Source organism: Anomaloglossus baeobatrachus, chromosome 1 (genome assembly GCF_048569485.1).
Source record: "Anomaloglossus baeobatrachus isolate aAnoBae1 chromosome 1, aAnoBae1.hap1, whole genome shotgun sequence".
Lineage (NCBI taxonomy): Eukaryota > Metazoa > Chordata > Amphibia > Anura > Aromobatidae > Anomaloglossus > Anomaloglossus baeobatrachus.
The window spans coordinates 882,421,748-882,565,926 of NC_134353.1; the positions used below are offsets into that span (position 1 = coordinate 882,421,748).

The 144,179-nt window shown below is 46.4% G+C and overlaps 2 protein-coding genes across 2 annotated transcripts; both read left to right on the forward strand.

The window, feature by feature from the left end:
- Nucleotides 1-30,480: 30,480 nt before the first annotated feature.
- LOC142301788 (granzyme A-like) lies at nucleotides 30,481-53,360 on the forward strand. The gene is made up of 5 exons (XM_075342809.1): nucleotides 30,481-30,532; nucleotides 38,775-38,913; nucleotides 44,308-44,446; nucleotides 47,501-47,776; nucleotides 53,256-53,360. Exons 1-5 carry the CDS (start codon nucleotides 30,481-30,483, stop codon nucleotides 53,358-53,360), a joined length of 711 nt encoding a protein of 236 aa, XP_075198924.1.
- A 6,636-nt stretch (nucleotides 53,361-59,996) lies between these two features.
- Nucleotides 59,997-90,082, forward strand: ESM1 (endothelial cell specific molecule 1). The gene is made up of 3 exons (XM_075342818.1): nucleotides 59,997-60,479; nucleotides 82,170-82,325; nucleotides 89,689-90,082. Exons 1-3 carry the CDS (start codon nucleotides 60,179-60,181, stop codon nucleotides 89,775-89,777), a joined length of 546 nt encoding a protein of 181 aa, XP_075198933.1. The 5' UTR covers nucleotides 59,997-60,178; the 3' UTR covers nucleotides 89,778-90,082.
- Nucleotides 90,083-144,179: the final 54,097 nt, after the last annotated feature.

Here is a 144,179-nt window from a genome sequence, read left to right on the forward strand (position 1 = left end):
GAACAGCAGAACAGGGACAGAATTGGCAGGCAAAGGCGTAAACAGAAAACGTAGCAGTGGTCAAATCCGGAGCGAGCAGCGAGGTACAAAACAGCAGGCAGAAGGATAGTCAACAACAAGCAAGTCAGCGCACAGGAATCACAAAACAAACAGCACATGAGCCAGAATCAGAACTATCTCTGGCAGAGGCCAGCAGACAGGAGGGGGAATAAGAATGGTGTGGTGACTTCCCATTAGCTGTAGCTGAATGATGGTACTTCAGCTGGGAGACACCTGCCACCTACAGTCAGCCAGCGGTACTGCAGATCCCAAGATAACCCAGCCCAGTGGATGATCGGAGCCTGCGCCCACCGGTGCTGCTGGCATCGACTCTTCTCCTATCACCAGCACCATCCACAGCAGGAACACTGCGTCGCCTGGCGATCGGAGCAGAAGTCGCTGGAGCAGACTCCGGCGGTGACGTAACAGTACCCCCCCTCCACGAGGGGCCTCCGGACCCTCAAAACCTGGCTTCCCAGGAAATTGGAGGTGAAACCGCCGGACCAGACCCTTAGCATGAATATCGCTTGCAGGGATCCATCAGGGCCGTAACCCTTCCAGTGCACCAAATACTGTACCGCCCCTCTGACAATACGGGAATCAAGTATTCTCTGTACCTCATACTCCAAGTTACCTTCAACCAAAACAGGAGGAGAGGGGTCACTGACTGGGTGAATGGGGACATGATATAACTTGAGGAGGGACTTATGGAACACATTCGATATCTTAAAGGACGGGGGGAGTTGCAGACGGAAAGCTGTGGGATTAATGACCTCGATTATCTTGTAAGGTCCAATAAATCTCGGACCTAGCTTAGCAGAAGGGACTTTGAGTTTAATATTCTGTGTGGATAAACATACCTTGTCCCCAACTCCAAGGCTAGGGCCCTTGGAACGTCTCTTATTAGCAGAGGTCTTATTAGCAGAGGAGGCTTGACCAACCTTTGCCTTCTTCAGGTTCTCTTTCACCTCAGACCAGATAGCTTTCAATTTGTCCACAGTTGATTCAGCCTCAGGAGTATCCACCACAGTGGAAGAAAAAGAACCAAAACGGGAATGCAACCCTAAATTGCAGAAAAAGGGGGTAGTCTTGATGGATTCCTGATACTGATTATTGATTGCAAACTCAGCTAGCGGCATATATTCCACCCAGTCAGACTGACGGTCAGGCACATAACACCGGAGATATTGTTCAAGGGTTTGATTGGAACGTTTGGTCTGACCATTGGTCTCTGGGTGGTAGGCATAAGAAAAAGATAACTCTATATTGATCTTCTTACAAAATGCCCTCCAGAATTTCGAGACGAACTGTGTTCCTCGGTCAGAAACAATATTTTCCGGAACCCCGTGTAACCGCACAATATGCCTAATAAACAACTTGCTAAGAGTTTCAGAATTGGGTAATCCGGACAGAGGAACAAAATGACACTGTTTGCTGAATCTATCCACTACTACCCAGATACAGGTCTTCCCTTCTGAGGGTGGAAGGTCAGTGATGAAGTCCATGGAGAGATGATGTCCAAGGGCTTACTGGGGTAGGTAGGAACTGGAGAAATACGGCAGGGCGGGTACGAGGTGCCTTGGCTCGAGCACAAGTTTCACAAGCCAGTACATATTCCTTACAATCTTTCGCTACGGTTGGCCATCAAAAATGCCTGGTTACTAATCGGAGAGTATTGCCGATACCAGGGTGACCTGCCAGCACAGACTTGTGGTATTCCTGAAGTACCCGTAGGCGAAGTGAGGGGGCGACAAACAGTTTATTGACAGGAGTGGTTTCAGGAGCTTGGTCTTGGGTATTATGGACCTTTTCTATCAAATCTAAGGAAACAGATGACATAATAATGCCTTTAGCTAAAATATGCTCTGGTTCAGAGTTTTCAGACTGAGAGGGACAGAAGCTATGGGAAAGTGCATCAGCTTTGGTGTTCCTGGTACCGGGCCGTAATGTTACTACAAAATCAAATCTGGAGAAGAACAATGCCCACCTAGCTTGCCTAGGATTGAGTCTCTTAGCAGATTCCAGATAAAAAAACCACAAAAAACTACATCAAAAAAACACCAAAAAGGAGCCAAGACAAATGATATGTGCACACACAGAATGTGGTGAGCCTTCCTCATAAAGATGGCTGCAGCCGAGGTGCAAGATGCTGATGTCACAGCCACTCAACCTCCACATTAGGGGGGAGGGGCGGCTGCTTAGCATAAGACATGCACACTAATAAGGCTTGCACTGGGAGCCCATCATATAATGAGTGAAATGCACAGTGTCTGAACTGTGACCTATAAATGACGCCAGAAACCCAGGTCAGGCGGGCAAAAAAGCACTATATAAGTGCATCTCGCACGGATACACGAGACGCACAGTGTCTGAATAATGGCCTATAAATGACGCACAACACCAGGTCCAGGCGGGTCAGTTAGCACTATGAGTACATAACACATGACAGGCTCACCATTTAACCACCTGAATTCAAAAGGTCCACACACATCCTGCAAAAAATGGATAAAATGTGCCATACCTCAAATAGTGAGATATTAGTTTATATTTTGGCCCAAAATATGTAAGCTCGCAATCCGTTCGTCAAGGATTCTCACACTTGCGAGTCCCTACACTGAATTAGTTAGAAAAACCACAAAAAACTACATCAAAAAAACACCAAAAAGGAGCCAAGACAAATGATATGTGCACACACAGAATGTGGTGAGCCTTCCTCATAAAGATGGCTGCAGCCGAGGTGCAAGATGCTGATGTCACAGCCACTCAACCTCCACATTAGGGGGGAGGGGCGGCTGCTTAGCATAAGACATGCACACTAATAAGGCTTGCACTGGGAGCCCATCATATAATGAGTGAAATGCACAGTGTCTGAACTGTGACCTATAAATGACGCCAGAAACCCAGGTCAGGCGGGCAAAAACAATAAACTAAATATCTCACTATTTGAGGTATGGCACATTTTATCCATTTTTTGCAGGATGTGTGTGGACCTTTTGAATTCAGGTGGTTAAATGGTGAGCCTGTCATGTGTTATGTACTCATAGTGCTAACTGACCCGCCTGGACCTGGTGTTGTGCGTCATTTATAGGCCATTATTCAGACACTGTGCGTCTCGTGTATCCGTGCGAGATGCACTTATATAGTGCTGTTTTGCCCGCCTGACCTGGGTTTCTGGCGTCATTTATAGGTCACAGTTCAGACACTGTGCATTTCACTCATTATATGATGGGCTCCCAGTGCAAGCCTTATTAGTGTGCATGTCTTATGCTAAGCAGCCGCCCCTCCCCCCTAATGTGGAGGTTGAGTGGCTGTGACATCAGCATCTTGCACCTCGGCTGCAGCCATCTTTATGAGGAAGGCTCACCACATTCTGTGTGTGCACATATCATTTGTCTTGGCTCCTTTTTGGCAGATTCCAGATAAGTGAGGTTCTTATGGTCTGTGATGACTGTGATCTTATGTTTGGCGCCTTCGAGGAAGTGGCGCCATTCCTCGAAGGCCCATTTAATTGCCAACAGCTCACGATTATCATAATTCATAATTTGTCATAATTTCTCTCTGTGGGAGAAAACTTGCGGGAAAAGAAGGCACAAGGACGAAGCTGAGTGAGAGACGGAGTACCTTGTGATAGCACCGCTCCCACTCCAACCTCGGATGCATCGACTTCCACAATAAACGGACGCATAAGGTCAGGCTGAACCAGAATCGGGTCTGAGGAGAAACATTCTTTTAATTTTCAGAAGGCATGGATCGCCTCTGGCTTCCAGTTAACCACATCAGCCCCCTTTTTAGTCAAATCAGTGAGGGGTTTGGCAATTTTGGAAAAATCTCTAATAAATTTGCGGTAATAATTAGCAAACCCAAGGAAATGCTGCAAGGCTTTCAGAGACTTGGGTTGTACCCACTCCTTAATTGGTTGAAGCTTAGAGGGATCCATGCGGAAGCCTTCTGCAGACAATATATAACCCAGGAAATTAACCTCTGCCTCAAAAAAAACACATTTCTCATATTTAGCAAATAGGGAGTTCTCTCTGAGTCTCTGGAGTACAGTGCGGACATGTTGGACATGTGACGTAGCATCAGGAGAATAAATCAGGATGTCATCCAGATAGACCACCACATATTGACCACAAATATCTCTGAAAATGTCATTAACAAAGTTCTGGAACACCGCCGGCGCATTACTTAATCCAAAAGGCATTACCAGGTACTCATAGTGTCCCTCTGGAGTATTAAATGCTGTTTTCCACTCATCTCCTTCTCTGATGCGGATTAGGTTATATGCTGCCCTGAGATCCAGCTTGGTGAACCACTGGGCTCCTATAAGCTGGTTAAACAGATCGGGGATGAGTGGCAGAGGGTACTGATTCTATACAGTAATAGCATTCAGTTCACGGTAGTCAATACAAGGTCTGAGGCCACCATCTTTCTTATCAACGAAAAAGAATCCAGCGCCGACTGGTGACCTGGATGGTCTGATGAACCCTCTCTGCAGACTGTCTGCTATATAATCTTTCATGGCCTGACGCTCCGGACCAGAAAGATTATACATTTTACCCTTGGGGAGTCGGGAATTGGGGACCAAATCTATGGGACAGTCATAATCTCTGTGCGGAAGTAATTTTTCAGACTCAGATACAGAAAACACGTCAGCAAAATCCCTGAATGCATAAGGTATGAAGATAGGTTCAGCTCTAGTCAGGTTCACAGATAACGACATACACGTCTCCTGACACTTAGGGCTCCATCGCACAATCTCACCCTGATGCCAGTCTATGATGGGGTTATGCTTACGTAGCCATGGCATGCCCAAAACCACCGCTGACATCAGATTCTCAAGAACAAAAAATGACACGGATTCTACATGCAGAGCCCCAACAAGCATGGAGATCTCTGGAGTTACAAAAGTAACCACACCCTGCGTGAGAGGTGTACTATCGATAGCAGATATTCTAATAGGTGCATTTAACCTGAGCAAAGTCAAACCCAGCTCTTTTGCTACAATAGTGTCTATAAAATTAGCAGCAGAGCCACAATCAACAAAGGCCTGCAGCCGCACAGATTTACCCTGGTGAAACAATGAGACAGGTATCATTAACCTCATAGGGTCTGCAGGAAGTGCCTAGGCACCTGAGCGGGTATCCTGGGGCCCGCTCAGGTGCGGTTACTGCCTTGGAAACGATTGCCTCAGAGATCCAGGCCCTCCACGATCGGCTCCACAACGTGATCTGTTCCCTTGCAGTCGATGGGACTCTGGACATGCGGAGGTCGGTGCTCTAAGGGCTTGAACCTGAGCAGACCTGAGATCCTGCACTTGCTGTGTAAGTCCATGTACCAGGCCAGAAAGGGTGTGCACCTGATTCAGCACAGCATGGAGAGAATCCATTTTTTTTTTTTGTTTTGTTTAGTGGGCCAGAGATAATGTAACACCTGCCTGGATAAACAGACTCAGGCCTAAAACACACTTCCGCAAAAAAAACGTCCGTGTGACACGGTCCGTTTTTCGGGTCCGTGTTCTGTTTTTTTGGGGTGTTTCTCCGGTACGTATGCGAGCCGTGTGTACGTGTAAAATGTCCGTGTATGTGTACGTGGAATGTCCGTGTAGAATGTCCGTTTGTGTGTTGCACAATGTCGTTGATACATGTCGGCTGACAGCAGACAGAGTTGCGCGATGAGAATGAACTCGGATGAACTTCACCCGACTTTATTGTCATGCCGCGGCTCTGTCTATGTGCCGCGTACTGATTAGCGGTCACCTGTGAAGGATTCACCAGTGACCGCTAATCCCCCGAGTGACTGAAGTGAGCAGCCCTCTCTCATACCCACCGCTCCCTGATCACCAGCGCTGCGAGGAACAGCTGTGCAGAGAACACGCGGCAACAATTACTTTGAATATGCCGGCCGCTCATTAATCAATCTCGTATTCCCTGCTTTCCCCACCCACAGATGCCTGTGATTGGTTGCAGTCAGACACGCCCCCCACGCTGAGTGACAGCTGTCTCACTGCACCCAATCACAGCAGCCAGTGGGCGTGTCTATACTGTCCAGTAAAATAAATAAATAAATAATTAAAAAAAATGGTGTGCGGTCCCCCCCAATTTTAATACCAGCCAGATAAAGCCATACGGCTGAAGGCTGGTATTCTCAGGATGGGGAGCCCCACGTTATGGGGAGCCCCCCAGCCTAACAATATCAGTCAGCAGCCGCCCAGAATTGCCGCATACATTATATGCGACAGTTCTGGGACTGTACCCGGCTCTTCCCAATTTGCCCTGGTGCGTTGGCAAATCGGGGTAATAAGGAGTTATTGGCAGCCCATAGCTGCCAATAAGTCCTAGATTAATCATGTCAGGCGTCTCCCCGAGATACCTTCCATGATTAATCTGTAAATTACAGTAAATAAGCACACACACCTGAACAATCCTTTATTAGAAAAAAACACTAACAAATTGCCTTGTTCACCAATTTAATAAGCCCGAAAAAGCCCTCCATGTCCGGCGTACTCCAGGATGGTCCAGCGTCGCTTCCAGCTCTGCTGCATGGAGGTGACCGGAGCTGCAGAAGACACCGCGCTCCTGTCAGCTCCACGCAGCTAATGAAGGGAATAGCGCGATCAGCTGAGCTGTCACTGAGGTTACCCGCTGTCACTGGATACAGCGGTGGCCGTGGGTAACCTCAGTGACAGCTCAGCTGATCGCGCGGCTGTCTTCAGTTGCTGCATGGAGGTGACAGGAGCGGTGGTGTCTTCTGCAGCTCCGGTCACCTTCATGCAGCAGAGCTGGATGCGACGCTGGACCAGCCTGGATAACGCCGGACATGGAGGGCTTTTTCAGGCTTATTAAATTGGTGAACAAGGCAATTTGTTAGTGTTTTTTTTTCTAATAAAGGATTGTTCGGGTGTGTGTGTTTATTTACTGTAATTTACAGATTAATCATGGAAGGTATCTCGGGGAGACGCCTGACATGATTAATCTAGGACTTATTGGCAGCTATGGGCTTCCAATAACTCCTTATTACCCCGATTTGCTAACGCACCAGGGCAAATCGGGAAGAGCCGGGTACAGTCCCAGAACTGTCGCATATAATGTATGCGGCAATTCTGGGGGGCTGCTGACTGATATTGTTAGGCTGGGGGGCTCCCCATAACGTGGGGCTCCCCATCCTGAGAATACCAGCTTTCAGCCGTATGGCTTTATCTGGCTGGTATTAAAATTGGGGGGGGACCGCACGCCGTTTTTTTTTTAATTATTTATTTATTTATTTTACTGCACAGTATAGACACACCCACCGGCTGCTGTGATTGGGTGCAGTGAGACAGCTGTCACTCAGCGTGGGGGGCGTGTCTGACTGCAACCAATCACAGGTGTCTGTGGGTGGGGAAAGCAGGGAATACGAGATTGATTAATGAGCGGCCGGCATATTCAAACTAATTGTTGCCGCGTATTCTCTGCACAACTGTTCCTCGCATCGCTGGTGATCGGGGAGCGGTATGAGCCGGGGGAAGAAAAAAACCGAGCACCAATGTAAGTATGACTGAGAACAGCAGAAAAAAGGTAAGTATACTGAATTTAATTTAAAAAAAACAAAAAATAAGATCGCTAGTGTAAAAACGCACATGCACGAAACGTGCTGAACACGGACATACTCCGTGTGCGGTACGTGTTGGCACGGACCCATAGACTAAAGCGGGTCCGTGCCTGCATGCTGCCGGCCAAAAACGGACATGTCGTCCGTGTAGAAAAGCGCACACACGTACTTACCACACGGTCACACGTTCCGTGTGATTTTACGTGTGTGTGCCATGTACCATTGAATAACATGGGTCTCCGTGTGTACGTGTCTCCGGTACGTGCAAATACGTACCGCACACGTACAAATTAAACGGATGTGTGTTGCGGGTCTCAGGTAGGATTTAATGGACAGACTAGAGGGAAGCCACTCACCAAGCAGGACCCCAGAACCCTGAAACCCTTTAACCCCTATACAGGGATTTGGAATTACACAGGGAACTGGAGATCTTTACCCGTGGAAGGCTGCAGTCCGATGAGAGTAGTCGTCAGGCAGGGTCAAACCAGGAACAGCAGAACAGGGACAGAATCGGCAGGCAAAGGCGTAAACAGAAAACGTAGCAGTGGTCAGATCCGGAGCGGGCAGCGAGGTACAAAACAGCAGGCAGAAGGGTAGTCAACAACAAGCAAGTCAGCGCACAGGAATCACAAAACAAACAGCACATGAGCCAGAATCAGAACTATCTCTGGCAGGGGCCAGCAGACAGGAGGGGGAATAAGAAGGGTGTGGTGTCTTCCCATTAGCTGTAGCTGAATTATGGTACTTCAGCTGGGAGACACCCGCCACCTACAGTCAGCCAGCGGTACTGCAGATCCCAAGATAACCCAGCCCAGTGGATGATCGGAGCCTGCGCCCACCGATGCTGCTGGCATCGACTCCTCTCCTATCACGAGCACCATCCACGGCAGGAACACTGCGTCGCCTGGCGATCGGAGCAGAAGTCGCTGGAGCAGACTCCAGCGGTGACGTAACAGTGTGTATTGACTCCGATGGTTGCCCAACGGTAGTCCGCTCCCCGGCGTGTATGTACCGAAGGAGCCCGTTTTGCCCGCAGGCGCTGGCCCATGGATCTCTTGCCTATGGCGGTGACTTTTTATTCTCACTGAGTGGACTGTTGCCTTCTGTCGGGTTTTGGGTGTTAGGAAACCCCTGGGGTTGCGGTCACTATTGGATTTGACTGTTTTCGGCGGCTCCTAGCCTGGTCGGGGTCTGATGGCCCTGCCTTTGTGCTTGGTACAAATCTGCTCCCCGACTCGGTACCGACGGGCAACCACCCGTCCCCGGTCCTACGGTTCCGCTGACTTGCACCACCTCCTGCAGATGGCCACCACCTTCTGCCGACCTTGCTGACAGTGCCTGGGCTCCTACCCAGACACTAGCAGTTTCTCCACTCCAGACTCAACTCTTCACTCCACTTCCACTGAACTCCAAACTAAAACTAACTGCTTTTCCCGCCTCCAGGCCTGTGAACTCCTTTGTGGGTGGGGCCAACCGTCTGGCTCCGCCCCACCTGGTGTGGACATCAGACCCTGGAGGGAGGCAACAAGGATTTTGTTTGACTGGTGTTGACTATCCAGGGGAGGGGGTGTGTGTGATGTTATGTCTGTGACTACCTGGCTAGTCCAGGGCTTCACACTTCCAGCTGAAGGTATCAACTCCCACTCCAGCTAATTGGAAGGCACCACAGCCTTTTAATATCTTCAGTGATCTGCTGTTCTTTGCTTGATATAGCCTTGTGTTTCACTAGAGCTACACCCTTTACAGGTACTGTGCACAACTTGCTGTTTTTTCCCCTGTTTGACCTTGGCCTGTTTTCCTGATGTTCCTCCTGCTTACTGATTCTGTACCTCGCCTGACATCTTGGTTTTTACCTTGATCTGTTTGCCTGGCATTCCTCCTACCTACCGATTCTGTACCTCACCTGACATCTTGGTTTTGACCTTGGTTTATTTTCTGGATGTTCCTCCTGCCTTCAGATTTTGTACCTTGCTGACTTCCTGCATTTGACGCTGCCTGGCGACTATCCCCGTCTCTGGACTGCATCCTTTACATAGGTAGCGATTTCCTGCACCTTGCAGAAAATCCTGATCCCTGTATAGAGGTTAAAGGGTTTCAGGGTACCTCAGGATCCTGCTTAGTGTGTGGCTTGCCCTAGTCAGTTCAGGTTAACTATTTTGTGTCTGTGGTCCTGGACTGCTGTAACAGGGGCCGGTTTTTCTTTCTCTACACATACATACCAGGCTCACCAACTAGACTTTATTTTTTCTGAAAAGCTTAACAAAAAAATCTTGGGTAGACAATATTTTTTACGGGCACATTGGAAATCCATATGAAATCATTATGATTATCAGTAATACATGTCTGCAGCCAATAATTCTATATGAAAATGTGACGCCCTGGGCAAGCCAGGGGTCACAGGTCACAACATCACATGCACCCCATATTCCCGGCAGGTACATCTAGGCTAACCTAAAATCCTTGTTGCCTTCCTCCAGGGGCTGATGTCCACACCAGGGCGTGGGCCAGGCGGTTGGCTCCGCCCACCGAGGAGTTCACAGCCCTGGAGGCGGGAAAACCAGGCAGTTAAGCTAGGGAAGTGAAAGTGAGAGGAGCAAAAGAGAGAAGCTGAAGTGACAGAAAAGTGAGAGTAGTAAAGCCTGAAGCTGGTCCGGGTGTGTGCCCCGGACTGAGACAGCAAGGTCAGCAGACGGCGGTGATAGTCTGCAGGGGGACTGCTTGGAGGTTGCTGTAAGGACCGCGGACGGGTGGTGACCCGGCGGTACCGGAGCAGTATACGAAGAACAGTCAGCACCAGGGCAGGGGCCTCTCGGATCCCGGCAAGGCTAGGAGTCGCCATAATTTGCCAAATCCGTCAGTGAAGGGGACCTCTGTCTCCTAACAACCAAGTCCTGATTGAAGGCAACAGTCCGACCGTTAAGGGGAGACACCGCCACCGCCAAGGCACCAGTTTCCCAGGGCCAGCGCCTGCGGGCAAGAGAGGGGCTCCTCCGGCCCATATCCAAGCCGGGGAGTGGGTAACCGGTGGGAACCCATCGCTACCAAGAGACTTTACATAGGTGCAGGGAAGAGACCGTCACCGCTAACTGCAGGGAACAGCAGCACCGTAACTGTCCGAGGGCCTCGTCCAACCAGCCGTTTGTTTACCGAGAACTGTGTCGTGTTTACTGGCTGAGTGAGTACCTCCGTGCCGTGCGGCACAGCGCTGCCCCTGCGCCCCTGCACCTCCACAGGCCCCATACCCGCCTGTCCACCATACCAACCCCATCACTGGGCCCTGGGACCACCAAAACCCCCTACCCACGGAGGGGCAAATCAACAACTGGCTGCTCCATACCATCACTCCCGGGCTCCCCAGACAGAGCAGCGGTGGTGTCCACTTAATCACCACAACCGTGGGTGGCGTCACGGACAATAAACTATCCCAAAACCCAATCCCCTTTCACTCACGGGCGAGGAGCGCCGCTCGAGTCCCCGGGATCCGGCCCATCGCTCGAGCCACCGAGCAGCAGCAGCAGGCTGCAGCAGCCGCAGCGGCAGCCGGACCCGAGCAGTGGAAGAGCGCGGCGTCCCCTCCTCCGCCTGCGACAAAAACATCAGCTGCATTCACTGTTAACTGAAAAATGATGATAATTATAGTAAAAAATAATCTGTATAAGTGTGTTCAGTTTAAAAAAAATCATGGACTCCTAAAATGCTTTTAACGGACCTGTAAAAAAACCCAACATAAAACAAGTGTCCCAATTTTATCGACTGTCCTGGAATTTCTGGACTGGTGGCAACCCTAACCTTTATATAATTCTTCCAACACCTAACCTGTGTCATTGAAGGCAGCAGCAAAGGCTATGAGCCACAGTCTGCACTCATATTTATGGAAGAATGTTTACTCTACCTGAATATGAATTTTCTTGTCCTAAATAAAGAGTTACCTCTCTACATACCAGTACATTTCTGTATATCTGTATTCTTCGGGTAGAATAAAAGTCAGATTTTTTTTTATTCCTATAAAATTACTAAAATTAGATAAATAACTAAAACAGTGACATTATTGATTCACTCTTTTAAAAAAAACTAAACATCAAAAATTAACAAACATATTTGGTGTCCTTGTAATCCCAACAACCCGTACAATACAATAGATTTTTACGATGATGTGGGGGACTGGTGTAAAAAAATGGCAAGACTGATTTTTTTCAGTATTAAAACCATAAAAAATGTAATAAAAATATAACACAGAGGCCGTGATCAAATTTAGAAGCTAAAGGCATAGTCAAAATTGTCATGGCATGTGTAGTTTAACTCTTTCTATACTGTAAAAGTTGGGAGGTATGAAATAGTGTACCGACCCAATGGTGATTTGTCTAAATAAAATCCAGTAACAAAACCTCTCAGAATTGTAACTACGGTAGTATCCCTCAAAAGGTTTCGACTTTATGAAATGTCATGTCAAAACATCCCGGTGTAATAGGCCAGACTATGCCCACAGTCCAGACTATACCTGGGATTAAAGTGGCCTAGGCTAAATTATACTCTGGATCAGGGCCCAGCTCCATAGGTTACTGCCGGTCAGCGTCAGGCACGGAAGTTCTCACAAGTGGTGACGTCACTGCTTGTGAGAAATTCTGGGCTTACGCTAATCGGCAGTCACCTATGTAGCTGTGTTCTGAGAGAGAAGAAAATTCCATGGGAATCAATGGATGTCGTGGGACATTAATCTTTGGAATACAGTGGAACCTCAGTTAACGAGTAACCCAGTTAGCGAGTATTTCGCTTAACGAGCAAAGCTTGCTGTAAATTTGTAACTCAGTTTACGTGCAAGCTTTGCCGTACGAGCAAAATTCTCACCACACACACTTCCGGTTCCGTACATCCACCGCGCTCTAACCCGCTCTTGCAGTCCACACAAACACGCGCACACACATATATTATGCTCACCTTACCTTCCGTTCCATCGACGGCCTCCCGATTCTTGGAGTTCGCCGCTACAGGATGTGTATCGGTAAACATCGTGATGAGGGAGGAACTTCCGCTGTCAGCCGTTACTCAAAGGCAGCGCGCTGACCAATCAGAGGCAAGCGGCTCCTGCCTTTGACATCAGCGCTCTGGCAACAGAAGTTTGATGGTTACCCGATACACATCCTGTACCGGCGAACTGCAAGAACCAGGAGGCCGGCGATGGAACGGAAAGTAAGGTGAGCATAATATGTGTGTGTGCGTGTTTGTGTGTGTGTGTTTGTGCGTGTTTGTACGTGTGTGGAATGGCACAATAGGGGACCAGAATGGGACATTTAACAAGTTGTGGAACAAATTGTCTGCATTGCAATGATTTCCTATGGGAAATCTTGCTTTGCTAGACGAGTAACTTGGTTAACAAGCACACTCCCAGAACGGATTGTTCTCATTAACCAAGGTTCCACTGTATGTCGGGACTTCCAGGATTTATTTTTAATTAATAAATTGGTGAACGAGGGAGTGTGGGGGAGTCATTATTCCTCCACAGGATTATTTCGGAATGTCATGGGTTTTTTGGGGTTTTGTTTTTTTTTAATAAATAGGTGAAAAAGGGCATGTGGGGGAGTGTTTATTCAATTATTATTTTTTTCTGTGTGTGTGTGTGTGTGTGTGCATGTGTGTTCTTTTTAACTTTATACTTGCTGGATAAGTAATGAGGGTGTAAAACAGATGCCTAGCCATTAGTAACCCCTGGGCTTCATGCCATATGTCAATTCACAGCTGACATCATCTTGACATGCATTACCTTGATTGCCACCCCACCAAGGCAAGCAGAAAAAGCCGATTAAAGTGCCAGAATTGGTGCATCTAATGGATGCGCTACTTTTGAGGTAGCTGCAGGCTGCTATTTTTAGGCTGGGAAGGGACAAATAACCAGGAGCCTTTCCACTTTGATAATATCAGCCCCCATCAGTCTGCTTTACTTTGGCTGGTTATCAAAAACTGGGGAGACCCCACAATGTTTTTTTAAATTATGTTTTTAAATAATAATAAAAAAAACATTGTGGGACCCCCTCTATTTTTGATAACCAGCCAAGGTAAAGCTAACAGCTGAGGGCTGCAGCCCGCAGTTGTCTGTTTTATATGAATCGGTTATGAAAAATAAGTGAGAGCCCAAGTCATTTTTTTTTTTTTTTTAAATCTTTAATGTTTATAGCAGCAAACAGGCAACTTCCACATGCAATAAAGCTTGATTGGCTACACTGCAGACTTTCAACAAATTTTATTAACATATGAACATTTAAAAGTCCATGTTCAGTTCCGAGCCTCAGACAACAAGGGAACAAAAACCAATCTCTAACATTTGGGTTTGCTCATCATTACATGTGAGCACAGCAACTCAGTCTGCGGATCCTAATGAGCCGCTTCACTCTCATTTCTTTTGTAAGGCCCCCTTCACATGTCAGTGATTCTGGTATGTATGTTACTATTTTTATACGTACCAGAATCACAAACATACGCAGACCCATTAAAATCGATTTTTCACTGACTGTTTCTGTGTGGCGTACACGCGTGTTCGTGTGTTCCACACGGAGACAAGTTTGTTTTTCTCCAATATCACTGATGTCACACAGACTACACAGTGGTGTGAGCCGTGTAACACGTACCAGAATAAACATGTACATTTAAAATAAAAAGCTTTTTAAACTCACCCGTCTCCTTCCAGGCTGGCTAATTATGCTCATGAATAGTTGACACGCCCGCACAGGGGCCGTGGGGCCCTCGTTACCAGGCTGTGGTTTTCTGCAATGTGATGATGTCGCGGCAGCAAGGCCCGATTTCGTGACCCCAGCGATGTCGTTATTAGTGATGAGCGAGTACTAAAAAGCTCGGGTGCTCGAGGCTCGGGCCGAGCATCCCAAGATACTCGTGTACTCGGCCCGAGCACCGAGCCCAATGTTATCCTATGGGAGACCCGAGTATTTTTATGAAATGACCCCCGGCAGCATGGAGAAACCCTAAAAATGTCACAAAAGTCTCAGAAGAGTGCTCAAATGACATGGCAACAGCATGGGGAAGACCCCTTGAAGCATTTAACACTCAAAAGTCACAGCTGTGAACAATTTTGTCTGCGTTTTACGCCATTTTTACGGACTCACCAGAAAACTTTCAAAAATGACACCAAAATGAATTTTCATGGCGGAAATGTTAAGGGCACATACCCAATAGTGAGATAGAGCTGGTGTATGTTACTTTTGGAGATTACATGAAAGATTTTACGTGAAAACATTGTGTGGCACTCCGATGTCCCTGAGAAGAGACGTACATGAAGGCCTCTTGAGTCTAATGTGCTCATTTTGAGGAAGTGAGTCTTTGTAGTATTTTCCTTTGCCAGGGCAGTCCAAAATTGTGAGGTTCACCAATGCCCCTGCATACAGACGTGCATGAGGGCCTGTAAACCTGAAGTGCCCATTGTAAGGAAGTGGGTCTATTGTAGTATAGCCCTTTGGCAGGACAGCCAAAAATTGGGAGGCTCCACATTGTCCCTGGATAGAGACGTGCATGAGGGCCTGTAAACCAGAAGTGCCCACTGTAAGGAAGTGGGTCTATTGTAGTATAGCCCTTAGGCAGGGCAGCCAAAAATTGGGAGGCTCCACATTGTCCCTGGATAGAGACGTGCATGAGGGCCTGTAAACCTGAAGTGCCCATTGTAAGGAAGTGGGTCTATTGTAGTATAGCCCTTTGGCAGGACAGCCAAAAATTGGGAGGCTCCACATTGTCCCTGGATAGAGACCTGTTAGGTTCTTAGTGCGTCCGTGCTTGCATTTAAAAACCGCACGTGTGTGCCTGTTGGTGGCAGCGTTCAGGTGCACTTGTGTGCGTTTTGCACATTTGGATATAACGCACAAGTCTAGTGAATACACATCAGCACAGCATTGCAAAATGCGCAAGGGCGTTGGCAACGAACAAGGAAGTGGACGTGATGGTGGTGCAGGCAGAGACCGAGGTCGTGTGCAAGCTCTAATTTCGCCACAACAAAGGGCCACATCTACTCGCTCGCACGTCCTATCCCAAATTCTTGGGGACCGCAGCAGTACACCACTCTTGAACCAAGACCAGTGTTAACAGGTTGTTAGTTGGATAGCAGATAATGCTTCCAGTCAGATTGGCACCACCACAAACACTCTGTCTTCCACACGGTCAAGTGTCAGTAGCCGTGATACTGCACCGCACATTTCAGAACCTGATCCTCCTTCCTACCACCAGGCCGAGTACACGTCCACGGACATTACTGATCCCACACTTGGACACTCGGAAGAGCTGTTCACGTTTCCATTCACACATTCTGGCCTCTCGCCAGCTCCTGTTGAAGTGGGCCATGACGAGATTGTATGTACAGATGCCCAAATATTTGAGCAGCCACGTTCTCACGAAGTTGGCAACGTGTCTCAACAAGGGGTGGACGATGATGAGACACAATTGTCAGGAAGTCAGGAGGAGGAGGAGGAGCAGGGTGCGGAAGAGGAAGACGACATGGTGGATGATCCAGTAACTGACCCAACCTGGCAGGAGGATATGCAGAGCGAGGACAGCAGTGCACAGGGGGAGGGAGGCGTAGCATCCCAACAGGCAGTAAGAAGCAGGGTGGTGGCCCCAGGCAGACGTCAGGCAACCGTTCCCCGGAACAACAACACGACACAAGGTGCCTGTACAAATGTTAGGTCTTCCCGAGTCTGGCAGTTTTTTAAGTTGGCTCCAGATGATTCTAAAAAGGCCATTTGCAACACCTGCCATGCCAGCATCAGCAGGGGTACCAAAACTAGCAGCCTGACCACCACCAGCATGATCAGGCACATGACAGCCAAGCACCCGACTTTGTGGGATGTACAACAGAGTCGAAGAGCAGTGCTTGCTGATGTCACTGCTACGTCTTCGCTTGTTGTGCATGCGAGCCAATCCCCTGTCCATGCTGCCCGAAAACAAGCCTCCTCCGGCCCTGCACCTGCAGTTGCCCACGCAGAAATAACACCATCATCAAGCACGTCCTTGTCTCAGCGCAGCGTTCAGTTATCCATTCAGCAAACCTTTGAACGCAGGCGCAAATACACTGCCAACGCCCCACATGCCACACTTCTAAATGCTAACATTTCGCGACTGCTTGCGCTGGAAATGTTGCCTTTTAGGCTGGTGGAGACAGAAGCATTCCGCGACCTGATGGCGGCAGCTGTCCCACGTTACTCGGTCCCTAGCCGCCACTATTTCTCCTGGTGTGCCGTCCCCGCATTGCATAACCACGTGTCACAAAACATCACACGTGCCCTGAACAACGCTGTTTCAGCCAAAGTCCACCTAACCACAGATACGTGGACAAGTGCTTGTGGGCAAGGCCGCTACATCTCGTTGACGGCACACTGGGTTAATATTGTGGAAGCTGGGACCCAGTCTGAGTGAGGGACGGAACATGTCCTTCCCACACCAAGTTTTGCAGGCCCTACCTCATTCAGGGTTTCACCCACACTCTACAGCTCCGGAATGTCATGCTCCTCAGCCTCCTCCTCCTCCTGCGCATCCTCATCCACTTTACCCTCCACACCAGTCCCAAGCTGGAAGTGTCGCGGGCGGAGGAGGGGACGCTGCGCTCTCCCACTGCTCGGGTCCGGCTGCCGCTGCTCTACGGCTGCTGCTGCTCGGTGGCTCGAGCGATGGCTGGATCCCAGGGACTCGAGCGGCGCTCCTCGCCCGTGAGTGAAAAGGGGTGGTTTGGGTTTTGAGGATATTGTCCGTGACGCCACCCACGGTTGTGGTGATTGTGTGGACACCACCGCTGCTCTGGATGGGGATCCCGGGAGTGGTGACAGGGAGCAGCTTTGTTGTTATTTTTCCCCTCCGTGGGTAGGGGGGTTGGTTGTCCCGGGGCCCGGTGATGGGGTAGAGATGGATGACAGGCGGGTTGCGGGGCCTGATGAGGTGCAGGGTCGCAGGGGCAGCGCTGTGCCGCACGGCATGGAGGTACTCACTTAGCCCAATGATGATGACACAGTTCACGGTAAAACAAGCGGCTGGATGGACGGGTCCCTCAGACGGCTGCGGTTGTTCCTCCCTGCAGGTTAGTGATGACTGTCTCTCCCTGCACCTAAGTTCAGTGTTGGTAGCGATGGGTTCCCACCGGTAACCCGCTCCCCGACCTGGATATGGGCCGGAGGAGCCCCTTTTGCCCGCAGGCGCTGGCCCTGGGAGACGGTTGTCCTTGGCGGTGGCGGTGTCTCCCCTTCACGGTTGGACGGTTGCCTTCTATCGGGACTTGGCTGTTTGGAAACCCGGAGGTCCCCTTCACTAACGGATTTGGCAAATTTACGGTGACTCCAAGCCTTGCCGGGATCCGAAAGGCCCCTGCCAATGGTGCTGGCTTCTCTTTGTATACCGGTCCGATACCGCCGGGTCACCACCCGTCCACGGTCCTTACGGCAGACTCCAATCGGCCTCCACTGCAGACGGTCACCACCGCCTGCCAACCTTGCTGTCCTGTCCGGGCCACACACCCGGACCAACTTCAGGCTCTTTGCTGTCACTTTTCTCCTCTCTACTACTTTCTTCCTTCCACTTCCTTAGCTTAACTCTCACTGCCTGTGTTTTCCCTCCTCCAGGACTGTGAACTCCTTGGTGAGTGGAGACCAACCGCCTGGCTCCACCCCCTGGTGTGGACAACAGCCCCTGGGGAAGGCAACAAGGATTTTGTGTTTTGACTATGATGTGCCTGCAGGGAGTGTGGGGTGTGTAAGTGCTGTGCTCTGTGGCCCCTGGCTTGTCCAGGGCAACACAGAAGCACTGCAGCACTGCCTCGGCGAAGCGGCAACAGGCTGTGCTGAAGCTAATCTGCATAGGTGACAAACCCCACAATGCAGAAGAGGTGTGGACAGTTCTGAAACAGCAGGCAGATCACTGGCTCACACCTCTGAACCTAAAGCCAGGAAAGGTCGTGTGTGACAATGGCCGGAACCTGGTGGCGGCTTTGAGGCGAGGCCTGCTGACACATGTTCCATGCGTGGCCCATGTGCTCAACCTCGTGGTTCAGCGGTTTCTAAAGTCATACCCAGAGCTGTCTAATCTGCTGGTAAAAGTTCGCAACCTGTCTGCACATTTTCGAAAGTCACCTACTGCTTCAGCCGGCCTTGCCGGCTTTCAGCGCCGTTTGCATCCTCCGGCTCACAGACTGGTGTGTGTGATGTCCCCACGCGTTGGAATTCAACTCTGTACATGTTGGTCAGGATATGTGAGCAGAAGAGGGCAGTTGTTGAGTACCTGCATCACGTAAGCTGTCGGGAAATGGGTCAAACTCCACACATAACACCTGAGGAGTGGAGATGGGTGTCCGACCTATGTACCATCCTCCAAAACTTTGAGGACTCCACCAAGATGGTGAGCGGCGATGACGACATTATTAGCGTCACCATACCGCTTCTCTGCCTTTTAAAATGGTCTCTGCTCAAAAACAAACATGATGCATTGCAGGCAGAGCGTGATGAGTTGGAGCAAGGAACAGTAATGGGTGTGGGTGATAACACACAGCCCAGCCTCGTCTCATCACAACATGCAGTGGAGGACTATGACGAGGAGGAGGATGAAGACATGGAGCAACTCTCTGGCCAAATTGAGGATATGACATGCACACCAGTCATATCCTCGGTTCTGCGTGGCTGGCCGGAGGACAGGGTAGATGATGATGAGGAGGAGGAGGACAGCATGTTCAGTCATCGTGTTGGTCAGGATACTGAAGTGATGGCTGTTAAGAGTCTGGCGCACATGGCTGACTTTATGGTAAGCTGCCTGTCTCGTGACCCTCGTGTTAAGAACATCTTGGCCGACAATCATTACTGGTTGGTAACACTTAATTTATTTACCATATGCCCATATAAATTATATTTCCCCACAAAGTGGTCCAGCTTCAAACATTAATGCAAAACACTGTGGTTTGGTTAAAACCAATTCCCAAACCAAAAGAAGCTATAGAAATCAATAAATCATTAAAATAATTTTTATTTCAAATATCAAAAAATATTAATACATACAATAATAACATTTCCAAAGGAGTTCCACTTTAATACAACAAGGGACACGAGGGGTTAATAAGAAATATATATTAATTACAAATATAAATAGATTTTAATAAATTATTTAATAATATATATATCCTTGTCAGTGATCGATCTGTTCTGTGATAAATAATTTAGTATGCACACAGTTAATATATATATATATAAACACGAATATTTCTGGTTAGACTCAATTTAATTGTATGAACTAATTAGTTTAAATAAATAAATAGATAGAAAAATATTAAAGGTGTTTATAAATAAATAAATATACAGCACTACTTGTAGAGTGCTTAGTTTTAATACATATATTCACCAAGTTTATAAAGCAAGTGCAAACTAATTTTTTTTAATATGGTTCATATCATTAAGGAATTCCCAGAAATATTCATGCTCAATAGTTCTATATGGTCACTATACATATATTCTAGCAGAACAGCAACTGCGGTATCTAGATCACCCAGAGTTATAAGCTTATTGCTGATTAAGTGCGATGTGCGAGGTATATGCTACTCCCTGTTACAAGTGACGGACCCAGCCGTAATCACCATACAAATATAGAAGGCATAAAGACCCGCACAGTACTCACTTCAACTCCCTCCACGTCCCGTCACCATATTTGTATGGTGATTACGGCTGGGTCCGTCACTTGTAACAGGGAGTAGCATATACCTCGCACATCGCACTTAATCAGCAATAAGCTTATAACTCTGGGTGATCTAGATACCGCAGCTGCTGTTCTGCTAGAATATATGTATAGTGACCATATAGAACTATTGAGCATGAATATTTCTGGGAATTCCTTAATGATATGAACCATATTAAAAAAATTTTTTTTGCACTTGCTTTATAAACTTGGTGAATATATGTATTAAAACTAAGCACTCTACAAGTAGTGCTGTATATTTATTTATTTATAAACACCTTTAATATTTTTCTATCTATTTATTTATTTAAACTAATTAGTTCATACAATTAAATTGAGTCTAACCAGAAATATTTGTGTTTTTATATATATATATATATATATATATATATATATATATATATATATATATATATTAACTGTGTGCATACTAAATTATTTATCACAGAACAGATCGATCACTGACAAGGATATATATATTATTAAATAATTTATTAAAATCTATTTATATTTGTAATTAATATATATTTCTTATTAACCCCTCGTGTCCCTTGTTGTATTAAAGTGGAACTCCTTTGGAAATTTTATTATTGTATGTATTAATATTTTTTGATATTTGAAATAAAAATTATTTTAATGATTTATTGATTTCTATAGCTTCTTTTGGTTTGGGAATTGGTTTTAACCAAACCACAGTGTTTTGGTTGGTAACACTGTTAGACCCACGCTAAAAGGAGAACTTTATGTCTCTTATTCCCGAGGCGGAGAGGTCAGGCAAAATGCAGCAGTTCCGGAAGGCCATAGTCACGGAAGTAAGCAAAGCATTCCCCTCACAAAACGCTAGCGGCATAGGTCAGGAATCAGTGGACAACCAAGGCGTACAGCCGAGAGGGGCACAAGTCCAATCCGCCAGAGGTAGGGGAACAGTCTTTAAGATGTGGGACAGTTTTCTCAGCCCCTCACGTACCACAGCCCCTGAGGTGCGGGGTAGTGCCACAAGAAATCCTAAGTCTGCCCAGATGCTCAAGGAGTACCTTGGAGATCGAACAACTGTACTCCGACATTCCTCTGTACCTTACAATTATTGGGTATCCAAGCTGGACACGTGGCATGAATTGGCTCTCTACGCCTTGGAAGTCCTGACCTGCCCTGCCGCTAGCGTTTTGTCAGAGCATGTTTTTAGTGCCGCAGGTGTCATCATTACAGATAAACGCACCAGCCTGTCAACTGAAAATGCTGACAGGCTGACTCTGATCAAGATGAACAAGGGTTGGATTGGGCCAGACTTCACCACACCACCAGCAAATGACAGCGGAATTTAAAGTTTGTAACGGGAATTTGCCATGTACCTCCACTCACCCATGGATACACACTTCTGGACTTTGGATAATCGCTGGACTGCTCCTCCTTCTCCTCATGCGCCACCATGATGACCGTTACAATAGTTAGGCCGTTGTTTCAGGTATACCCCCAGTGGTAAATTTTTTCGCCCATTCTTTCAGAATGGGCATTACAACGACAGGAGACCCGCTCCTTTGCAATGGGAACAATGTTTTGAGGCCCTCATGCACATCTCTATCCAGGGACAATGTGGAGCCTCCAAATTTTTGGCTGCCCTGTCAAAGGGCTATACTACAATAGACCCACTTCCTTACAATGGGCACTTCAGGTTTACAGGCCATCATGCACGTGTCTATCCAGGGACAATGTGGAGCCTGACGCTGCCACCGACAGCCACACACGTGCGGTTTTTAAATGCAAGCACGGACGCAATAAGAACCTAACAGGTTTTTAGGAGCAACAATTACTGAGAAGTTTGACACTATCAGACACTGCTGACTGACGTGTATTATTCACTAGACTTGTGCGTTATATACTAGTTTGTGCAAAACGCACACAAGTGCACCTGTACGCTGCCACCGACAGGCACACACGTGCGGTTTTTAAATGCAAGCACGGACGCACTAAGAACCTAACAGGTTTTTAGGAGCGACAATTAATGAGAAGTCTGACACTATCAGGACTGTTTTAGACTGTGTACACCAGCCCCAGATATGATGAAGGCTGGTATATGGTCACCACTAGGAATGGCTATATACCCTGCCTGCCTGCCTGTATACAGCTACAATAGTCCTGAGAAGGACTCTTCTGGTCACTAGCCTGTATTCTGACCTGGCTATACCCTGCCTGCCCTGCCTGTATACAGCAACAATAGTCCTGAGAAGGACTCTGCTCCTGTACTCCGACCTGGCTATACCCTGCCTGCCTGTATACAACTACAATAGTCCTGAGAAGGACTTCTGGTCACACTGTTTGCAGCCCTGCTACGGAAATAACTATAAAGGGCCGCAAACCTTTCCCTGAAGCAGCAACATTCTCCCTGCACTGACTGTCTGGATGGCTGTGTGCAGAGCACAGCACGCCCGCCGGTATAAAGGCTCGGTCACGCTGTGCAGGCCGGCCAATCACTGCAATTCCACAACTAACAGGGCTGTGGCATTGCAGTGGTCTGCCAGCCAATCCCTGCATGAGGGCTGGCTCTCAAAAGAGCGCCAACATGCAGGGATGAAGACCACGAGTACAGCACGAGTATCGCGAGATTACTCGGTCCCCGCCGAGTAGCCCGAGTACAGTGATACTCGTGCGAGTACCGAGTAGTGACAAGCATACTCGCTCAACACTAGTCGTTATAAAAAGGGGAAATATGATAGTTATTTGTGCCGCCACCTGTGGTACTCGGCCAGAGATAGCCGACGCTGCGGGGTTGGGACCACTGGAGCAGATGGTAGCACAGCTTGGATGGTGAAGCTCACCACAGGTAGAACTGGGCCTCAGAACTGTTGGGAGTAGTAGTCTATGATTGCGGGGGATGCAGGGCTGGAGGTGCAGGCGAATAACGGAGCGACATAGAGATGCAGTCTCAAAGGTTTTTACTCACTGTAGAAGGTTCCAAGGTAACACAACTAGTCAGTGACCGCCTTTGGAGTGCTGGGTTTCACAGTGATGGGCTCCAGCCATTCCCGGGTAGTTCGTAGGTCAAGATTGGTGCACCTGTGACGCCCCTGGACTAGTCAGGGCGTCACAGGGGACTGCACGCTCTTTATTCTTAGTGCAGGGCTCAACCCCTCTTGGTTCTGGGTTCCCAACTTGCAGCACTGCCTCCATCAGCATCCAAAAATTCCAATCACACCTCACACCACACCCATGTCAGGCACACCAGTGGGCTGCTAAGCTGGAATAGGGCCGCCCACCTAGGGGTCAGGCAGGGAGGTGGGAGGTGAGAAGTCAGTTCAGTGGTAGCCATTGAGCAATGAGCGCAACGATGGGGATAGGGCTTTCCAACCAAAACAGGCCACTGAAATCCTAAGCGTGAGCTCCTGAGAGCACAGCTCTTACACTCAAAAAGTGGGGAACGGGGCCCGGACAGCTTCAAGCTTACGGGCCACTTGGACCCTACTAAAATTTGTGCACGGAGGCAGGCTCCAGACCATCAGGCAGTAATGCAGGGGACGGATACCCGGACGAGCTCCCCCAAGAGGGCAGCGGCACCCAGAGACTTGAATTACCATGTTGTCAAAGTCTGCTTTCCTTCTGAGTGAGTACTTGATCACCCCCTGCTTCCAGTGTGTCTGCGCTCCCCTGCAACCTCTTCCATCCAGAGTGCCGGGGCCTTCCTTACCCGTGGAGGGTAACGTCATGTGGCTGCCCTATTCCATCACCCCGGGTACTCCCATCGGCAGCGGTGGTTCTCCCCGTTACCGCACACCACGGGTGGCGTTACGAACTATATCTCCCCTGTAAATAATTCCCCCTTGTTTTTCATTTGAGTGTGGCCCCTATCCCCCGTGTCCGGAGACCCTCGAGCCACGAGTAATCACCCCCGGATCCGAGCGGTTCGACCGCTGCAGGGGCGGCAGACCTTAAATTTTCTGGCGTCACAAACAGGATTCGGACAGGACCCACTAACCTGGGTGACGTGCGCCTTGAAAATCTAAGCTGCTGTGTCAAAATCCCATTTCCGCCATTTTCCACCATCTTTGGCGCCAAAATGCCATCTTCCAGACCAAAAGCGCGCCAAGCTGGAGCCCTGCCCTTCTTCCTGAGAGTGTGTCCGGAACCGGAAGTTCACAGGGTTCCCCAGCGCGAGAGTGAGTGGCTGGCGAAAACCAAGGGGGCATGACGGGATGTAGCAGCTGAAGTGGAGCAGGGACGCCATAAAGTTCCTGGACACTGCAGAGGCAAGATGGCGGCAGCACAAGACTGGTCACCAGAGCGCGCTGCTCCTAGGACCGCGGCCTGGATAGAACAAGAAACAGAGCAATTCTGCAGGAGGATGCGGACGCAGTTCCTCTGTATCCTGGACCATTGGAGGGAAGAGATGAGGAGCCTGGCAGTGGCGGTGCAAGCCTGTGAGATAGAAGTTCCATGCGAGGAGCGGGTAAGCAGTTACCCAGTTCCGGTTGACCCGGCCTACCTGGCAGCGGGATCCGGTCTGCCTCCGCCCATTGCAAGCATCCAGCCACTGTCACCCTCAGCGGAAGCCGAGCCGCTGCCCCCAACACCGGTAATGGAACCTCCAGTCGCCGTCTACGAGGAGCAGGCTGCAGAGCCCCTGACCTTGCCACCTGACCAGGTCACGACAGCGCTTGTCCCGGCACCGGCCCGACCAGACCCAGCTGCATCACCGGGCCCGTACCCCGATACGGAGCTCCCGGACTCTGCATCCCCGGCTGCAGAACAGACAGTTTTTCTACCCACCATAGTGGAGGCGGAGCCTGTGGAGATGCCAGCTCCACCTCCGCGCGGCATCCCGGCAGCTGGTGGGGCCGCAGGAGTCCATTTACAACCAATGCCAGTGAGGCAGGTGAGGCCGGACTCCGACACCCCTTACTGGGAAAGACAACAACAAAAGCTACACTTGGAAATCACTACAAGGGAACAACTACGGGAGATTGCTGGTGCATCAAACAAGAAAAGGAGCACTTGAGGAATGCTACCTTCAGGGTCAGAGGGCCGCGGTACCGTCTAGTGGAGCGATTTGACCCCGACAAGGGATGGGGGTTCATTATGGAAGCGGGCCTCACGGCTGGGGTATTCGCTTCTCGGAGAGATGTGGAAGGGCACCTTCCGAGGGGGCATCCGAGCCATAACCTGGAGCCGGGGGAGGTGGTTTCCTACACCCGGCATTGTGGAGAGCGGGGCTGGTATGCCCTAGATATAAAGAGGCTTGTCGTCCTGGATGGAAAAGCTATGCCGGCCTCTGCCGTGAATTGCGGGCTGTAATGGTAGGGGGACCTGGCTATCTAGTTCAAATGTTGTGTTTTCTTTTGTTATTTTTCTAAGTTTGTTATTTTTCTGGAAAAATGATAAGTAAAATTTGAAAAATGCTAAAAATGCTGATTATCCGGGGAAGTCACCTGATTTTCTGCTAATTATTTAAGAGTTAAAGATGGACCATAGCTGCGGGTCTGGCAGCAGCCAGCACAAACTTGTGCTTTTGTATATAGTTGCAACCAGTGCGCCCACCAGAGTCGTCTTTTGAAACTCCAGGACTTCAACCCTGTCACGTAATCAAGTAGGAAGCAGCGGGCTTCAGGTTGTTTGGGTGGCGGGTTGAAGTGAGAGGGACATGGACTGTTGCAGCAAGGGGCTGCTGTGGAGTAGGCTGAGCCACCGACTACCCGTACAACCGGTAGCGTTCCCATGGTTCTTTTAATAAAAATGAACTCTGCGAGTTTACAATGTAACATTTAAGTAATGTGCCTCTCCTATGAGGGAAGTTAAATTGTCAATTAAACTTGTTATTTTTCTCTTTTCCTGTTTACAAAGTAAACCTCTGGTTGTCCTGTAGCTTGGGGACGAGCTACGTTTAACCAAGGGGGAATGTGAAGCCCCTAGACTAGTCAGGGCATCACAGGGGACTGCATGGTCTTTATTCGTAGTGCAGGACTCAACCCCTCTTGGTTCTGGGTTCCCAACTTGCAGCACTGCCTCTATCAGCATCCAGAAATCCCAATCACACCTAACACCACACCCTGTCAGGCACACCAGTGGGCTGCTAAGCTGGAATAGGGCTGCCCAGCTAGGGGTCAGGCAGGGAGGTGGGAGCTAACAAGTCAGTTCAGTGGTAGCCCTCGAGCAGTGAGGAGCTAGGAGAGAGTGTGTGCCTCCCGGGGAGGAGAAGATTGGGTTGCAGACGGTGGTCTGGACCCGGAGGAGTCGGAGACCCAGTCACGGGATATTGGGACTGGGTGCCTGACTTAGTCTTGGAGGACGGTCAGCAGCAAGTACAATAGCCGGTCTGGGACCGAAGGCACGGCGGGGTACTGGACCCTACGTCTGGGAGAAGCTTCAAGCAACCCGGCAATTAACCTGTCGAGGATAGGGTCTTTATGGACTGTCCCCATGAAGCTCAGAGATCGGGGCACTAGCGCAATGAGGGGGCTAGAGCTTTCCAACCAAAGCCTCCCACTGTAATCCGAAGCGTGAGCTCCTGAGAGCACAGCTCTTTCACTCAAAAAGTGGGGAGCGGGGCCCAGACAGCTTCAAGCTTACGGGCCACTTGGACACTACTAAAATTTGTGCACGGAGGCAGGCTCCGGACCATCAGGCAGTACTGCAGGGGACGGATACCCAGATGAGCTCCCCCAAGAGGGCAGCAGCACCCAGAGACTTAGTTTACCACGTTGTCACCCCCTGCTTCCAGCGTGTCTGCGCTCCCCGTCAACCCCCCCTCCATCCAGAGTCCCGGGGCCTTCCCTACCCATGGAGGGTAATGTCATCTGGCTGCCCTATTCCATCACGCCGGGTACTCCCACCGTCAGCATCGGTACTCCCTGTTACCGCACACCACGGGTGGCGTCACAAACTATATCTCCACTGTAAATAATTCCCCCTTCTTCACATTTGAGAGTGGCCCCTAGCCCCCGGGTCCGGAGTCCCTCGAGCCACGAGTAATCACCCCCGGATCCGAGCGGTTCGGCCGCTGCAGGGGTGGCACACAACCTTCTTATGTTCCTTCCCTGGTCGTCTTCGTGCGCTGACTTCTCTCCCGCCTGTCTCGCGCCTACGCACACAGTGCCCTGAGCCAGTGTACGTGGACCCTGTTGGGGTGTCTTGAAGCTCTATCTCTTGGCCCTCTATGGTCACCTTCCAGCGGATTCGTGTGCAGATGTGGCCTCGGTGCTTGCAGTCACCTCGGCATCTGGTGTTACTAGATGAGCACCAAGGTTCTTCTCCTCTAGTCTAGGGACTGGGTCCCCGTTCGGCGGTCAAATCCCTCCACTCAAATATGCTGTATGTGTAACGAGACCACGGGATTTTGGCGCACTTCCCGTGGGCTCTAGGATCCTTTCTATCTATGCCTAGGTCGAGCTGCACCAGCTCCAGACCACAGGTCTTCACTCCTCCACTGCTCCTTCTTGACTCCTCACTTAGTACAGTCTGCTCCCACTAACTAGACTCCACCCCCAGGCTCGGTCAGATTAGGGGGGGGTTGATGCCACCTCAATTGATGGCTATACATAGCATTAGTGACACCAAGCCCCTAACCCTGAACCAGTGGGGAGCTGCTAAATGCGAGTGTTGTTTGTGCACCGGTGGATGACCTCTTCCTTACCCAGGGATGGGATACCACACCTCTGGCTGAGGTGCAGTACCTTGGTGGCGACTGAAGCCTAAGGGGTGCCACATATTCATTGCACAGTCGATTGGGATATAGCAGCAGTGGATGAGACAGCAGCGACTGGACACAGTATCGCGGGAGACTTCAGCACCACGGACAGCAGTGGCGTGGACAGGGGAGCATAGAAGTCCCTGAACTCCATGTACCATCACGAATAGCAAAGGAGAACAGACTTCTGCCAAAATCACAGCACACGGAGGGACATATCCACCTTTAACCCATCAGTGAAAAATGTAAGTGTTTTTCACTGACGTATGAAGGGGGCCTAAGAAAGTGAAAATGAAACTGGTTGGCTGAAGAGCTCATATGGCCTAACAGACATCATGTGAGCCTTGGCTCCGATGTCACTGTAGCAATACTGACACTGGCGGGTATTATAAACTATTTTGATTTTTATTGGGGAATATAGAGAAGGGGCTGTCTTTAATTGAGGTTTGTAATTCTTCATCATAAAATTACCAACATCTGTCCAATCTACTAGTGACTTCTTGATAGTGTAAGTTCACATAGTACTTTCTAATATACAAGTGCATCTCAATAAAATAGAATATTATCAAAAAGTTAATTTATTTCAGTAATTCAATACAAAAGGGGAATACTCAATAGAGGCTGCAGTCTGTATACACAATACAATTGGGGGGGGCATTGCTCTAGAATCAATGCGTTGAGAAACACGTGATGGTGTCTCCGCAGTGGTGGATGTTGATCTCCCTAAGGTCAACCATCCTTGCTCACATAGTCTTTTACTAGGCAATGCTCCCACTAGCCAGATTCCTACTCCACACTGATGAGGGGCAAATACCCCGAAACGGCTGTCTGTGGATGGATACCATGTTTGGCATAGGTGGTCTCCTTGACTGGAGACTGCCCTTCCCGTGGTTTTTCCTTCCCGGTGAAAGACCTGGCTAGTTTCCTGCCAGCGTTGAGAAACATGTGATGGTGTCTCCGCAGGCCTTCTTGCTTTGTATACACAATAGAGGCTGCGGGTTGTATATAGTGTATACACAGCGCTATGCCTCACTATACACACATAGTACATACAGACATACTGTGATACAGGATATAGTGTGGACTTATATATACAGTATGGTGCTCTGTATGAGCCAGGAACAGGAAGATAGGCACAGATCATACAAAAAAAAAACCAAAGTCCTCAGCACCTATAGTCAACAGCTGCTTATGTCTAACAACATAGTCTAGCTGTCCAGGGATGCACCTCTAATCTCAAGGGACCACTTGATGTAAACATACCATAGTTAAAAAGGATGACACCGTCCCAATGGGTGAAAAAAATCAGATTTTTTTTTCACCCACTGGGACGCTGTCATTCTTTTGAACTAAAGCACAGATCATAATCACCATGGATGCTAAAGACAGAGGATTCAGATGCAGTCCTGGTGTGCTCAGGTGTGATTGCAGGATCCTCTTCTTCTTGCAGTAGCTTCCCTCTTCTTCTGGTGAGTGCCTGTTAGTACTGCGCATGGCAGCCTATTTAGCGCATGAGCAGTACCAAGCTCACGAGGAACAGAGGGCAGAAAGGCAGCATCTGACGTCAATGAAGATGTCATACTCCACCGACCCACCTGCTTCAGCGGTTGCGGCGATGACTGACTGGGGTGGGGCCCAGGAGGCGGAAAAGGGCGGAGTGGGGCCCAGTGAAGAAGTGGGGGCGAGGCTCAGTGTTTAATTGAGTATAAAGTAATCACTTCATGCCCAGTCCCCTCTCATCAAAGGCCCTATACAGCAGTAAGAGTTTTAATGCCCTGACCCAGATCTGGTTTTGATCCCCTTGCCCTCACCCCCGGTCAGCTGGACTTTACTGTGCTCCACAGGTTTAACAGTTGGCCTGACATGCATCCATGTGATCGTCTGTCTCGGCCTATATAAGGCTTACCAAGACACACACCTGAGTCTTGATATTAAAACTTTAGTGTTCCTGAGTCATGAATGCCTGCGACTTCTAATACCTCTGCTACCTGTTCCAAGCCTCCACAAAGGTTCAATGGAATTGAAACTGCACAAGGATACTTAGTTACCCCATCTAAACACAGTACTAGGATTAAGCACTGTGCATAAATACAGTTTCATAAGAAACCTCATTAAATAAATTCAGAACTAAGTACAGTGAATAAAACCAGTACCTGATCAAAGATTATTACATGAAGTGCCAGAAGAAAGTTGCATAAAGAAAATATCAGAACAGAAGCTCCATTACAACCTGATAACCCCAATCATGGTATAAGTCTCTAAAAGCCATCAGGGGAAACTTCTCCTATTATGCTAAATACAGAAAACAAAACTTAATCCCGAGATATCAGACTGCATTACGTCAAGCTTTATTTTCCTTGAAGCAGCAACTCTAATTTTGACTCACAAACCACAATATATAGATATTTCTCAGAAATCAAACCACATGACATACATGTAGTATACATATATGCCTGCATGCCCAGTGTAAACTACTGAAGATATCACTGAGAATGGAACACCTTCTAACACTGCTCGTGTTCTCCTTGCTTCACATCAATGGACGTAAGTAAATGTAATATCTGTAGATTATGGGGATTGTTTTATGTTCTATATACCACTAAACAACAATAGTACATAATACTATATGACAGAATATATGCTAAAACCCACAGGCTGCAATATATCGCTCAGGTTAAAAAGAAATTCATGTAAAGATATTTTTTTATTAAAATTTGAATACCTTATTGATTTTGTTAAAACAATGAAAAAAAAACAAAACAGGGAAAAAGAACTCATAGGAGGGAATATATAAATATCCTGCATAAACCAGAAGGTTAAAAAGGAGTATCACATATAGATGTTAAGGTGGCATATAGCCCAAAATAGCCAACTACACCCCAATAACAGTAAATTCACATGTACATCATAGACTATTGTAAAGAAAGTGCATATATGCATGGATACAGATCCTAAAGTGGATAAGTGTATCAATAAGAATATGTTAATAAATTATAACTAAATACAGAGAAAATATAGCTTAAAGTGCAAATATCCATAACCTATGCCAAATATATAGTTTGCCAAATGTTGGACATATATTAGGAAAAGCAGATGTAGAAATGAGGCTAGTATGGCTGATGCCTAGAAAGGCACAATGCAAGTGTGCTAAGGACTACTAGATATCAACACTTCAGGAAGAATTAAAACCTTCTCTAGGTCTTAAATACACGCTTCATGCTAAGATACATGTGTGAATACGTGTCGCCCAGGGTTATGGGGTACTCGGTCCTGGACGGTGTATAACTGGGGAATGTCACTTTGGTGGCCGTTGCCCGGTCCCGTGCCCTGGGTGCTTTTTGAGAAGGGGAATATTTACAGGGTATTTGAATAATGTTCAAACGTGATGCCACTTGCGGTTTTGCGGCTATGTAGATGGAGCCGCCACTGCACAGTTCTTGCTACTGGGGCTGGTGTTAATGGCAGCCTGGATGCGCAAGCAAGCAGGGCCAGGCCACAGAGGATAGGTGATGTAGATGGGTATTGGAAGAAGGGAGACCACACACGGGGTTGCAGTATAACTGGTTCTATTACTCACTTTCTGGTGGTAACTGGTCACCCAAGGACGGCTGGTCTCAACCACAGGTCCCCTTAGTCCTAGTGCCGGTTTAGTGACCTGGTGGCTTCTGTCCCCTGCACCAATCTTTGGTTGGTGGGTCCCCGGGGTCCCCTCCTTGTTGTCTTTTACAGCAGTGCGTATGACGGTAGTGTGAACCCTGTAGGGTTGGAGTCTCTGGTCCTGTCCCCGGTTCTCCCATTGCTACTGAGTCCTGAACTTCAAGGTCAGTGAGGTCCTTGATGGTCCCTTCACTGTGCAGATTTTATCAGGTCTGCCTGGAGCTTTTGCCTGACCTAGGATTCTGTACCCCGTTGGTGCGTAGTTCCGGGGATACTCCATCGTACTCCACCGGCAACTAACAGACTGGGCCCTCAGGTCACTGTCACACTCCTGTCAGTGCTTCCACACTCCATCACTGTCACTGCTAGACTGACTGTCCACTGTCTGCCCCTCCAACCTGTTCGTCTAGTGGACTGCATCGGCTCCACCTCTGAGTGGCTAGCCATAGGTCCATCCCTAGCCTGGTACCAGTCTATGGGGAATTTGGGGAAAAACAGGGATTAACTGAAATGTTTGGTTGTTACCGGCACTGGTCTTCTGAGTACCCTGGGGGTAGGCCCTGTATCCTGGTGGGGATGCAGTACCTTGTAGCTCCCTGATGGCTTCAGGGGTGCTACAAATATGATTAAATACCTTGTAAATGGAGCACTCTATGAGGTGTCCCAGACAGAGTGTCCCTCCACCCCTGTGTGCTGTGTGTCTCTGATGTGTTTGTGTGTGTGTGTGTGTGTGTGTGTGTGTGTGTTTGTGTGTGTGTGTATTACAAGTGTCTGATATGTGAGCAGTGTGTGTTGTGTGTCTGATACAAGTGCATCTCAAATTAGAATATCATCAAAAAGTTAATTTATTTCAGTAATTTAATACAAAAAGGGAAACACATATTATATAGTCATTACACACAGAGTGATCTATTTCAAGTGTTTATTTCTGTTAATGTTGATGATTAAGACTTACAGACAATGAAAACCCAAAATTCATTTCATAAAATTACAATAATTACCACAAAATAGCTGAAAAGGCTTCCTAAGCATTTAAAATGGTCCCTTAGTCTGGTTCAGTAGGCACACAATTATGGGGAAGACTGCTGACTTGACAATGTCCAGAAGGCAGTCACTGACAAACTCCACAAGGAGAGTAAGCCACAAAAGGTCATTGCTAAAGAAGCTGGCTGTTCACAAAGTTCTGTATCCAAGCATATTAATGGAAAGTTGAGTGGAAGGAAAAAGTGTGGTAGAAAAAGGGGCACAAGCAACTAAGATAACCACAGCCTTGATAGGATTGTTAAGAAAAGCCATTCAAAAATTTGGGGGAGAGTCACAAGGAGTGGACTGCTGCTGGAGTCAGTGCTCCAAGAGCCACCACACACAGACGTATCCAAGACATGGGCTACAACTGTCACATTCCTTGTGTCAAGCCACTCATGACCAATAGACAGCACCAGAAGCATCTTACCTGGGCCAAGGAGAAAAAGAACTGGACTGTTGCTCAGTGGTCCAAGGTGTTGTTTTCAGATGAAAGTAAATTTTGCATTTCATTTGGAAGTCAAGGTCCCAGAGTCTGGAGGAAGAGTGAAGAGGCCACAATCCAAGCTGCTGAGGTCTAGTGTGAAGTTTCCACAATCAGTGATGGTTTGGGAGCCATGTCATCTGCTGGTGTAGGTCCACTGTGTTTTATCAAGACCAAAATCTACCAGGAAATTTTAGAGCACTTCATGCTTCCCTCTGCTGACAAGCTTTTTGGAGATGGAAATTTCATTTTCCAGCAGGACCTGGCACCTGTCCACACTGCTAAAAGTACCAATACCTGGTTTACTAACTGCAGTATCACTGTGCTTGATTGGCCAGCAAACTCGCCTGACCTAAACCCCATAAATAATCTATGAGAGACACCAGAGCCAACAATGCAGACAAGCTGAAGGCTGCTATCAAAGCAACCTGGGCTTCCATAACACCTCAGCTGTGCCACAGGCAGATCATCTCCATGCCATGCTGCATTGATGCTGTAAGGCTGCTTTCACACATCAGTTTTTTGGCATCAGGCGCAATCCAGCAAAAAATGGATAAAACGGATACGGCACCAGATCCATTTTTTTCCTCATTGAATTGCATTAGCGCCAGTTTGTGCCTGAAACCCTTGCGTTGCAATCCGTCGTGCGAAATTTATGTATCCAGCTGCCGGAAAGGACGCAGCATGCAACATTTTTTGGCAGCGGCAAAAAAACGGACCACGCCGATGTCATAGTCAATTAAAGCCTTTGGGCTCCAGATCCGTCGTAATGCGGCATACAACGAATTACAGTGACTGATTCCATTTTTTTCTACTGAGCATGCTCAGTAGCACAACGGATCCATCCATCCATCCACAACTGAAGGAACTGATGGAAAAAACTGATGCAACTGATCAGTTTTTTTGCTTGATCCGTTGCATCAGATTTTACACCGGATTGTGCCTGATGCCAAAAAACTGATGTGTGAAAGCAGCCTAATTCATGCAAAAGGACCGCGACCAAGTATTGAGGTATTTACTGTACAGACTTTTCAGTAGGCGCCAACATTTCTGAGTTTAAAATAATTTTTTCAGTTCGTCTTATATAATATTCTAATTTTCTGAGATAATGACTTTTGGGTTGTGACGCCCTGGCGCCTCCAGGTGGTCACAGAAAGACAATTCCCCCGACATAACACCATCCCACACTAGGTACCATCTGCCACAAAATCCTAGCCACCCCCCCCAGGGTAGGAAGGACACACCAGTGGCAGGACCAGCCGGATTGGGAGCGCCCACCTAGGGGTCTTGAGGATCCCGGGGCGGGAACAAGTTAGTCGAAGTCTAAGTTTGGAGTTGAAGGTGGAGGTCAAGTGGAGAGGAGTCTGTGACAGTGACAGACTGTGGAGGTCAAGGCTGAGCCTAGTGGAGGGTAGCCAGGATAGTGGCCCTGGTCTACTGGCTAGGTGGCAAGCAGTGGACTGTGTCCAAAGGCAACGGGAGTCCGGTTGCGGGATATCCAAAGTGGATCGGGACAAGGTTGGAGCCTGCTGGTACCAACAGCGGAGATCCGGTCCGGAAACCGTGCAAAGGCGGGGTACCTGGGCTCTAGTTAGAAGACGGTTGCAAGCCCCTTCTCTAATTCACCAGGCCGGGAGAAAAGTTCCAGACATTGTTCCAAAGTGTTAGCCCAGATAGAGCAAAACGGCAGCCCACCGCGGGGGATAGGGTAACCGCAAACACCCACTGAGATCCCAAGGGTCAGTTTTCGCGGGCACATCTCCCAACCAGAACATACCGGGATCGGACTTCCCCGTTCCATACGGAGTTGTCCAGAAGTGAGGGAAATTACAGAGTACCGGAGGAAGGGACATCGGTACACCAGCCGGGTGTGGGACCCGAGTACACCCGGAAGCGGCAGCCGGCCACTGACACCCTGGTTTACCAAAACACTCGTGTGCAATCATTCAACAGTGAGTACACCAACATTCCCCGGTCCAGCCCGACGCGCCATCTCCAGCCTACATCACTCCCTCTGTCCTGGACATTGAGCCCTGGGGTATCCACCCCTACCCACAGAGGGGTTAAACAACCTGCTGCCACTCCATCGCCTCTGGGTGCTTCCCAAAAGCAGAGGTGGTACACCATATTACCACACATCGTGGGTGGCGTCACGAAGTATCCCCTTTTATTTGAGTGTCCGCGTGACCCCCGGGTCCGGAAAACCCTTGAGCCACTGCGGATCTGGATCCGAGCAGCCCGTCTGCTGCTGACGTGGGGGCGGCACAGGGTTTTCATTGGCTGTAACCAATAATCATTGGGAGCCCTCACATTGTGCTTAATTTACAAGGTATTTAACCATATTCATTCATGTTATTGTGGCGCACTGGACAAGCCAGGGGCCACAGGTAACAACACACACACACACCCACCCCCAGCAGTTCACAGCAGACATCCCCAGTGAGACCTGATTTCTTCCTCGGGTTCAGACAGACACACCAGGTGGGCGGAGTCAGGCAGATGGGCACGCCCACCGAGGAGTTTAGCTGGCCTGAGGCAGGAAACAAGTTCAGACAAGTCCAGGCAGAGGAAGAGAAAGGAGGTCTGCAGAGAGGCAGACGCAGACTGGGGCCTAGGTTGGAGCCTAGGTCCCTCGTGTAGCCAGTGAGGCAGATGGTAGTGGCCGTCTGCGGGAGCTGGGAAGACAGTCTTGGTGGAACCGTAGGTAGCCGGGGCTGGGCGGTGGCCCACCGGTACTGAATCGGGGAGCCAGCTGGAAACCGGAGCGCAGGAGGAGCGTACACGGAGGTGAAGGAAAGGACTTACACTACCAACCTGGGTCAGGGGAAAAACACCGCAGCCGCCTGTGGGACCCGTCCATCCAGCCGTTTGTTTGACCAGAGACTCTGTGTAAATTATTGCCGTGCGGCACAGCGCTGCCCCCGCGACCCTGCACCTCACCAGGCCCCGTAACCCGCCTGCCATCCCTAACTTTCACCGGGCCCCGGGACAACCAACCCCCTACCCCCGGATGGGAGAACCAACATCCAAGCTGCTCCCAGTCATCGCTCCCGGGATCCCCGTCCAGAGCAGCGGTGGTGTCACAACCTCACCACAACCGTGGGTGGCGTCACGGACAATATAAATCCCCAAAACCAATTCCCCTTTTCACTCACGGGCGAGGAACGCCGCTCGAGGCCCCGGGATCCGGCCCACCGCTGGAGCCACCACCGAGTAGCAGCAGCCGGACCCGAGCAGAAGGGGTGAGCGCGGTGTGCTGACACCCTCCTCCCCGCCCGCGACGAACAGGATCTTACCGCTCTGCCGTTTGGTAGAGGTGCGCCTTGTGACCGCTGGAGGTGTCCGGCCGAAAATTTTGAGAAGCCGCCATTTTGGGCGCAAAAAATTCCCGCTTGAGCGTCTTCCAGCGCAGTGGAGGCGCGAAAGCCGAAACTCCACCCCTATAGAGGGGGGAGCCGGAAAAAGACTAAGGGGGACGGATGGCGTCTAGCCGCATGTGAACCGCGGCTGTGGAAGCAGGGACGCCAGGACTCTGCAAGTATTTGGTTCCTGGAGCACCGCTGCACGAGATGTCCCGTCCGTTCGGCACCGCTGAAACCTCAGTTCTCGTGCCCGCGGCCAACGCCCCAACCGACCCGTTACCCCTGTCACCGGTAGCAGAGCTCGCAGCATCTGTGAGGGAGGGCCCAGACCTGGGGTCCCCAGGCCTTACCTTCGTCACCATCCTGCCACCGGTCCCGGCTTCCATCCCGGCCGCACCGCTGATGACGACGGCTCCGGCAGTCCGCCCGGCCGCAACGGCAGCGAAGCACCCATCCGGTTAACGAATCTGGGACCGTTCTTGGACTGGGGTCAAGGGGTGCTGCCCACTTCCTAGGGGCAGCATCAGGGCCAGGTTGTTTGGGTGGGTGACTGAAGGACCCGAAAAAAGTGCATGTGTGAAAATGTTTAACAAAAAAAAATGTTTTATTCTTTTTCAGTTTGTGAAAATAAAACCGGTGATGGACGGGCAGCCCGCGGATGGTCTGCATTTTACTAAGGGGGAATGTGGCGCCCTGGACAAGCCAGGAGCGACAGGTAACAACACACACACACCCCCACCCCCAGCAGTTCACAACAGACATCCCCAGTGAGACCTGATTTCTTCCTCGGGTTCAGACAGACACACCAGGTGGGCGGAGTCAGGCAGATGGGCACGCCCACTGAGGAGTTTAGCTGGCCTGAGGCAGGAAACAAGTTCACACAAGTCCAGGCAGAGGAAGAGAGAGGAGGTCTGCAGAGAGGCAGACGCAGACTGGGGCCTAGGTTGGAGCCTAGGTCCCTCGTGTAGCCAGTGAGGCCGTCTACGGGAGCCGGGAAGACAGTCTTGGTGGAACCGTAGGTAGCCGGGGCTGGGCGGTACTGAATCGGGGAGCCAGCTGGAAACCGGAGTGCAGGAGGAGCATACACAAAGGTGAAGGAAAGGACTTACACTACCAACCTGGGTCAGGGGAAAAACACCGCAGCCGCCTGTGGGACCTGTCCATCCAGCCGTTTGTTTGACCAGAGACTCTGTGTAAATTATTGGCTGAGTGAGTACCACCGTGCCGTGCGGCACAGCGCTGCCCCCGCGACCCTGCACCTCACCAGGCCCCGTAACCCGCCTGCCATCCATCATCCCTGCCACCTCCCAGCCCCGGCTACCTCCGGTTCCACCAGCTGTCTTCCCGGCTCTCTGCAGACGGCCACTACCGTCTGCCTCTCTGCTGCACGAGGGCCCTAGGCTCCAACCTAGGCCCCAGTCTGCGTCTGCCTCTCTGCAGACCTCCTCTCTCTTCCTCTCCTAGACTTGTCTGGGCTTGTTTCCTGCCTCAGGCCAGCTAAACTCCTGGGTGGGCGTCTCCATCTCCTGATTCCGCCCACCTGGTGTGTCTGTCTGAGCCCGAGGAAGGAATCAGGTCACACTGGGGATGTCTGCTGTGAAACTGCTGGGGGTGGGGGTGTGTGTGTGTTGTTACCTCTGGCCCCTGGCTTGTCCAGGGCGCCACAGTAGCAGCAGCAGCCGGACCCGAGCAGTGGGTGAGCGCAGCGCTGCGCCCTCCCCGCCCGCGACATTATCTTAGTACTGAGGGTGTATTTAATGAAAGTCAAAGGCCCTGTGAATATTTCTGTCTGAATTTCGATTTCCAGGGATTTAGCTGGAAGCCCTGATGGATCAACTGATGTGTATTTAAAATGTGATGTAAACCCGGTCTAAAGCTGTCAGTCATCATTATCTAAGGAGCATCTATACTTTCTATTTATTTCACAAGGGTGCATCCATTTAATGCGCACAAATCAACACTGACGGAGATCCTAAATGTTTTGAAGATTAAGATTAGGGTTCGCTGCAGATTGGCTGGAGCCAGTGTCTTGTAGCTTGTGGCCCTCAAGCAACATGGACCTTTAATTGTATTGATGTTCTCACTTTTGCCACAGGAACCTTTTGGACTCCAAGCCTCCAGGCCCGGGTGCAAATACAATCCATGCACCCACTGGAGTTACACCCCTGTATGGAGTTTTCTGCATTACAACCTATTAGACATCAAATATATTTATTAAGTCAGTCGATAATAATTTATAATATTCATCTTAAATCCACAGATGTCTGTATGGATATTATTGGAGGAAATGAGGCCGTTCCACACTCCAGACCATACATGGCTCTTCTGATATCAAAGGGTGAATGTGGTGGAGCATTAATCAAACCAAACTGGATTTTAACTGCCGCTCATTGTAATGTGTAAGTATGTTTACCCTGTCTTGAAAAATATTGATAGTCGCACCAATAGACAAAGAACTCACACATTCTGTAATGTTATTTTTCTCAGGTTTATTCCAATCACTCAGTAATCCTGGGGAACACTACAATAAGATGCCCCATTGGGGCAATATGAGGAGATTGATGAGTTCATTTCTGGGACCCCCTTCTATAACCAAACATAGGTCTTTCGCAAAGTCATAGCTTTTGATATCAGTGGCACAACTCCTGGAGAATTAACATATGTGACCATGTAAATGGTCTATAATAATCATAAAATTAATCATCATTTCTAGTTGATGCCATAATGTTGAAATTAAAGGGGTCTCATAACAGCAACCTCTATCTAAAATGAAGCTAGTCTTGCGATCAACTAAAGCTTTATGTCAGGCTTCTAAAACCCACCAGTGATCCACTGTGATCGATGGTGGATGTTAATGTCATCTCAGGAGAACTATAGTATTGTGCGTTAGCCAATCAAATAGTTGGTCACCTATGTAATATACAGATGAGCTAGGTCAACTATCGAGGCTCTCCACTCACCTAAGACTCATAGAAGGGGATAGAGAGTATTAGGTACTAGGACATATTAGACCTAGGGCAATGCTGGGAAAAGTGTGGCCCGTGGGCCACATCCGGCCCTCTGGCTGTTCTAGTTTGGCCCGCGGACCGAGACAGCTGTAGGGCTTAAATCAGTGGCCCGTGGTTTACTCTATGCTTTCCCCAGCCACCCATCTGCTGTTGCCGCTGTCCTATGTCACCACTATCTGCATCGTCTCGATGTAGACAGCGTTGAACACATTGGTGGAGGAGGAGCCGCTGGCTCCATCTTTCAGCAATCACAATGACATCACATCATCGTGTGTGCTGTGCAGAGTGTCAGTGTACCGGAGGCTGGAGCAGAGCAGAAGGGGAACATGGGTGAGGAAAGTAAGTAGTGGGGTTTTTTTCATGAGCATGGGATGTTTGCATGTATGTGGCTATGTGGGGAATAATATATATAGGAGGCTATATGGGATTATACTATATATATATATATATTTATATATATATATATACATATATATATATATATACAGTATGTATATATATATATATATATATATATATGGCTAAGTTGGGCTTAAAATGTATGTAGGAGGCTATGTGGGCTCATAATGTATGTAGGAGGCTATGTGGGCTCATAATGTATGCGGGGGCTTATACTGTATACAGGAGGCTAAATGAGGCTCATACTGTATATAGGAGGCTAAATGGGGTTCATACTGTATATATGAGGCTAACTGGGGCATGTAAAGTATAAAAGACGCTATGTGGGGTTCATGCTGAAATTAGGAGGCTTTGTGGGGCTCATAATGTATATAAGAGGCAATATGGGGCTCACAATGTATATAGGAGGCCAAATGGTGCTCATAATGCATAAAGAGGGCTATTTAAGGCTTCATAATATATATAGAAGGCTATGTGGTCTCATACTGTATTTAGGCGACTGCGTGGGGTCAACTGTATATAGGAGGCAATGTGTGGACTCACATTATACATAGAAGGGTTATGTGGGGGCTCACAGTGATTATAGAGGGTCTACAGTGGGGAAAAAAGTATGTAGTCAGCCACCAATTGTGCAAGTTCTCCCATTTAAAAAGATGAGGTCGGCCTGTAATTGACATCAAAGGTAGACCACAACTATGAGAGATAAAATCCAGAACACAATGAGAACACAAATCCAGAAAATCACCTTGTCTGATTTGGCAAGATTTTTTTTTTTTTGCAAATTATGGTGGAAAATAAATATTTAATCAATAACAAACGTTTTCTGTAAGTCTTCACAAGGTTGGCACATGCTGTTGGTGCCTATTTCTCCATGCAGATCTCCTCTAGAGCAGTGATGTTTTTGGCCTGTCACTGGGCACACTTTCATATCCCTCCAAAGGTTTTCTATGGGGTTGAGATCTGGAGACTGGATAGGCCACTCCAGGACCTTCATATGCTTCTCATGAAGCCACTCCTTCCTTGCCCTGGCAGTGTGCTTGGGATCATTGCAAATAGCCATATGAAAAATGGAAAAACATTTTTTTGGTGATATTGCATAACTGTTGAGGATTATTTTGAAAAAAAAGAGATATTTAGCTAATGTATTGATCAATTCATTACTGCCCCATAACCACTTCACGGTAATCTCTAATTTATGGGGTCCCTAACAAAATGTTACCTCTATATGCGGTTAAAACCTGCTTGTGTGCATGGGTACCTAACCAAATGTTACCTCTATGTGCAGCTGAAACCTGCTGTGTATGGGAAGCAAGGGACCTGGCTATATAGGAAGTTGAATAATCATGGCTAAAGAGCGGGACTGGGTTCTCAGACAGGAAAAAACTGCATAACAATCAAAAAGACTGCTGGAACACCATTGTAAATGTGAACAGGGTGCTAGCCAAAAAATACACAATCTATATGAAGGGAAAGCTGCACACCAAATTCAGAGTAATATGAACAAGCATAACTGCTTGATGATACATAAAGAATGAAAAATACAACTAGCCATATGAAAAATGGAAAAAAAAATTGTGGTGGTATTGCATAACTGCTGAGGATTATTTTGAAAAAATATTTATGTTTCATTCTTTATGTATCATCAAGCAGTTATGCTTGTTCATATTACTCTGAATTTGGTGTGCAGCTTTCACTTCATATAGATTATGTATTTTTTGGCTAGCACCCTGTTCATACTTACAATGGTGTTCCAGCAGTCATTTTGATTGTTATGCAGTTTTTTTTCTGTCTGAGAACCCAGTCCTGCCCTTTAGCCATGATTATTCAACTTCCTATATAGCCAGGTCCCTTGCTTCCCATACACAGCAGGTTTCAGCCGCACATAGAGGTAACATTTGGTTAGGTACCCATGCACACAAGCAGGTTTTAACCGCATATAGAGGTAACATTTTGTTAGGGACCCCATAAATAAGAAATTACCGTGAAGTGGTTATGGGGCAGTAATGAATTGATCAATACATTAGCTAAATATCCTCAGCAGTTATGCAATATCACCAAAAAATTTTTTTTCCATTTTTCATATGGCTAGTTGTATTTTTCATTCTTTATGTATCATCAAGCAGTTATGCTTGTTCATATTACTCTGAATTTGGTGTGCAGCTTTCACTTCATATAGATTATGTATTTTTTGGCTAGCACCCTGTTCACATTTACAATGGTGTTCCAGCAGTCATTTTGATTGTTATGCTTGGGATCATTATCATGCTGAAAGACCCAGCCACATTTTCATCTTCAATGCCCTGGCTGATGGAAGGAGGTTTATACTCAAAATCTCACAATACATGGCCCCATTCATTCTTTCATGTACACGGATCAGTCATCCTGGTCCCTTGCAGAGAAACAGCCCCAAAGCATGAAGTTGCCACCCCCATGCTTTACAATAGGTATGGTGTTCTTTTGATGCAACTCAGCATTCTGTCTCCTCCAAACATGACAAGTTGTGTTTCTACCAAACAGTTCTACTTTGGTTTTATCAGTCCATATGACATTCTTCCAATACTATTCTGGATAATCAAAATGCTCTCTAGCAAACTTCAGTCGGACCCGGACATGTACTGGCTTAAGCAGGGGAATACGTCTGGCACTACAGAATCTGAGTCCCTGGCGGCATAGTGTGTTACTGATGGTAGCCTTTGTTAGGTTGGTCCCAGCTCTATGCAGGTCATTCACTAGGTCCCCCCCCATGTGGTTGTGGGATTTTTGCTCACCATTCTTGTGATCATTTTTACCCCATGGGATGAGATCTTGCGTGGAGCCTCAGATTGAGGGAGATTATCAGTGGTCTTGTATGTCTTCCATTTTCTTATTATTGCTTCCACAGTTGATTTCATCACACCAAGCTGCTTGCCTATTGCAGATTCAGTCTTCCCAGCCTGGTGCAGGGCTACAATTTTGTTTCTGGAGTCTTTCAACTGATTTTGGTCTTCACCGTAGTGGAACTTGGAGTGTGACTGTTTGAGGTTGTGGACAGGTGTCTTTTATACTGATAACAAGTTCAAATAGGTGCCATTACTACAGGTAATGAGTGGAGGACAGAGGAGCCTCCTAAAGAAGAAGTTACAGGTCTGTGAGAGCCAGAAATCTTCCATGTTTTTAGGTGCCTAAATACTTATTTTCCATCATAATTTGTAAAAAAAATCTTGCCAAATCAGACAAGGGGATTTTCTGGATTTTGTTTCTCATTTTGTCTCTCATAGTTGTTGTCTACCTATGCTGTTAATTACAAACCTCTCTAATCTTTTTTTAAGTGGGAGAACTTGCACAATTGGTGGCTGACTAAATACTTTTTTCTCTACTGTATGCGGGGCTCACAATGTATATAGAGAGGCTATACTGGGGTTCACACTATATAGAAGGGCTATGTGGGTGCTCACAGTGAACATAGACAGGCTTTGTGGGGGCTCATACTGTATATGAGGGCTATGTGAGGGCTCATACTGAATATTCGGGGCTATGTGGAGGCTTATCCTGTATGTAGGGAGATATGTGGGGCTCATGCTGTGTATAGGCGGTCCGTATGTGGTCTCATACTGCATATAGAAGGTTATGTGGAGCCTCAGACTGTATGGAAGGAGCTGTGTGTGGGCTCATATTATATATAGGGTGATTTTAGCATACTTAATTCTGCTCAATATTGAGTGATACAATTACTATTAATATAAAATAATAATTATAATCAATATGTTAATATTATGTGAATCATTTTGCTCAACAGCTATGGAATTAATAGCGCTATATAAATGAATAAAATTATTATTATTATTATTATTATTATTAACTCTACTTCTCAACAGTCATCTCATTATTATAACAATCAGGATCAGTATAAAAGGGTAATATCCATAAATTACAGAGAATTAACCATTTAGGTGGTGCAAGGTTGGTAATCACAGCTCACCTCCTCCCCATCACTGCACAATGACCTCTGCACAGATTACAGAGCATGCCCACACCACTCTCATACAGAAGTTTATGATTAATAATCTACAGCTTTAAATTCCTATAATAAATGTAACCGTAATTGTTCCCACCTACACCCCACCTACTGTCTCCTCCCCATAATCCTATAGAATGTAAGCCCGCAAGGGCAGGGCCCTCTTCCCTCTGTACTAGTCTGTCTACTGTAACTTGTACATGTATTTTGTATGTAACCCCCTTCTCATGTACAGCACCATGGAATCAATGGTGCTCTATAAATAAATAATAATAATAATAATTGTAAAAACATTGTGGCTCCATTCCATTTCAAAATGTGATATTGATCGACAGTCTTTATTCTTCTACAAAATTGTTCTCAACGAGGTGAATTTTTAATTTTATTTTCAGTGAAAATACATCATATGCCATACTGGGCGCACACAGGCAGAGAGATACTCAAGAGCAGCAGAAGTTGAGAATTAAACGAGGCATTAAGCACCCCTGTTATGAGAAGGATCTCAGGATAAATGATCTTCAGCTTTTAGAGGTAAGAATATAAACAATGTAGAGATGTAATGGAGGATGTAAATCAAGGCTGAAACCAGAAAACCAGAACTGTAGAGTGAGGTTAAACTCATGGGCCAACGTACAGTATAGACCAAAAGTTTGGACACACCTTCTCATCTCTAGAACAACTATTAAGAGGAGACTTTGTGCAGCAGGCCTTCATGGTAAAATAGCTGCTAGGAAACCACTGCTAAGGACAAGCAACAAGCAGAAGAGACTTGTTTGGGCTAAAGAACACAAGGAATGGACATTAGACCAGTGGAAATCTGTGCTTTGGTCTGATGAGTCCAAATTTGAGATCTTTGGATCCAACCACCGTGTCTGTGTAGAAAAGGTGAACAGATGGACTCTACTTGCCTGGTTCCCACCGTGAAGCAAGGAGGAGGACGTGTGATGGTGTGGGGGTGCTTTGCTGGTAACACTGTTGGGGATTTATTCAAAATTGAAGGCATACAGAATCAGCATGGCTACCACAGCATCTTGCAGCGGTGTGCTATTCCATCCGGTTTGCGTTTAGTTGGACCATCATTTATTTTTCAACAGGACAATGACCCCAAACACACCTCCAGGCTGTGTAAGGGCTATTTGACTAAGAAGAAGAGTGATGGGGTGCTACGCCAGATGACCTGGTCTCCACAGTCACAAGACCTGAACCCAATCGAGATGCTTTGGGGTGAGCTGGACCGCAGAGTGAAGGCAAAAGGGCCAACAAGTGCTAAGAATCTCTGGGAACTCCTTCAAGACTGTTGGAAAACCATTTCCGGTGACTACCTCTTGAAGCTCATCAGGAGAATGCCAAGAGTGTGCAAAGCAGTAATCAAAGCAAAAGGTGGCTACTTTGAAGAACCTAGAATATAAGACATATTTTTAGTTTTTTTCTCACTTTTTTAAGTATTTCATTCCACATGTTTTCATTCATAGTTTTGATGTCTTCAATGTGAATCTACAATTGAATGAGAAGGTGTGTCCAAACTTTTGGTCTGTACTGTATATGACGCCAAGGTTTGTCATGAGTGAACCAAATAAATGTCAATATACTTTCCACCATCTTGAAAGTCACCACATTTAATAGCAATGGATACTTTTTAGTCTCAGCCCTTTTCTTCGTCAGTATTAACTATAACTTGCATGATGCCATGTACTTTATAGATAACATACTGTATATAGACTGGAGATCAAAAGTAGAGAACAATGTATGATCACTTGCTTTTTTCAGAAATAATGTAATCTACATCGATGAACATTTGAAGGGTTTTTGTAAGGGGTGCACCATGCTGCTAGAACAGGGTTTTACATAAGGTCCAAAGTTTATCAACATAAAATCTTTATTTTGCCTAAACCACGATAATCATAATTAGAGAACAGCAATGACTGTAGCACAGAGAAAGATCATAAGTACATTTTCTGAAGGTAACAACAGTCACCAATCAGTAGGACGTGTACAGGCCTTTGCTTTGAATAACTTCATCACATCTGCAGCTACAGGACATCCCTAGTCTCTCACACTGCTCTGGTGTGATTTTAGCCCACTCTTCTTCCAGTCTCTTCCACAGTTCTTTGACTGTTGTGGGTTGGCCATAACTTTGTCACCAAGGATTTTCCAGAGGTTTTCTATTGGGTTTAGATCAGGACTCTGAGCTGACTATTTCATTGTTTCAATGTTTTCTGTTTCAAAGAACTGCTTTACCCATTTTACTGTGTGACAGGGAGCATTGTCCTGCATGAAAATTGCTGGCTGCTTGAGTGATAAACGCAAGTAAGGAACCATATGTTGTTGAAGAAGGTTCTGGTACATACTTGCATTCACTCTGCCATGTAGATGTATGAGAGGTAAAACTCCTGCTGCAGAAAACATTACCCAAACCATGACACTTCCTCTACCACCTTTCACTGACTTCTTAACACACTTTGGGTTCAGTATTTCCTCAGTTTGTCGACGAGCATAATGTTTCCCATCAGACCCAAATAAATTAATCTTGTTTTCATCACTAAAATGAACCATGGACACTTCTCTTCTGTCCACACAACATGCTCCTCACCAAAGGTGAGTCTAGCCTTTTGATTCTTTCTGGTAATGAGAGGTTTGGTCACTGCTGAGTGGGCTTTCAGTCCAAATGCACTTAAAGTCGTGACACTGTATGATGACACAGATATTTACCCTGTTCAGTGCTGAACTGGCGAGCAGTTCCAGCTGCAGTGTTGAAACGATTACCCACGAAGAGTCTCCCCATTATCCTGTCCTCTCTTGCATTTGCCTTTCGAGGGTGACCAGCCTTCTTGGGGGAATTGAAAGAGTTTGTGCTGTTGTAAAGATGCAATATTCTTGAAATCACAGACTTGGAATGACCAACTTCTCTTGCTATGGCTGATAGGGTCACCCCTTTGGCCTTCATCTGGACAACCTGCTGCTGGAGGGTTTCAGTCACTTTGGAATGGCACACCATTTCTGCAAAGTCAGTGCAAACTGAAAAGTTAAGGCTGCCAGTTACAAAGGGTTTGTCAGATAATTAAGGAAATTAGCACCAGGTGTCAGATTAACACCAATAACTTGCAGGTATCTGGAAGTGTTCTCTAATTTTCATCAGTGTTTTTTTACATTTATTTCATTTACATTTTTATGTGCTTTTGAAAAAAATTAATTTATGAAATAAGCTTAAAATCCTGCGTGTTTCCTCATGTTAGGATATAATCACATAGGACGACACAATGACCTTAATATTTAGGAAATTGTATGTTGTTCTCAAATGTTCATCTCCAGTGGAGACATACATAGAGCGCAGGAGAATTAAAAAAGGTATTTGTTTAGTGTACAGGGGCAGTCAGGGCATAACGTGCACCTTTATTGAATGCAGCACAGATGCTGCTTAAGGTGCTATTTTGGTTTATACCTCAAAAATCCGGTGAGAGCTTCCCTTTCAATAGACCTTTTAGTATTTATGATCTGTACCCTCATCTGCAAAGCCAAGCACTGAGACCCCTTAACAGCCATATTTTTTATAGTTTGTCTTCATACAGTAAATTTTTTATATTACAGCTGGAAAAACCTGCAAAGCTGAACAAGATTGTTGCTCTTCTTCAATTACCAAAAAGAGAAGAAAACATAACAGCCGGGAAGATATGCAGCGCGGCCGGGTGGGGACAAACTAGTTTAAAGAGAAGAACCCTATCAGACGTTCTTCAAGAAGTTAATCTGGCAATTGTTGACAATAAGGTCTGTAAAAAAGTATACAGCAAAGTGAATCAACCCATAATCAACAGCATGATGTGTGCCGGAGCCCCGAATAAGAAGCAAAAAGCTGACACATGTGCGGTAAGTAACGCCGTGTGCGCGTCTATATTGTTTTATGTAATTACTATGAAGTGTGAATTTAGGGAACTGAATCAACACTTAATTATAATACACATGAAAAAATATAATTATCAACACCCTTAATAATCATGTGAAATAATAATCGCCCTTTTAAATGTAATCACTGTTCATTAGGGATGATCGAATACCTCAAATATTCGGCTTCGCGAATATTTTCCGAATACCTCGCCACTATTCGACGCACAATGTAAGTCTATGGGAAGCCCGAATAGTACCGAATAATTGTTATTCGGGTTTCCCATAGACTTACATTGCGCATCGAATATTCTCGAATAGCGGCGAGGTATTCGGAAAATATTCGCGAAGCCGAATAATCAAAGTATTCGATCATCCCTATTAACCATCATTGGAGCCAAACAATTGTGATTGTTTTATGTATTTCACAGGCCTGACAAATCCATGCCTCACTGTGCACCAATCATGAAAAATGAAATGAAAACCACTGAGAGGTTAAAGGCCTGTTCCGGTGCCTAAAGTGTCCTTCCTAAATATCTCTCCTTCCACCCTAATCACTCTTGTAATTTGCTTTATTATAAAGTGCTCTGCATGTCTCCATATCTAGCTAATCACAACATCTGTTTTTATTACTTCACTTCTAGTGAGTTTTCATTTGAGAGGAGTCTCAAATGTGACATTACAGAAGGCTGGGGCTGCACTCACTCCTCGCAGCGTCCTAGAACAGGACATCATTGGGGGCCATTTGACACTTACTTCCTATTGGGTTACTGAGTGTTCAGCCACGGCACGGAGAACTTTCCACATTGTGCTGTATGGGAACCCCAATCACATGGAAACACTGCGTGCACTGCTGTTCCTGGCAGGGTTGTTCATGCCCTGTTCCACAACCACAGAGGCAACGTCCTCCACAACTTCTCTGCTTACCGGTTGTCGCCCGCGTCCTGGCTGAACGCTCAGTAACCCTGTTGCCTCAAAATGTGTCATCATCTGTCTTAGCGAAGTTTTGGTCTAAAAAAAATTTTAAGATGCCTTCCATTTCCCTATCCGTTGAATAGCATATATACCAATTTTCAGCCAATTCTGTCCACTGGGTCAGTCTGCACATGACTGCAAACACCTTAGGTTATTTTATGGCTACCTTGTATTTAAAGTCTTAATTCACAAAAACTACATATTAACAGACATAAATTTATACACAGTCATGTACACTGATATACATAGATACACATCATACATACAGACACAGACATATTAAAGATATTATTTATATCTTGAAGCCAGCAGCAGCCTAACTCACCTCCCCGCTTGTCTTCTGTCCAGCTCCCCCTTGGCATGTGGCCGTCGCTAACAGGCATGTCCGCGCACACTAACACTGCTGTATATGTGGCGCCCTGGACAAGCCAGGTCTTCACAGGTACTGCAACAACACACCCCACACCCCGAGATAGGCACACCAGTCACACACAAATCCTTGTTGCCTCCCTCCAGGGGCTGATGTCCACACCAGGTGGGGTGGAGCCAGGCAGTTGGCCCCACCCACTGAGGAGTTCACAGTCCTGGAGGCGGGAAAGGAAGTCAGAGCAGTTAGGGAGAGTGAAGGAGCAGGAGTGAAGTGGCAAGTGAGGAGCAAACTGACCGTGTCCGGGTACGTGGCCCGGGCACTGAGAGCAAGGTTGGCAGACGGTGGTGGCCATCTGCAGGAGAGGCCGATCGACGCGGAACCGTAGGACCGGGGACGGGCGGTGGCCCGCCGGTACCGAACCGGGGAGCGAAGAGAAGCCAGCACAAAACCGGCAGGGCCTACGGACCCCGACCAGGCTTGGAGTCACCGTTAAACTGGTCAAATCCAACTACCACCACAGTTAGAATTCCCAGGGCCAGAGCCTGCGGACAAAAGGGGCTCCTCCAGCCCATATTCAAGCTGGGGAGCGGGTTACCGGTGGGAAGCGATCGGGTCCGAAGATATACAACAGGTGCAGGGAAAGGCAGCCACCACCAACCTACCGGGAGTAACCACAGCAGCCGGCTGTGGGACCCGTCCATCCAGTCATTTATTTTACCGGAGACTCTGTATTCATCATTGGCTGAGTGAGTACCACCGTGCCGTCTGGCACCACGCTGCCCCCGCGACCCTGCACCTCACCAACCCTGCCTCCCCCATCACCTCACCGGGCCCCGGGACCACCAAATCCCCCTACCCAAGGAGGGGAAAGAAACATCTCGGCTGCTCCCTGTCATCGCTCCAAGGATCCCCATTCAGAGCAGCGGTGGTGCCCCAACCTCACCACAAACCGTGGGTGGCGTCACAAACCAACTCCTCAAACCTAAACCACCCCTTTTCACTCACGGGCGAGGAGCGCCGCTTGAGTCCCCGGATCCGGCCCACCGCTTGAGCCACCGAGCAGCAGCAGCGCCGGACCCGAGCGTTAGTGAGAGCGCAGCGGCGGTGGCCTCCTCCCCGCCCGCGACATATATACATCACAAGAGAGGCTGAGGGCTACAGTATATAAATCACAGACGGGGCTGGGAGCATACACATTACTGGGGGGCATACACATTACTGAGGGGCATACACATTATTGGGGGGCATACATGTTACTGAGGCGCATACATATTACTGGGGGCATAGATGATACTGGGGTAGCATAAACCTCTGGAGTGGGGGGTGGAACATAACACTCAGATGGAGGGGGGACCCCATACAAATCGGGGGGGGTGGAACATACAACTCAAGTGGAGGGGACCCCTTACAGATTGGGGGGTGGAACATACAGCTCAGGAGGGGGGTCCTATACAAATCGAGGGGGGTGGAATATACAGCTCAGGTGGAGGGAGGGGCCATGCAGTGTAGGAGGACTTACACTGTGCACAGTGTTGGAGGACACTGGCTGGAGCTGCTCTGCGGCTCCTCTTCATCTGTGGGACTGGAGCACATGGCACGGTAGCTCCGCCCACAGATGAACTTCAATGCAGATGGAGCACGGCGCATTCAGCAGTGTGAATGCTGTGTGGATTAAAGGGCTGGCAACCAAACTATCCAGGATCCAAGATAGTGTGGCTGCCAGCCCAAGCACTGCAGTTGTAAGACCTGTTAACATTTATATGTATATATATACATATAGGTTAAAAGACTGTTTGGTGGACTTCCTTGTGTTATGCTGCCACCTGCTGCTCAAGTGACTAGATTGAGTCTGGAACAGGAGGAGGAGGAGTCGACATGTGGCTGTGTTTTGGCAGAGAGGAGTGTGCTGGAGTGGGCTGTAAGATAGAAGGCCTGAGTCTGCCCTGTTTTTCCGAGGTCCAAGTACCTCAGAGTGTTGCGTGGTGTCCCCCCCAAGACACAGATCCAAAAGAGGCTGGATGTGGAGCGAGGAGCCAGGCAGCACGTGCAAATTACAAAATTACAGATCCAAAGAGGCTGGATGTGGAGCGAGGAGCCATGCAGCACGTGCAAATTACAAAATTACAGATCCAAAGAGGCTGGATGTGGAGCGAGGAGCCAGGCAGCACGTGCAAGTTACAGACCCGGGACAAAGACTGAGCTTTAGAGGTGTCTGCCAGCGGAATACGGGCCCCAACGGTGACGAGGTACCCCACGCTGAAACCTGCAGTTAAGTGTGCACACTACTTTTAGTTAGGGACAGATAGGAAAAGACTCTGCACTGTGTTATACGAGTAAGGTAACAAGGACTCTGCGGTTTTTTGTTTAATAAGGATTTCTGTGTTTTGCTTTTGGGAGTACAATCTGAGGCTTCCTATCCTTGACAAGTTATTCAAAGTGGTTGTATGTATATTGCATTATATCTACTGCTGTGCACATTCCCGCTTTTCTCCCCTTCCCACACTTTTCCTCTACCTGTGTTGTGCAATACATTATTAAATTTGCATTGATTAACCCCCGTGGTTCCGTGCAGTCCTTGCGTATCCCGTTATCTGCAGGTTATTACACAGTCCTCAGAGCTCAGCCTGGGGCCCGCAGGAATAAAGAAAGCGAGTGAGCCCTCCCAGCTGTCCAGGGCCCCAGCATTTGCCCTTGTGCTGACGCCAGCCCTGAATATAGTTGTACAGGTCAGTCAGTGTGCACTGGATGACTGATTTCAGGAGTAGTAGGACTGTAGGAGACTTTCCTGTTCTCTGGCAGACAGTGGCACTTCTATTAAGCTGCGCAGTGGTGTTACATAGGACTGCAGATGACGTCTACTATATTATCTCTACACTTTTTGGTGAAAGGAGGAGAGTGGTTATTTGTTGGGGTTCGGACCCCTGATCTTTTCTGACCCTCGCAACTCCCCTGATTATTGGGAATAATAACATTTACTAAAACAGACAGACTTCACTTTTGGCAAATTGAAAGAATCTATCTACCCATTGTATTCTATGGACTGGAAAATTAATGAGTTCTTCCAAATTCTATCACTCATCTCTAGTCTTTAAAGGGGTCTTCATACAGCTTTACGTACAGTTGTGTAAGACAGAAGTCATCTTTTTCACTTGTGAATGGATCATTATCATTAAAATATTCATTTTAAAAGGTCAATAAAATTTCAGAAAATTATCTCAGCTAAATATTAGATTTTATTAGTGGAGTCAAAAACTCCACAGAATATTTTTACTTTTCCTATTTTTACATCCTTTCTAAAAAGTGGATCTCCAAAACTGCAAAGAACTTCTGTCCCAGAAATCTTATTTGACTGCAAAGAGCCCATATACTATTCTTGCCCAGGGTCTGTCTTCTGTCTGTGTTCATCCTTGCATATTCAAGACTGGAAATGGAAGTCTTGATTAATCGGGGTCTTTGTCTTTTTTCAGCTCTCAGCTTACATACCGATACCTTTGCTGCTCCCAATAGAGGTGGATAAAGCCAATTAGATTAAGTGGCACAGGATTCCTCTAAATTGGGAAAACTCTAAACTGGGCCTTTAAGGCCCAGTCACACACAACGACTTACCAGCGATCCCGAAAACCTGATAGGGATCGCAGGTAAGTCGCTGGGAGGTCGCAGGTGAGATGTCACACAGTCAGATCTTACCAGCGATCCTGTATAACGATCTCAGCAGTCACTGGGACCCTGTCACACAGTGTCAAACACAGCTATGTGTCCTGCCCAGCAGGACATCGCCTTTGAAGAAAATGGTCTGGACCATTCTGCAACGACTAGAGATCTCACAGCAGGGGCCTGATCGCTGGTAGATGTCACACATAACAAGATCGCTAACGGGATCGCTACTGCGTCACGGAAACCGTTACTCAGCTGCGATCTCGCTAGCGATCTCGTTATGTGTGACGGTGCCTTAAGAGATTTTGCCCCTTTGTCCCAATAATCAGTGTAAATTTCATAAATTACAGAGAAATAAAAGAGTTAGGAAACCTGTGTGCGTATAATAGAAAATTAAAATTTTCAAGCATGTTAAGCATTTACAATCATTGTGAAATTAATATGTCCTCCTATGATCTGTTCTAGGGTGACTCCGGCGGTCCTTTGATCTGTGATGGAAAATATGCTGGCCTTGTCTCATTTGGACCTATTGATTGTGGTAATCCAAATTTTCCAGGAGTCTACACATGACTTACGGACAATTATCTCAAGTGGATTCGAAATATAATCGGTGGGGATTATTCTGAGAAATACACACTATAAATACTTTCTCCAGAAAGTAATACGCTGTCAACATGTCCATGAATTATAATGGACCTGATATATGCCAAAAGACTCCAGAGCTATACATCTAAAACGCACAAGCAGTATGTGTGCCATCAAATGTTTTTTACTGTATTATTACGAATGTACGTCCTTCATGAGCACTAATTCTCTAAATCTAGTGCTAATCACAGGTTGAATAACATGTCTGATATATGCTTTTTTTAGTTTATGTTCAAGCTATTGACCTGAACATCGAGAAGAATAAAATCATGACTACCACCAACGCTGGAGTCCATAAAGTTTACTGAAGAGATAGAAGTGGTCAATAGCTTCATTGTTCTTGGGTCTCTCATTAATCATATTGTACAACTGAAGAGATCAATCATCAAAAAGTACCTTGGGGAGCATGGATGGAATATGGAAGTGCAAGGATGTCTCAGACACCATCAAAGACTGATCACTGCCATCATATTCTCTACTGCGCCAATTGAAAGTGAGACACTAATGAAAGCTGACAGAAGAAAAATTAATGTCTTGAGATGTGGTGACGGAGAAGGCTTCTTCTAACCCCATGGACAGCTAGGATCAACCAACAAAGATGTTCTTGATCATAGAAACCCAAGGATAATCCTGGAAGGCAAGCTCACCAGACAGAAATGGACCTATTTTGATGATGTGATGGGGACAAATTCTCTAGTAAGGGAGATCCTACTTGAAATGGTCAGTGGTAAAAGGAAACTCCCATTGGATGGACACTATCAAAAATGAAGAGTTGGAATGGATAGAATCAGAATAAGGCAATTTAAAATGTGATACGTATTTTTCAAACGTCCTGGATTCAGCAGGACTGTCCCGATTTGAGGGCTCTCTCCCGTAGTCCCACTGTTTACAACTCTTGTCCCGGCTCCTCCTCTCAGTTCCGTGCATAAATTAAATTTTCAGCTGCTCTAGTTTCCCAGGACAGGACAGGACTAGAACTTATAAACTCATAGCCCATATGCAGCAGATATATCATTGAGCCACTGACTTTACTGAAGTGTATTGGAAGATTTGGTAATCTTGACCTGTATTGCAGTCTGAGAAGTCAGAAACAGATTATTCAGTTACATGGAGATATAGATAGATATATACTGTACCTCTATGTAGCTGGAGCAAAAAGTCAGATTCCTTTGCTCCCATAAAACTACTATAACAACTGATGAAAAAAATACAAATATATATATATATATATATATATATATATATATATATATATATATATATATAAAGTCTTTATCTTCACCCACCCTTGGAATCGAACCAAACTATGAAACATGTGTCCAGCAGCCCTAGCTGTTGAGCCACAAGAACTGTTGATGTCAGGAGGAGAATTATCCTGTGTATATATATGACATATATATTAGCTTTACTACCCAGCTTCGCCCGGTTTAATAACTGCTGTTAACAAAATAGAATGTATTAACAAAAATGTATTCTGCGCACAAAAAACACAAAACAAATAGATATAAATGTAATTATTAAAAGGCAAAAACTAAGCTAATAGAAGCATTTCACAACATATATTTCAACACCACAGATATTCCACACAGATTTAACTAAATTGGCCAAGTAATGTGCTCCGTCTGTCCCTTTCCAGATCTGTCTCTTTCCCCGTCTGTCTTTGTCTGTCTCTTTCCAGGTCTGTCTCTTTACAGGTCTGCCTCTTTCCTCGTCTGTCTGTCTCTGTCTCTTTCTTTGTCTGTCTCTATCTCTCTGTTTCTTTCCCCATCTGTCTCTTCCCAGGTCTGTCTCTTTCCCCGTCTGTCTCCCCGTCTCTTTGTCTGTGTCTTTTCCTGTCTGTCTCTTTCCCTGTCTGCCTGTCTTTGTCTGTCTCTATTTCTCTGTCTCTTTCCCTGTCTGTCTCTATTAAGGTCTCTGTCTTTCCCCATTTATCTTTGTCTGTCTCTCTAGCTGTCTCCTCCTTCCCTGTCTGCCTGTCTCTGTCCCTGTCTGCATGTCTGTCTGTCTCTTTCCCCATCTGTCTCTTTCTGGGTCTGTTTCTTTCCAGGTCTGTCTGTCTCTTTCCCCGTATTTCTCTGTCTGTCTTTTTCACCTTCTGTCTCTGTCTCTGTCTGTCTCTCTGTCTGTCTCTCTCTGTCTCTCTATCCGTCTCCCCACCGACATCTTATTACCTCACATATAAGCTTCTTATACTACGAATTTCTTTTGTTCCTATAGCAACCACTCACAGCTCCTACTAATAACCTGTAGTTCCAGGCTCCATTTACTTTAATGAAGGCATGTTTTTTGGAGAGTAACTGTAAAGCGCGGGGTTAAATTCTCCTGTCAAAACATAGTCTACGACGTTCCCTGGGTCACATGAGGTGTCTGTGCAAAATTTTGTGATTGTAAATGCAATGGTGCGGATACTCTTTTCGTTTCACTTTTTCCCCATTATGTAGATAGGGGCAAAATTGATTGGTAAATTGTAACGTGCGGGGTTAAAATTTCGCCTCACAACATAGCCTATGACGCTCTTGGGGTCTAGACATGTGAGTATGCAAAATTTTGTGGCTGTAGCTGCGACGGTGCAGATGCCAATCCCGGACATACACACACACACACACACGCACACACACACGCACACACACACACACACACGCACACACACACGCACACACACTCGCACACACACACACGCACACGCACACACACACACGCACACGCGCACACACACACACGCACACGCACACGCACACACGCACACACACACGCACACATTCAGCTTTATATATTAGATTGTCTGAGGAGTGTTCTGGAGAAGGAGTGCGGCGTTCAGTGAGAAGAGGACTGGCCCATATGATCTTTCTAAAGACAGCTAGGCCATTGAACGAGATACCCCCTGACTCTTCTGTCTCTATTCACTAAAGTGATTTTCTTGCCCCCCCGCCCTCCTATTAACATCTTCTAGAAACATGTTCAAGTTTCTGATTGACTTTGTTATACTCAGTACTCGAGTCAAGCCTGTCCATGCGTCTGACCTGCTCGATTTGATTAGCGAGCACTTGACCATTTTAGTGCTCGATAATTACTAGTTCTGAGTTCAAGTACACGCTCCATGGGTTCAACTACCATAGTACTACCAAAGCAAGCAGCTTCAGGGTCACAAAATACTGGTGAAGGGTTAGGCAATATCTAGCAGAAAACCAACCCAGAGGCTTAGCTATTGGTGGTAGGCAGGTGGGGCCTATTAAAAATGTAACATTGCTTTGTGACCCATGAGCTTTAAGCTATGCAGATATTTAAAGCAGCTATAGGCAAAAAGCAAAAGACCAAGTGGACAGAGTTAAACCATGTTTGCTTATTACATCCAGCTAATAAACATTGCATAATTTGCTAATGTGATCACATTTAATTAAATGTTTTTAATTAATTAGACAATCCCTTTAAAGATTTTGCCACACGGTCCAATGGTTAGTTGTGACTGCTACCCTCTATAGCAGACTTTCCCAACAAAGTGGATTCGTTAGGGATCCATTATGAAACTACCTACCTTCCATATTAACCAGAGATTACGTTTTGACTAAAAATGTTATTGAGTTTGTAGGTGGCCCAAGTATGTACCCTACTTGGTCATTAGTCCACAAAATTTGGTAGACATGTAAAAGACTGTTAGGAATGACAGACTGCTCAAAGTACACACCTATCTGGAATAACTCTAATCTGAAGGAGTTGCAGAGAGTGGGAGAATCGGGGATTGAAATATGTGCATCAGTTATCATCAGATAATTATTGTAAGTCATTCGAACAACTAAAACTGGAGTATAATATGTGTAAATCTGAATTCTTTAAATACTTGCAACAAAGATGCACAATACGGGCTCAGGAAGCCATCACTGTCTATTTCTATAATGGGCTGTTAAGGCTGCTTTACACCAGACAATCTATCGTGCGATAGATCGTCGGGGTCACGGTTTTTGTGACGCACATCCGGCATCGCTGGCGATGCCGGCCTGTGTGACACCTCCTGGCGACGCAGTATCTTTCACAAATCGTGAGTCGTGTACTGCTCGCTAGGTTCCATAATATCGCTTAATTTAGTTGTTCATCGTTTCCGGGGTAGCACACGCTGCTCAGTGTGACACCCCGGGAACGATGAACAGCAGCTTACCTGTGTCACGCGGCCGCCGCCGGCTATGTGAAGGAAGGAGGTGGGCGGGATGTTTACATCCCGCTCATCTCCGCCCCTCCGCTTCCATTGGCTGGCGGCCGTGTGACGTCGCTGTGACACCGAACTTCCCTCCCACTCCAGGAAGTGGACGTTCGCCGCCCACAGCGTGGTCGCACGAGAGGTAAGTACGTGTGACCGGGGTTACCGACTTTGTGCGCCACGGGCAGCGATTTGCCCGTGACGTAAAAAGGACGGGGGCGGGTACGATCGATTATGAAATTGCACAATCGGTCGTACCGTGTAAAGCAGCCTTTAGATTTAATAGTACAGGCAAAATCAATTAAGGGAATCTCTCCGGTATTCAATTAATTGTTGTTAAAGCTTTTGGGTGATCCAATAAGTCAGGTTTCGAATAAGTAGGAGGAGGATCTTGGTAGTATTTCTGCAGAGAAATGGGAAGTGGTGCTGGAGTCTCTGAGGTTGCTTTCAATAAACACGACACAAAGAAGGTCTCTTTTTAGTTCATAGAGTCTATAGGACCCCAAAGGTATTGTGTAGACTGGTCCTTGGGACCCATGACCATTGTCCGCGTTGTGGGGAAGAAAAAGCGGACTTGATGTACATGTTCTGGACTTGCCCAAGACTTGTGTTGCTTTGGGGGGGTGGGTTGGTAAATTAATAAGAGATGTGTTAAAGATTCAAACCTGTGTAGAGGGATGGCCAGCAGGCCTACTCTTTACTTTACTAAACTGACCTTGTGTTTGTGTTCTGCCCCAGCTGGGGGGTGCTATACTTGCTTGGGTCTTCAGGGGTGCGTCCACCACCCTGCAGCCGGTCGTCGTCGTAGAAGTAGCAAGGCAACACATTATACAAAGAGATTCATTACAACGCAATAACAACTGTTTTATTAGCTCTGCATTGTCTTGCATGAAAATTGCTGGCTGATTGAGTGATGAACGCAAGTAAGGAACCACAGTTTGCTGAAGAAGGTTTTGATACACACTTGCATTCACTGACATGTAGCTGTATGAGAGGTCCAACTCCTGCTGCAGAAAACATTTCCCAAACCATGACACTTCCTCCACCACCTCTCACTGACTTCTTAAAACACTTTGGGTTCAATCTTTCCGCAGTTCGACGAACATAATGTTTCCCATCAGACACAAATAAATTTAACTTGCTATCATCACTAAAATGAACTGTGGACTACTTTTCCTCTGTCCACACAATATGCTCCTTACGAAAGATTAGTCTAGCCTTTTGATTCTTTCTGCTAATGAGCAGTTTGGTTGCTGCAGAGTGGGCTTTCAGTCCAAATGCTTTTAAACATCATGACATGGTATGACAAGACAGATCCTTACCCTGTTCAGTGCTGAATGCCGAGCAATTCCAGCTGCAGTGTGGAAATAATTACCCATGGAGATTCTCCCCACTATCCTGTCCTCTCTTGCATTTGTTTTTTTGAGGGCGACCAGTCTTCTTGGGGAACTTGAAAGAGTTTGTGATGTTGTAAAGATGCAATATTCTTGAAATCATAGACTTGGAATGAACAATTTTTCTTTCTCTGGCTCATAGGGTCACCCTTTTGGCCTTCATCTGGACAACCTGCTGCTGGAGAGTTATAGTCACTTTGGAACGGCACACCATTTTTGTAAAATCAGTGCAAACTGGAAAGTTAAGGCTGCCAGTTCCATGGGGTTTGTCAGATAATTAAGGAAATTAGCACCAGGTGCCAGATTAACACCAATAACTTGCAGGTATTTGAAAGTGTTCTCTAATTTTGATCCGTGTTCTTTTTTCATTTATCTCATTACATTTTTATTATGTGCTTTACAATAAATAAAATTTAATAATAATAATAATAATAATAATAATTAATAATAAATAAATAAATAATAAAATTTATGAAATAAGCTTACAATACGGCTAGGTTACTCATGTTAGGATATAATCACATAGGGCGACACAACGACTGCAACATTTAGGAAATTGTGTGTTGTTCTGTAATTTTGCTCTCCAGTGTACTTTGGTTATTTCAATGACATTGAATGAACAATTTGTTTGTATAGGTATTATTCATGTACATGTATTGTGGGATGATAAGTAAAATTATTTTTCAGGTGTAATCAATGCTTTTTTTTGGTGTTCAATAAAAGTTTATCGATTCAGAAAAAAAATGTTACTGGGAAAGGAAAGAAGCTATTATTTTCGGATCCTCTCATCTTTCTCTCTTCGTCGTTGATATGTCGGGACTTTGATGAAGGTTTACAAAAAGGAAAAAAAAGAAAGAAAACAATAAACAAAAAATCACCATCTATCTAAGGAAAACAAATGACATCAACTCAGGCTTTTCAATTCCTGGATGGCAGCAGCAGCTTGTGTTAACCCAGCCTCCATCCTGGATCTCATGAAGTTAAACAAGGGAGGCTGGCAGTAGGATAGCACTGCCGGATTGAGGAAGCTGACGACTGACAAGCCTGTGGGAAGACAATGTATAAAGCTGCTAAATTTGTAGGTTGATGCTCAGCTACTAGTTTGGATTCGTTCCTGTCCTCAGCTGAAGCTCGGTCCCCAGTCCACCCTGTCTGCAGATATGAAGGGATGCATCTTCGTTGCCTCTCTCTTGATTAACGTGCACCTTGGCACAGCCTGGACTGCCCAGTATGCCGTGGACTGCCCAGAACGCTGCGACAGCAATGAGTGCAAAAGCACCATAAGGTGCAAGAGGACAGTGCTGGACGACTGCGGCTGCTGCAGGGTCTGTGCGGCCGCTGCCGGGGAAACTTGTTACCGGACTGTGTCTGGCATGGATGGTGTTAAATGTGGGCCCGGACTGAAATGCCAATTTTTTACAGAAGAGGATGATTTTGGAGATGAATTTGGAATATGCAGAGGTAATGATCACATTCCATCAAATTTCTGATTAACCAACTCTGGCATTATTTCCCATTTTAACACTATGTGGAATCACTATTTTTTTTATCCAGTTACTTCACACTCATGTAATATTTTTCTGCCCCAGTGACATTCACATCATCACACATCTACAGCCGAATGTACTATATACTGTCTCATCTGTGTGTCTGTCCTGCTAGGTTTCATCTATAACTCTTGATTGTAAATCTGTCTCTTTCGTGTCTACCTGCATTTTTATCTAATATCATCTATCTATCTATATCTATCCCTCGATCTATCCCTCTATCTATCTATCTCTCTATATCTATCACTCTATCTATCTATATCTATCTATCTATAACTATCCCTCCTATCTATTTATCTATCTATATTTATCCCTCTATCCTTCTACCTATCTATCATCTATCTATCCCTCTCTCTATTCATCTGCCCATCCCTATCTATCCCTCTATCTAGCTATCCCTACCTCTATCTATCTATCCATCCATATCTATCGCTCTATCTATTTATCCTTCTACTTATCTGTCTATTATTATCTATCTATCTATCTATCTGTCGATCATCTATCTATCTATCAATCAAAGCTTATTGCCTCCACACTCTGCAATAAATAAATATATGAATTCCAATATTATTATACATGTTAAAAATATAAGGTACTTAGTTAATATATTTGGATCAAAAAGCAAAAAAAGACATCCAAGTAAGTCAAGGTGGACCTGCTATATGAATGGTGCCTGTCTATCTATCTATCTATCTATCTATCTATCTATCTATCTATCTATCTATCTATCTATCTGTCTCTATCTATCTATCTATCTATCTATCTATATCTATCATGTTTCCCTGAAAATAAGACAGGGTCTTATATTATTTTAGCACATCCCAAAATCATACTTTGATCTAATGCCGCCAGGCAAAAATTAAATACCTGAACATGAGGTTCTTAGTTTAACATTCTGATCAGACTGTATGAGGCCACTGCCACATCACGGCGAACCTCTGAGTGGGTCCTTAGCTTTAGATCAAAGTATGATATTGGGATATGCGATTCATGACTATCTCTCTAGGTGTGCTATCTTATATTATTTTTTGCTCTGAAAGATGCCCTAGAGTTTATTTTCTTGTAATGTCTTATATTTTCCCATGAACAACAATCCACATTTATTCTTGAACAAAAAAAATTAACATTTATTCAAATCTAATCAGTCATCACATTTTGGAACATCCACATTTTGTGTTAATCCTATTACTGGTTCAGATGCACATTTTCTTATCTGATCTGCTATACTCATGGTGCAGAACCCGTCCAATAGTGGTGGGTACATACCGTGCTTACAAAGGTTTAAATCACCTGCTTAAATGTATTATTCTCTATGTATTGCTAAGTTTACCCCCAAAAGAAAGCAGACACCCCCCTAAGCGAATCACAGTTACCAGACATCAAATAATTAAAGTTGGCAACTGAATGAGCTCTTACATACAAATCTGCGTCACTGTTAGGTCCCCTTGCATGCTACAGCGGATGGCTGCCCTTGGTGACTGGAAGCATACTGGTACCCGACCATCATACTGGTACCCGATCTGCTTGTGAGAGCTGCAGTGCAATGCAGCTGGAACAGCAAGAAAGCGGACTGCAATGTAGATCTCTGTGTGAGAGCCCATCCACCATTGCCACTTGCCAACTATAATTGTTTGGGGTCTGGTGAATGCAAATTTATGGTGGATTTTCATCTTTGATGAAGAGTCCTGCTGTATTCTTTAACTTTTTTAATTTCTTGGGCACTTCCTTAAGGACCTCCAACTAGGGCTTATTTTTGGAGTAAGGCTTATATTTTAAGCATACTCAAAAAAAATCCTAATTGGGCTTATTTTTGGGATAAGTCTTGTTTTCTGGTGAACAGAGTTTTTATCTATTAATCATCTATCAATCTATTATCTATCTATCCCTCTATCTATCTATCCCTCTATTTATCTATTAATCATCTATCAATCTATTATCTATCTATCCCTCTATCTATCTAATCTATCTAATCTATCATATATCTATCAATTTCTCTCTTTATTTATCTATCTATATATTGATCCCTCTATTTATCTATATCTATCAATCTATCTATCCATCTATCTATCTATCTATCTATCTATCTATCTATCTATCTATCTATCCCTCTATCTATCTATCTATCTATCTATCTATCTATCTATCCCTCTATCTATCTATCCCTCTATCTATCTATCTATCCTTCTATCTATCTATATATCCCTCTATCTATCTATCTATCCCTATATCTATCTATCTATCTATCTATCCATCTATCTATCTATCTATCTATCTATCCCTCTATCTATCTATCTATGTATCTATCTATCTATCCCTCTATCTATCTATCTATCCCTCTATCTATCCCTCTATATATCTATCTATCTATCTATCCCTCTATCTATCTATCTATCTATCATCTATCTAAGTGAATTTATTTAATAATTTCTATTTACATAATACAGCTATCATTTTAAATGTAAGATTATAATGATTTATCTGCGGTCCTACAGAAAATACAAAAGATTGTGATAAATATTAACTATGATGAATGACAAACTTACTTGCGCTCACTGGTTTTACAAAGTCCAGTACCTTAGAAAGTGATGTAAGTAGTCACAAAAGTAGGTAAAAAGTATACATAGATAGGATTACATAATAATTTGTAGATCATTGCTATGTGGCTTACAGCGATCTGCTATAACAATAAAACCAGTGGCAGGTGAAGTGAATAACACTGAGTGATCATCATGACCCTGGCGGGATGTGGCAGCAAGTGAACGGGCAGTGGCAGCAAACATTGAAAAGTGTAAGAATTGGAGCGACAAGGAACATATTGTGAAGGGTCGGTGACTGGGGAAGAGTATTGTAGGTTTTCCCAGTATATAATAGATTAGTGACTACCAAATGAGATAGGCAGTCAATGGGTGAACCAGCAGCAGCAGCAGCAAGTGTCACTGATGCACCTGGAGCTGCAAAGGCAGACAGAAATAATATTGTAATATTGTAAATGGTCTCCAAACATAGGGAGCATCACAGCTACTGAGCATGAGGCAGCACAATCACAGTGTATATTAGATTAGATAGATAAGAGATAGATAGATAGATATGGATAGATAGATATAGATAGATAGAGATAGATAGATAGATAGAGGGATAGATAGATAGATAGATAGATAGAGGGATAGATAGATAGATGGATAGATAGATAGATAGATGGATAGATAGATAGAGGGATAGATAGATAGATAGATAGATAGATAGATAGATAGATAGATAGATAGATAGATAGATAGATAGATAGATAGATAGAGGGATAGATAGAGGGATAGATAGAGGGATAGATAGATAGATAGATAGATAGATAGAGGGATAGATAGATAGATGGATAGATAGATAGATAGATAGATAGATAGATAGATAGAGGGATAGATAGATAGATGGATAGATAGATAGATAGATAGATGGATAGATAGATAGAGGGATAGATAGATAGATAGATAGATAGATAGATAGAGGGATAGATAGAGGGATAGATAGAGGGATAGATAGATAGATAGATAGATAGAGGAATAGATAGATAGATGGATAGATAGATAGATAGATAGATAGAGGGATAGATAGATAGATAGATGGATAGATAGATAGATAGATGGATAGATAGATAGAGGGATAGATAGATAGATAGAGGGATAGATAGATAGATAGATAGATGGATAGATAGATAGATAGATAGAGGGATAGATAGATAGATGGATAGATAGATAGAGGGATAGATAGATAGAGGGATAGATAGATAGATGGATAGATAGATAGAGGGATAGATAGATAGAGGGATAGATAGATAGATAGATAGATAGATAGATAGATGGATAGATAGATAGAGGGATAGATAGATAGATAGATAGAGGGATAGATAGATAGATGGATAGATAGATAGATAGATAGATAGATAGAGGGATAGATAGATAGATAGATAGATAAGAGATAGATAGATAGATAGAGGGATAGATAGATAGATGACAGATAGATACAAAGAGACAGAAAAGACTGACAGCACTCCATGTGAACAGGTGCGTATCTTATCATGGTATATAATAACAAGAAAAGGGGAACAGCTGCACACTGAAATGCCCAACTACGAAAAAAGATCTAATAAAAATTTGAGATATAAATTTTGCATATAAAAATGGCCATTTTCATACCTGCCCAGTAGCCACGTCAAGGCACTCTCATTATACTATGTCCTACTCTATCCTACTGTCCCTCTCTGGATTTTTAAAAAAAATGGCCATTTTGATATGCAAAACATCTCAAATTTATATTACATCTTTTTTAGTACAGTAGTTGGGCATTTCAGTGTGCAGCTGTTCCCCTTTTCTTGTTATTAGATAGATAGATAGATAATAGATGGATAGATAGATGATCGATAGATAGAAGATAATAGATATATGATAGATAGATAGATAGATAGATAGATAGATAGATAGATAGATGGATGGATAGATAGATAGATAGATGATCGATAGAAGATAATAGATAGATGATAGATAGATAGATGGATGGATGTATAGATATAGATAGATAATAGATAGACGATAATAATAGATAATAGATAGATAGATAATAGATAGATAATAAATAGATAGATTATAGATAATAGATAGATGGATAGACATGAGAAAGCCGTATTTTTTTCTGGAGCTGAAATATCTCATTTGAGGACTCCATTTTCGTACACTTTTTTGGAGAGCCGCCTGTCTTCTTTATACTGTATATAGTCGGCCTTCTGTCAGTTTCCGGAGTCTTGCACCCAATATTACATGGTGCGGCAGTTTCTATTTTTTCTAAGTAGATAGATAAGAAAAACCTACTTGTGCTTTCCAGTTACAGGAACCACTAGAATCATATCAAACAATACTAATTCATGTCATGTAAAACCAAATCACCACAACAAATGAACTGAGACCACAGAGATCGTGTATCAGGAAGTAATGACTGTATACAGGTGCAGAATACAGGAATATATAGCCCAAATTCATTAAGGCCTCTTTCACACATCAATTTTTTTAAATCAGTCAGAATCCATTTTGTGACTAATGCGACGGATCCTGTAAAAAAACAGATCCGTCGTACCAATTTTTTTCTGACCAGAAATAAATTTACACCTCATCTGAGCATGCTCAGTTGAAAAAAACGGATCTGTTACCAGAATCCATCATTTGACGGATTGCGATGGATCCTGCGCCCATAGGCATCCATTATGAGAAACGACACGCCGACGGATCCGTCGCTGTCCATTTTTTTGACACAGACAAAAAACTTTCATGTGGACATCGGCTCCGTCGGCAGGACACACATTTTTCGATGGATGTGTTGCACAACGTATGTAACGTGAGTCCATCCATCGCAATCCGTCGCTAATACAAGGCAATGAGAAAAAAACAGTTCCAGCACTGATGACAAATGGATTTTAACAGCACTGATGGCAAACAACTGATGTGTGAAAGAGGCCTAAGATTGGCGTTTTGTAGGACAGTTTCAAAGAGAATCTGTCAGCAGGTTTTTGCTATGTAATCTGAAAACAGCATGCTGTAAGGGTTAACACAGAGATTTCAGAGATGTCTCTCTTATCAAGGTCCATGGTGTTATTCACTTACAGTGATTGTTTTAGCGCTAGGACCTTATTACTGCTGGACTAGATTGCCCTCTGTTGTAAGTAGCATCTCACTGTCAATGTACAATGTATACAGACAACCTGATGTGGGCGGGGTTAGCTCTCTCAGCTCTGTTTCATTGCTAAATCTAAAACTCTGAATGTGTCGGAATGGCTGAACCCAGTAAACTAAGTGATACATCGCTTGATTCAGTGTCTTTTTGCCGACATCATGCCACTTTTAGATGAGGTAGCCAAAATGTGTTGACAGATTCCTTTTAATGAGGGCTGTGCAGAATTAAAATGTGCATGCCACTTATTGAATCCAGAACATCTTATCAGTGGGGTGCACCCCAGTGTGAAATGGCAAAAAATGTTACTGACTGGAGTAACATTTTTGCCTTATGGAATGCTGCCACTTCAAGATGAATTTGCCCAGCTGGCATTGCTACGAGTCGCCCTGCCCCGACTCCAACCTCAGCTACACCCACTTTGGGAGAGGTGGCTAATAGTGGGGTGAGAAGGCTACAAGCCACAAATTTTTCTCATGAAGTTTTGCATTGCAGCAAAATGTTGCCACTTTTCGATGTGTTTTGCGCCATAATTCAAACATAAATTCAGACCTGAGGAAGGCGTTCTGACGAAACGCGTTGTCCTCACTCCTGCTTCATAATTCCGACATAACACTTTGATTAATCAGGGTTTTTAACTGCAAAGTAGCTATATCTATGAAGGATATACACTGATAGGGCACAGATATTTTAATTGTATTGCTAATTAGAGCTAGAGTCCAGAACCTGCTTGGGTCGGGACATGTTGGGTCTTGTAGCTGTACAGCTGGAACAACAGTCCAAGAGGAAAAAGAGCAGCAAATGTACAAATTTACAGTCCATACATTTTTCTACTTTAACTTATTATTTGGGAAGAAAAATATCCAGCGCGGTCCAAATTCTCGTATAAAAAATCATCTTTATTGTTTAATCCTTAAAAGCAGGAGTTTACAGGCGGTCAGCAAAAAGCTGACAAAGCTACGCGTTTCGACGTGAGTCTTAATCATGCTTAGAGCATGATTAAGACTCACGTCGAAACGCGTAGCTTTGTGGGGTCCTATTAACATCCATGTATTTTTGCTGACCGCCTGTAAACTCCTACTTTTAAGGATTAAACAATAAAGATGATTTTTTATACGAGAATTTGGACCGCGCTGGATATTTTTCTTCCTTGATTTCTATATGGCAGCCCAGCCCTCCGTGCGCAGCCCTGGATATACAGCGGATCACAGCAACTCGGTGAGCTGATTTCTCTCTTTTTTGTCTGAACTTATTATTTGGGTATATTTTATAGTGCAATGTATAAAAAGGCTTCTGTTTCTACCGAGAACCCAAAATCTAGTTTCTATGATCAGATCTGACAAGCATATCATTTGCCTCTATTTAGTATCATGAAGGAAAAAATGTGTCCTGATTAGAGATGAGTGAACCTGAAAAGTAGAGTTCCGGTGTTGGTACCAAACACGGACTTTACCAAAAAACAGCGTTAGAGCTTGGGTGCTTTACGTATGCTGACCACTCCAGTGAGCATTGCTGTGCTCGGGTACGCTCAGGGCTCGGCCCAATGCGAGCCGCTTGCAGTGTTTGCATGGCTCACGCTTGGGGTAACAACAGCGTTATCGGATGTAGTGTGCATCAAGAACAAAAGCCTTCCCTCCCTCCTCCGGAAGTGTTCTCTTTATGGCTGGCTACATGTGGGCGGAGACACAAACTGCCCAATCAGTGAGCGCCAATGGGGGACAAGTTTTGTCCGGGTACAGAATAGAACTTTATCTAAAGTCTGGCTGGACATGGTAAACCGAATTTCAACGGGTCCACTCATCTCTAGTCCTGATGGGAATCAGCTGTAGGTTTGGAGGATTCAGGACCCTCATCTTTTAGCCAGAGTGGAGAATGTCTCTTTCTCTTTAGGACCTGTATGGTCCTATATTACACATACAACCCATTGACAGAAATGGCACTGGGTAACGCTTACTTGTCCCTTTTGGTGGTCCTGTAGGTAAATTGATCACTTATTGCCAGGTTGTCTCATAGACCAGAGTTCCCCAACTCTAGTCCTCAAGGCCCACCAACAGTCCATGTTTTCAGGATGTCCTTAGTATTGCACAGGTGATGATTCCAACACCTGTGCAATGCTAATGAAATTCTGAAAACAAGACCTGTTGATGGGCCTTGAGGACTGGAGTTGGGGAACTCTGCTTTAGACTACAGGTGATTGCTGAAAGTCTCAGTAAGAGGAAAATATTGTGATCAGCTTCTTCACAAGGGGCCTTTCTAAAAAAAATAATGATTGTCCAGCATACAGCATATAAAGGTACGCAGCGCTGCAGCACTTGGGTACAGTCAGAGTTCAAACCAGCGATAGTGAAGGCTCACCAATGCTTCCTAAACAAAGACGACAAAGTTCAGAGCAGAATGGGTCCAGTTATGCACATTCAATTGTGATCAACTACAAAGTATGGTGCATGCAAAAATCAGAAGTATCCTCGATCTTATACTGTACAATCAGGACCTATGTGATTAATAAAATCTATTGTGCAGAAGCAACAAAACGTAGACTACATGGATGATTTAGTCAGTACACACAGCAATGTTGGTTAGAAATGATTTGATGACAAAATGTATAATTAGTGGAGAAAAGATGAACTAGATGGACCTCGGGCTTTCTTCAACCTAAGTACCAAGTGACTTATTGGGTAAATTCAGAAAAGATCCCTAAAAAGCGATAAATTCTAAACATAGCGTCTCTAGCTGATCGTTGTATGGCAAATGCTGATCTCTTTGCCCAAACCAAGGTTTCGCCCACAAAATAGCTTCTTCTGGGGCATGATTACCATTTTATTTATGCATCCATAGTTATAATTTAAAAAACATCTACTAACGGGATTTAACATACACATATTAAGCGTATATCAACAATTACATTATAAATTACAGGATTATATAAACACTAGAAGGTGGCCCGATTCTATGCATCGGGTATTCTAGAATTTACGTATTGTGTAGTTAATGTATGATTTTTGTTATATATATATATATATATATATATATATATATATAGATGTTGTTGTGTGTAGTTACCAAGTGTTTGTGTAGGGCGCTGTACATGTTCTGGGTGTTGTCTTGGTGTGGCGGGGGGTGAGAGCGGTGTTGTTTGTGTGTTGCGTGTGTTGCGTTGTTTGTGGAGCGCTGTGTGTCTGTAGCATTGTGTGTGTGTGTGTGTTGCGCGGTTTGTGTGGGTTTGGTGTGTTTTGGGGGGAGGTATGTTTTGTGCAATGTGTGTGTGTTGCGCGGTATGTGCGTATATTTGTGTGTGCCGCAGTGTTTGTGTGTTGGGTGTTGTGTGTGTGCAGCGTTGTCTGTGTGTGTGGGTGTCTGTGTAGGGCGGTGTTTGTGGTTGCCAGTGTGTGTGTGGTGTGTTGTGTGTGTGTGTGTGTTGGGGGGAGGTGTGCACCTCCCATCGTGCTCCATCCGCCATGCTGCGCACTCCCAAACATGCTCCATCCGCCATGATGCGCACCCCCCATCGTGCTCCATCCGCCATGCTGCGCACTCCCAAATGTGCTCCATCCGCCATGCTGCGCACTCCCAAACGTGGTCCATCCGCCATGCTGCACACTCCCAAACGTGCTCCATCCGCCAAGCTGCGCACTCCCAAACGTGCTCCATCCGCCATGCTGCGCACTCCCAAACATGCTCCATCCGCCATGCTGCGCACTCCCAAACGTGGTCCATCCGCCATGCTGCGCAGTCCCAAACGTGCTCCATCCCCCATGCTACGCACCCCCCATCGTGCTCCATCCCCCATGCTGCACCAGCATCAGCCTCTCTACCCGCAGCATCAGCCTCTCTCCTCCCAGCATCAGCCTCTCTCCTCCCAGCATCAGTCTCTCTCCTCCCAGCATCAGCCTCTCTGTCCCCAGCATCAGCCTCTCTCCTCCCAGCCTCAGCCTCCCCCAGCATCAGCCTCTCTTCTCTCAGCCTCCCCCTCCCAGCCTCCCTCCTCCCAGCCTCCCCCAGCATCAGCCTCTCTCCTCCCAGCCTCCCCCTCCCAGCCTCCCCCAGCATCAGCCTCTCTCCTTCCAGCCTCCCCCAGCATCAGCCTCCCCCAGCATCAGCCTCTCTCCTCCCAGCCTCCCTCCTCCCAGCCTTCCCCAGGATCAGCCTCTCTCCTCCCAGCCTCCTTCTTCCCAGCCTTCCCCAGCATCAGCCTCCACCTCCCAGCCTCCCTCAGCATCAGCCTCCCCCAGCATCAGCCTCTCTCCTTCCAGCCTCCCCCAGCATCAGTCTCCCCCAGCATCAGCCTCTCTCCTTCCAGCATCAGCCTCCCCCAGCATCAGCTTCTCTCCTCCCAGCCTCCCTCCTCCCAGCCTCCCCCAGCATCAGCCTCCCCCTCCCAGCCTCCCCCAGCATCAGCCTCCCCCAGCATCAGCCTCTCTCCTTCCAGCCTCCCCCAGCATCAGCCTCCCCCAGCATCAGCCTCCGCCTCCCAGCCTCCCCCAGCATCAGCCTCCGCCTCCCAGCCTACCCCAGCATCAGCCTCTCTCCTCCCAGCCTCCCCCAGCATCAGCCTCTCTCCTTCCAGCCTCCTCCAGCATCAGCCTCTCTCCTCCCAGCCTTCCCTAGCATCAGCCTCCCCCTCCCAGCCTCCCCCAGCATCAGCCTCCCCCAGCATCAGCCTCTCTCCTTCCAGCCTCCCCCAGCATCAGCCTCCCCCAGCATCAGCCTCTCTCCTCCCAGCCTCCCCCAGCATCAGCCTCACCCTCCCAGCCTCCCCCAGCATCAGCCTCCCCCAGCATCAGCCTCTCTCCTTCCAGCCTCCCCCAGCATTAGCCTCCCCCAGCATCAGCCTCTCTCATCCCAGCCACCCCCAGCATCAGCCTCCCCCAGCATCAGCCTCTCTCCTCCCAGCCTCACCCAGCATCAGCCTCCCCCAGCATCAGCCTACACACTCCCAGCCTCCCCCAACATCAGCCTCCCCCAGCATCAGCCTCTCTCCTTCCAGCCTCCCCCAGCATCAGTCTCCCCCAGCATCAGCCTCTCTCATCCCAGCCACCCCCAGCATCAGCCTCCCCCAGCATCAGCCTCTCTCCTCCCAGCCTCCCCCAGCATCAGCCTCCCCAGCATCAGCCTACACCCTCCCAGCCTCCCCCAACATCAGCCTCCCCCAGCATCAGCCTCTCTCATCCCAGCCACCCCCAGCATCAGCCTCCCCTAGCATCAGCCTCTCTCCTCCCAGCCTCCCCCAGCATCAGCCTCCCCCAGCATCAGCTTACACCCTCCCAGCCTCCCCCAACATCAGCCTCCCCCAGCATCAGCCTCCCCCTCCCAGCCTTCCCCAGGATCAGCCTCTCTCCTCCCAGCCTCCTCCAGCACGCCGTGCTCCTCTGCCGACACTCACAGATCCGATCGCATACACTCACACACACACACACCCACCCGATCGCATACACTCACACCCACCCGATCGCATACACTCACACCCACCCGATCGCATACACTCACACCCACCCGATCGCATACTCACACACACCCGATCGCATACACTCACACACACCCAATCGCATACACTCACACACACCCGATCACATACACTCACACACACCCGATCGCATACACTCACACACACCCGATTGCATACACTCACACACATCCGATCGCATACACTCATACACACACACACACACTGACGATATTGCACATACGCGCTCACACTCACAACATCCGGAGATACCACATGCTTCTGGCCATGTGATCCTCCGGCAGGTCCTGGAAGCTCACAGCACAGTATCGCCGCCGAGAAGCAAGCGATATCTCCGGATGCTTTGAGTGTGTGGATGCTATCTGATGTGTGTGTGAGGTGTGTGTGAGAGTGAGTGTGATCTGATGTGTGTGTGTGTGTGTCTGTTGTTATGTGTGTGCGTCTGGATTTTCCACCGCTGCAGGACCTTGATGCGCTGGTAACTATACTACCATGGTTACCAGCGCATCCCGTCCCCCACTTGCACGGGAGCCCACACCAGCATACGGCGGCAAACCCCAGCAATGCGAGGGTATGTGTCGGCTGGGTTGGTGGCGTATGCTGGTGTGGGCTCCCGGGGGTACAGTACTCACCTGGGAGTCGTGTCTCCGTGTCAGTTCGGGGGATGCGTGCGGGGGGCGGGGCCAGAGCGAGCGTGCATTGCGCGAGGGGGGCGGGGCGTGGCCGAGTTGCCAATACGTGCAGGGTGCCGGGGCGAGAGGCCAATCCGTGTGGGGGTGGAGTCTGTGCGAGCGGCCGGCCAATCCGTGTGGGGGGGGAGCCAGGGCGAGCGACCAATCCGTGCGGGGGGGCGGGGCCATGGCGCGGCCAGCGGCCAATCCGCTTTGTGTCACCGTAAGGACACAATTTTGGAGCAAGACAGACAGACAGACAGAATAAGGCAATTATATATATAAATTCTTTGCCTGTTGCTTGTTCACTATTATTGTATAGTATTGAATTGCAATAAATCTTAAATGGATCAGTAATTGTCAATTTATGATATAGGAATGAAAAGTTAAAGAACAAATTGACCTCCTCATGCCAAAAATCTATTCATTCTGGCTCTGATTTTACTGATAAATTCTCTATTTCTGTAGAAGTTAGACACATAAATTAGATTGGCGGTTGCATACATGAACATATATTAAACTAAATAAATATATATATATTTTATAAAATACAACTGCAATAAGAAAGTGAAAGCTGACAATTATCACACTACTGAGTACTATATTATCCGGAGGAAATGCTTCTAAGATAATATTCAAATGAGTCATTGTTTCTAAGACATTGTTTCCTTTATTGTGATGTTCCATTACATTGTGTGTTGTTCATGTTGTATCCAGCGTACACACAGACATGATATATTCGCGCGGCAGAATTCCTTATTTGTACAAACTCCTCTATATAGACAAGTAAATGAACTATTTTGTGGGTTTAGCTGTCATGACCGAAATCCTGATGACAACCTCCGAGGACATAAGGAATGAAGAATTGGGCCAGCTGACTAACATGAGGTTCAGTTCCAGAAATTGGACCTTTTTAATAGTTTCCATATTTCTCCTTTTCACCACTCTTTCATCCAGGATCTCTTCTTACTGCAGCGCATTGCTGATTCATGTCACAGATAAATCTTTGCTCGGTTAGGCAGCCGCTCCCCAGACAGCTACAATAATATAACTGCATATTTTCTTCATTGTGAAGGGAAAAAAACTAGTGGAAGGAGGAATACTTTTAAAATAGAAAGATAAGTGTTACTTGCCAATCTAAACCTTGCTGCTCAGCGCTGCCACTCCGGTGTTGACTACCGAAACCAGAATTTATGATGTTCCATGCAAAATAATTAGGGATGATCGAATACCTCAAATATTCAGTTTCACGAATATTTTCCGAATAGGTCGCCGCTATTCGACTATACGCGAATATTCGATGCGTAATGTAAGTCTATGGGATACCCGAATAACAAATATTCGGAACTATTCGGGCTTCCCATAGACTTACATTGCGCATCGAATATTCGCATAGCGGCGACCTATTCGTCGGATATTCGCGAAGCCAAATATTTAAGTATTCGATCATCCCTAAATATAATCTTAACCAGTGCTGCAACCTGACAGGCCCGGATGACAACCAGGGCTGGTTTTAAACAATGCATGGCCGTGGGCAAAAATTACAGCCTGGAAACCCCAATTGTTAAAATATTGCACAGACCAAATTGGGTTTCTTTTACAAGAGTTAAGTTCAGACCTGATCAACTATATTCAGGTTGCTTAGAGCTTATTTACCAGGTGACAAAGAAAAATGGGGACAGAACAATCGTTGATTGATAACATGATACCTTAAATGTGGACAAGATTATCAGCAGCACATCGGTGTACAGCGGGCATTGTGCTGCCAATAATGATGATTTTAGTTTTTGTATTGTTGATCCAGTCCACGTTGGATGTGTATTTTGCTCCCTCACTGGATGTATGACTGCAGTGCCAATATTTTTTAATCTGGATACTACACACACAGTGAATGCACTACATAATATACACAAACTACATGACTTTGAACTTTTGACTTTCAGGGTCCATATCTCACCGTCCACTACAGCTTGGATTGTGACTCTAACTTCATTTTATAGACAATCATCTTGGCTATCTCATACATAAATTTGACTTGCAACTATTGAGCCTATGATTAGTTATGCAGATTCTTGTCATGTCACTGCATTGTTACTATTTTGCTCCTAAAAAGGGACATTTAAATTTGTATTATTTTGTTATTTAGTATTTTGTAAATCCACTTTTGACTTTTAGCACTGCCTCAATCCTCTTGGACATGCTCTCGATCAGATTGAAGCAAGTCTTAACCGAAATCTGATCCCAGGTCACTTCTACATGTTCCAAGAGTTGGTCTATACTGGTCAGCTCTCTTGGGGATGTATACAGCTTTTTCCTCAACTGTACCCACAAGTGTTCGATTGGTTGAGGTCTGGGGGCTGTGGGGGCCAATCCTGCACCTCTACTTCATTGTCATTGAACCATTTCTTCATCAATCTCGATGTATGCTTTGGGTCGTTGTCCTGCTGGAACACGATGTCGTCCTTTTCATACCTACAATACTGGAATGTATGAAGTAACTTGTCTTGTAGGATATACACATTTAGCTCAACATTGAGATCATCATCCATCTTGGTTAAGTATCCAACAATGCCTTTGATCCTGAAACAACCCCATATTATTAGGATTTCTCCACCAAACCTGACAGTTCCTTCTATTTCTTGATCTGCTAACCCCTTTTTCCCTTGTTTCTTCCAGACCCATTTGCACCCATCAGAGCCGATTCTCTTGACTGTCATCTCATTACTATAAATCACTTGATTCCAATCTTCTGTCCACGTTTCATACTTCTTTGCAAACTTGAGCCGATGCTTCTTAAAACAATATTGAAGTAGAGGCTTCTTTATCCTTTTTCGGGCCACCATTCCAGCAGCCTTGTGTAGGCCGACTTGTTGACTCCGATATTTTGCCTGGACGTCCACCTCATGGCTTTTGAATGAATGGATGGGCTTCATTTCGTATTCTTCCAACTGTCATGGCCTCACATGATGCAGTTTGGCAAAATTCTTGGCCAAGAGACCACTATCGATGAGCTGGATGATGCTGTTTCTTTTTTCTTGTGAAATCTTCTTCTTGGCTGCTGCTCGATTTGAACTAGTGACCTTTCGCTTGGGAATCAACCTAATAAAACACTGAGCTAATAGGAAACGTGAGAACAGGTTGTAATTTGTAGTATACAGGAAGAACAACAATTCAAACACCAGGAGCAAAACAGTAACAAAGGAGTAACATCAAGATTCTGCATAACTATCATATGCTAAATAGTTGATAGTCAAATATATGTGTGAGATAATCAAGATGATTGTCTATAAATGAAGGTAGTTTCACGCTCAAAGCTGTAGTAGATAGTGAGATATGGAGCCTCAAAGTCAAACGTTCAAAACATTGTTAACCTTTTGCTCGTCATTATATTTGTGAAAGTAAAAGTGAAGTTTTGTCTTTTCTTAGGAGAATATCTATGTGGGCAGAATTATTTTGCAACTAAATGAAAAATATAAATTTTGCATCTCAATTATTTATTTTTATTAAAATGAGAATCAAACAGCTGAAAATGTACAAAAATACATTCCTGAGAGTACCAAAAAATATATCAGTGACAAATATACAGTCATATGAAAAAGGTTGGTCACCCCTATTAATATTAACCTTTTTTCTTTATAACAATTTGGGTTTTTGCAACAGCTATTTCAGTTTCATATATCTAATAACTGATGGACTGAGTAATATTTCTGGATTGAAATGAGGTTTATTGTACTAACAGAAAATGTGCAATCCGCATTTAAACAAAATTTGACCGGTGCAAAAGTATGGGCACCTCAACATAAAAGTGACATTAATATTTTGTAGATCCTCCTTTTGCAAGAATAACAGCCTCTAGTCGCTTCCTGTAGCTTTTAACACTAGAACTACTGAGGTAGTCATTTTGACTACTTTGCACCATGTATTTCTATATAGGTGTCACGAGTCCACTAGTTCTAGTGTTAATGAGTTCCTGGATCCTGGATGAAGGTATATTTGACCATTCCTGTTTACAAAACAATTCCAGTTCAGTTAAGTTTGATGGTCGCCGAGCATGGACAGCACGCTTCAAATCATCCCACAGATTTTCAATGATATTCAGGCTCTTTTCGTGGCCATGTCTCTGAGCACTTAACCCCTTGTACTTCTAGGTCTCCAGGGAGGTTGTGCTTCTGGAATATGACAGCCCTGGAGGATGATGGCTTCCTGGTCGCTTCACATTTGATTCTTCTCAAATCTTTGACAGTTAATGTGCATCTTGTTTCCTGAACATGTTTTTTGCGATCCAGTTGACTATGGGCAATAAAAGTTTTGATGGTTCAGTGATCAGTCCACAATATTTTAGCCATTTCAATAGTGCTATATCCCACTGCAAGCCTTGTAACAATTTTTGACTTTTCAGAGTCAGATAAATCTCTTTTTTGACCCATTTTACCAGAGGAAAACAAGCTGCGTAAAAATTCTGCACACCGTGATAAAGGATGTTGTATCCTTCTCATTACACAAATACACATCACCTGATACACTTCATATAAAATAAGCATTCAAGATTATACAGCTTGGCACGCTGTACAAAGGCTAGTAAGACATTTTACAGCATATTCCACACTAGGTGGCAGCAGAGTAGCAAAGGAGAGGCACAAAAACACTGTAACGGAAATGCAGCTGAAGTACAGCATAGTAACTTCAGCAATGTTAACAGGCAAGCCACCAGGGGGCAATAGAGTAGTCAAACAGTCAAGGTCTAGCCAAGAAAGTCAAGTCACTGCAAAGGGAGGATCAATATCAAGTCAGAAAACAGAACCGAGTCGGAAGCCAGGAGATCAGGTATGCAGAGGGAAACACAAACAACAGACAGAAGCGGGAAGTCAGGGACTGGGACAGGCAGACGAACGGGGAGGGTACAAGTCAGGACACAGAAGCAAGGAGGCAGGACAGATCGGGAACACTCACCAGAACCAGTATGCTGCAAGGCAGAAATATCACTGGCACTGGGCCATAGGTAGAGAGGTAATGTATAGCATCTTGGGATCTAGAACAAGGCAAGGGAAGTTAACCCTTGACATGACCAAGCCACAGCTGGGTGTAATCAGCAGCAGGGAAAAGCTGGCCTGGATCATGACATTGGCGTTGGAAAATCTGCATAAAAATGACGGTATGGTCAAAATAGCCACTTGCCTACATGTGCATACCGTGTACACTGTATGTTAAACACACACTCTGTGGTTCATACACAAGCACATGCTGTATGTTACATACACACACACACACACTCAATACTATACTCACACACACTGCATATTGCACACACACACACACACACACACTCTACATATTAGACACACATTGGCTAACTGGTACAGCCTGAGGACAGCCCATTTGTGACATCCATGTCACATATACTGCATGTATGGGGCGAGCGCACAAGTTGAGTTATATAGCCAACACCAAAGTCGATCTACTGCATTCAGCACCAGCTTTGATCTTAATAGTTCACTGTCTGAGATTTAAAAGAATCTGTCAGTATGATTTTGTAATGTAAAGACTTGGCTGTAATGTCGCTGTAATACTGATTACACTGATACCTTTGGTGAAGAAATCTGATTTGTTGTTCTTTAATCAGTAATTTAAGTTTTTTACTCATTTGATTTCAGTGCACAGCGGCCAGACTATGCACTGGGCTTTCTCCTCCCTGTCTGTGATTCCCCCTCCTCTGCCAGCCCCCAGTCAATGTGAATGACCTGCCCTCTGTGTTTCAAATCATCAAGAGCACCTTGTCTGCTACTTGCGGTTGGGGAATCAGGTGACAACATGTATGCGATTTGCATACCTGCAGTCATATACTGGCTAAACGCATACGCTTCTCTCAGTTCTCTTCTATCGAGAGAACCCGGGTGAGTGTAGCCATCAAATGAACTCTGGTATGCAAATTGTGCACACATGGCCACCTGATCAGCTGAAGTAGGGGAAGCTGTCCAAAGCCCATCAGCTCCCCAATTAATTATTCTTGAGTGCCAATCACATTGTCAGGGCAACTGACAATTGTCACGCTAGTTACGGGGAAGTATCAAGCAAGTGGCAAAAGATAAGGGAAGGGGACCCCTGCGTCTAGCAAAAGGGAGATGGTGACACCTGACCAAACCTACTGCTGGTCTCTGGGGTCCCTCACCACCCTAAATAGGTTCCGCACCTATGCACTGAGCCAGATACCTGACCCTAGGTGTCCCTAGTGCTAGTCCTAAATAGGAAATGGGTAAGATTAGCTCTTCATCGACCACAGAAAACGCTAAAGGAAGACACAAGGAGGACACATGGAGGAAAAACCATGAACTACTTATCCACAGATGACACAGGTAAAAGTTTAGCAAAGAATCAGCAACAATACTACAAATGAAAACAAGCCACCTACTTGCAACCAGAGCTAGAATGAACAAGTCCAGGGAAGAAGGGAGTATTTAAGCAAAAAACAGAATACTGATTATCAGCAGCTGGGTGGAAGACAAGCTCCTGCTGGGTCTAAAAGGAGAGAGATGAAAACCCAGCAGGAAAGCTACCTATTATAATGAATACTGACAGCAGGAACAATAGAAAGTCAGGGAGCATTTTGCTCAGCCAAACACTGTGACCTTCTATTGCCAGAAAACACACAACTGTCTGTTACCCGTGACACACCCATGACAACAACCCCCTTGTTTGCCATGTTTACATACCTGTATAGCCAGGCCTGTGAATGTGCCTCACATTTTATAACACCCTGTAAAATTACAGTACAATCATGCAGTGTATAGTTAAAGTTGTCAAGTCATTGCAGTTGGACCAATAAATGTAAATGTATATATTTAGGCAGGTATGGAAAAAGTCCTGCAATGTAAGAATGCTTTCAAAAATAGAAATGTTAATAATTTATTTTTAGCAATTAACAAAATGCAAAGTAAATTAATTAAATAGAACTGTAAATCAATATTTGTTGTGACTGCCATTTGCCTTCAGAACAACATCAATTCTTCTAGGTACGATTACGGAAAGTCAGGGATTTCTTTGACTTAAGGCCATTTAAACACACAGAGATAAATCTTTGGCAGATCTGTGGTTGCAGTGAAATTGTGGACAATCAGTGCCAGGTTTGTGGCTGTGTACAAATGGAATAATATGTCCATGATTTCACTGCAACCACAGATCTGCCAAAGATTTATCTCTGTGTGTGACGGGGCCTTCATAGTCAGGTGTATGAGTTTATATCAAACAGATGATAATGAATGATCATTCTCATATGCAGGTGGAAATAGTCATTAACTGAAAGAAACAACTGTGTAGGAAGAACAGCCACATTTTGCTTCAAAGGTGAGGTTGTGGAAGATAGATTCATGTCTCAGGTGATACACTATGGCAAGGCTGAGAAGAGCAACAAGGCACAAGGTACTTACATTGCATCAGCAAGGTTTCACCTAGGCAAAGATTTTGAAACAGACTGGAGTTCCAAGATGTGCTCATCAAGCTTTGTTGAAGAAGCACCAAGAAATAGGCAATGTTGAGGACTGCAGTGATCAAACAAGGAAATTTAGTGGAGCAGATGAAGAACACAACATGCTTCCTTATGAAATCAGGAGATGTCCAGCAGTGTCATCAGTCAAAATGGGCAGCAACTAGTGGGACCCAGCTACAGAGATCTTCTGTTTGAAAATACCTGGCCAAAAGGGATCTTCATGGCAGAATTGAGACTAAAAGACATACTTTCGACATGAAAACAACGCCAGGTATCTCAACTATGCATGAAAACAAAGGAACTGGGGTGCGGAAAAATGGAATCAGGTGCTCTATTGGTGTAATATTTGGTTGTAACAGAAAGCAGCTTGTTCACGAAGGCCTGGAGAGTGGTAAAATGATGAGTGTCTACAGACAACAATGGAACACAGTAGAGGTTCCTTGTAGATTTGGGGCTGCATTTCAGCAAATGGAGTTGAGGATTTGGTTAAAGGGGGCTTTACACGCTGCGACATTGCTAATGCGGAGTCGTTGGGGTCACGGAATTTGTGACGCACAGCCGGCGGCATTAGCGATGTTGCTGCGTGTGACACCGATGAGCGATTTTGCATCGTTGCAAAAACGTGCAAAATTGCTCATCGGTGACATGGGGGTCCATTCTTGATTATCGTTACTGCAGCAGTAACGATGTAGTTCGTCGCTCCTGCGGCAGCACACATCGCTATGTGTGACGCCGCAGGAACGAGGAAGCTCTCCTTACCTGCCTCCCGGCCGCTATGCGGAAGAAAGGAGGTGGGCGGGATGTTACGTCCCGCTCAGCTCCGCCCCTCCGCTGCTATTGGGCGGCCGCTTAGTGACGTCGCTGTGACGCCACACGGACCGCCCCCCTTAGAAAGGAGGCGGTTCGCCGGTCACAGCGACGTCGCCGGGCAGGTAAGTATGTGTGACGGGTCTGGGCGATGTTGTGCGGCATGGGCAGCGATTTGCCCGTGTCGCGCAACAGATGGGGGCGGGTACCCACGCTAGCGATATCGGGACCAATATCGCAGCGTGTAAAGTAGCCTTAAGAATAATGTTGTCCTCAATATTGAGCAATACAGACAGATATTTATCCATCATGAAACACCATCAGGGAGGCATCTAATTGACTCCAAATTTATTCTCTAGCAGGACAACAACCCCAAATAAGGAGTTTGGAAGTGATGATCCGGCCTCCACAGAATCCTGATCTCAATGTCATCAAGTCTGTCATTACATGAAAAGATAGAAGGATTTGCAGAAGTCACAAAAATGTGTTTGGTTCTCCAGGATGTTTAGGACAATTTTCCTTCCAAGTTCCTTGAAGAACTATGTACAAGTGTACCTAGAAGAATTGATACAATTTTGAAGGCAAAGATCACACAAAAAATTGAATTGATTTAGATTTCTCTTTTGTTCATTCATTTTGCATTTTGATAATTGATAAAAAAAATAAAGTATCAGCATGTCTTTTTTTTAAAGAATTCTTGCTTGGGAGCATCCACTCATTTCCAAAAATGTAAATAAAATCTAAAAAAATAACATATTTCGTATTTGCATATTTATCCCACACTGTAAAAGCCTAACTAAAAAAGAAAGTGAATTGGCGGAATCAGTTTTTGGTAATTTTACCTCCTAAAAAATGGAATATATCAGAGAGTTGAATGAATGCACCCCAAAATTGTAATGATAAACACTACATCTCATACCGGAAAAAAAAAAAACAAGCTCTGATACAACTCCATTGATCAAAAAAAAACAAAAAGTAATTTTCTTAGAAGGTGAGAAGGAAAAATCATAAGTGGAAAGGTTCCCGCTGGGAATAAATGTGGAGCCAGCCTTACATAATCACCTGCTCATTGATTGGTGGAAAGACGTCCAATCTGTCACCAGAGCCAGCAGCCAATTAGTGACCTCAGAGTTCAGCGCCAGAACCCTAGGCCCACTGATTGGCTTCAAGATAGGTAATCAGCTTGGTGGGGCGTCCAATGCATAACACCAGCATTGATCAGCTTTTACCAGATGCCATTAACTGCAGATCCGCTCCTTTTCGGTGGTCCAAGAAATATATAGAGAGTAAATTCGGTGATCTGCACACATTGCAGTAAATGGCTATCATGGCCTATTATACCTCCCACTACATTGGTTCATTCATTCACATACCATAAGGTGGAGACTTCCAAATAACTTATCTACAATGTAATTTTTGATGCACAAATTGACTTTTCCTCCCATATAATGCTCCTATTTTCTTTTTGCTTTATTGCAGAATGTCCATATGGCTCCTATGGGATGGACTGCAGAGGAACCTGCAACTGCCCATCTGGAATATGTGACCGTGTGACAGGGAAATGCATGAAGTTTCCATTTTTCCAGTTGACTGGAGTCAAACCTCCCAACAAAAGACGACCCTCTTCATCTTCTGGTATGTTCCCTCTTACAATATAATGACACTATGTCTAGTGATAAATTAAATCTGAAGAGTTAACTATGGGCGATAGCCCCACTTTTTGTTTGTAAACATAGAGCACCATATAGCATGTATAGGAAAAAATTGTTGATGGTCATCCTCCTGCATAGTCTTCTCCATAGCAGCCATCGAATCTCCTTCTGATACAACCCACCATGATCTGTGGAGGAGTTTATAGTATTGTTATTATTATTATTATTATTATTATTATTATTACCATTTATTTATAGAACACCATTAATTCCATGGTGCTATACATGAGAAGTACATGCAAAATACAGCATTGAAGTATAGTAAACAAACTAGTAATGACAAGACCGGTAGAGAAGGGAGGGGGCCCTGCCCTTACGGGCCTACAATCTACCGGATAATGGTAAAGGATAACACTACTTCACAGAGAAGCTACTATAGTGATTCTTCAGCGCTTACCCCAGTCCAACTCCTCTCCACTCCCCTCTGACTCTTCTTAGTGTAGAAAACCGCCAGCAGCCTCGGGGTAGGTGTGGACAAGTCATCTAAGGAGTAACCACCATTTTCATTTTTATTTCATAAATCAATAAAACACATGATTATAAGCAACTATGTAGTATATCTTTTCAGAGAAATCTGCTTCTTCCTCCTTCTGGACTGATTGACTATTCACCAGTAAAATCTGTTTTCAGTGAAAACAGATTTTCCCATTTCTGAGACAGATGACTGTAGTTGCTGCTCATAAGATTCTTTGACAGAGGAAGAGGCAAATACAAACATTATGCTGCAAGTTCTCCTAAAATTACACTATAAGGCAGTAGTGTGTTATGCTAGGTACGAGGAAGTACCAAGCAAACAGCAAAAGGGAAGAGAAACTCTGTGTCTAGGGAAGGGGGAGATAGTGACCCCTGATAAAACCTACTGCTGTTCCCTGGGGTCCCTCACCACCCTAGATAGGTTCCACATCTATGCACCAAACCTGATATCTAACCCTAAGTATCCCTAGTGGTGGGATGACCTCTTCATCAACCCCACTAAACACTAAAGAAGACAACAAGGAGGACACTTATCTACAGATGACTCAGGTAGAAGTTCAGAAAAATTTCAGCAATGATACTACAGATGAGTGCAAGCCTCCTGTTTGCAACCAGAGCTTGAATGAACTTAATAATATCACCAGAACAAGTCCAGGGAAGATGAGAGTATTTAAGCACAAGAGGATACTGATAATCAGCAGCTAGATGGAAGGAGAGGTTTGCTGGTTCCTAAAGGGGAATAGATGAAAATCCAGCAGGAAATTTACCTAGTACAATGAATACTAACAGCAGGAACAAGAGAAAATCAGGGAGCATCTTACGCAGCCAAATGCTATGACCTTCTATTGCCAGAAACCACATGACTGTCTGTCACCCTGATATAGTGCTTGTTTAGTTAGATCTTCTTTGTGGGCAGGATACTTCTTCTGCAGCAAGCTACCTCCCAGGAGGAGACAAGTTCCTACAAATGTATCCTTATAGATTAATAAAGACTCTAAGGATAGAGGGGCAAATGAATAAAGTACATAGAAATCTAGCAGGTTGTTTAATGCTTTTTACAGTCATGTTTACAACAAAAGACGAGTGTTAGACAGACATCCTTAATGGTGTTTTTGAGGTAAATCCTGGGATATGAAGAGGAATTATGATGTCCAGTCATAATTTCTCTCATCACTCCCTGGTGGCACCCCCTCCCTTCTCCCTTCACACACCGAGATTCTTCTCAGATGCCCAACATCTGGAAAGGTGTCAAATCCCAGTACACATCCAAAGCAATCTCCTATGATATGGAGATTAGGTGTCCTGTCAGGCCTTTACAACAAAGGGAGAGGAAGACCCCCTGGGGGGTTGTGTCCATTCATCAAAGAGAGTGGACAGGGACGTAGCAAAACCAAAAGGAAGCTAGTCACAGCAGGAGAGCATATTGCTGGCTCCGTAATATCATACACAGTTATGATATTACCGTGCGTCTCAGCCATACACCCCCTACATCGTTAGAAACGGGACTTCGAGCCGCATCTCTGTATGTCCTCGAAGTCTATGTTGCGCCCTGGGGCGGCGAGATATACAGAACTGCTAGTAGGAGTCCGGTAGATGAGTCGTGCTTGCACTCAAAATGCAGAGGGGATCCGGGCGGATCTGATGACACCAGAACCGTCCCGATCGGACCTCCCAGTCCGGAGTTGTGGGTAATAGCCCCTTTTGGGATATTACGTTGGACTCCAGCCAGGGGAGTGGCAGTGCTTCCCTCTGAGGTCACAAAGGTAGTAGGGGACAGGGATTCGGCCAGGTTGATAACCACAGTTCAGACACTTTGGCTTGTTCTTTTGCCGGGGGTCATGTGTGGATAAACCTGTGGGAAAGTTCCTGAAAACCTGGTCTAACAGCACCCCCCTGTGGCCAGACGCACAAGGTAACTGCTTGAATTGTATGCCTGTTTGTAATCCATACCTTGCCTGTAAATGTACTCTGACCTAACTCTATATTCTCTAGATTCCCTATTGTATATATTGTAGTTTCTAGTGTGGCTTAGGCCGATTAAATTATATAATTAATCTTGAGCTGTTATCTCGATCTTGAATCCCACGTCTGTGTGCTCGGTTAATAGTTACCGTAAATCAGTTGGTGGCAGCGAGTTTGTGCCAAGGATCATTGTGGGGCGGCCAGTGAGATTTGGGGAGGTTTTTATATATTCCTTCCGCGGAGGTTGGGGGAATATATACCCTACTCTCACCGGGAGCCCTTCAAGTATCGGCACAGTAGAATAGCGGCCTCATTGCTTATTGTCGGGCAATTCCATAATTGGCCTGACTATAAGAGGGGCGCTAGAGAGCGCTTCACGTGCTCTGTCTGTTGGTCGGGAGGTATAAAGGAGGGGTGTGACTCCCGCTTGTTACCCCCCGATCGTGACAGTGTTCTCCCCCAATATTAGGTTGATGAGGGTGGACATCCAGTATCCTCACCAATCTGCGATATAAGTGCTTCCGCTCCTTCATACTTTTTAGTGGCCATTCCTGGATAATGTAGATCAGATCCTATTGAAAAGAAAGATAGAAAAAATCCAGCTCCTAAAAATTCTAGTTTAATTTGACTGATTTAAGAAACAGGATACATGAAGCAATGGAAGTCTAAAAGCAACGCGTTTCGAACTTCCCTTAATTTGGCTGCCTGTTTAATTCCCTTAAAATAATGGTGCAGTTCAATGAGAAGACAACATTTCGAGCAAAGCTGTAATGTGACTAACAGAGTAAGGAAGGGAGTATGTGTGACCTTTGTAATTTGTCATTCGGGCCATAGATAAGAAACCCAAATTGTTTGTGTACACTTAACTCATTTCAACAAAGACATAAAGATCCCAGTGCTCCTTCTCTCCAGCAAGTGATGTTCACACATTTAAAGCAATCTCTCCATTAATATCCGCTGATAGGAAACATTTGTTCAGGACTTTGATGGTCGTTCCAATCTTTCTACCATAATCCTTGCCCACGCAGTTCCTGTCTGTATGCTAGCAAGGGGAGCAAAAGTAAGAATCCCTCTATGTGTGCTGTAGATGGGGGCATTCACAGTCTTCTCTGTAAATTACAGATATAGCTTGCAAAGGGCAAAACTGGTGAAAATACAGAATGTAAAAACTCATGTAATGGCCAGAAATAGAATTATAACTCATGTATATACAGAGAAATGCTTAGCTTTAAAAGTTATTTGTAAGTATAGTTCCCCTTTAATTTTTATGCTTTAAATTTCTCGTAATGTTCTATCCACACAGGAGAAGCTTATTTTGCAGTCATCCCTTGTTATAGGGCCCAATCTGAATTTTTGCTGTCATTACATTATCCATGTGTATGACATCAGCATGTAAAGCGTAGGAAGGAGAACCATCCATCATTGTTACAACTGTGCAAAAAGAAAGCTGACTTATCCATTGCAGGAGTGAAGAACACATTGTAATTACAGCAAAATAGTTTCTTTCCATTTTTAGTATCTTGTGACCTAAGCTCAGTTAGACGAGGATATGAATGAATCTCCACTTTTAACCCAATATTGCTGTGTTGCCTTCAGACGTTTGCTCATTTCAGGGGCTATCGGCTTAATCTTTATTTTAGCACATGTAAAGGATATGATTTTGTGGCATTTACTAATGCATAAGTATTACAGGTTCTCCCCCCGTACTTGTTAGTACATCTTTCCTTACAGACACACGCACAACTCTAATGTCCTCATTGATGGAGGCGCATGTGACCAGACCTGTCCTTCAGCCTCCTCCAACTGGAAAACATCTTTTGCATGTGTATATCTAGCGTGAAACGTGGCGGTAGTCATGGGCGGGGCACAGTTCTCAAATGCCTTGGCACGTCACATGAAAAACGGGGTCCTGGCTGGGTGTATGGAGTTCAGTGTCACGGGCAGTACGCCCTCACTGGTCATATGTTGCCATTAGCGTTGGCTGGCCAGGACCTGTTGATAGAAAAGGAGACCACCGGTTCTTCACAAACACTGTTTTACTAAACAAAGAATCACTACTTTATACCGGACATTGGGGGTACATTTCTTATTACACGTGTCAATTGCACAAAGCACCATTAGTTACACTTCCTCCTCTCCTCAGCTGTTGTTTTCTCTGATGTTTTCAGATCTTCTACCACCTCCAAGCTTAGCATCACAGTACTGCATGTTAAAGTCAGTATTGTCCTCCCACGGTTCAGCATGTTCCCTCCCACAAGGGATTCAACACTAAGCTGAAGTGACACTCTCGCATCTGCCGAACAGGACTCTCTACTCATTTCACTTCAATCCCGTTTCTGCACATTCTCTTTAAGCTGAAAGCTACCCAGGGATCTTATGCAAAGCGTCCTTCTCTAAGCCATTCTCACAAGGGTCTCTCAATTCTGGTGTTGATCTTCAATCTTGATCTCAACCACCTTCCGAGTTTCTGTCCATTTTCTCAGAGCACGCTACTCCTGCTCGGTCCCTTTCCTGTCACAGATCACCCAAGCATGCGGCCTTGCTGCTCCTCAGACCTGAAGTCTGTCTCTGTCATAGGCTGGGCCTCAAAATTGTTTTTCTTACACTGAACTAGTCTGTTACCCTAAGGGCTAACCCCTCCCCATGTGGACTAGTCACACACTTAACTATTTCTGCCCCTGCAGTCATCTGATTGCTGGACAGATCTTTCTTACGATATTATCTTATAAAATGCCTATATACTTTCATAACATCCCTGTGCAGCTTACTATACTGTATACACAACTCTGCTGCATCTTATACATTCTTATATAACAACATTGCTATACCTTATTCTATACATGACACATTCTCTATAACATTACCTCACCCCCTAACATAATACATATATATTACCTTATACCTTTTTGTATAACCTTATGCATTATTCATTATTACTATACATTACTGTGTAGGAACATGTTACACTTTACATCACATCACATTACGATTCACATGACACTGTTCACATTACACAACATTGACACAATTGGTGTTTTCAGGGGCAGGAACACGAACACCTATTGTAATTCTCTTAGGCCTCTTTCACACATCCGCCTAAAACACACGTGTTTCATGGTCTATTGTGCAGGTACATATGTGTTTGCATGTTGCGTGTGTGTTCCATGTGCTCTCCCTGTGCTATCCATCTGATGTCTGGATAGCACCCAGACAGCATGAGCTGATATACTTACCAGTCCCCGACGCTGCTGTTACGTCCGGGTCCACAGTCAGTGCAGTGAATATGCAATGAGCATACTGAGTGGGACACGGACGTAACAGCAGAGGCAGACACAGCAGCGTTGGAGACATGTAAGTATAAAAATTATTTCTTTTTAATGTGACCTGTGTTTGCTCCAGTAAGTGTCACACTGATGTCACATGGATCACATCAGTGTACGGTCTGTGTGACACCCGTGCTGCCATCAGTAAATGGACATGTCGCCGTGTGGAGCACAAGGACACACATGTGAGCCACATGGACACGCTGCCCGTGTGAAATCACGGATGTGTGACCGAGCCCATTGATTTTAATGGAACAAAAGTCACACGTACCAGAGACACGGATGTGTGAAGAAGGCCTTACATATTGTCTTCCAATTGGAGGAGTCTGATGGGCAGGTCTGGTAACATGCTCCTCCATCTATTTACATTGTGAATATGAAAACTGCAATAAAGGCAGCGCTAACAAGTACAGGAGGAGAAAATACTGATATATTAGGAAGTGCCACAAAAGCATCCTCACAAAGTGGATGGGGCACTTTGCACACTACAACATCTCAAGCCGATGTGCGATGCCATGCATGATAGTCCCCGCCCCCATCGCAGCTGCGATATCATGGTGATAGCTGCCGTAGCGAACATTATCGCTACAGATGCTTCACATGCACTCACCTGCCCTGCGACGTCCCTCTGGCTGGCGAACCACCTCCTTATTAAGGGGGCGGGTCGTGCGGCGTCATAGCGACGTCACACGGCAGGCGGCCAATAGAAGCGGAGGGGCGGAGATGAGCGGGACGTAAACATCCCGCCCACCTCCGTCCTTCAGCATAGCCGGCGTGAGCCGCGGGACGCAGGTAAGAGATGTTCCTTGCTCCTGCGGCTTCATACACAGCGATGTGTGCTGCCGCAGGAACGAGGAACAACATCGTAACATCGGTATTTCACAATTCATGGAAATGACCGAGGCTACACCAATGATACAATTACGACGCTTTCGCGCTCGTTAATCGTATCATAATGGATTTACACACTACGATATCGCATGCGACGCCGGATGTGCATCACTTTCAATTTGACCCCACCGACATCGCACCTGCGATGTCGTAGTGTGCAAAGTGCCCCGATGACTCTTTTAGATTTTTCTTAAATATTCTGATTGTGATCGGAGGTCTGATTTTCGAATACAAATTCTAAGATCCCCTTACATAAACTGAAATTTAAAAGAAAAGAAACTGCAACTGCTATAAAATACGTAATACTAACCTCACCCACCCCCATCTTTCCCCCAACCCTCTGTCAATCCCAACCCAAAAGCTCCTGAGTTTCCTAATAGCATTTTTACTTCCTGTATAGCCAGGACAGACATGTGACCGCTGCAGCCAATCACTGTAGCGGTATTGTGTTAGACACAACACAGCACTGCCAATTGTTCTTTAAACTTTCCAACTATAACCTAAATTGCACAATATTTTTGTCTTGTAGTTGGGGGGGATATTGCCCATTGGAGCATGTGATATAATAACTTGTAAGATATGTCTCCATCATAATATTAGCATTTTTATTTCATTTTATGTATATTTCTCTCTTAGATCTTGATATGGCTTCAGGAGATGGGAACAGTGTTAAAGATAAGGATAAAGGATCTCGATCGGGAATAAAATGGTTAAACCCCCGCTGATCACAGCTTTATACCTGTGTATACGAAGGACCGTGCGGACATTGGACTGAGGGAGAACATGACAATACAAGCAAAGTGGACCTGTCATCTATTGGGAAGCCGGCTCTCCGCGTGACACTGATAATTTATAGCAGCGGAGACATCCCTATAGACCGTGGATTTATTACAGATGTACATCTTTGTTCTGTGAAGCAAATTCTGTTCAACCTTTTTGTAAATGTGTAGTTATATAAACTTTTTATTTTGGATCATTTTCAGTTGTCTGGTATATCTAATACAGTTTACATGTGTATTTAAATAAATGCTTTGTAGATTAATCCGGTGTGAAATCTTCAGTCTTCTCCTTATTTCATTAGAGCCATCTTGCCAATACTGTGACTCCTGTATCACACGTGGCCCCTAGAATCCTAATGTGGCTCGTGGCTATCACTCTAGCCAATGGCAGAAAAGGGAAAAAAAAAAAACAGCAAAAGGAGGAGGAATCATGACATGTCTCTCACGGTCTGTGGCTCCCTCCTCTTCCTCGCTGATGATATCTACTTAGCAGCCGCCTCCACTTTGTATAATGATCTCATGCTGCGGGTTCCCGTTGCTCCTGTTTCCCTGTCACTGTGTTTTGGCTGCATACTCCCCACTTGGTACAGTTACCATATTTTCCGGATTATAAAGCGCACTTTTTTCTACCCAATACTGGGGGTAAAATGGGGGTGCATCATATAATTCAGATATGCCTTACCAGGGCGACAGTAGTGGAGCGGGGTCAGAGGAGGCAGGGTCGGCAATACTGAGGGCTCGGAGGATGGGATGTTACTACAGTGGTTAGCTCCGGAGGGGCACAGGACAAAGGTTCAGCAATGCAGCGGGCGCCATTGATCTCACAGCGGGCTCCATTGAATCACCCGTGGTTGATGCCACGGAATCAGCGCATGCGCAGATTGACGAGATGGACTTCAAGAAAATGGCTCCGGAGTCCAATCTGCAGACGTGCCATCTCCGATGCCATTTTCTTTAAGTCAATCTTGTCAGCCGCGGGCCAATCAATGGAGCCTGAAGTCCACCATCAGATCAATGGCGCCTATCGCCGCAAAAGCTCTGAGCCCACAGTATTGCCGACCCTCCATCCACTGACACTCCTGAGCCATGAGACCCCTTCCTCCAAGCTTGCAGCATCGCCGACCCTGCCCCCTGTGACTTTCCTGAGCTGCTCCCTCACCACCTCTGCTCTTTCATTAATGTGCCAATCAGCATTTTAACACTATCTACTTGAAGATTAAAGCTGGTGTCACACATAACGACGACGACAACGACGTCGCTGCTACGTCACCATTTTCTGTGACGTTGCAGCGACGTCCCGTCGCTGTCGCTGTGTGTGACATCCAGCAACGACCTGGCCCCTGCTGTGAGGTCGCCGGTCGTTGCTGAATGTCCAGCTTCATTTTTTGGTCGTCACTCTCCCGCTGTGACACACACATCGCTGTGTGTGACAACGAGAGAGCGACGAAATGAAGCGATCAGGAGCCGGCACTGTCAGCTGCGGTAAGCTGTAACCAGCGTAAACATCGGGTAACCAAGGGAAGACCTTTCCCTGGTTACCCGATGTTTACGCTGGTTACCAGCCTCCGCTCTTGCTGCCAGTGCCGGCTCCTGCACTGTGACATGTGGCTGCAGTACGCATCGGGTAATTAACCCGATGTATACTGTAGCAAGGAGAGCAAGGAGCCAGCGCTAAGCAGTGCGCGCGGCTCCTTGCTCTCTGCACTGTGACATGTAGCTGCAGCACACATCGGGTTAATTAACCCGATGTGTGCTGCAGGAGAGCAAGGAGCCAGCGCTAAGCGCGGCTCCCTGCTCTCTGAACTGTGACATGTAGCTGCAGCACACATCGGGTTAATTAACCCGATGTGTGCTGCAGGAGAGCAAAGAGCCAGCGCTAAGCGCGGCTCCCTGCTCTCTGAACATGTAGCACAGCGACCTTATGATCTCTGCTTCTGCTGTGTTTGACAGCTAAGCAGCGATCATAACAGCGACTTACAAGGTCGCTGTTACGTCACCGAAAATGGTGACGTAACAGCGACGTCGTTGTCGCTGTCGTTTAGTGTGACACCAGCTTAACTTTATATCTGCAGATACATTGTTTTTTCCAATGTGACATTTCTTTTAATCGGTTTACAAGGTTAGGAAAAAACTCTTTATTTCCAGAAACAGCGCCACTTTGTTCATTGGCTGTGTATAGTATATACACTGGGTTTTTTTTTAATTATTTATTTATAAATACATAATAAAAAAAAACATGGGGTCCCCCCTAAATTGTATCAGCAGTCAAGATGAAGCAGACAGCTGGGGTCTGGTATCTGAGGCTTGGAAAACCCTTGATTATTGGGCCCTCCGCAGCCTAAAAATAGCAGGCCACAGCCACTACAGAGGTGGCGCATACAGTAGATGCGCCAATCCTGGTGCTTCACGCCCTGGCTCATCCCGTTGCCCTGGTGTGGTGACAAATGGGATAATATAAAAGGTTGATGTCAGCTGTGTAATGTCAGCTGGCATCAAGTTCAGATGTTAGTAATATTGCGGCATCTATCAGACACCCAACATTACTAACCCAGTCAGTAATAAAAAAATAAAGTCGACAAAAAAAATATATTTGAAAAAACACTCCTCAACACATTCCCTCTTTCACCAATTTATTTAAAAAAAAAATCTCAATCCAGTCCGCCGTAATTCATTTTGGAGGTCCCACGACAACTCGGTCTTCCAGGATATGGGGGGCACACTCAGTGAACACATCCCCCATATTCTGCAAGTGCAGGCACTCCATGTGAGGTGTGTGCCTGCAGTGACCTCAGTGAGAAAACTGCACTGATGTTACAGCAGTCTCTCTGCGAATGCGGCTGCCACACTTTAGTTGGAATGTGGCCATGAATATGCATATCGCATGCTTGCAGTTACATGATCACTCTGTCTCACCACCACCAGAGGTCAATCCACACAGCACAATGCTCACGATGTGAGAATTCACAAGACTGCAGTCACTCTACTTTAATGAAAAACCTGGACAAGCCATTTAAAGGCTTTTTTAATAAAAAAAAAAATAGTAATTGTGCAAATTTCAAGTTGGCCACTAGGGCTTTTTAGATTCATACTATCTGTCATTTCAGGAGGAGTTTTCAGTAAGCTCCTTATCATCAGAGACAGAATTACAATGACAGGTATCACCTCTCTACACAGCTAACACCAGATCCACCAATCACAATGGGAGATGTCACAGCTGACCCTGCTTCCCCTTCTTTCATAGTCACTTTTGCACAATCTCGTTAGGTGCTTCAATAAGAAAGATCGGGTCTGAGTCTTTCTATTACAGTTAATGTTCATTTGGATTTCCTATAACAACTGGAACTTAAGCTCTGATTTATCACTGCTAATTCTCTGTACTTTTAGAACTATTTTTTAAATTGTTTTTCTTTTGTAAGCATTTTTTTTTCCTTAACTACTTTGCAATCCAGATTTATGAAATGTGACTTACCAAAGGTCGTCTTTTTGTATCACAGCCCGCTCCAGTCTTTGCCTTGACTAAGATTTCTGGCAGCATCTTGGGTTCATTTTTAGACAAATATGCAACTTTTTAAATGATTTATGATTTTTGGGTGCCAAAAGTTGCAAAAACTTATTACAGACAAAAATAAACTACATTTTTTTATTTTGCAACAAATTCATGAAGTGCGTGCCCCAGTTTGCCGTATTTGGCTTCAAACACATCAGCAAAAACCTCAAGGCAAAAAAAAAAAAGAAAAGTGACTTCAAGTAAATGCAAATAATGAAATGGAGCTTTAGAATTCAATAGAGCCCCAGTGTAAAAGTTGCAAGAATTCTAAATTTTCTTTTTTAATAAAGATTGTAATTTGTAAAAATAATTGTCACTTTTTTTTTAAAGACATTTAATACAAAAAAACCCTGAATTAAGTAATTAGGTCATTTTCTGATGATATACGGGGACCAAGTCATTAACTGGCATAGTGCACAATGGCACTTCACCAGTCTTATTAAAGTACAAATGTATTAAGAGGTAAATGCATTTTCTGAGTGGCGTGCCCTCAGTGTTTCGCTCCAGAAATGCCATTCCAGTTACGGACCGGAGTAACATTTCTGCCTTACAAAACACATACAATTTTCATGAATTGGACAGGCAGATGTGGCCATTCTTCATCCTTGCCCCAGCTCTTCACCAGCTCCGCTCAATTCAGTATAGTTGATTAAGGCCGTCATAAAAACACCAAAAGTTGCAAGATTTTTGTGGAACTAACTTTTCAAAACTTTTACATTTTTCTGGTGTAAAAGTTTTAATGAATCAGCTGTGGGGTTAATCTGCAGGTTAATAGTGTTCTGAACCTGCCCGGCGACCACATTTACAGACCCACTGCCAGGAGGTATGGTTTCCTTGAAAGAGTGAACTAGGCTGTGTCCTTAGGGCAGGAGTGAGGAACCTCCGGCCTACGGGCCGCACGCTGCCAGCGATGAATTTTTCTGCAGCTCCCGGGCAGATTCCCAGGGGGAGCAATGCTTGGGCAACTGTTGCGGGCGGGGGCCAGACCGTAGTAGGGGGCTGCTCGTGGATGCTCGGATCTGGGGCTTTACTGCAGCTCGAGTGGGAACCAGACCCGGGCTCGAGCAGCGGTTCGTCGCCCACAAGTGAAAAGGGGATATTTACAAGGGAGATTGTCTGTGACGCCACCCGTGGGTTGCGGTGATGGGATGGTGGCACCGCCGCTGCCTCTATGGACTGTGCCCGGGACTGATGGTGTGGGGCAGCAAGGTGGGATCCCCTCCACGGGTAGGGGAGTTGTAGTCCCGGGGCCCAGTTGGGAGTTGTGGTGGTGGCAGGAATTAAAGGAATCAGCACACTTACGCGGGCTTTATACGCTACGATAAATCTAACGAGATGTCGGCGGGATCACGTTGTAAGTGACGCACATCCGGCATCGTTAGTGATATTGTAGCGTTTGACAACTATGAACGAGCAGAAATACTCACCTTCTCGTTCATCGCTGACACATTGCTCATTTTCTAAAAATCGCACGTTCTGTTGTTCATCGGTCCCGAGGCAGCACACATCGCTCCGTGTGACACCCCGGGAACGATGAACTGCAGCTTACCTGCGGCCGCCGGCAATGCTGAAGGAAGGAGATGGGTGGAATGTTTACATCCCACTCATCTTCGCCCCTCCGCTTCTATTGGCCAGCTGCCGTGTGACGTCGCTGTGACACCGAACGTCCCTCCCCCTTCAGGAAGTGGATGTTTACCACCCACTGCGAGGTTGTTTGGAAGGTAAGTACGTGTGATGGGGGAGTTACAGCATTGTGCGACACGGGCAAGAAAATGCCCGTGCCGCACAAACGATGGGGGCGGGTGCGATCGCAAACACTGATGTGGTGAGTCCAATAAACACAGTGTTTTGTAAACCAAATTGCTGGTAACTGGTGCGCTCGGCTGCTGTGAAAACGGGCCCCTCACCCAGGGGTGTAATACGGGTGCTCTTCTCCTGCCTGAGGTCTGTGACTGCTCCGTGCACAGGTCCGGACCGGGTCCCGACAGTCAGCACCGGGGGGGCCACTACCCTGTCCCGGTCCACTTCGGGTCCCACAAGCGGCTGGCCTATTCCTGAGGCCCTTACTGCCCCTCTTCTCAAGCTCCACACAGGAGCTCCTTCCAGACTCCACACTTCCTGCAGACTGACTGCCCACTGCAAACTGGAAACTCCCTATATAGTTTCCATCAAGACACTTCAGACTCTCAGCTCCGCCTACTGGTGTTGTGTGTCACTGTGTTAGAAACTCCCCAAAGGAGAGTGAAATCTGCACCAGAAAGATGGATGCAAACCTCTGCGACACCCTGGTTTTGCCAGGACCTTTAAATCCCTACATGCACATACCAATAGGTCTTCACACTGGTCATTGCGAGCATGTTCAAGACTTCAAGATTAGTGCTGTGTGCCCCCTCTAGTGCTGTGTGCTCCCTAGTGTTGTGTGCTTCCCTAGTGCTGTGTACCAACCCCCCAGTGCTGTATGCCCCCCAATGCTGTGATCCCTCAGTGTTGTGTTCCCCCCAGTGTTGTGTACCTCCCCAGTGCTGTGCACCCCCCCCCAGTGCTTTGTACCCCTAGTGATGCCCGTGCCCCTAGTGATGTCTGTGCTCTGCAGGTGCTGTATCCCCATCTCCTAGTGCTGTGTCCCCACCCCCTAGTGATGTGTGCCCCCTGGTGCTGTGTGCACTTCCCAGTGCTGTGTACCATGCCCCCAGTGCTATGTTCAACCCTCAGTGCTGTGTGTTCCCTAATGCTGTGTATCCCCCATGATGTGTTTCACCCACAGTGTTGTGTTACTCCCAGTGCTATGTACCCCACAGTGCTGTGTACCATAGCCCCTCCTGTGATGTATATACCCCAGCCTCTCCTGTCATGAATATGTCCCAGCATCTCCTGTGATGTGTATGCCCCCAGCATCTCCTGTGATGTGTATTCTCCAGCCCCTCCTTTGATATATACATCACAGGAGATGCTGGGGGCATATACAGCACATCAGGAACTGGGGCATACACATCACTGGGGGGGTTGGAGCATATACATCACATTGGAGATACATCATACTGGAGACACTGGGGGCATACACATCACATGAGAGTCTGGGGCATATACATCACAGGGAGGGCTGGGGCATATACATCACAGGAGGGGCTGGTGGCATATACATCACATTGGAGATGCTGAGGGCATACACATCACAGGAGAGACTGGGGCATACACATCACAGGAAGGGCTGGGGCATATACATCACAGGAGAGGCTGGTGGCACATACATGACAGGAGGGGCGGAGAACATATACATCACAGGATGTATATGCTGGGGCATAAACATCACAGGAGAGGCTGAGGCATAAACATCACAGGAGGGGCTGGAGGCATATACATCACAGGAGGGGCTGGGGAATATATATTACATGAAGGGCTGGGGGCATATGCATCACAGGAGGGACTGGGCATATACATGTTACGCTCCCCGGGTCCTCGGCTCCCCTCCCCGGGTCCTCTGCTCCGCTCCCCGGGTCCTCAGTCCCGCTCCCCGGCTCACCTGCCACGCTCCCCGCTCCCCAGCCTCCGGGGCCCGTCCTTCCCAGGCCCCCTGGTCTCCGATCCCGGCGCCCGACGGCTTCCCAGGCCCTGGCCGGCTCCCCTGCGTCCTCCTCTCAGCTTCCTTCCCTGGCTTCTGGCACCCGAGCCGCGCGCATGCGCATTAGGGCGCGCGCGCGGTCACTGACCCTTTCTTAAAGGGCCAGCGTCCATTAACAGGAAATGAGGCTAAACAGGTACAGGGTATAAAGGGGTTTATTGTCCAAGGGGGCGGGGCCTGATCTTCGTGTTTCCTAAGCTAGGAGTCAGGTCTCCTGGTGTCGCTGTGCATATACTCACCTATCTCTCTTGTAGAGCCGTGCCTGCCTCGCCATCCAGTCCTGCCGTATCCTGAACCCCGAACGCTGTCCATCTGCCATCCTGACAGTCCGCACCATCTCGGATCCCTGCGGTGACCCGTCATCTCGCTCCAAAGGTTCCGGACCCCGCCTAACGTCATCTCGGCTTCCGAACCTGAGCTGCGTCACCCGGACTACCACCCGTGACTCCGTGGTCCCAGGGACTTCTCCGCTATACTCGTGTGCACGGACTGTTCTGCTGTTTATAGTGTTCCAGCTACCGGACTCTTTACTACCATCTAGGAGTTCGGCCCAGTGGATCCACCTCCTGGGTCTGCCCGTCCACCTGGCCGTGACAGTAAGATCAGGCCATTGATCCCGCTGCAGCACTAGCAGCCGTACAGGAGGAACTCCAACGCCAGCGTGAAGTACAGACCCGCATGCTGCAATTCATGTCTTCTGTGGACGCCCGCCTGAACACGCTACAAGCGTCAGTTACGTCTTCAGCATCCCGGGCCTCCACTAGTCAATCCACGGATCCAGCTCCTGTGGCGACTTCTTCTGATACCACCAGACTTCGGTTGGCTTCACCACCCCGGTACGCCGGAGACCCCAAGACCTGCAGGGGATTCTTAAACCAATGCTCCCTCCATTTCACGCAGCTGCCGCATTTGTTTGCCTCCGACCACGCCAAGGTCGCCTTCATCATGTCCCATCTAGAGGGTGAGGCACTGGCGTGGATGAACCCCTTGTGGGAGAAGGGGGATCCTGTGACCACGAACATCCAGGAGTTCCTGCAGGCATTCCGTGGTACCTTTGATGAGCCCGGACGCGCCTCCGCGTCTGCTTCGTCTCTTCTCCGGTTACGTCAGGGGACTCTGACGGTGGGTCAATACGCGATCCGGTTTCGCACCCTGGCCTCAGAACTCGGGTGGAACAACGAGGCCCTAACCGCCGCCTTCTGGGAAGGACTCTCAGGGCGAATTAAAGACGAGCTGGCGGGTCGTGACGTACCGACCACCCTGGATGCCCTGATTGCCCTAGCAATTCGAGTGGACATTCGCTTTCAGGAGCGATCCAAGGAAGTGTCCCGTGAGAGACGTCCGGTACGGCATTCCTCTCCTCCGCAGAAAACCCCCGTACTTCAGTCATCGACAGCTGGGGCCCCCGTCCACGAGCCCATGCAGATCGACCGAGTGCGGCAGTCTGAACAACGTCGAGCAGAGCGGCTCGCCAAGGGTCTCTGCTTTTACTGCGGTGAGGGCACACACCTGCTACGCTCCTGTCCAGAGAGGCCGGGAAACTCCAAAGCCTAGGGTTGGTAGGAGAGGCCACCCTAGGTGCTGGGACTCTCTCTGACCCGGTTACATGGACAGTGCAAGTGACAACGGGAGAGACGCGGTTCACGGCTGATGCCTACCTCGATTCCGGGGCAGCAGGCAATTTCATCCAGCAGGCCACGGTGGACACGTACCAGGTGCCTGTTATTCCACTCGACAAGCCTCTAGTGATTGCCTCTGTGGATGGGAGACCCCTCTCTGACACCATCACCTGGATCACCAGGCCGGTCGAACTGCGTATCGGTGCCCTTCACACCGAGAACATCGCTTTCTACGTCCTCCCACACATGTCCCATCAGATCCTGCTGGGACTTCCATGGTTGCGGACACACGAACCATCAGTCAGCTGGGGCACTGGCGAAATCACCCGATGGGGCTCTTCGTGTCATGAGAGGTGCCTAAAGTCCATACAACCCATCCGACGACCTCCGGTTCCAGAGAACCTACCGGGGCTGCCCTCGGCCTATTGGTCCTTTGCAGATGTCTTTGATAAAAAGGAATCCGAGGTACTGCCGCCACATCGTCCATACGATTGTGCCATCGACCTGCTCCCAGGAACAACACCACCACGAGGACGGATATATCCTTTATCTCCAGCCGAAACAAGGGCCATGTCTGCTTACATCTCAGAGAGCCTGGCTAGGGGATTCATTCGGAGATCCTCCTCTCCTGCTGGAGCAGGTTTTTTCTTTGTCAAGAAGAAAGAGGGCGACTTACGCCCATGCATAGACTACCGGGGTTTGAATCAAATCACCGTAAAAAACAAGTACCCTCTGCCGCTCATCCCCGAATTGTTTGACCGGCTTAGAGGAGCTCGTGTGTTCACCAAGCTGGATCTTCGGGGTGCTTACAATCTGGTACGCATCCGCTCTGGTGACGAATGGAAGACCGCGTTCAATATGCGCGATGGACATTATGAATACTGCGTGATGCCATTCGGCCTGTGTAACGCTCCTGCCATCTTTCAAGAACTGGTGAACGACGTATTCCGGGACCTTCTCTACATCTGTGTGGTAGTGTATCTAGATGACATCCTTGTCTTCTCTCCAGACCTCCAAACCCACAGAGAAAACGTACAGCTGGTTCTACAAAGACTGAGAGAGAATCGTCTGTACGCAAAGTATGAGAAATGTGTCTTTGAGCAGTCTTCTCTCCCCTTTCTGGGGTACATCATCTCTGATACTGGACTGCAGATGGATCCCAAGAAGGTCTCCGCCATTCTCAACTGGCCTCCTCCTTCTGGACTGAAGGCAATCCAACGCTTCCTGGGATTCGCCAACTACTACCGCCAGTTTATCCCTCACTTCTCGGCCTTGACTGCTCCTCTCTCCGCTTTGACTAAGAAGGAGGCTAATCCAAAGGACTGGTCACCTGCGGCCGACGCCGCGTTTGGCTCTTTGAAGCGGGCTTTTGCTTCCTCTCCTGTACTCCACCGTCCGGAGTTAAACCGCCAGTTCACCTTGGAGGTGGATGCCTCCTCCTCAGGAGCCGGAGCAGTGCTCATGCAAAAATCCTCCTCCGGGAAGATGGTGACTTGCGGATTCTTCTCCAAGGGCTTCTCAGCGCCTGAACGCAACTACACCATCGGTGACCGAGAGCTCTTGGCAGTCAAACTGGCTTTGGAGGAATGGCGCTACCTCCTGGAAGGTGCAGTGTACCCCGTGATTATTTACACGGACCACAAGAACTTGGAATACCTACGGTCCGCTCAGCGTCTGAACCCACGGCAAGCCAGGTGGTCCCTATTCTTTGCCAGGTTTGATTTCCAGCTTCACTTCCGACCCGCGGACAAGAATGTACGCGCTGATGCCTTGTCCAGGTCTTTCATGCCCATGGAGCAGGAGGAAGAGACTACCCAACCCATCATTTGTCCTAGTAAAATCATTCCGGTGGCCCCTGTCACCCTGGCCCAGATACCGCCCGGGAAGACCTATGTCTCTGAGGTAGACAGGAAAAAAGTGTTACACTGGGGTCATGCCTCGAAAACAGCCGGTCATGCTGGTCAGAAAAAGACATGGGGTGCGATAGTACGTCATTATTGGTGGCCATCCCTTCGCACGGACGTCGCTGCTTTTGTATCCGCCTGCTCCTCTTGTGCTAGGAACAAGACGCCCAAACGCCTCCCATATGGCCGTCTTCTGCCTCTGCCGATACCCTCAGTTCCGTGGCAACACATAGCAATGGACTTTATTACGGACTTGCCATTGTCCTCCGGACACACAGTCATATGGGTCGTGGTGGACCGGTTCTCTAAAATGGCTCATTTCGTCCCTATGGCTGGACTGCCCTCTGCTCAGGAACTCGCGGACGCCTATATACAACACATCTTCCGCTTGCATGGCTTTCCATTACACATCGTATCCGACAGAGGAACTCAGTTCACCTCCCGCTTCTGGAGGGCTCTCTGTAAACATCTGGGAGTGACTCTGGACTTTTCATCTGCATACCATCCTCAGTCAAATGGCCAGGTAGAGAGGGTCAATCAAATCTTGACCTCTTTCTTACGTCACTATGTTAACGCCCATCACGACGACTGGTCCGCTCTTCTTCCTTGGGCTGAATTCTCCCACAACCACCACATCAGTGAGTCGTCCTCCAGCTCTCCCTTCCATGTCGTTTACGGACTTCAGCCTTCCATCCCATTGCCTGTATCCCCTTCTTCGGATGTCCCTGCTGCAGATACTGTAGCCCGTGACTTTGCAAACATTTGGGACTCTGTCAAAGCGTCCCTTGGACGTGCTTCCCTGCGGATGAAAAGACACGCAGACAAGAAACGTCTGGACCCTCCGTGTTTCTCTCCTGGAGATCTCGTCTGGCTTGCTTCCAAGTACGTCCGCCTGAAGATACCATCATACAAGCTGGGCCCTCGCTACATTGGGCCGTTTAAGGTCCTCAACAAGATCAATGAGGTCTCCTACAAGCTACAGCTCCCGGCCACGATGAGGATACCCAACTCATTCCACGTCTCCCTGCTCAAGCCGGTTGTCCTTGGTCCCTTCTCCGCTGCTGCCAGTCCGGCTCCTCCACCTATTGCCGATGACGACATCTATGCGGTAAGGGATATCGTGGCCATGAAGACCGTACGAGGTCGACAGTTCTTCCTGGTGGACTGGGAGGGGTATGGTCCTGAGGATAGGTCCTGGGAGCCCAGGGAGAACGTGGGCACTCCTCTGATACGTGCCTTCATGTCCCGGTTGCGGGGAGGGGGGCGTGGGGGGGGGGTACTGTTACGCTCCCCGGGTCCTCGGCTCCCCTCCCCGGGTCCTCTGCTCCGCTCCCCGGGTCCTCAGTCCCGCTCCCCGGCTCACCTGCCACGCTCCCCGCTCCCCAGCCTCCGGGGCCCGTCCTTCCCAGGCCCCCTGGTCTCCGATCCCGGCGCCCGACGGCTTCCCAGGCCCTGGCCGGCTCCCCTGCGTCCTCCTCTCAGCTTCCTTCCCTGGCTTCTGGCACCCGAGCCGCGCGCATGCGCATTAGGGCGCGCGCGCGGTCACTGACCCTTTCTTAAAGGGCCAGCGTCCATTAACAGGAAATGAGGCTAAACAGGTACAGGGTATAAAGGGGTTTATTGTCCAAGGGGGCGGGGCCTGATCTTCGTGTTTCCTAAGCTAGGAGTCAGGTCTCCTGGTGTCGCTGTGCATATACTCACCTATCTCTCTTGTAGAGCCGTGCCTGCCTCGCCATCCAGTCCTGCCGTATCCTGAACCCCGAACGCTGTCCATCTGCCATCCTGACAGTCCGCACCATCTCGGATCCCTGCGGTGACCCGTCATCTCGCTCCAAAGGTTCCGGACCCCGCCTAACGTCATCTCGGCTTCCGAACCTGAGCTGCGTCACCCGGACTACCACCCGTGACTCCGTGGTCCCAGGGACTTCTCCGCTATACTCGTGTGCACGGACTGTTCTGCTGTTTATAGTGTTCCAGCTACCGGACTCTTTACTACCATCTAGGAGTTCGGCTCAGTGGATCCACCTCCTGGGTCTGCCCGTCCACCTGGCCGTGACAGTACATCACATTAGGGACTGGTGGCATATACATTGCAGGTGGGGCTGGGGGCATATACATCACAGGAGGGGCTGGGGAATATACATTACAGGAGTGGCTGGGGAATATACATTACAGGAGGGACTGGGAGCATATACATCACAGGAGGGGCTGGGAGGTATATACATGTCCCCAGCCCTTCGTGTGATGTATGTGCACCCAGTGTCTGATGTGATGTATATACAGAAGTCCCTGCATCTCCTATGTGATGTATATGCCCCCAGCCCCTTCAGTGATGTATGTGCCTTCCATGTCTCCTGTGATTTATATACAGTTGTCCCAGTGTCTATGTGATGTATATGGTTAACCAATCTTAATATCACAGAGTTGACTGCGCTCCAGAACAAGACAAACCTGGAAAAGCAGTTGTGAAAAGCAACATGATCAATATCAGCTAATATCAGAGCCGCACCAAAGAGAAGCAGAAGTTAAATGTTTGACCAAATATAGCAGGGCCATTTTGATATTGATTTTGTGCGGCCCCCGAAGGTTGGTAGAAATTTCCAAATGGCCCTTGGTAGAAAAAAGGTTCCCCATCCCTGCCTTAGGGGTTATAATCTATATTCAATTTTGCATCCAAATGTGTGTTTTTTTTTTAAAGAGATATCTTTTAATGGAAGTACATAATCTGCATTGAAATTTTAAAATGGAACAATAGAATGGTAGGAAAGTTTGATCAACACCTATGAAAAATGCTTATTTTTTCATTTTATAGGTATTGAGAGAATAAAAAAATGTTCGTGAAAGTGGGTACTTTTTAATAAAATAATCCATCTGTCCTTCCATCCATCCATATATACATACAGTACATCCTTCCATCCTTTTTTGAGATCTTATGTAATATATCAATACCAAGTAGCAAGTTAAGTGTACAGGAAATTAAGCAGGGTTTTCTAAATATTTTAAAAATATACATCAGAAAATTGTGATGTGTATTTGTATTCAGTCCAATAGTCAATACTTTGTAGAAACACCTTTCACTGCAATTACTGCTGCATATGCACCGCCCCTGCAGCAGTCGAAGTGCTCGGATCCGGGGTTGCTATGGCTCGAGGGTCTCCAGACCCGGAGGCTTGTGGCCACTTCGAAGTGTAAAAGGGGGTATTTACAAGGGAGAGTTCGTGACGCCACCCGTGGTTCGCGGTAAGGGAAGTACCGCCACTGTTGATGGGAGTACCCAGGAAAGATTGAGCGGGGCAGCTAAATGATGTCCCCTCCACGGGTAGGGGAGACCCCGAGACTGTTGAGGATAGGTGGAGGATGGCGTGGTGCAGGCTGTGGGGCAGGCAGGATGCAGGGAGAGCAGTGTACTTAGACTGTGTAGATGTTCGTACAACCTTGAAGCAGACTGACACAGAAGTAAACCAAGTCTCTGGGTGCCGCTGCCACTCTGGGGAGCTCATTCGGGAATCCGTCCCCGCTAGTATTGTCTAGTGGAATGGAGCCTGCCTCCATGCACATGTAGATAGATATTTCTATTAAAAGGAGAAGAAAAAAAAATAGAAAGGAGTGGAGTTCCCTGTGACACCCTGATGAGGTCAGGGGCGTCACACATATCTTTTGGGGGATGTCTCTACTAGCTTTGCACATCTAAATTGTTGACCATTTTTCTCGCTCAGTGAGATGGAGACTAGTGAAGAGCACATCCGTGAATATTCAGGTTCACTGAACCAGCACGACAAAAAAAAAACCATCTAGTTCGCCGAACCCGAACAACGAACCTCATACAAGTCAATAGGGTCAAGACATTTGGGGTTGTAAAATGGTCGTAGTAAGTGCTATGTACTGTGAGATTGCACCCAGTTCACACACCCCAACATGGATTTTTTTACTCACTTTTGCTGCGATGCAAGGTAGCATAAGAGAACACACAGTTCAAATAAAGTCCAGCAGTTTATTAAACAAGACATAAACCACACTCTGGGTACATTACAAACAAAAAGAAGCATCAATACATTTGTGCATTGGAGCAGCCTCTCGACACACTGGGGGCAGTACAATACAGGTGATCCAGAAGGCTGACCGAGGTGTGACTACACAGGCGCATAGTAATCAGGTCTCACACATCTACCTTTGAAGGGACTCCTGAGAGATTCCAGGAGGGGGCGTGGCCTCCATGTCCACTCAAAGGGTGTGATAGAGAGCCTGGTTGCTAGGTGGCGTAGGCAGGCACAGTGGAGAGAGGAAGTAGAGAAGAGAGAGGAGACAGGAGTCTGGAAGTGGAGCTCAGAGGGAGCAGACGTGCAGAACCCACTAGTGAGCCAGTTTAGTGTGCAGCTCAGGGAGAGCAGACGTGAGGAGCAGACCCTGGAGCTGTTGCAGTCTAACAGCATCCGCGCAGTGACTACCGACGGGGGAGATCAGTCACCTGGTAGTGCCACCCGAAATCCACCCAAGGCTAGAGAGAGCAAAGGGGTGGCAGAGTAAAGGGGACTGCCAGGGAGGTACCAGGCCCGCAAGTGTAACAGGTCCCAGTGCAGAGATAGATTCACCTTTCTTCTGCCAAACCTGCCTGAGGGGGCACTTTAGACCCTCAAGACAACACCACAGAGTCCGCAGCCACGTTGCAAAGAGAGGGCCCATAGTTCACAGGAGGCAAGCAGCCGGAGTGACCTGGTCCAGGCTACAAGCAAACGGGCCGAAACTAGGGGAGAACAGGCAGCAGCAACTTCCCTGGGTGACCCCTGTAGGGACTTCAAGTTGGGGTCACCACAAAAACATAAAGGGCTAAGGAAGGCGAGTTGGTAGTCACCTCATCAGCCAGCCAGAAGGATTCCTGGTTTCAGCCTGGTTCATCCCAGCTACACCCGGGTTACTCACCCTGCCACCTAATGTGAGTAAAACCCCTGAAAGACATTCTGCTTGTGCGTGTGAGTTATTCTGCGACTTTGTGGTGCCACACACTTACACAGGGCCCTGGGGCTTGCCTCACTCTCGGGAGGCCACTACAACTGACTGCACCCACCATCAGCCCCAGGCACCCCTTAATCTGCAGTGGCGGTCACCCTGACCGCAATACCGAGAGTGGCGTCACGAAAATCTTAAAAGAAGGTTCCCTACCTGTGACCAGACTGTTCCATCCACGTGGAGTCCCTGAAGGTAATGCACCGACACAACACCTGTGGGGCTTCACACATGTAGCACTACAAGTACCAGCATGAAACTCCAGGTTCACACCACTTATATAGGACATACCGGCCATTACCAATGTAGCTGGTCGCTATCTCAGAATACATAGCAGAGGGAGGAGGGACGGAGCGCTGCCTCTATCTCCTCCTTCTACCTCTAGCTCCTCCCTCTGCCTCTAAATTCTTCCTTCACCCACTATCAGAGGATCTCATGAGTAAAAAACGCTTTCTCCTATCTCAGTAATAAGATAGTTTTCACTGAATACAAGAATTTTGATAATGACTGATCATTTTTTAAAGAAGCAAATTTGTCTGATAAGATATATTACAGAGTAGCTAATTTTCATGTGTACTATTGATTATGAAATAAAAATGACAGTTATGCTTTAAGTTTCAGGAATTCTATCAGAGCAAGCTAAAAAATTCTAGATATTATAAAAATAACTCACTACTCTGTTGTAAGACTAAAGGGGGCTTTACACGGTAGCAATATCGGTAACTATATCGCTATCGTGCGTACCCGCCCCCATTGTTTGTGCAACACGGGCATATCGCTGCCCGTCTCGCACAAAATTGCACTCCCCCGTCAGATGGCTTATCTGCCCTGCGACGTCGCTATGGCCGGCGATCCGCCTATTTTTTAAGGGGGCAGGTTGTGCAGCGTCACAGCGACGTCACACGGCAGCTGTCCAATAGAAGCGGAGGGGCGGAGATGAGCGGGACGTAAACATCCCGCCCACTTCCTTCCTTCCGCATTGCCGGTGGAGGCAGGTAAGGAGATGTTCCTCGCTCCTGCGGTGTCACACATAGCGATGTGTGCTGCCGCAGGAACGAGGAACAACATTGCTAATGAGAGGTGACCGATTTTTGGTTTTAGTACGACCTCTCCGCGGCAAATGATTTTTGCCACTTTTGCGATCATTTTAGGTCGCACAAAAGTGTCACACGCTGCGATAATGTTAATGACGCCGGATGTGCGTCACTAACGACGTGACCCCGACGATAAAACATTAACGATATCGTAGCGTGTAAAGCCCCCTTAAGTCTTACAGGGTGTAATGTGAAAAAAACTGTGGAAAAGCTCATGGGGTATGAAGATTTTCTCAAAACATACACTATCTATTATCTATCTACTGTACATTTCATTAGTATTTGGTACCATTGGCCTTAAAGGGCAATTTCATTACTGGCTACATTGATATTATGTTAAGAAACAAGGCTTCTCTCAAATACCTTGTGTTGCCAATAGTGCCTGCGTGGTTCGTTGGCCTTCAGTATAATTCTGAATATTATTGGTCATGCTTTACAGTTGGACGAGCACACAGATTTAAATACACACCAGGACAATGTGGGACCACGTATGGATATTGGTGTTTACAGGTTGACCCTGGTCAAATTATATGGTTCTGAGCTAGAGGTGCCTCTTCCCCCTCCCCCCTCCTCCCCCCCCCCCCCCCCCGTTCTACCAACCCACTATGGTCATTTGATGATATCAATAGCATCCTTATTGGGTGCTCTTGATGGCTCGCATTAACAGTGGGGGCACTTGCCTTGTTGTATAACAAAACAGCACTTATTATAAACATATGGGATGGTGGTATCGATCGCTTTATTGTGTGGCACTACATAGACTTGTATGTTATGTATGGATTCTTAAACATTGTGCTTATCTCATGTGAATGTGACGGAGGTACCAGCTGTGCTGGACAACAGCGCGACAGTGCGCCTCCTTGGTATGTCGAGCCTCCACGCATGCGCTTACAGGTACAGCATCTTGCGTTCTCATGACCCAGTTGACTCGCCGTCCATGCTCCTCTGCGCACGCGCTACTGATTACACACACGGTCCGGACCGCGCCTGCGCCAGCGTCACGACACAGGTGACTGACCTTACCTAACCTTAAATACCCCTCAAACTCTGTACGCTTACACTTTTCTTTCCCTGACGAAGCCGCAGCGGCGGCGATACGCGTGGGAACCCTGGTGCACCCACGTGCCCTGCCATGGTCTGCTCCCCTTGGTCTATAGCCTTATAGGTTTAGCCTCCCCCTCTCTCTCCCTCCCCCCCCCTCCCCTGGGGGTGATATAACTCATTGGTGCATCATTGCTGCTATTTGTGTTTGGGATTGAGCAGCCCACGCTGTATTATTGTATGCATTCATTTTTGTGGCCACGGGCTTAGGTCTTATATTAGCCTTATAGCCATAGACCCCTTCTAAGTACTTTTGGGGTTACACTTTATATGTGGCATCATATATGTGTATGTGGTTTCCTTGTGTCCAGGCATAGAATTTTATGTTGCATAAGATTGTTTATATTTATAACTGTTGCAAACTGCCATTCATGTGACCTGCTTTTTTGTTGGGACTTGCATACCATGCTCAATTGGGGGATGTGGGCTTAACTAATTTTGGCAATATACTAATGTATTAATGGATTACACGGGCACCTTATGGTCTGCATTGTTACAATTGTGGGGGCCAGGTTGTTTGTTTTATGGTTCACGGTTTTAATGGTGTTTTATTGCATTTAAGTGTACGAATAAAGATTTTTGATAATATACTTAGGTTGTGCGGATATGTGCAATGTCTTTTTCTCCTTGTGGCTACTATTTTTTCCATTGCATTCCAGCACCCTTTGACTACATATATAAATGCTGTTGTGGTGCACTCCTCCCCTCCTCTTCTTGCCAATAGTGCCTGTGATCATCGCTATTGCTGTCCACTCCCCCCCTTTGCGTGACCCCCGAGATCCTTGACTTCTGATGTCCAGTGATGTTACATCACAGCATCACAGCATCACAGCCCATCATCTCCCTGCTCCCTCCTCCTTCACTGCAGAGCGTGCAAACAGGTGCGATGCTGGGCTTTGACGAGCAGTGAACTCCCCTCCCAGCCCAGTGACTCACGGAGACTGGGGCCAGCCGCGATGATGTCAGGTAAACAGGAAATTGATGTGACATGATGCACATCAGAGGTCACAGAATCCAAATGTCACGCGATGGGGAAGAGTGGACCACAATAGCGCCACTCACAGGCACTATTGGCAACACAAGGTATTTAAGAAAAACCTTGTTTCTCAACAAAATATCGATGTGTCTACTAATTAAAAGGGGTGAACCACCTTTTTAAACTATATGACTTGGGTCAAACGTTTTGGGTATCCTTCAACAAGCTTCTCACAATAGTTTGTAGGAATTTGGGTTAATTCCTCCTTACAGAATTGGTGTAACTGAGCCATGTTTGTAGGTCGCCTTGCTCGCACATGCCTTTTCAGCTTTGCCCTAAAATTTTCAATAGAATTGAGATCAGGGCTTTATGATGGCCATTCCCAAACATTGACTTTATTATCCTTAAGCCACTTTGTAACCAGTTTGGCAGTATGCTTTGGCTCATTGTCCATTTGGAAGACCCATTTCCACCCAAGCTTTAAACTCCTGGCTGGTGTCTTGAGATGTTGCTTCAGTATTGCCACATAGTCTTCTTTCCTCATGATGCCATCTATATTGTGAAGTGCACCAGTCCTTCCTGCAGCAAAACAACCCCCCAACTTGATGCTACAACCCCCATGTTTCACAGTTGGGATGGTGTTCTTAGACTTCAAAGCTTCTCCCTTTTTCCTCCAAATGTAACAATGGTCATTATGGCCAAACAGTTCAATTTTAGTTTTGTCAGACCACAGGACATGGTCTGCAAAAAATGAGGTCTTTGTTCCTGTGTGCATCTGCAAACATTAATCTGTCTTTTTTATGTTTATTTTTGAGTAATGGCTTCTTCCCTTTTATCCCATGTTGATACAGTAATAGTTTCACTATGGATAATGACAAAATCTAACCAGCTTCCCCCAGCATCTTCACAAGGTATTTTGCTTTTGTTGTTGGGCTGATATGTACATGTCTGACTAAAGCACTTTCATCTCTGGTACATAGAACCCGCCTCCTTCCTGAGCAATATGATGGCTGGACATTCCCATCTTGCTTGTACTTGCGCATAATTGTTTGTACAGATGAATGAGACACCTTCAGGAATCTGGAAATAGCACCCAAGGATGAACCAGACTTGTGCAAGTCATCAATTCTCTTCCTAAGATCTTGGCTGATTTTTTTTTTACTTTTCCATGATGCTACATAAAGACGCAGTGTGTAATTAACTCAGATGTTGCCAATAAACCTATCAGAGGCTTCCAAAGACATGACATCATCATATGGGCTGTCCCATATTGTTTAAAGGCACAGTACTCTTAGGGGTACTTTGTACACTACGACATCGCAAGCCGATGGTAGCGATGCCGAGCGCGATAGTCCCCGCCCCCGTCGCAGCTGCGATATCTTGTGATAGCTGCCGCAGCGAACTTTATCGCTACGGCAGCTTCACATGCACTTACCTGTCATGCGACGTCACTCTGGCCGGCAACCCGCCTCCTTTCTAAGGGGGCGGGTCGGGCGGCGTCACAGTGACGTCACACGGCAGGCGGCTAATAGAAGCAGAGGGGCGGAGATGAGCGGGACGTAAACATCCCGCCCACCTCCGTCCTTCCGCATAACCGGCGTGAGCCGCGGGATGCAGGTAAGGAGATGTTCCTCATTCCTGCGGCTTCTCACACAGCGATGTGTGCTGCCGCAGGAACGAGGAACAACATCGTACCTGTCGCTGCCGCGACATTATGGAAATGACCGACACTACACCGATGATATGATTTCGACGCTTTTGCGCTCGTTAATCGTATAAAAAACGATTTACACACTCCGATATCGACAACGACGCCGGATGTGCGTCACTTTTGATTTGACCCCACCAACATCGCAGCTGCGATGCCGTAGTGTGAAAAGTACCCCTTAGTTTATTTAAATTATTGACTTTGCAGAAAGAAATAAAAATGCCTTAAAACATTCTCTCTCTCATTATTCTGGTAAATATAAATAATTTTGGTTCCTAATTGACCTAAAACGGGAAAAGTTTATTCTGATTTGATGTCCGATAGTGAAGAAAACCATGCAGATGTGTCTTTTTAGATAGTGTATGTAAACTTGTGGTTTCAACTCTATCTATCTTGCACTTACCAGTATGTATTTACTGGCACACTACAGAGGAGGAAGTTATTAAAGACTGTTTGGATAGAACAAGTGCCACTTGGCATTTAAATCGTGACCCCACCAATACATTTAGTCAACATTGCCGCCAATAAACTTTGTGGGAATATCTAATCTTTTTATACAACCTACACAAATGACACACTGAAGCCAAAGAACACACAATAAGGAAATATTAATAACACCTGCAGTCTCCGCATACCGTATCAGGCTGCTGAGGTCACCAGATTGTTCTGCGGATATTTCCTGACACCTGCAGAGCCAGTAAATATTTCCTGTTTTCTGTTGTGTCTGCGGCAAACAGGATTTTACCAATTGGGAAGCTATTGCTTAACTGAACATCTCTCACACCACTTGACAGCGGGTTTCCTTCTTATGGGCATTTTTTTTCTTAAAGCTCCCGAGACAAGAATAGGATATTTTTACCTCTTAGGCTGCTTTCACACATCCGGTAGGTGCAAAGCCGGCCAGTCCGGCTCGAAACCTATGCAACGGATGCAGCGAAAAAGCCGCATCCTTTGCATAAGTTTTTTAAATGCGGCCCGTCCGTTTTTTGCCGCTTGCGCAGTGGCAAAAACCGTATGCAGCGGCCGGATGCGTTTTTTGCCGCATCGCGCCGCATCCGGTGTCCATAGGCATGCATTGAAAAATGCATTGCAATACATGCATTGAAAAATGCGCCGCATCGGCCGGATGTGGCGCGATGCAGGTTTTTTTGCCGCACAAAAAACGTGCCAGGCAACGTTCCATCCGGCCGCCGCATCGGCTAAATCTGCCGCATGGGGCAAAAAACGGACGGAATGGGAGCCCATGCGGCACAATGCGGCACTAATTAAAGTCTATGCAGGAAAAACGCAACCGGCGGCAAAAAAAACGGTTATGTTTTTCCTGCAAAGTGCCGGATTGTGCCGCACAGGAAAAACCGGAGGTGTGAAAGCAGCCTAAAGGCTCCTTTACACGCTGCGATATCGGTACCGATATCGCTAGCGTGGGTACCCGCCCCCATCTGTTGTGCGACATGGGCAAATCGCTGCCCGTGACGCACAACATCGCCCAGACATGTCACACATACTTACCTGCCCGGCGACGTCACTGTGACTGGCGAACCGCCTCCTTTCTAAGGGGGCGGTTCGTTCAGCGTCACAGCGACGTCACAGCTGCGTCACTGAACCGCCGCCCAATAGAAGCGGAGGGGCGGAGATGAGCGGGACAAACATCCCGCCCACCTCCTTCCTTTCGCATAGCGGCCGGGAGGCAGGTAAGGAGAGCTTCCTCGTTCCTGCGGTGTCACGCGGAGCGATGTGTGCTGCCGCAGGAACGAGGAACAACCTCGTTACTGCTGCAGTAACGATATTTGAGAATGGACCTCCATCTCACCGATGAGCGATTTTGCACATTTTTGCAACGAAGCAAAGTCGCTCATAGGTGTCACACGCAACGGCATCGCTAATGCGGCCGGAGGTGCGTCACCAATTCCGTGACCCCAACGAGTTCGCATTAGCGATGTCGTAGCATGTAAAGCCCCCTTTACTGAAGATATTAGACAAGTAAGGAAAGTTTCTTAAAAATAGGATGGCACTGAATCAGTTTTAATTTATTTTATATTGTATCAAAATCAGTAAAAATGTTGACAATTGAATGGAAATGGGGATAATATTATAACGTCGAAACACTTGTAATGTCATACACACCAAATGATTATTAGGGATGATCGAATACCTCAAATATTTGGCTTCCCGAATATTTTCCGAATACCTCACCGCTATTCGACTATTCGATGTGCAATGTAAGTCTATGGGAAGCCTGAATAGTACTGAATAGTTGTTATTCGGGTTTCCCATAGACAAAAGCGGGCTTTTTACGCTACGATATCACTAGCAATTTCTAGCGATATCGAGCGTGTAAGTACCCGCCACCGTCGCACATGCTATATCGTGTGATCGCTGCCGCAGCGAACATTATCGCTATGGCAGCGTCACACGCACTTACCTGGTCGGCGGCGGCGCTGTGACTGCCAAACAATCCCTCCCTCAAGGGGGAGGGACGTTCGGCGTCACCGTGACGTCACCGCGATGTCACTAAGCAGCCGGCCAATCAAAGCGGAGGGGCGGAGATGAGCAGGACATAACATCCCGCCCACCTCCTTCCTTCCGCATTGTGGCCGGCGGCAGGTAAGGAGACGGTCCTCGCTCCTGCGGTGTCACACATAGCGATGTGTGCTGCCGCAGGAGCGATGAACAACATGGATAAACAACCCTTACCGATTTTTGAGTTTGGGACGACCTCTCCATGGTGAACGATTTTCACCATTTTTGAGGTCGCTTAAGGTCGCTGGTAAGTGTCACACGCTGCGATATCGTTAATGACGCCGGATGTGCGTCACTAACAACGTGACCCCGACGATAAAACATTAACGATATCGTAGCGTGTAAAGCCCCCTTTACATTGCGCATCGAATATTCGCGAATAGTGGCGAGGTATTCGGAAAATATTCGCGAAGCCAAATAATTGAAGTATGCGATCATCCCTAATTATTATGAGTGATCAGTGGTGTAACTATTTTGTTACCCCATAGTTACAGTACCTGGAAAAATACAAAATATCTGTCACACAGAGTTTTGCTCAAAATTCACCATACAGGGACATGGTCTGATCATACCACATCTCCTGGGCCAGGGAGGAAACAAAAAAGTAAACAGACATTACAACACGGGATCACAGCTGATTCTTTTTGTGAGGTAAAACATTTGTTGTTAAATATTTATTTACTTCAAAGAAATAATTGTTTGTAATCCTGTGCTGTAATGTCTGTATACTTTGTTACTTCCTCCCGGCCCAGCAGATGTGGTATGATCAGACCATGTCCCTGTATGGTCAGACACAGCCATTACACAGCACATAGCAGGGGCACGTATAATAATCTCAGAACAAGAAAAAAATAATTTAAACACATCTAATTGTGGAACTAATTATTATTCCAAGATGAACTTTGACCATGGGAAAACAATGTTTCTCTCAAATACCTTATGTTGGCAATATAACATATAACTGTTCGCCGCTTCGTGACCACCGAGCTCCGTGACCTCTGGGATCCAGTGACGTCACGTCAAGTTCCTGACACCGCAGCCGGCCGCAGTGTCCGTGAGTGACTGGGTATTGGCTGGTGTGTCACCGCTCGTCACAGCCCATCTGCTCCCTCCTCCCTCACAGCAAAACTCTGTAAGCAGGAGACACACTGGTCTGTGACAAGCAGTGAAATACCACCCACAGCTCAATGAGTCAGAAAGACTGGGGCCGGCCGCAGGGATGTGATGTGTCCGGAACTTGACGTGACGTCACCGGATCCCTGAGGTCACGAAGCCCGGGGGTCACGGAGCGGGGAACAGCGGTCCGCAATAGCGCCTCTCACAGACACTATTGCCAATGTGGTGCCCCTGACCTGGTCAGGTACCACTGAGTACTGCACCCATGCTGGGGGCAGTACAATACAGGTAATCCAGAAGGCTAACTGAGGTGTGGTTACACAGGCGCATAGTAATCAGGTCTCACACATTGACCTTTCAAGGGACCCCTGGGGAATCCAGGAGGGGGCGTGGCCTCCATCTCCACTCAAGGAGTGTGGTAGAGAGCCTGGTTGCTAAGCTGCGTAGGCAGGCACAGAGGGGAGGAAGTAGTGAGCGAGTCTGAAGTGAAGCTCAGGGAGAGCAGTCGCAAAGGAGGAGACCTGGAGGCTGTCACTAGTCAGACACCACAGGTGCAGTGTCTACTGACGGAGGAGAATGGTCACCTGGTAGTGCAGCCCGAAATCCACCTAAGGCCGGAGTGCAGAGGGGTGGCTGAGTACTGGGACTGCCAGGAGAGGACCAGGCCACACGGGGTTACAGGTCCCCAGCGCAGGGTCCCATTCAGTTGGCCTGCCAAACCTGCAGGTGGGGGTCCTTCATACCCTCCACCATAACACCACAGAGTCCGGAGCCATGTAGCAACGAGATGGCCCATAGTTCACAAGCGGCAAGCAGCCGGAGTGACCTGGTCCAGGCTACAAGCAGACGGGCCGAAAAAGGGGAGAACAGGCAGCAGCAACTTCCCTGGGTGATCCCAGCAGGACTTCAAGTCGGGGTCACCACAAAAGGAGAGGAAATTTGAATGCAAGTGTTTTTATTCACAACCGACAAAAATTGCAAAATGTGAACCCTGACACAAAAGCAACAAACCAACGTTTCGGTTTATCAGACCTTTCTCAAGGTAGTTGCTTATAATAGAGACGCAGGAGGTATACGGGTCACAGGGACAGCCGTCAGGGTAGAGGGTAAGTGGAGGGCGTCACATTCAGCATTAAGCGGTATCAGAATGGTGATGATGTGAGGATTAAACACAGAGGCAGAGGAGGAGAGGAGAAGACGCCTGCTCATAGAGGACCATATAGTGCTGGAACAGCGGTGGCAGTGGTGATGGCACGCTGCCATCACCACTGCCACCGCTGTTCCAGCACTATATGGTCCTCTATGAGCAGGCGTCTTCTCCTCTCCTCCTCTGCCTCTGTGTTTAATCCTCACATCATCACCATTCTGATACCGCTTAATGCTAAATGTGACGCCCTCCACTTACCCTCTACCCTGACGGCTGTCCCTGTGACCCGTATACCTCCTGCGTCTCTATTATAAGCAACTACCTTGAGAAAGGTCTGATAAACCGAAACGTTGGTTTGTTGCTTTTGTGTCAGGGTTCACATTTTGCAATTTTTGTCGGTTGTGAATAAAAACACTTGCATTCAAATTTCCTCTCCTTTCTTATTGAGTGCTCGGGTTCCCCTTTACTGGTTACTAATTTATTACCCGATAGCACCTATCTGTAGCAGTTGCAGCCGGACTTTTCTGTATTTAGGGGTCACCACAAAAACACAAGGGCTAGGAAGGCGAGTCAGTAGCCACCCTCACAAGTCAGCCTGAAGGAGCCTGGTTCCCTACTTTGTGCATCACATCTACGCCCGGGTTACTCACCCTGCCATCTGACGTGAGTAAAAATCCTGAAAGACATTCTGGTTGTGCGTGTGAGTCATTCTGTGACCTGTGGTTCCACACTCCCAAACTGGCCCTGGGGCCAGCCTCACTCTTGGGAGGCCACTACATCTAACTGCATTCAACATCAGCCCCAGGCGTCCCCTATTCTGCAGTGGCGGTTGCCCTGACCACAATACCGAGAGTGGCGTCACGAATTCTCATTGAAGGTTACCTACCTGTGACCAGACTGTCCCTCCACGTGGAGTCCCTGAACACCCTGAAGGTAATGCACTCCTGGGCACCACACCAACATAAGGTATTTGAGAGAAACATTGTTTCTCAATATAATACCGATATAGAAAATAAAAAATATGTGTGAACTACCCTTTGAAGCAAGAAAAAAATTGTCCCCATGGGCGGACAACCTCTTTGGATGTACATTTGCACACAAGTGAACTACCGCCATACACTAACAGGAGGACAGGTAAGGTTTTTTTCTACAACAGTCCAAGGATTACTTCCACTTGACTGTAGTAAGTGTCATGTGAGTGATATAAGGCTCAGCTTATATAGGTAGCTGTAGTATCCTCACATATTTGTTTTTGGCAGCCAAGGGATTTGTAATGCTGTGCAGAGCAGGGTTTATAAGTTTCCTGCCAGTACGGCCTTGCACAGATTGTTCTGAACATCTGAATATCACAGTATGTGAAATCCAAAAAGCAGGACGGCTGCTGCGGACACAGAGCCAATTCCGATAGCACCAATATCAAAATGGTTTTAATCAAAGAAAATACAAGATAGCTGAGCCTCTTTATCGTTCCTAGCCACGACCCCAGCTAAGTCTGACACCAGCAATGACACCTTTTATATGAATGTATTTTATTTTAATTAGATTTTTTTGGGCCACCAGAAGAGAAAAAAATATTTTTTAAAAATTAGCAGAATATTCACTTTTTTGCCCTCGCTGCCAGGCACTATAGTAGCCTCCTAGATATCTCTGCCCAAGTTGCCCTGTCCATTTACACCCTAAGTAGACAAATATACTATTTAAATTGAACCTGTCACCAGGTTTTTGCACTATAAAGTAAGCCACCATCCTTAACCTTTTACTGCAGTCCAGCAACCTAAATATAAGCCTCCAACTCCATATCCAAAAACATACCTTACAATACCCCTATACAGCAGTGTGAGGAATATGGTATATCCATACATGCCAGTCCACTTGCCAGTGATACATGTTTCAACACATCCTGACCTGCATCAAGACGTCACCCTATTCAGGATAGAAATCCAATACCTCCATTCTGGTACATATGGTAAGTGGTGAAAGTTAATTATAGTAAAGAAGAAGACTCTGAGCTGGTGATAAAAGTAATTCAGCTAGGGAAGTGGGCGGGCGATTGCTCATTCCAGAGAAGCTTCAAAGGGTACCTGGAGACAGACAGGCACTAGGGTAAAATTATAAAACTGGGTGTGCATGGCTCCCACATATATGGCAGGCATATTTTCGGCCATAGGATAGCAAGACACATGTAACACATATTTTGCCTTAATTGTGGGACGAGCGTATCAGCCCATAATTAATAACTAGCCACTGGAAGACAATAGACACATCATGTTTCCTAGATGTGGCTAGATCAAATCATAATAGGAAACATGATGGTAATATCTTCCACGTGGGATGCTCAGAAATATCAGGAAAGCTGCAATTTCATAATTCTCTGGAACCTGAAGGCACATCCCATGTCCAGCTAATGTCCCAGGATTATATATTAACTAGGAACTGGTGGCAAGCGGACCTTACATAGCTCTGGGGGTGCAGAACATCAAGTGTTGACGGAAGTGATGAGACAGTATCATGTGGCTCCAACGTATTAGAGATGTCAGGGTGGGGCTGCGAGGTGCGGCTTCCTCACAGGCGGTGTCTGGTCCAATGGGTGTTGCTGGTTTTGCTCGGCGTCTCCTTTATCTCCACATTTATGCTCCACTCTCCAACTTTGATGTGGACGACACCACCAATCTGGCTCCTGTGCTGACGTGCTTCATTTTGCTCTGCTTTGGTCATTACCCAGCACATGACCTTTACAGGACTTTGCTCTGTCTCTGGTAAGACAAAGCAAAAAACGCCTGGGCAGGTGGGAGATAGGTGGTGTTGTGTTGATGATGTAAAACATGTCGCCCACATCAAGCAAAGCAGGATGATGGCGAATGTGAGGTAGAGGAGACAGCGGGCAAGACCAGCAATGACCATTTAACTATACTGTGTCGTACAGGAGAATTATAAAGGTACGTTCCCACGATCAGGTAGACACTTTTTAAGCTTGGTGTAAAGGCTCTTTGGACATCGTTACGGTATTTTCTCTTACTAATATATGCCAAAAACCTTACACCATGTGTGAAGAAACATTACTAATAAGAAAACGTACTTGTAACAGCAGAAGGCTTGCTCCCCTGACAAGAACAGAGAGTGGGTGTTCACCAAAGGGAAACTGCATGAACATGAGGCATGCTAACTAACGAGGTGAATCACACAAGCACATCCGAGGCAGGAGATCGCTTTTTTTTTTCTAATCCACAAATGTGGTTGATTTCAAAGATAAATTACTAGAAATAAATTACTAGTTAAATAAATGTGTTGTGCTTAGTCATTCACATTCACACCTTAGGTCCTTATTAGCCGCAGTCATATAATGGGCAGTTTCATTTACAACAATTCTCTTAACATGTTCTAATAATAGAAATCTGCAGTTATCCAGAGTACTTCGTAGTTTGCTGATGATATTGCACCCCAATGATGCAGTAAAAGAGCGTGAACACTATTTCATAGTTTACAAATTTCATCCTGAGCGACATCCTACGGCTGCATCTTGTCCTCAGCACTCAGCTTTCCCATGCTCTGCTATACATCTTTCTCTCAGCACCCAGCTTTCCCATGCTCTGCTATACATCTTCCTCTAAGCACCCAGCTTGTCCTTAATATCAGAGCATCGGAAAGCTGGCTGCAGAGGAAAAGATGTATAGCAGAGCATAGAAAAGTTGGGTGCTGAGGACTAGATGGATAACAGAACAATAGGAAAACTGGGTGCTGAGGAACATCAGAGCATGGAGAAGCTGGGTGCTGAGGGAAAAATGTATAGCAAAGCATGGGAAAGCAGGGTGCCGAGGGAAAAAGTCTCTTTTCCTTAGCACCCAGCTTTCCCATCCCATGCTTGTATCTTTCTCCTCCATCCTGGTAATTATCCCCATCCTTTTTATTTAGCTGTACATTATATTTGTGCTATAAATACCATTAAAGATTTATTCATTTTGCATATAAAAATGATAGTTGTTTTGTAATGATACATAAGTTTGAGTATTTTGAAGAGGTTTTCTGGTGCTTTCAGTATTAATTATGATTTTTAATGTCAGAATGTTATCACTAAAAATGTCACGCATGTACATATACACGCAAATTCAGACATATACACTGTATTTATTTTTTATATACTGTATATGTGAGCATTTTGTACACACTGTGTTCACAAAGAAATAAGAAAGTTGGATGTCTGACAGCAAACTCCGTGAAGATGATGACACCCTGTGACCATCACAGGACAGCGGTGAGGCACATTTTATCATCAGCTACAGGGCAGTGGGGGAAGGGGGCAGGAGAGGGAAGCTGTGAGGGCAAATAGAAGGATAGAAGAGGGTAGTGGGGCTAGAAACATCATCTCTGGAGCAGTGGCGTAGCTACTGCTTTTGCCGCCTGGGGTGGTCGTCAAATTTGCCGCCCCCTACGTTGGCCATCGATAAGGGTACTTTCACACTTGCGTTAGTCGCAATCCGCCACTTTGGAAAACAGTGCAATCCGTTAACGGCTTGCGTTGTTTCCCATAGACTTGTATGGACGACGGATTGCGACTGTGTCTGCGTTGCATTCGCCGCGTGACGGATCAGTCGGGGAACGACTGACCGTCGGGCGGCAGGAACGCAGCATGTAGCGTTTTCTGAGCGGCGGAATCCCTTTTATTTCACTGCGCATGCGGGCGAACGATCAGCTGATCGCCCATCGGCTGGCTTTTGAGAGCGATCAGCTGATAAAACAGTAAAGAAACAAAAAACTAAACGGATCATTGGTTTGCAGTATTTTTGCAATCGGGCGGTCTCTCTCTCACTCTCTCTCTCTCTGTTGGTCGGTCGGTCTCTCTCTCTATCAGTCGGTCGGTCTTTCTCTCTCGGTCTCTGTCTCTCTCTTTCGGTCGGTCTCTCCCGACGTGGTGCTGCACGGCTATCACAAAGCTCCGGCGGCTTTTCCTCTTTTTAAAATGCCAGCCGCTCATTATTCCATCTCGTATTCCCTGCTTCCCCCGCCCCCGGCGCTTCGATTGGTTGCAGTTAGACATGCCTCCACGCTGAGTGACAGCTGTCTCACTGCAACCAATTACAGCCGCCGGTGGGCGGGTCTATATTGTGCAGTACAATAAATAAATAAATAAAACCGGCGTGCGGTCCCCTTCAATTTTGATACCAGCCAAGATTAAGCCACATGGCTAAAGGCTGGTAGCTCAGGATGGGGAGTACCATGTTATGGGGAGCCCCCCAGCCTAAAAATATCAGCCAGCAGCTGCCTGGAATTGCCACATCCATTAGATGCGACAGTCTACTTGGCTCATTCTGAATTGCCCTGGTGCGGTGGCAATCGGGGTAATAAGGGGTTAATGGCAGCTCATAGCTGCCACTAAGTCCTGGGTTGATCATGGAAGGTGTCAATGAAACACTCCCCATGATTAATCTTTAGTGAAAGTAAATAAACATAAACAATGAAAAATCCTTTATTTAAAATAAAAGACAAAAAAAACAAAATCTATCCCAATTATATTAACCCGCAAATACCCCTCCAGGTCCGGCGTAATCCACACGAGGTTCCACAACACTTTCAGCTCTACTACATTGGAAGCTGACAGGAGCGGCCGTAGAACACCGACACTCCTGTGAGCTCCACGCAGAAACTGAAGTGAATTGCGCTGTCAGCAGGGACGTCACTCAGGTAGTGTTGGTGTGTGCGGTGATGATGGGGGCGGTAGTGCCTGGGTGTGTGTGGTGATGATGTGGAGGTAGTGCCTGGGTGTGTGCGGTGATGATGGGGGCGGTAGTGCCTGGGTGTGTGCGGTGATGATGGGGGCTGTAGTGCCTGTGTGTGTGCGGTGATGATGGGTGCGGTAGTGCCGAGGTGTGTGCGGTGATGATGTGGGCAACATTTTAACCCCCAAAATGCCGCCCCCTGACATGTGCCTCCCGAGGCGGACCGCCCCCTCTTTGTTACGTCACTGCTCTGGAGCCTCCTCCCCCTCCTGCTAGTGCTAACTACAGAGCGATGGTGGTACAGGAGGGAAGGCCACCATCTCCTAAAAAGTCTCTTATATTTTTGCAGCACTCACATCACTGACCTGAGACTCCACAGCACGTTACTGCTGTGAGGCTCTAGAGCAGTGAATGCAGTGCAGGGGATGGCTGTGCTGAGGAGGAGGCAATGATCAGCTTTTCTCCCCTCTTCTGATGGACAGGTGTACCACCCCGCACTCGGCTGCAGCCGAGCCGCTTGGATCCAGGCTCATTGGTGGGTGGCTCGAGCGCCTCCGGACCCGGGGTCACTTCGCTTTGAAAGGATGCTGGCTCTACATAGGGGTTAGGTTTACAGCCGGGGCCGTGGTTTGTAGTTAAGTTCGTGATGCCACCACAGGCTGTGGTGAATGTGGACACCACCGCTGCTGTTTACTAGGCACCCGTTGCGCAGCAAAGGTGTTAACCCCTCCGTGGGCCCCGGGACCCGATTGGGATGGTATATTGGTGCTTGGCGGTGCAGGGCGGTGCGCAGCCCGAGGGCACAGTTGTACTCACTATGATTGATGCATAAGAGTCTCTGGTAAACCAAGATGATGGTGGTCGGTGCCCGCAGCCGGCCACGTCCGGTCCCCCACCCGGTTCGGCGGTCCCCGCCCCTCCCCTGCACCGTGTAGTGTGTATGTAGACTGCTCTCGCCTCAGCGACGGGAGTCCGCTCCCCGGCGGTATGTGTGTCGGGAAAGCCCGTTTGCCCGCAGACGCTGGCCCGTGGGATCTCCCCGCCCGTGCAGTGGCCCTCTATCCCACTCGGTGGGCTGCCGTCCTCAGTCGGGAGATGGGTGGGAAAGGACCCATAGTCCAGACCTCAATCAGTGAATTAACTCAGCCCAGTGGCTTCTGGACCTCGTTTCAGGGTCCGAGCACCCCCTCTGTGCTCCAGCCTCCAGTCAGCTCTCCAGGTCGGCACCGGTGGGCCACCACCCTGTCCCGGTCCACCACGGCTCCACCCGGCTGTCCCCCCAGCTCCCGCAGGCTAAGGCCACCGCATGCCCCCCAGCCGAGGTACCAGGGCTACGACCCTGGCACCTGTCAGTTCCCGTTGCAGACCTGTCACCACAGGCCCCCTGCACTTGACTTAGAACTGAACTCAACTGACTTAACAGACTGTTTATTTCCTGCCTCAGGCCCTCTGAACTACTCGGTGTGCGTGCCAACCACCTGGCTCCACCCCCCTGGTGTGTCCATTAAGCACTGAGGGAGGTGACTAAGGTGTATGTGTTTGGCTGGTGTTACCTGTGTGGGACTGGTGCTATGCAAGGGCGTACCTGTGACTACCTGGTTAGTCCAGGGCATCACACAGGGAGGGGTGGAACTTAAATGGAACATACAGCGTCTGTGCATAAGAAATGGCACTATATTTGAGGGGATGTTATATAATATGGGATGGCGCTATATATAACAAAAGGGATTAGTATATATTAAGAGACAGCACTATATATAACAACAGGGGATGCTAAAAACTATGGGATGGTTTGCTCAGTGCTCATCATTTACAAGCCTGTTTAAACAGACAGACCGCAGCAAAAGATTGCCGATCAGTAATGGTTTACCTATTGATGGTCATTTAGTGCCACCGGTAAGACCTGGAGTTGTGCTAACATTCTGAATTGATGGCAGCGGGATTTCAGGCTATATATGATAAGATATGCACCGTTGATGTTACTGTGCAAAATATTAGCATGAGGGCAATCTGACCTTTGGCCCCTAGAGCCTTGGGGCGCAGGTGGTAGCCCAAATTGTTCTCATTATAATCAGCTTATGGTTATTCCATGTGACATACTTTTTTGACTTATATGATTGGCAGGTTATAAAAGTAAATGGGGTCTGTCATGAGACATTATCCATAGCTTTCCCCTATGGCACGTTCACACTTACTGTGACCTCTTTAGGGCATGCCTATTTCTCACGGTTCCTTGTGGACTTGACATCCTCCATCATTCCATCTCCTTACACCAGTATTGTTAGGACAGTAATATGATGGTTACCAATAGAATGGATGAGAACACAATGCGGTGGGACCTGACACAGACTTTGTTGCTGTTGATTATTTTTAGATTTCCATTCCAACATCTTATTTTTGGTTTTCCTTGGTTTCCTCTGTGGCTTCCCTTCTCTCTATTTACTTCTACAACATATTTACGGCTGCTTACATAGGAAGTGCAAGGAATGTGTCAGGAACCATTGTTTTTCTTGGCACTGCCAGAATCCCTGGGTTGATAAGAAGTTTTAGGAAATATAGGATCATAAATTAAAGTTTCCTTTATATTGCAGTGACCATGAAATCGACTTCAGTTACAAGTAATCATTTATCAAGGCGATATTCCGGGTAGGGATTGTCAAAAACAAGAACCTGTAGTTACAGTAAAAGCTGTTGATGCGTGTAGTCAATAGTGGGAATAATAGTAATGATGAAATTACAATCGTGGAAAGAAGTAAACTTTAAAAGGTGTATTTGTACCGCCCCCGTGTCAGCGGCCGAGCCGCTCGCATCCAGAACCGCGGTGGCTCGAGGGGTCTCCTGACCCGGGGGGGGCGTGCAGACACTCGAGTTTGAAAAAGGGAGTATGTACAGGGGAGTTAGAAGTTGCGTGGTAAGGTGGAGTACCACCGCTGCTGTTGGGGAGCCCGGTGGCGGTGGTATGGCAGCAAGGTGTTTGACCCCTCCGTGGGTAGAGGGGTTTGTGCCCTGGGGCCGGTGATGGCAGTGAAGGGATGCTGTTGGGAAAGGAAAGGGTCTCTGCATACTCACTCAGTCCAAGAATACTGACACCAACAGCTTGTAAACCAGAATTCTGAGCACCGCTGCAACCAGGAGGAAGCACGCTTGGATCCGTGCCCTTGGTGTTGCTTGTTAGCCTGTGACCTTTTCCGTGGCACCTTCTCACTGTTGGACCCTATAGTATGGAACTAATCGGGTCCTGCTCACCCATATGGCTAACGGAGTGAGCTTGCTCTCGGGGCTCACGCTCGGTATTTTCTGGACTGTGTTTGGGAAAGTCCTATCCCATCGGTGCGCTAGTACCCTGATTTTGGAGCAGGTGAAGGATGAATCTTGAAGACTTCACCCCCGTTGGGTAAATTACCAGGACGCTTGAAGCTACTTCCCGGCCTAGGGTCCGCGTACAGCGTCGTGCCCTGGCCCCTGCCCGTAGATGGCTCAAGGCCGCCGGCTGCCCTCCTCGGCAATCCGTGCCCCTTAACACGATCCCCTGCGACCGGGGTTCTAGCTCCTACCAGGCCCAGACCAACGTCTGCCACCTAGTAGCCTTCAAGAGCCCTGCTCCTCACCGGTGACCTTACCCTCTCAGAGAGTCACACTCTACCTCCTACTCCTTCCGCTCCTTTTCACTTCTCTTCTCACTTTTTCACTTTCCCTTACCAACTCCCCAAGTGGGTGGCCCTATTCCCTTCAGGCCCCCCAATAATGTGTCTGGTGGGTATGGTGTAAAGTGTTCCTAGGGTTTTGACTGGCTCTGATCTTAGCAACACCAAAGAACAGGGATCCATAAATAAGGAGGATTGGATACTGTGCTGAAGGGCAGGTTGCACAATACCCTGTGACGACCTGATAGGCCAGGGCGTCACATATTCCCATCTTGTAAAGTCATGATGAATCACTTGGATGCGCCACAACTAGGGATGAGCGAGTAGTGAAATACTCGGACTCGTTATACTCGTAACAAGTACGTCCTAATACTCGGGTACTCGTGGCGAGTAGCGAGTTCAATGCAAGTCAATGGGAAATGTGAGTAATTGTCTGCTGGACCCTACAAAGCGGTCTGGGGGCTGAATAATAGGCTGAAATGGATGCATGATTGTTTAAAAGCCGGGCGGTAAAAAGCCGCTGGCTTTTGTAAGAAATCAGCTGATGCACACTCCCCACCTGGATCCTTTGCTCCCTGGTGCTGCGCTCCCCGCTGCCCTGTGCTTCACTCCCCCGCCGCTTCGCTCCCCTGCCGCCTCGAACTTTTTGGGCACAATGCCAAACGATATGTTTGGCGTAAAAGAAACACAGCTCATCACCCTGAACACACCATCCCCACTGTCAAACATGGTGGTGGCAGCATCATGGTTTGAGCCTGCTTTTCTTCAGCAGGGACAGGGAAGATGGTTTATAATTGATCGGACGATGGATGGAGCCAAATACAGGACCATTCTTGAAGAAAACCTGTTGGAGTCTGCAACAGACCTGAGACTAGAATGGAGATTTGTCTCCCAACAAGACAATAATCCCAAACATAAAGCAAAATCTACAATGGAATGGTTCACAAATAAACGTATCCAGGTGTTACAATGGCCAAGTCACAGTCCAGACCTGAATCCAATTGAGAATCTGTGGAAAGAGCTGAAAACTGCTGTTCACAAATGCTCTCCATCCAACCTCACTCAGCTACAGCTATTTGCAGAAGAAGAATGGGCAAGAATTTCAGTCTCTCGATGTGCAAAACTGATAGACACAGACCCCAAGCGACTTGCAGCTGTAATTGCAGCAAAAGGTGGTGCTACAAAGTATTAACTTAAAAGGGACAAATAATATTGCACGCCCCACACTTCAGTTATTTATTTTTTAAAAAAGTTTAAAACAAGCAATACATTTTGTTCAACTTCACAAACTTGTTGATTCTTCACCATAACATTAACATTTTTATCTTTATGTTTGAAGCCTGAAATGTGGGAAAAGGTTAAAAACTTCAAGGGACCCGAATACTTTCGCAAGGCACTGTAAAAATAGGACAAAACTAAACTTTTCATTGAGACCCTCCGGAGACATATTCCACAATGTCACTATCCGCCAAAATTCCATGTGGACTATTATCTTTTTCAAATTTCCCCCTCTAATGCCACAGTGTAAGGCTATGTGCGCACGTTGCGTAAATTCATGCAGTTACGCTGCGGTTTGCAGCGCAGCGTAACTGCATGCGTCCTGCGTCCCCTGCACAGTCTATAGAGATTGTGCAGGGGCCGTGCGCACGTGGCGTCTCAGTGCGCAGCGCTTCGGCTACTGCCGAAGCGCTGCGCAAAAAGAAGTGACATGTCACTTCTTTCCTGCGCTTTGCCGGCAGCTCCTGCACGGTCTATGGCAGGAGCTGCAGGCAGAGCGCATGGAATCGGCGCTCACTACGGACATTTCTGCAGCGATCTAAAGCGCACATGTGCTCTTCAGATCGCTGCAGAAATTTCTGCAGGCTAGTACGCAACGTGCGCACATAGCCTAAGGCATCAATGCCCCTGACTTGTTTTCCAGGAGAGTCACAGCCATGACGTTTTCTCACCTCCATTTTTTGTAGGTGGGAAAACTTGAAAAAATTGGCAGTGTATCAAATACTTATTTTCCCTACTGTGTCTGTCCAATTGACAAGAAATATAATGAATATTTTATTTTACACAGACTGAAATCGCCACTAAACCATGAAAACAGGCCAAAACAGTAACACTATGGACCTGATAAACAAAATATTCATAGAAAAATGAGGGGACAACATATTGATCCAATATCTCAAAAATTGCAAGTGCAAATGAATTCACCTATATTAATCGGATTTCCCAAAACGGGACCTACTCCTACATGAAGTACAAAAAACCACTATGGACCTGATTCATTCTTGCATTTGTGCCTGTTTTTTTCTAGTTTTTGATGTTTTGTGTCTGATTTTGATTTGCATCGATTTCAGCTTTCCATTTGCAATCTTTTTTTTCATCTATTTTATATATATTAACCTGTTTTTATACTTCAGACATTGTTGTCAGGGTTTAATGTCTTCCAGATTTTTATTGTTTAAACCATCATTTACGACTTTTAGAAAAGTGGCTAAATTGGTCACAAATATACTCAAATTGCCCCTTCATATGCCTTCACATGCGCAAGGAATTCTTTTTTGCGACTATTTGCAAAATATGTGACTTTTTTGTACTACTAATTGTAAAAATGGTTAAAGACAGAAAAAGACCATTTTTGTTTTTGCGCAAAAGTTCATGAGCCACATGCGCCATTTTCATTAATTTAGTGCAAAAGAAGTCAGCGAATACTAAAAGACTAAAAAAGAAAACAGACTTCAAAAGAATCCTCAAATATTGAAATGACCCTTAAATGTGCATTAATACTAAATTTACAAAATTTGACAAATAGTCACATCATATGTTCATCAAGCTAAGCTAAAAATACACTGGAGATTAAAATTAGAGAACAACACACAATTTACTAAATGTTAATGCCATTGTGTCGTTCTTTGGGATTGTATCCTAACATGAGGAAACTCGCAGTATTATAAACTTATTTCATTAATTGAATTTATTCTAAAGCACATAATAAAAATGTAAATGAGATAAATGAAAAAGAACACGGATAAAAATTAGAGAACACTTTCAGATACCAGCAAGTTATTGGTGTTAATCTGGCACCTGGTGCTAATTTCCTTAATTATCTGACAATCCCTATGTAACTGGCAGCCTTAACTTTCCAGTTTGTACTGACTGTAAAAATGGTGTGCTGTTCCAAAGTGACTGAATCCCTCCAGCAGCAGGTTGTCCAGATGAAGGCCAAAGGGGTGACCCCATTAGCCATAGCAAGAGAAGTTGGTCGTTCCAAGTCTGTGATTTTGAGAATATTGCATCTTTACATCACAAACTCTTTTAATTCCACCAAGAAGGCTGGCTGCCTTTAGAAGACAAATGCAAAAGAGGACAGGATAATGTGGAGATTCTCCATGGGTAACGTTTCAACACTACAGCTGGCATTCAGCAGTGAACTGGGTAACGATCTGTCTCATTATACAGTGTCACAACGTATAAGAGCATTTGGACTGAAGGCCCACTCTGCAGTGACCAAACCTCTCATTGGCAGAAAGAATCACAAGGCTTAACTCACCTTTGGTGAGGAGCATGTTGTGTGGACAGAGGAGAAGTGGTCCACAGTTCATATTAGTGATATAAGCAAGTTTAATTGATTTGGGTCTGATAGGAAACATTATGTTCATAAACAAAATGGGGAAAAACTGAACACAAAGTGTGTTAAGAAGTCAGTGAAAGATCCTGGAGGAAGTGTCATGGTTTGGGAAATGTTTTCTGGAGCAGGAGTTGGACCTCTCATACAGCTAGATGACAGAGTGAATGAAAGTGTGTATCAGAACCTTCTTCCACAACATGTGGTTCCTTACTTGCGTTAAGCACTCAATCAGCCAGCAATTTACTTGCAAGACAATGCCCCCCCTGTCACATAGCAAAATGGGCAAAGCAGTTAATTGAAACAAAAAACATTGAAACAATGGAATGGCCAGAACCCAGAGTCCTGATCTAAACCCAATAGAAAACCTCTGGAAAATCCTTGGTGACAAAGTTATGGCCAAGAAACCCCCAACAGTCAGAGAACTGTGGAAGAGACTGGAAGAAGAGTGGACCAAAATCCCACCAGAGCAGTGTGAGAGACTAGTGATGTCCTGTGGCCGCAAATGTCCTGAACTCATTCCAGCAAAGACCTGTGCACGTCCTACTGATTGGTGACTGTTGTTACCTTCAGAAAATTTACTTATAATCTTTCTCTGTGCTTCAGTCATTGCTGTTCTCTAATTATGATCATCATGTTTTGGGAAAAATAAAGGTTTTATGTTGATAAACTTTGGATCCTTTGTAAAACCCTGCTCTAGTGGCATGGTGCACCCCTTACAAAAAAGCTTCAAATGTTCATCAATGTAGATTACATTATTTCTGAAAAAAACAAGTAATCATACATTGTTCTCTAATTTTGATCTCCAGTGTAGATGACATTTGGAACTGCATATACAGTAGAAGATTGGCTATAGGAATATAAAATGCTCCAAAAATATATTCCAAATAACCAGATCCAGACGATGCAGACGACAAGCTGACAAGGAGCATTTAGCATATTTATGTTGTGGTCAAAATAAAAGTAAAGCTGAAGACTTCTGGCTAATCAGTCAACGACAAATCTGGAGAAGATCCAGCCGCAGATGATGTACAGTGTGATAGCTGCACCGAAGGGGATTGTGAGCGGAGGTGCGGGTGCCAAGTTTTAGATATTAATCTTAACTTACACGTTCATTCTAAGCCAACAGCAGCACAGGCTGAGGTCACTAAGGTAAAAAAACAAAACAAAAACTTAAATCTGTGAAACGTCTCCTTCATGTTTGAGTAGGATTGTGTAATCATGAGTAATAAAGGACCCCATGGACGAGTATAAGATCTATCACGTGAGGTGAGAAAATCCTTTTAACTACGGAGCTACAGTCATGATCCCAAATAGAAGTATCAGTAGTACTATCATCTTAGATTCTTATTATTAGAATTGATTTTTAGAGCACCATTAACCCCTTCACCACCCGTCGATTTTCTGTTTTTCGTTGTTTCTCCCCATTTTCCGAGAGCCATAACTTTGTTTTTCCTCAGTTTAGCCATATACAGTAAGGTCTTGGTTTTCGCATGATGAGTTGTACTGTTGAATGGCACCATTCATTCTGCCACACGTTGTATTGGAAAACGGGAAAAAAATTCCAAGGGCAGTGAAATTGCAAAACAAGTGTAATTGCACCATTGTTTTGGCGTTTGTTTGTTTTTTTTTACCATGTTCACAATATGGTAAACCTGACATGACAATGTGATTTTACTGGTCAATCCCAGTTCGTAGATACCAAACATGTATAGTTTTACATTCATCTACCGTATTTTTCGGACTATAAGACGCACCTTTTTCCCTCAAATGTTGGGGGAATATGGGGGGTGCATCTTATAGTCTGAATGTAGGGCTGCGGGGAATGAGGGTGCTGCGGTGGAGCGGGTCATTGGTGGCATGAGCAGGCTGTAGCAGCCTGTCGTGACCACGTGGACCCGCTCATTTAATATGCACGCCTATCATCCAGCCCATCATCTCTCAGCACTGAAGCCAGCGCTGACAGGTGGGCGGGGTGATGGGCGGGGAATGCACGCATATTAAACAGCCTGCCCGCATGATCACCCCTGGCAACTACAGCCTGGAGTGATCATGTGTGGCTGTATTAACTGGCCCCTGCGCATCATCATCAGCACGGGGTGCAGTGAATCAGTGTACTCACCGGACACGATCCCTGCAGCTCCGCGATGTCCTCCTGTCTGTCCTGGCGGCTGTGTGGAGACTAGCGGTGCACACAGCGATGACGTCATCGCTGTGCGCACGTGTCCACACGCAGCCACCGCCAGCACAGACAGGAGGACATTGCGATGCTACAGGGAGCGTGGCCGCCTCTACACAGGTAAGCGGCACTGCTGCTGGCACAGACGGAGGAGCGATGCTGCAGGGAGTGAGGTAAGGTGAGTATGAACGTTTATTTTTTTTTATGTGCCACAGGATGCAGGCCATATAGCAGCATGGGGATATATAGCAGGATGGGGGTATATAGCAGGATGGGGGCATATAGCAGGATGAGGGTATATTATGAGCAGGATGGGGGTATGTGAGCAAGATGGGGGTATATGAGCAGAATGGGGGTAAATGAGCAGGATGGGGGTATATAGCAGGATGGAGGTATATAACAGGATGGGGGGTATATAGCAGGATGGGGCCATATGCCAGGATGGGAATTATAGCAGGATGCGGCCATATGCCAGTATATAGCAGGATGCGGCCATATGCCAGGATGACGGTATATAGCAGGATGGGGGCTATACCAAGATGAAGGACATATACTGTGTATACAAGGCAGGAGGATCATTACCAGGATGGGGTACCTTAGTAGAGAATTTGGGGACATTACCCCCATAACAGTGTCAGCAGCAGATCCTCGCCCCATAACAGTGTGTCATGACCACATTTTTTGCTTCAAATTTTATTTTCCTATTTTCCTCCTCTAAAACTAGGGTGCGTCTTATGGTCCGGTGCGTCTTATAGTCCTAAAAATACGGTAAGTGGTGACAAAAGTTCAGAAATTTGTCAAAAAAAGAATTACGCTTTTGTCGTCATTTTCCGAGAACTGTAGCATTCTCATTTTTTCGGGATCTAGAACTGTGTGATGGCATATGTTTTGCATCTTGAGCTGACATTTTTAATTCTACTATTTTTGGGTAGATGCAATATTTTGATCGCCTCTTGTTGGATTTTATTGCAAATGATGCGGAGTTCAAAAAAACGTAATTCTGGCATTTTGATTGTTTTTTCTTGCTACGCCATTTACCGATCAGAATAATTTATTTAATATTTTGATAGATCGAGCATTTCTGAACTCGTTGATAGCAGGGTTTTTTTAGTACAAAAAATTACAGTGCTGGAAGGACTGGACCAGACAGACGTATTTCATAAAACTTCACATCTATTTGCTACATCAAAAATCTCAGGTGGTCAGAGATACAGAAATAAAGAAATAAAATATAGGGGTGGGAGAGAAACTGACGCGTTTCAGCTTAGGCCTTAATCATGGTTGCTGAAATGTGAAATTGGAAACCACTGCCGGATTGCAGGACACGGCCGCACGGCAATCTGGCTGTACATTCCACTTTCACTGACAGTAACACAGAGGCCCGAGTGTGACCTTCAGTGCAGTGTTTCCCAGAGTCTGCAGTGATCGGCCATGTTATCAGTCACTGCAGAGCCAGGATCATCATGGAACCTTAAGTGGATTACATCGGACCTGCGAGGCTGTTTCGGGGGTAAATAAATTGGAGAAACTGGGTGTTCATTCTGTTTTGTTTTGGAGCTTTTTTAAAAAAAGGATTTTTCTGTGTATTTTGTGTTTATTTCATTTTACAGGATTAGTAATTCCAGGGTCTCATAGATCCCTCCGCGTTACTAATCTAGGATTTTGTGGCAGCTGTGAGCTGTCATTAACTCCCTATATTACCCCAATTTCCACCACACCAGGGCAATCAGGATGAGCCAGGTAAAGAATGAATGCAACAATTCTGGGCAGCTGCAGGCTGCTATTTTCAGGCTGTGGGAGCCCAATAACCATGGATCAACCCAGCTTCAGAATACCAGAACCCAGCTGTTGGCTTTATCTTGGCTGGGTATTAAAATTGGGGTGACCACACAGGCTTTTTTTAAACTTACTTTTTTAATTATTTAAATAATTTTTAAAAAGCCCCATGGGGTCCCCCTTATATTGATACACAGCCTGTGGGAGCTGCAGCCTGTAGCCATCGGATTTATCTGTGCTCAGTATCTATATATAAGTTAACCCTACGTCAACTTATTTATTTATGTATTTTACACTCCATTAGGTGACCCAGACAGCTATTGTGAGGGCAGCCAATCAAAGACGCTGGGAAGCCAGCAGTCTGATTGCAGCCAATCACAGATGCCGGCAGAGAGTTTTGGCCGGGGAAGAAGTGCATATGTATGAGATCTAATGAGCGCACCTGAAAGTAGTATGACAGCAGCGGGGAGTTTCAGTAACTATTTTTTCTTTTTTTTCACTGCATCTCCCAATCACAGTAATGACAGTAGCAAAGATGGTTACGGCATTACTGGTGATGCTGGGGGGCATATACATTACTTGGGGTTGCTGGCAAGCATACACATTACTGAGGGGGCGCTGGCGGGCATAAACATTACTGGGGTTGCTATGGGGCACACACATAGTGACCCTGGAGACAATGGGGTGCTGTGGGGCATTCACATACTGGCCCTTGAAGCCTGTGAGGTACACACTTATTGGGCCTGGGGACGCTGTAACATTTGCAGACAGGCAGGCAGGCGGCAGCACCAGAGGATGCTAGGAGCCAGCATCTGCTCCTGTTTATCTGTGAGACAGGAGAGCATTGCATGCTAGCTCCGCCCAGTGATAAACCCTGGCCTGCAGCAGTGAACACTGCAGAAGCTTGCTTGGCTGGTTTAAAGTGCTGGCAGCCAGCAAATTGAGGCTGTTGGCTGGAACACTGTCGGAGGTCCCTGGAAATCTGCCCACCGCGAGTGGGCCCCCCTGGCTGTCCAGGGACCCGGAATTTTCCCAGGTGCACTGGGTGCTCACGCCGACCCTGCATACACACAAAAATATACATATAAACACCAGCAAAGGTTCAATATGGATGTGTCATGCCTTGGTGTCATGCCTCATTTCCTTCTCCACTAAGTCAGTGTCAGGTTCAGTCGCTGTCCTGGTTCTGTACACTTTCTATATTCTGTGCCTTTCTGCCAACAAGTGTTTCCAAAGCTGTAATCAGTTTTCAGTATCACCTGTTTTAACTATGAAAATCAGGCTTCCATTTCTGGCTAATGAAATTTATGAAGTGAACCCTGCTTGGAATTATAGCTTGTCTGCCTTGGTAGATTCAAGTTGTCTCTTCAGGGAGGGAGAAGATGAACTCTGGTGCCACCTATTGGAGGTATCAATCCTATAAGTTAAAGTGACCCTCCAATTACTCATGTAGCATAACTTAGGATTTATGCCAGATCAGAACCTTAATTTGCAGACACAGTGTATCAGGATGATTGTCCCTTGTCAGTGCAAAGTATGAGATATGAACTGGCTGTATGAGAGGTTAAGACGTAGTCTAAAAGGGATGCTATAAACACCATTTCTGAAAATTGAGGTTCTGATCTGGCATAAATCCTAAGTCATACGACAAGACTCGTTGGAGGGTCACTTTGACTTCTAGAATTGCTACCTCCAATAGGTGGCACCAAAGTTTGTCTTCTTCCTCCCTGAAGATACAATTTAAATATTTCCCAGAGGAGCATTGCAGCTTAAAAGTCTACGTACTGGCATGCTGGAATGGTGTGTCAGTCTCATGGTAGATTATTACTTATGGTTTACCTCATTTTTACTCTTCCTTACGTGGAATCCGCTATGGCGGCTTTGGAAGCATAGGTCCGAGTGTTGTTTCAGTCTGCGCGGAGGCCTTTAAGGACTGCGCAGCTGGGACCTCCAGTCTGTACAAGAACGGGTCTGGTGTAGTAGTTTAACTTTAGCCCTTATTTTACGTTATATTTTATGTGTGCACTTCAGTGCGCATAACAAGATGGTCTTGTTGAATCACTAGATATCCATCCTGGACCACCAGAAAACACTGACTCCAATAACACAAAGGGTTATTCACTGTAATCTTTATTCAGTGGTTCCTGGGAAAGTACTCTAGTTGGGTTTTGGCAATATGTACTGTCGTGGAAACCCCTTTCTGGGAGATCTTTTAGAGGAGACACAAAGGGTTTCTTGGTCTACTGGCACTGGTCAAGGGAATAATGCGTCAGAGACGAGAAATACTCTTAAGTGTACAAAGCTGTTCTGTCTTGCCAACAGAGACAGGAGTTTATGAAGTAACTGTGAAAGAGGAAGTATTATATCATTACCAGAAAGAAGGAGAAAATACTTGCTAAGTAAAAACAAATAGATAATTTCTGCTTATTATTATTATTTATTATTATAGCGCCATTTACTCCATGGCGCTTTACACGTGAAAGAGAGTATACGTACAGCAATCATTAACAGTACAAAACAGACTGGTACAGGAGGAGAGAGGACCCTGCCCGCGAGGGCTCACAGTCTACAGGGAATGGGTGATGGTACAATAGGTGAGGACAGAGCTGGTTGCGCATTGGTATACTGGACTGAGGGCTATAGTAGGTTGTAGACTTGTTGGAAGAGGTGGGTCTTAGGTTCCTCTTGAAGCTTTCCACAATAGGGGAGAGTCTGATGTGCTGAGGTAGAGCGTTCCAGAGTATGGGGCATGCACGGGAGAAATCTTGTACGCGATTGTGGGAAGAGGAGATAAGAGAGGAGTAGGGAAGGAGATCTTGTGAGGATCTGAGGTTGCGTGCAGGTAGGTAACGGGAGACTAGGTCACAGGTGTAGGGAGGAGACAGGTTGTGCATGGCTTTGTATGCCATGGTTAATGTTTTGAACTGGAGTCGTTGGGTGATGGGAAGCCAGTGAAGGGATTGGCAGAGTGGCGAGGCTGGGGAATAGCGAGGGGAGAGGTGGATTAAGCGGGCCGCAGAGTTTAGGATAGATTGGAGGGGTGCAAGAGTGTTGGAGGGGAGGCCAGAGAGCAGGAGGTTGCAGTAGTCGAGGCGGGAGATGATAAGGGCATGCACTAATGTTTTTGCTGATTCTTGGTTAAGTTGTAATCGGCATGAGGTGAAGAGGGCTTGGATGTGTGGCTTGAAGGATAGAGCAGAGTCGAGGGTTACTCCAAGGCAACGAGCTTGTGAGACTTATGAAGCATGTCTAAGCTCTGAAGCAGTTTTCTGTAAGACAATGAACTGTCTTGCTGCTTTTATGAAGAAGACATAAAATATAAAGAAAGACGGTATACCTAATGTGACTAAATGAGAATGTATATACGACAAAAGGACCAACACTCCAAAGTCTTCAAATTAAATGGGATGTATTCCATATAAATCACGGAGCAAGCGTAAAATAACGCGTTTCCGCTAAACTTTAGCCTTTGTGAAATGAAAAAGGCTAACATCTAGCCAAAACGCATTATTTTACGCTTGTTTCTTGATTATATGGAATAAATCCCATTTAATTTGAAGACTTTAGAGAGCCGGTCCTTTTGTAGTATATATTACTGAGGACGCTTCTTCACCTCCTGAAGACGCTTTTGAAACATATGTTGGGGTGGCCAGGTCTGGTCTCTAACCTATTCCTATAAGTAAGTGTTACTTATTACTTTTACTTTCCGCCGCCCCCACCTGAAGTCACCAGCGTGATCACGTGACTGCCAAGAGTTGTCATGGTAGCACAGGGTCATGTGATGACGCCTGTAGCTAACATGAGTCACTTTCTCTCAGTGCCAGCATAGTGCCAGCACTGAGAGTAAAGCAGCGTATCTGCAGATCTCGGCTCTGTAGCGAGATCTACAGATATGGCAGAGCGATCAGATTGTTGATCCATATACTCCCCTAGGGGGATTAGTAAAATAAAAAAAAAAAAGTAAAAAAAAAACCCTAAAAGTTTAAATCACCCCTCCTTTCATGCTATTGGAAATTAAAGGGTTAAAAAAATAAAAAATATACACACATTTGGTATCGCCGCATTCAGAAATGCCCGATCTATCAAAATGTAAAATCAATTAATCAGATTGGTAAACGGCGTAGCGGCAAAAAATTCCAAACTCCAAATTTACGTTTTTTGGTCACCCCAAGTTTTGCGCAAAATGCAATAACAGGCGATCAAAACGTAGCATCTGCGCAAAAATGGTACCATTAGAAACGTCAGCTCGAGACGCAAAAAATAAGCCATCACTGAGCCATAGATGCCAAAAAATGAGAACGCTACGGGTTTTGGAAAATGGCGCAAAACATACGCCACTTTTATTGGACAAGCTTGTGAATTTTTTTTAACCCCTTAGATACAAGTAAACCTATACATGTTTGGTGTCTACAAACTCACACCGACCTCAGGCATCACAACAACATATCAGTTTTACCATACAGTGAATACGGTGAATACAACATCCCAAAAGCTATTGTGCACTCACACTTTTTTTGCAATTTTTCCACACTTGGAATTTTTTGGCTGTTTTCCAGTACACTATATGGTAAAACGTATGGTTTCATTTAAAAGTAAACTCATCCGGCAAAAAACAAGCCCTCATATGGCAAGATTGACAGAAAAATAAAAAAGTTACGGCTCTTGGAAGAAGGGGAACAAAAAAAAACAACGGAAAACACTCTGGGGCTGAAGGGGTTAATATATGCACTATGCACTTTTTGAATTGGTTCTTCTAACCATAATCAATTTAGCACTGGCTAATTTTCTTATTAAGATTATTTTGCACTCTGCACTTTTGATCTTGATTTTTCACTGTGATTGTTATCATATATATTTTACATATATTTATATATTTGTATACACTTACTTTTAGGAATTTAAATTAGTATTTATTTTCTCTGCACTAGTACTATACTATATGCAGTATATGATGGATGGTGTCAGTTCATATATGTGCAATTTATTTGGAATGATACAAATTTCCACCAGACTATGGCGTTTTAATAGCAGCTTTTTGTATTGAACACTACTTTTAATCAAGTTTTTTCGATAAAAATTATTTTTGCCGAATACTTGAGTTTTTTCTGTGTGTTACTCTGTGTAATTAAGTTTATGGGCATTTTAAATCTATTTTAATGATATGATACCAAATATGTGTACATATTTCTTTAACTGTTTTATTTTCAATAGGGCAAAAGGGGGATGATTTGAACGTTTCATTTTTTATTTTTTTCATATTTTTAAAAACTTATCACTGAAGTGTCCGATTGCTTGTTTATTTCTACTGATCGGAGCAGCATTGCTCTGATCAGCAGAAATGCAGCATTCCTGTGAGAGCCATTGCTGTTCCTGTGAAATCCCCTCTGCGGCCATTTAAATCACGCTGTCAGTATTTCACATCGCGATCTGAAGGGTTAACATCTCTGATCCACCTGTGCCTGTTAGCCACACATCCCTGCTGATCATATCAGCAGAGATGTCAGGGGATTACTGTAGGCTCCAATGGCGAGCAGTAACCAGGGAGAGGCGACTAAGGATATACCAGTACATCCTTGGTTGTAAAGGGGTTAACATATTAATGTACTCTTTTTATTTTTTATTTCCCCTGTAACAGGGGCTGGTATATTAACCACAGTTACAAGTCAGATTCAGCCTTGTGCCTTTATAGCAGAGCTGACTGAGTCTCATATGATCCAGCAGCTCCCGCTTCCTCCCTTCACCTAGCAATCATATGACCTCTGGGTCCAGAGGAGGATGCACTGTCAATGCTTCCTAATTTGTATACAGAAAAGCTTGTTTCCTTTCTGTATGCAGTGATTCAGAAAGCAAACATGGAAATAAACTATGTTTGCCTTTTCCTGTAGGGAGTCCACCTGTGTCTGACAGACGGCTCCTGCCCCCACAGCTGCATGATCCCCTGCAGGTACATTTATGTATTAGAACGCCATGGAAGAGTAAAGTGTGGATGTCATTTGTGTCTCTCACTCGAGGGAAACCCCGAGTGAATTTGGTGTCAGAAAGTCACAGCGCCTTGCCACTGGCATGTTCACTACTGTTATATGATAACATCTCCTTGCTTGTGGTGTTGTAAGGGTTAAGCACCCTTTCCTGCCTGGCTGCGGGTTGTAGCTGCCAATCTCATGGGTGGCTCTTTGAGATCACTCCCCTTCCCTATTTAAGTCATGGATTTGATTACATGATGCCTGTGATAGAAATTGAATCCTCATTTCTATGTGGTCAACTTTGGAAGGAGCCTGCTCTGGAGGAAGTCTGTCATGTTGTGTGCAGTGGTGGTGTTTGCTGCACTGAAGCTGCCTGGAGTGTCTTTACCCTGCATGTCTTTTTCCCCTGTTTGTATTCCTTCCCTTGTGTTTGTGTATTGTGTTTCTTATCGGCCTACATACTAGCCAGGACAAATGGAGGGCTAGCATAGGGCCTAAGGTATCCGGCTTGGCGACAGATTGCAAGAACCTGTATAGGGACACTACGGAGCTCAAGAGTCCGCTTGAGGTAAGTTCAGGAGGTGTCCTCTCACCCTTCTCCCTAGCGGCAGGGACCTCCATTGTAATGTGACCCCTGTGTTCCCTGTGTGTTGTAACACCTTCTGGGGGTTTAACAGGTACAAGGTTAACCCTGCTAGTCACGTGCGTGACAGTGGACGACCAAGATGTTTATAGTCTTTGGGCGGTCCAGATATAGTTAAGTAAAGTGATTTGCAGATCACTTTACCCATGTTTGAGGCTATCTGAGGGATATATCGGGAGATTAATCCGTATAGAATTTTATACCTAATAATTAAATAATTATTGTTATAATGAACATTACAATGTACAACTGACCAACAAAACAGATATAGGGTCAAATTATTATTTTGCAAAACAGTATATTTATGCAAGCTATCCCAGGCACTGACTGTTAAGGGTTGCCGCCTTAGAAGGAGGATGATATATACAATTCTAAGCGTAACCTGGGGTCCACCGAACTATGGATGGATATAGCTGCTAAGAGCCCAGAGAGCTGGTCGGACTACAGATTTCAGTGTAATAAGGTTCAAATTAAACAGGGCGCTCAACGGTCAGTGTTAATAGTACACTCACTCTAATATGAACAACCGTGAGGTATGGTGACCACCGAGAACAAGTGCCAATTAAACTAATAGAAGCATGGATGCAGCAGAGTCACACCATGCAATCTTCTGCAAATAATAAGATTCAAACCAACAGCTCGCTTAAACAGCACAACCACCTAAGGCTATGTGGCCACGCTGCGGAAAATTCACCGCTATTTTTTCGTGGATATTCCGCGGATTTTTCAAAAATCCGCAGTACAGCGAGTCCCCAGCCATTTCTATGGCATTTAGGGACTGCTGTGCCCATGCTGCGTTTTTTTCCGCTGCGGAAATAATGCGGTATTTCCCTGCGGAAAAATCTGCAGCATGTCAATTATTCCTGCGGATTCCTCCGCAGGGTCCCATACTTACCTGCCTTGATAGAAGACAACGGAGTCACTTTCTCTGTCCGGTGCACAGGAGCGCGGTGGAGCCAGGTACAGGAAGGAAGAGGTGGGCGGGCCTGCACGGGCTCCGGTCATGTGATAGCCGGAGCTAGTTCAGGCCCTCCCACCTTCTCCTGCACAGTGCAGACACGGCCGGAGAGAAGTGCTGCGTGATGGAGGTAAGTATGAACTCACGATCACTCAGCACTTGTTCTGCATTGAGGATGCAGTGCTGAAGCATGGTACTGTATCCTCAATGCAGAATGACCGCAGCATATCCGCAGGACATTCCGCTGTGCATATGTGGTGCCCTGGACTAGCCAGGTCGTCACAGGTACTACAACACAACACCCCCCACCCCGAGATAGGCACATCAGTCAGACACAAATCCTTGTTGCCTCCCTCCAGGGGCTGATGTCCACCCCAGGTGGGGTGGAGCCAGGCGGTTGGCCCCACCCACTGAGGAGTTCACAGTCCTGGAGGCGGGAAAGGAAGTCAGATGAGTTAGGGAAGGGAAAGAGTGAGGAGTAAAGTGGTAGTAGAGGAGCAAACTGACTGTGTCCGGGTAAGTGGCCCAGGCACCGAGAGCAAGGTTGGCAGACGGTGGTGGCCGTCTGCAGGAGAGGCAGATCAACGCGGAACCGTAGGACCGGGGACAGGCGGTGACCCGCCGGTACCGAACCGGGGAGCGAAGTGAAGCCAGCACAAACCGGCAGGGCCTGCGGACCCCGACCAGGCTTGGAGTCGCCGTTAAACAGGTCAAATCCGTTAGTGACCGGAACCCCAGGGGTTTCCAAACAGCCAAGACCCGATTTAAGGCAACCGTCCAAACAGCAGAAGGGAAATACAGCTACCGCCACAGCTAGAGTTCCCAGGGCCAGAGCCTGCGGGCAAAAGCGCTCCTCCGGCGTATATCCACGCTGGGGAGCGGGTTACCGGTGGGAAGCCATCGGGACCGAAGATACACAAAAGGTGCAGGGAAAGGCAGCCACCACCAACCGTCCAGGAGAAACCACAGCAGCCGGCTGCGGGACCCGTCCATCCAGCTGTTTGTTTTACCAGAGACTTGCATCCATTTGTGGCTGAGTGAGTACTACCGTGCCATCCGGCACCGTGCTGCGCAGTCCAAGCGCCCCCCCTGTACCTTGCCAAACCTGCCTCCCCGTCACCTCACCGGGCCCTGGGACCACCAACCCCCCTACCTACGGAGGGGGAAAACCTCTCAGCTGCTCCCTAACAACGCTCCCGGGATCCCCGTCAACAGCAGCGGTGGTGCCCAACCTCACCACAACCCATGGGTGGCGTCACGGACCAAATTCCCAAACCAAACTACTCCCCTTTCACTCACGGGCGAGGAGCGCCGCTCGAGTCCCCGGATCCGGCCCAGCGCTCGAGCAGCAGCAGCAGCGCCGGACCCGAGCGTGGTGAGCGCAGCACCCTCCCCGCCTGCGACAGATATGCAGCATGAAAACAGACAAAAGTTGTGCTGTGGATTTCTGGGAGCTCTTGTGGAACGTTCTGCGGATATAACCGCAGGACATTGTCCCCGTGGGCACATAGCCTTACAAAGTAAAGTTACAGGTAGCAGTACGCTAAACCAGCGCAATTATACTATTAGAAGTGAAGCAGGCTCTGGAAAAACAGTAACTTCACCAGCACTGTCACCGCCACTAGGATTGTGGGTGTCAGTATGCTAGATCGCACAGACACCGGCTATAACTACTAGGTAGCGATTAGATTAAAGAGACCTGCCTAACAGATGCTCTCGTCGCAACGCAAGTAAAGACAGAGCGCCATCCAGTATTGGCAGTGTCAATATATAACCTAAGAACCGCCTAGTTACAGTTCACACCCAATCAGTGTAGCTGACATCCAACAGCCAATCCAAAGATGCCACATCACACGTATGTGCATTGGCCAAAGAGTCAGACTCCGGAAAAGACTCGGTACACGCATGCGCACTCGCTCGCTTTCCACACTTAAGGCCCCGTTACATGCAACGACATATCTAACGGTATATCGCCGGGGTCACGGATTCCGTGACGCACATCCGGCGTCGTTAGCGACGTCGTTGTGTGTAACAGCTCCGAGCGAGAGTTAGTGATCAAAAATACTCACCTTATCGTTGATCGTTGACACGTCATTCATTTTCATAAAATCATTGCTGTTGCAGGACGCTGGTTGTTCGTCGTTTTTGCGGCAGCACACATCACTACGTGTGACACCGCAGGAACAAGGAACATCACCGTTCCTGCGGCCGCCCACAATGAGGAAGGAAGGAGGTGGGCGGGATGTTACACCCGCTCATCTCCGCCCCTCCGCTTCTATTGGGCGGCCGCTTAGTGACAACCGACGGGGGCGGTGCTTTTACCAGCAACATCGCCAGCGATGTCACTGCGTGTAAAGCCCCCTTAAGACTCTGGTGGCTGAACAGCCACCAGAAACACAGCGGAGGATTGGGCCAAACACTGAGAATGGTGCCGAGGTGGCGCAGAACCCACAGAATGAGTCTTGTGCAACAGAGAAATAGGGGGCACCCTGACTATGACCCGAGAAGGAGGATGCCTCTGGCTTATAGCTGTAAAACTGACCACCATTACCCCTATTTTCTTGCACAATGTTTGGACTATCATTTTTTGAAAAATTAGTGAGCACAAGTATTTATAAAATTAGCATATCAAATCATAAAAACGATGCAATTTGGTTTTCAGACACCTAATTTATTTAAGCATTACACAGCTACATCGGTGTAGTCAGGAAGTCACAGCCTGGGTTTCCTCTTAGGGTTTTTGGTAAGAACAGAAGTGAGCGGCACTGTTAATCAGACTGTGGAGGTCGATGATTTACGGTAATTCTTGTCAAAAGTTTGGAAACATAAATGGAATTAATCATTGCACATTACATACGCCAGATGCAGACAGACATTTTACAGATATTTTAGCTTGGATTTGACAATCACTAAGTGAATAAATAAATTACAATGAAAGTAGAATTATGAGTTGCAGAAGCCCACCTCGGAGAGCCTATAATTTATATTTGCTTTTAATTACAGAGTTACACGGTTACATAGGTTAAAAAAGAACTTGGGTCCATAAAGTTAAAGCTTTTTCCACCAGTTATACATTTCCTAACACTAGATGATTCATTACCCAGTTTATATAATTCATTTCAATTATCACATTGGTGTCTAAGAGCTCAGATGTCTGTTTTTCCCGGATTGAACTACTACCTAATATAGTCTATATGGGGCTGTTCACATGTCCATGTATTTTTGGTGATCAAGTGGTCTGTATGAAAACATGGAAACGTGTCTGATTTTGGTCACAGATCAAACTCGACAATGGAAGTCTATGATTCAGTGAAAAAAATAAGAGCATTCGGATGTGATCCACGTACTAACCAAATTGCACAGACTATTTGATAGGAGAAACTTGAGAAACATCCAATGGGTGTTTTGGGTTTTTTTTTGCATTTTAGAAAAATTGGTAAAACTGTAATGGTAAAAACTGACATACACTGAGGAAAAACTGATCAAAAACACTGATGACACTTAGACAATTTTTTGCGGATGAGAAATACTAACGTCTGAATGCGTAAGTACGAACCCCCTTGTTGAAAATATACATATAATAATGTTTGCACCTGTCTAGGTTATGTGCTCAAATCATGTAATGATTGTAAATATTTTGTGGATATCTCGTGAAAAAACAACAATCCCTTTAAAGAAAAACGAGTGGCCATCATTACTTTAAGAAATGAAGGTCAGTCAGTCTCCTCCGCAGCAGAGGTGACTCTTGGTCTTCCTTTCCTGGGGCGGTTCTCATGTGAACCAGTTTCTTTGTAGCGTTTGATGATTTTTGCCACTGCACTTGGGGACACATTCAAAGTTTTCCCAATTTTTCAGACTGACTGACCTTCATTTCTTAAAGTAATGATGGCCACTCGTTTTTCTTTAAAGGGATTGTTGTTTTTTCACGAGATATTTATACACTTTAACTATCCCAAAATTATTTGAGTTGTTAGCTTTTTAAATATACAATCCAGGAATTTCAGGGCCGCATACTGGAAAAATTTTCAGACCCTATTGAGGCTCTACCCCAGCTCCGCCTCAACTCCTCAAACCTTCCACAGTCCCACCGCCGCCACTCTTGGAAAAAAAAGGACACTGCATCCTCACCAATCACATATTAATAGTGATGAGCGAGTACTAAAAAGCTCGGGTGCTCGAAGCTCGGGCCGAGCTTCCCAAGATACTCGTGTACTCGGCCCGAGCAACGAGCCCAATGTTATCCTATGGGAGACCCGAGTATTTTTGTGAAATGACCCCCCGGCAGCATGGAGAAACCCTAAAAATGTCACAAAAGTCTCAGAAGAGTGCTCAAATGACATGGCAACAGCATGGGGAAGACCCCTTGAAGCATTTATCACTGAAAAGTCACAGCTGTGAACAATTTTGTCCGCGTTTTACGCCATTTTTACGGACTCACCAGAAAACCTTCCAAAATGACCCCAAAATGATTTTTCATGGCGGAAATGTTAAGGGCACATACCCAAT

Coding starts and splice junctions, on each gene's coding strand:
- ESM1 (XM_075342818.1), top strand. CDS start 60,179: ATGAAGGGATGCATCTTCGTTGCCTCTCTCTTGATTAACGTGCACCTT. Junction 60,480..82,169: donor TGAATTTGGAATATGCAGAG/GTAATGATCACA, acceptor GCTTTATTGCAG/AATGTCCATATGGCTCCTAT. Junction 82,326..89,688: donor ACGACCCTCTTCATCTTCTG/GTATGTTCCCTC, acceptor TTTCTCTCTTAG/ATCTTGATATGGCTTCAGGA.
- LOC142301788 (XM_075342809.1), top strand. CDS start 30,481: ATGGAACACCTTCTAACACTGCTCGTGTTCTCCTTGCTTCACATCAAT. Junction 44,447..47,500: donor ATGATCTTCAGCTTTTAGAG/GTAAGAATATAA, acceptor TTTATATTACAG/CTGGAAAAACCTGCAAAGCT. Junction 47,777..53,255: donor AAAAAGCTGACACATGTGCG/GTAAGTAACGCC, acceptor GATCTGTTCTAG/GGTGACTCCGGCGGTCCTTT.